The sequence below is a fragment of the Thalassophryne amazonica genome, chromosome 6 (assembly GCF_902500255.1).
Source record: "Thalassophryne amazonica chromosome 6, fThaAma1.1, whole genome shotgun sequence".
NCBI lineage: Eukaryota > Metazoa > Chordata > Actinopteri > Batrachoidiformes > Batrachoididae > Thalassophryne > Thalassophryne amazonica.
In genome coordinates, this window is record NC_047108.1 from 44,110,724 (window position 1) to 44,254,902 (window position 144,179).

Below are 144,179 nucleotides of genomic sequence, written 5' to 3' on the forward strand. Positions count from 1 at the left end.
AGCTGCAGAAGTTCTGGATGATCCAGGCATTGCTGTGTGCTCTTCCTGTATTTCAATGCTTTCAGACATCACTTCCTTTCCTGCCCTACCCTCACAAATGTATTCATGTTAGTAACTGCACAACATCAAAAACGATCATTTCTGGTTATACAAAAAAAAGAAAAAACATGGATACCTTTCCACACATGAGGAAGCGTGTACTTCAATGAAGTCAGCAGGAAACACATTTGTGCAGACCGGACATTCCTGCATATCTGCTGTTGAGAAATTACAAGTAAGAATTATTTTCAAAATAAATTCGGTTTAATACTGAAGCAGCAGGACCTTCGTGGCCGGAACGACAGTGGGGATCGAACCCACGCGGCTCGCACAAAAGACCGTTTCTCTACCAGGTCAGCCAAAGGGGAACTCCCCATTAGCCAAGCTAGCGGGAACGTCTTTTCAATTGGGACCCGGGACTTTCATCCCGCTACAATACTGCCGCTACAATACTGTAGAATATATTCTCAAAAGTTGAATAATATATTAAACTCGGACAATGCCTATGGGGATCCACAGACTCTAGATTGGGTAGTGTTTATAAAATAGGTAGCTGACATTTTTCAAGGGTGATAATAAATTCTGCAAAGTTTCTATAATGAGTTGGAATGGTGTTTGAGTCCAGCATGTAATTATCAACATCTATTGTTCACTGTTACGTAATACCTGTAATTTCTCCCAAAATATTAGTCTTATGAATGTTCCGTTATGGTCGCATTCATCCTTGACCCAAAATACATAAACATACAAAACTGCAAATGTCAGCTCTCCACAGTTTCTCTGTGATCAAAGCACTCATGCATATGCATACACATACACAGAGGCCACTTGGCTTTTAACGCGCACACACACACACACAATTCCTACCTTTTCTACCTTCAGTCTCACTGGTGTTCACATTGTCCAGAGTACTGTCACTGCTAACATCTATGACATTACATGACTTGATGTGTTGTGTCAGGAGAGGCAGGGGAATCGCTACTTCTGACATGTTGCTTTTGGCATGTTACTGAATGCTTCATCAGTTAGTGGTAGAGGATTTGTACTGAGTTCTTCTTGAATAGGGGCTATGAATAGATTTTTCCCCTAGCGAGTTACAGACTTCAACATTATTCCTGTATAGCCACTCTCATCTGGAGCCACAAGAGACAGCTGCCGGCTCCCCCAGCCACCTGCACAAAAGAGCAGAGCAAAATTAGACAGTTAAAGCTCAAGAAGTCACTTTAAGCAAAAACAGGTGGTCTTTTTTTTTTTTTTTAACTTGAAATTTACTGATCTGATTATTAGTTCGCAACGGCTAATTTTCGGTTAGGTGTGACCTAGTAAAAATAAAACAAATTTAAACATTGATAGACATAATAAATGTACAGAGATGACTCAGAGCAATTCTTTGAAAGTTGTAGTTAGCTACCATAAATTAATGTTGTGAACTGAATAATGTGATGTTTGCTGCTGCATATGTGTATTTCATTTGTGACAGAGCAACACTAATACACTTGTGTTGACTTACCTGAAGATTTGTATAGCAGCCATCCACCAGTAACTGTCCCCAATTTTGGGAATAAAACTTTGAGGGCATCACATCACTGAACAGAAAATGGATACATGTGTAATATTCTCCAAAAAGAGTGACAGAATTACTCGTTCAAATCAGGCAACAGCCTGAATAAAACAAACATACAGCACCAATAACTACTACAATATACAATAATTAAGTGAATTTTATTACCTCTTCATGTGTTGTGCTCTCATCTAGACGAGCAGTCCTACGGCCCAGTCCTGCCTGCAGATGGACCATTTGCTCCTGCTCTTTTGGGGTTTTGTCACATTGTTTTGGCAACAAATAGAAAGAGATCAAATGGTTTGGGCCTCTTAGCAGGAACAGGGTTTGCTGAAGGAAAGCGCCTCTTTCCTCTGCCACTGGCAAAAATACCTGGAAAGGACCTACATAAAATAAAGACAAAAAATAAAATGTGATCTACAAGGTCATCTGTTTTACTCAAGGCCAAAATATGGCCACTGGGTACATTGCAAAGGCATCCATCTGTCTGTGTTCAGCATAAGTCCAGTCCTGTCACTCCAAGAGTCTCCAAATTCACGTGGAACATTCTTGAGACAAAGACCCTGGACAAATTCAAAGATGGCTAAGCTTGACCTATTTTAAGATGTCAAAATGTCACATTCTTTCCCTTAGTTTTATGCTCATATGGCTGAGGGTATTTTAGCATTGCCTTACAGTTTGTAATACATATGAAGAGGACCCATTCTGATTTTTTTCACTTCATTAACAAATTTAACATTACTCTTGAAACAGGCCTTTGAATATGCACACATTTACTGAACAGACACAAAACATTAGATGATTTCTTAATGTAGACTTAAACGGGCAATATTCTTAGGAAACTTACTAATTGCTAAAGTAAAGACTATTTTTCTGATACAAATCAACAGCACCAAAATCTGTATATGTAATAAGGCTTCCTTCAAAATAATGAACTTCGTTTCACCTGGTCATTTACATCTGGAGTGATGGTCTGCTTTCTGTCTGCCTCTGCAAGATGATTTTCAAGAATATATCATCTACAAGGTACAGGTAAAATACGCAATATGTAGACTAATCAAAGTTTAATACTAAACCTCATGTCTTGATTTGCGCCTCATCTGTCAGATGAGTTGAGTAGCTGTACCTGTGGCGAGCAGACCTCACAATGTCATCAACACGACTGCCCTGGCATCACAGAAAAAATAGGTATTACAAGCCAACAGCAAGAAGATTATGTTTTAAACAGCTACATGTTACTGGGTCTTATTTAGGGAGACCATATTTTGATTTCTAAAAAAAAAACAAAAAAAAAAAAGGACATTCAAAAAAATGCCTCCTTTGTTTTTTTGTTTTTTTTTTGCTGGTAGCAGTTGATTAACAGGTGCCACGACTAAAGGGCCTTTCAGACTGAACGCGTCAAGCAATCATTTTGCCACACCAGCTTGTGTTGGATGCAAACTCTGAAAACTCACACCTCCAGCTACACTTCCAAATAAAACAAAAGTTCTTTAAAGAGAAACTATTTTATTATTTGAAAAAGCTGTTTGCTTATATATTTTAACATTAACTGAAAGAATCATTAAGCATGTCCATGAAATCAGCATTCAGTCAAAAAGACACTTGCACAGGTAGAAAGAAGCCCCACCCCTATTGTGCATTACAGTGTCTTTTTTTCCTGGTTGAAATGTAGATATGAATGAATCTAAGAAAGACCCTTCGGCTGCTCCCTTGTTTGCACTCGGGGTCACTACAGCAAATCCAAATCCAAACAACTTCACATTGCATGGAGAAATGTGGCAGGGGTGGGGTTCGAACTGGGAACCTTCCACACTGAGGCAAAGCACACTAACCACTTATCCACCAAGCCTGCTATATGAATGGATGAATGTACTAGACTTAAAATGTACACGTTCATTTTCATGCTATTTTGTCTAAAAATAAATGTCCAAGGTTCCTTATAATGTTAATCAAGAAGTCATCTTATCTGAAGCAAGTTATAATTTACAGATGAACAAAGGTTTCTCAAAAAAAATTTTCTAACTCAAAACTATTTTAATTACAAGTTTTATAATGTATGAAATGATTGTACATTAAGTTAAAAACAATCAGAAAATCCTAAGTTAAAACTGTCAGGATTTTCTTCAGAAAACTGTATATAAATTAGCAGTTCTGGGACACATTTCTACACTGAAGTCTGTGTTTTGGCTTGATGCCTCATTTCTATTGGACAGCGCAAAGTGCAAAGTGGTGAAATTTGGATTGGGTTGAATTTTGACTGTTGCTACTTGATGACAAGAATCGCGACACTTCTCATTGAAAAGAGTGTTTTTGAGAGCAATCCGCATCTTATTTAACACCCTGCACGCATGCAGTGTAAAAGGCCTTTAACACTGTCACGGTTTAATGTGCTGCTTTGGGTTTGTGTATGCTCACCAAGGGTGGGTATTAATAAGATCTTATTGATATCGATTCCGCTTATCGATCCAATTCTTTATCAATTCCCTTATCAATACCTCTTGTGAATTTTCTGTGTACTAAAAGTAGGCTTTACAGGTTTTCTATGTCAACATTTTATAGAGTCTTAAAGTAAATAAATATATACACTCAACAAAAATATAAACGCAACACTTTTGGTTTTGCTCCCATTTTGTATGAGATGAACTCAAAGATCTAAAACTTTTTCCACATATACAATATTACCATTTCTCTCAAGTATTGTTCACAAACCAGTCTAAATCTGTGATAGTGAGCACTTCTCCTTTGTTGAGATAATCCATCCCACCTCACAGGTGTGCCATATCAAGATGCTGATTAGACACCATGATTAGTGCACAGGTGTGCCTTAGACTGCCCACAATAAAAGGCCACTCTGAAAGGTGCAGTTTTATCACACAGCACAATGCCACAGATGTCGCAAGATTTGAGGGAGCGTGCAATTGGCATGCTGACAGCAGGAATGTCAACCAGAGCTGTTGCTCGTGTATTGAATGTTCATTTCTCTACCATAAGCCGTCTCCAAAGGCGTTTCAGAGAATTTGGCAGTACATCCAACCAGCCTCACAACCGCAGACCACGTGTAACCACACCAGCCCAGGACCTCCACATCCAGCATGTTCACCTCCAAGATCATCTGAGACCATCCACTCGGACAGCTGCTGGAACAATCGGTTTGCATAACCAAAGAATTTCTGCACAAACTGTCAGAAACTGTCTCAGGGAAGCTCATCTGCATGCTCGTCGTCCTCATCTCAGCAAAGGAGAAGTGCTCAATATCACAGATTTAGACTGGTTTGTGCACAGTATTTGAGGGAAATGGTGATATTGTGTATGTGGAAAAAGTTTTAGATCGTTGAGTTAATCTCATACAAAATGGGAGCAAAACCAAAAGTGTTGCGTTAATATTTTTGTTGAGTATATGAAATTGGTCCCTGGATCCAAGATCTCTGGACTGTGAGTTTCTCTGTGAATTTTCAGACCTTTTGTCTGACTTAGTGCTTAGCTCAGATAATTATAGTGGGCAATTTTAACATCCACACAGATGCTGAGAATGACAGCCTCAACACTGCATTTAATCTATTAATAGACTCAATTGGCTTTGCTCAAAATGTAAATGAGTCCACCCACCACTTTAATCATATCTTAGATCTTGTTCTGACTTATGGTATGGAAATTGAAGACTTAACAGTATTCCCTGAAAACTCCCTTCTGTCTGATCATTTCTTAATAACATTTACTCTGATGGACTACCCAGCAGTGGGGAATAAGTTTTATTACACTAGAAGTCTTTCAGAAAGCGCTGTAACTAGGTTTAAGGATATGATTCCTTCTTTATGTTCTCTAATGCCATATACCAACACAGTGCAGAGTAGCTACCTAAACTCTGTAAGTGAGATAGAGTATCTCGTCAATAGTTTTACATCCTCATTGAAGACATCTTTGGATGCTGTAGCTCCTCTGAAAAAGAGAGCTTTAAATCAGAAGTGCCTGACTCCGTGGTATAACTCACAAACTCGCAGCTTAAAGCAGATAACCCGTAAGTTGGAGAGGAAATGGCGTCTCACTAATTTAGAAGATCTTCACTTAGCCTGGAAAAAGAGTCTGTTGCTCTATAAAAAAGCCCTCCGTAAAGCTAGGACATCTTACTACTCATCACTAATTGAAGAAAATAAGAACAACCCCAGGTTTCTTTTCAGCACTGTAGCCAGGCTGACAAAGAGTCAGAGCTCTATTGAGCCGAGTATTCCTTTAACTTTAACTAGTAATGACTTCATGACTTTCTTTGCTAATAAAATTTTAACTATTAGAGAAAAAATTACTCATAACCATCCCAAAGACGTATCGTTATCTTTGGCTGCTTTCAGTGATGCCGGTATTTGGTTAGACTCTTTCTCTCAGATTGTTCTGTCTGAGTTATTTTCATTAGTTACTTCATCCAAACCATCAACATGTCTATTAGACCCCATTCCTACCAGGCTGCTCAAGGAAGCCCTACCATTATTTAATGCTTCGATCTTAAATATGATCAATCTATCTTTATTAGTTGGCTATGTACCACAGGCTTTTAAGGTGGCAGTAATTAAACCATTACTTAAAAAGCCATCACTTGACCCAGCTATCTTAGCTAATTATAGGCCAATCTCCAACCTTCCTTTTCTCTCAAAAATTCTTGAAAGGGTAGTTGTAGAACAGCTAACTGATCATCTGCAGAGGAATGGTCTATTTGAAGAGTTTCAGTCAGGTTTTAGAATTCATCATAGTACAGAAACAGCATTAGTGAAGGTTACAAATGATCTTCTTATGGCCTCAGACAGTGGACTCATCTCTGTGCTTGTTCTGTTAGACCTCAGTGCTGCTTTTGATACTGTTATTACAGAGATTAGAGCATGCCAATTAAAGGCACTCCGCTGCGGTGGTTTGAATCATATTTATCTAATAGATTACAATTTGTTCATGTAAATGGGGAATTTTCTTCACAGACTAAGGTTAATTATGGAGTTCCACAAGGTTCTGTGCTAGGACCAATTTTATTCACTTTATACATGCTTCCCTTAGGCAGTATTATTAGACTGCATTGCTTAAATTTTCATTGTTACGCAGATGATACCCAGCTTTATCTATCCATGAAGCCAGAGGACACACACCAATTAGCTAAACTGCAGGATTGTCTTACAGACATAAAGACATGGATGACCTCTAATTTCCTGCTTTTAAACTCAGATAAAACTGAAGTTATTGTACTTGGCCCCACAAATCTTAGAAACATGGTGTCTAACCAGATCCTTACTCTGGATGGCATTACCCTGACCTCTAGTAATACTGTGAGAAATCTTGGAGTCATTTTTGATCAGGATATGTCATTCAAAGCGCATATTAAACAAATTTGTAGGACTGCTTTTTTGCATTTACGCAATATCTCTAAAATTAGAAAGGTCTTGTCTCAGAGTGATGCTGAAAAACTAATTCATGCATTTATTTCCTCTAGGCTGGACTATTGTAATTCATTATTATCAGGTTGTCCTAAAAGTTCCCTGAAAAGCCTTCAGTTAATTCAAAATGCTGCAGCTAGAGTACTAGCGGGGACTAGAAGGAGAGAGCATATCTCACCCATATTGGCCTCTCTTCATTGGCTTCCTGTTAATTCTAGAATAGAATTTAAAATTCTTCTTCTTACTTATAAGGTTTTGAATAATCAGGTCCCATCTTATCTTAGGGACCTCATAGTACCATATCACCCCAATAGAGCGCTTCGCTCTCAGACTGCAGGCTTACTTGTAGTTCCTAGGGTTTGTAAGAGTAGAATGGGAGGCAGAGCCTTCAGCTTTCAGGCTCCTCTCCTGTGGAACCAGCTCCCAATGTTGTGTGGGCCGCTGAAGAGGAGGTACTGCTGGCCCACCACCACCAGAGGGCGCCCTGCCTGGAGTGCGGGCTCCAGGCACCGGAGGGCGCTGCCGCCTCACAGAAGCAGCCAGGGTGACAGCTGTCACCCATCACCTGAGACAGCTGATTCCAATCAACAGGGAAGTATATCAGCAGGACGGCATCTCCACCTCATTGCCGAGATATCGCCCTATCAAAGAGGTAACAATCTCCGCCCAAACGTGCTATTAATTACAGTTGTAATTCTTGTTGATTGTTTGTAGGATAGCTGACTACTGGACAACTCTTGGATAAGTACTCACCTTCCTACATTCCTTTATTGTTGTTGACGAGAGGTGGAGGTGGAATCTCCACCCTCCGTGTTGCTGGGTGCAGCCGCACCCACACCTGACTGTTTCTGTTCCTTGCCAGCAGTACCGGATCCGACGAGCGGAGGCAGTGGCCACCTGGGAGTTCGGGACTTGGCGGCTCCAGTATTCCCGGGGTTCGGTGGCAGAGGAGATCGGGTTGGTTCCGGTTCGACTTGGACAGACGTCTCCTATCGTCGAGCCTGCCCACATGACACCGTTGTAATTGGACTCAATTTCAATATTGTAATCGGCTGTGTTTGTTGTGCCTGTTTCACAACAGTAAAAACAGTGTAATTTGACTCCTCCATTGTCCGTTCATTTGCGCCCCCTGTTGTGGGTCTGTGTTCCAACACTTTCACAACACCCAATTCAGATCAGGGAGACAGACACCCTCTCTACTTTTAAGATTAGGCTTAAAACTTTCCTTTTTGCTATAGTTTATAGTTAGGGCTGGATCAAGTGACCCTGAACCATCCCTTAGTTATGCTGCTATAGACTTAGACTGCTGGGGGGTTCCCATGATGCACTGAGTGTTTCTTTCTCTTTTTGCTCTGTATGCACCACTCTGCATTTAATCATTAGTGATTGATCTCTGCTCCTCTCCACAGCATGTCTTTTTCCTGGTTCTCTCCCTCAGCCCCAACCAGTCCCAGCAGAAGACTGCCCCTCCCTGAGCCTGGTTCTGCTGGAGGTTTCTTCCTGTTAAAAGGGAGTTTTTCCTTCCCACTGTCGCCAAATGCTTGCTCACAGGGGGTCGTTTTGACCGTTGGGGTTTTTACGTAATTATTGTATGGCCTTGCCTTACAATATAAAGCGCCTTGGGGCAACTGTTTGTTGTTGTTTAAGCCTAATCTTAAAAGTAGAGAGGGTGTCTGTCTCCCTGATCTGAATTGGGAGCTGGTTCCACAGGAGAGGAGCCTGAAAGCTGAAGGCTCTGCCTCCCATTCTACTCTTACAAACCCTAGGAACTACAAGTAAGCCTGCAGTCTGAGAGCGAAGCGCTCTATTGGGGTGATATGGTACTACGAGGTCCCTAAGATAAGATGGGACCTGATTATTCAAAACCTTATAAGTAAGAAGAAGAATTTTAAATTCTATTCTAGAATTAACAGGAAGCCAATGAAGAGAGGCCAATATGGGTGAGATATGCTCTCTCCTTCTAGTCCCCGTCAGTACTCTAGCTGCAGCATTTTGAATTAACTGAAGGCTTTTCAGAGAACTTTTAGGACAACCTGATAATAATGAATTACAATAGTCCAGCCTAGAGGAAATAAATGCATGAATTAGTTTTTCAGCATCACTCTGAGACAAGACCTTTCTAATTTTAGAGATATTGCGCAAATGCAAAAAAGCAGTCCTACATATTTGTTTAATATGCGCATTGAATGACATATCCTGATCAAAAATGACTCCAAGATTTCTCACAGTATTACTAGAGGTCAGGGTAATGCCATCCAGAGTAAGGATCTGGTTAGACACCATGTTTCTAAGATTTGTGGGGCCAAGTACAATAACTTCAGTTTTTGTAGGTGGTACAGAGACCGCCCCTTTAAGAGTTAAACACACACACACCTAACCAGGGCACTGCATCATACACACGGGGCCAGGGAGGAAGAAGCATACTCACCTACACTTGACAATTGACAAAGACGGGACATACAGACCAAACTCAAACATACCCTTAACTTAGGAGGGCAAACATGATATGAGCAAACCCCGCAACTAGACGACAGCATGACAAAATGTCTATGGATTATTTGTGCCAAATTTGATGTTTGTATCACCATTTGTAGGATTCCACTCTAAATATTCTCTTATCTGCTGCACTATATATGAGATGTGAGATGCTGCTTCTCAGTGTTTCTCAATTGCCCTCAAAAGTATTGGAACACTTCGTATTTCACACATTTTAATTTGTTTATTCCATTTCAAATACATTTTTTTTTTCTAAAATTATCTTCCTTAACTCAAACTGAACGCAAATCTCTACAACTTGATATAAATTAATTAAAAATATAAAATCCAGCTTCCTGATGAAGTTGTGTTGAGGAGGATTTTCTTAAAAAGAAGACGTGGAAGTTCAGCTACAATTTGACAGAAAGTACATTTGAGATGAAAGCCTAGATTTGATGTTTTGGTGAAAGAAACTTTTGTATTTCTTCATAAATGATGTAAATGAAGTGCAAGACATATTCAGTGACTTGGAAATGTTCATGTTTCCATCCACTGACTTGTCTAAAGAACTGGCAATAAAACTGATTATTATTTACAGGTTTTATCAAGTTTTAGAGATTTGCTTTCAGTTTGAGTTTGAGGAAGATCATTTTAGAAATTTTTATTCTTTATTTTTTTGTATTTCTTGTTTTTAAAATGACATAAACAAATTAAAATGTGTGAAATTCCAAGTGTTCCAATACTTTTGGAGGGCACAGTATCCTATCCTTATGATGAGTGCAAAATGAGTGTGGAATTATTACTGTTTTGTTTAAGAATGTTTATTTCATTTTCACTTTTGTTGCATTTGTGTCATACCGTATATCATATTGATATGAAAATTCAGTAAGGTATCTTCTATTATATATTCCATATCTAAGGTGGAACTCTACTAGTGTTTACTAAGGTACAGCTAGATATCTTAATTAAAAAACAAAAAAAAGTAGAGCCACTTAGGTGCCTAGTCTTGAGAACCAGGGATGGTAGGTTGAAAAGCTTTTTCATCCCATGGGAACTCTCACTACCCACCTAAGCGGCTCAAGAATATGGACAGCATGTATATAAGTGACATTTAAATGACAATTTATACGACAATATTGAGATATGATAATTTGGCCATATTGTACAGCCCTACTGTCAACTACCTGAAAACTTTGAATATTAATTTACATCTACATTAAAAAATGATTAAAGTGGCAGGGGGTTAAAAGGGCTGTAATTAGGGGGGTCACCTGAAAAGCAAAAAAAAAAAGAAAGAAAAATGCTTAAAAAAGTGGAGAGTATGGGGGGCAGAGCCCCTCCAGAAGCTGAAAGGCAAAATAAGGAAAATGCTTAAAAAGGCGGGTGGTCTGGGGGGGCATAGCCCCCCTGAAGCTGAAAGGTTTTTGCCATGCTAATGTTCCCTGTAAGCATTTACTCAAAATAAAGTCTGAAGAACCTAAATGAGATGGTGAGATGCTGACGAGTTTTGCTCGTTCATGTCCACAACATTCATTCATTCATTCATCTTCTACTGCTTAGTCCAACTGAGGGTCACGGGGGGCTGGAGCCTATCCCAGCAGTCATAGAGCGTGAGGCAGGGTACACCCAGGACAGGACGCTAGTCTGTCACAGGGCCACAAATAGACAAACAAACCCAGATACACCCACACGCACACCTACAGACAATTTTAAAGATTCCAATCCACCTAACCTGCATGTCTTTGGATGTGGGAGGAAACCGGAGCACCCGGAGGAAACCCACGCAAACATGGGGAGAACATGCAAACTCCACACAGAAAGGCCATGGGAATTGAACCCACGACCTTCTCGCTGTGTGGTAACAGTGCTAATCACTAAGCCACCGTGCTGCCCTGTCCACAACATATGCATATTAAAATATCAAATGACAAGGATCTGTTTTAGCCGTTATATAAAACAATGTTTTTACATTCTTTCACTGGAACAAATATTTAATTTGAATGGTATGTTCCAGCTTTCACCTCGTGAAATTTTCGTACCATTGTAATCATAAACATTCATTATTTGTATAATCATTAATGACTTAAAAAACCAAGAATTGGGTGCATAATTAGAATTTATTTGGGATCGTCTCACTAACACTAACTTTTTTTTAACAATTTAACTTTTAATTTTGATAACCTCAAGTAAATTCAAGTGCAGTCAAGTCTGGGAGCATGTGCTGCACTTCGCTGCATTCACAATACCACAGAACCGCATTGGATCCTGCATGGTAACCACCCAGGCAGACAACCGGTTCATTCTCACATCTCCAAAATGACTATCTATCTGCTGCAGCCAAGTGAAACGTGGGTGTTCCCTCTGCCTTCTCCAGCTACAGGGTCCTCCACACTCAGGCACCTGTGTGTTGGATCGTGTACAGAGCTGACGCTCCCTCACAATGCAAGTGATACAAGTCTCTCAAGTCTCTCTAGTGACCTCAGATAACCTCAGAGCAGAGAAAACCTGGTTTGATCTTTAGTTCCTGTCGCCCCACCAAAGGGGAGCTCAGACCCCAAGTTGGGAACCAGGGTATAAGTAAAATCAGTGTTGAAAGCTGACACGATGAAGCATATATCTCTGTTGTTGCCATGCATTATTTGGATTTTGTGATGTGGTTGACAGTGATCTTTTAAATATTTGGTCAAATAGTAATATATGAACATTATTTTGTCATCTTGCTGCTAATTTATAATGTAATCACACAAAACCCTTCTGTTAAATCAACCCTGCATGATATGCACCTTCTGAAAATAAAACATTGAAAGAAGAACTGTGTCTTTCCTTTTGATGTGTTTTGGTGATGTGGCAAAAATAGCCATGTGCTGACATCAAGGCTGGAAAAGTGAACTATATAAAAAAAAATTGTGATATAAAAGTAGAAAACAACGAAGGGCATTGTAGAAGACGTTTGAAGATTATTTAGGTTTTTTCATTTTCCATTTTTAGAATGATCTGTTTTACTTTTAAAAAATGTTATATTTACTCTTCCATTTAAAAAAGATCAAAAGTTGTGATACATTGTAAAGTTCTCTGAAGTTGCACAACTCACATAGCCACAAGCAAATGCAAAGGAGGTTTTATATATATATATATATATATATATATATATATATATATATATATATATATATATATATATATATATATATATATATATATATATATATATATATATATATATATACACGCCCCTCGTATATTGGTTTTGGTGTCAAATTATTCCCAGCATTTCCTGTCTGCTTTGTGATGTCACCATGGGCTGAAAGACAGATATTCATGAGATTATTTACATTTATCTCTTCAATGGAACAATTTTACCAAACTTCCTGAAATATAGCGAGGGGTCATTTGATCAGTGCTGAAATACAAAATATAACGCAATGCAAAAATACCCTCTGCTGCATGAGCATTGTGTTCTTTATAATTTGCGGTTGTTTAATTGATTATTAAGATCCTATTGCCTTACGTGCAGTTTGTAGGTGTTCAAATCAAATCTAAATTTGTTCATGTTGTACAAATCAAGGAATATGTGTAGATCACCTTCTGCAGGCATTAATGAGACAAATTTAACTAACATGCACGGTACATCTGCAAAATGTCTTTTTAATTAACAGTGGTGTTATCAGGTTACAAAAACAGAGTTTTCAGTTTTAGAAGTGTTTATTTCTCGCTAGCTTTTATAAAATATGTGACAAAGAAGTTATATTTGCACACAAACAAAACAGAGTTTTGCAGCTAGCTACCAGCTTGTCACGTCAATCATAACAATTGAGGTGCTTGAAACTTTTTTTTATTGTATATTTATTGCAAACAAATGAACACCAAAATAAAGAGCACTTGGTGTAACACCAAGAAAAGCAAGCATTGTTGCCTGGACAGACTAAAGTTCATAGGTTATTTGTTGGATTTGAAATGACACAAAAAATTGGAGTCAGCATTAAGATAACCGCAGAAAAGGCAACAGTGTTTACTTGGAACACATTTGATAACATGATTTTTATAGAGTCAAATGCAACCACATTCAAAGCGGTTACACCTCAATGACATGCTCATTTGGCATTCCCCCTCCTCCAGTCCCTTTATTGAGAGAGTACAACCCCTGGCAAAAAGTATGGAATCACCAGCCTCGGAGGATATTCATTCAGTTGTTTAATTTTGTAGAAAAAAAGCAGATCACAGACATGACACAAAACTAAAGTCATTTCAAATGGCAACTTTCTGGCTTTAAGAAACACTATAAGAAATCAAGAAAAAAAGATTGTGGCAGTCAGTAATGGTTACTTTTTTAGACCAAGCAGAGGAAAAAATATGGAATCACTCAATTCTGAGGAAAAAATTATGGAATCACCCTGTAAATTTTCATCCCCAAAACTAACACCTGCATCATATCAGATCTGCTCGTTAGTCTGCATCTAAAAAGGAGTGATCACACCTTGGAGAGCTGTTGCACCAAGTGGACTGACATGAATCATGGCTCCAACACGAGAGATGTCAATTGAAACAAAGGAGAGGATTATCAAACTCTTAAAAGAGAGTAAATCATCACGCAATGTTGCAAAAGATGTTGGTTGTTCACAGTCAGCTGTGTCTAAACTCTGGACCAAATACAAACAACATGGGAAGGTTGTTAAAGGCAAACATACTGGTAGACCAAGGAAGACATCAAAGCGTCAAGACAGAAAACTTCAATCAATCAATCAATTTTTTTTTTATATAGCGCCAAATCACAACAAACAGTTGCCCCAAGGCGCTTTATATTGTAAGGCAAGGCCATACAATAATGATGTAAAACCCCAACGGTCAAAACGACCCCCTGTGAGCAAGCACTTGGCTACAGTGGGAAGGAAAAACTCCCTTTTAACAGGAAGAAACCTCCAGCAGAACCAGGCTCAGGGAGGGGCAGTCTTCTGCTGGGACTGGTTGGGGCTGAGGGAGAGAACCAGGAAAAAGACATGCTGTGGAGGGGAGCAGAGATCGATCACTAATGATTAAATGCAGAGTGGTGCATACAGAGCAAAAAGAGAAAGAAACAGTGCATCATGGGAACCCCCCAGCAGTCTACGTCTATAGCAGCATAACTAAGGGATGGTTCAGGGTCACCTGATCCAGCCCTAACTATAAGCTTTAGCGAAAAGGAAAGTTTTAAGCCTAATCTTAAAAGTAGAGAGGGTGTCTGTCTCCCTGATCTGAATTGGGAGCTGGTTCCACAGGAGAGGAGCCTGAAAGCTGAAGGCTCTGTCTCCCATTCTACTCTTACAAACCCTAGGAACTACAAGTAAGCCTGCAGTCTGAGAGCGAAGCGCTCTATTGGGGTGATATGGTACTACGAGGTCCCTAAGATAAGATGGGACCTGATTATTCAAAACCTTATAAGTAAGAAGAAGAATTTTAAATTCTATTCTAGAATTAACAGGAAGCCAATGAAGAGAGGCCAATATGGGTGAGATATGCGCTCTCCTTCTAGTCCCCGTCAGCACTCTAGCTGCAGCATTTTGAATTAACTGAAGGCTTTTTAGGGAACTTTTAGGACAACCTGATAATAATGAATTACAATAGTCCAGCCTAGAGGAAATAAATGCATGAATTAGTTTTTCAGCATCACTCTGAGACAAGACCTTTCTGATTTTAGAGATATTGCGTAAATGCAAAAAAGCAGTCCTACATATTTGTTTAATATGCGCTTTGAATGACATATCCTGATCAAAAATGACTCCAAGATTTCTCACAGTATTACTAGAGGTCAGGGTAATGCCATCCAGAGTAAGGATCTGGTTAGACACCATGTTTCTAAGATTTGTGGGGCCAAGTACAATAACTTCAGTTTTATCTGAGTTTAAAAGCAGGAAATTAGAGGTCATCCATGTCTTTATGTCTGTAAGACAATCCTGCAGTTTAGCTAATTGGTGTGTGTCCTCTGGCTTCATGGATAGATAAAGCTGGGTATCATCTGCGTAACAATGAAAATTTAAGCAATACCGTCTAATAATACTGCCTAAGGGAAGCATATATAAAGTGAATAAAATTGGTCCTAGCACAGAACCTTGTGGAACTCCATAATTAACTTTAGTCTGTGAAGAAGATTCCCCATTTACATGAACAAATTGTAATCTATTAGACAAATATGATTCAAACCACCGCAGCGCAGTGCCTTTAATACCTATGGCATGCTCTAATCTCTGTAATAAAATTTTATGGTCAACAGTATCAAAAGCAGCACTGAGGTCTAACAGAACAAGCACAGAGATGAGTCCACTGTCCGAGGCCATAAGAAGATCATTTGTAACCTTCACTAATGCTGTTTCTGTACTATGATGAATTCTAAAACCTGACTGAAACTCTTCAAATAGACCATTCCTCTGCAGATGATCAGTTAGCTGTTTTACAACTACCCTTTCAAGAATTTTTGAGAGAAAAGGAAGGTTGGAGATTGGCCTATAATTAGCTAAGATAGCTGGGTCAAGTGATGGCTTTTTAAGTAATGGTTTAATTACTGCCACCTTAAAAGCCTGTGGTACATAGCCAACTAACAAAGATAGATTGATCATATTTAAGATCGAAGCATTAAATAATGGTAGGGCTTCCTTGAGCAGCCTGGTAGGAATGGGGTCTAATAAACATGTTGATGGTTTGGATGAAGTAACTAATGAAAATAACTCAGACAGAACAATCGGAGAGAAAGAGTCTAACCAAATACCGGCATCACTGAAAGCAGCCAAAGATAACGATACGTCTTTGGGATGGTTATGAGTAATTTTTTCTCTAATAGTTAAAATTTTGTTAGCAAAGAAAGTCATGAAGTCATTACTAGTTAAAGTTAATGGAATACTCAGCTCAATAGAGCTCTGACTCTTTGTCAGCCTGGCTACAGTGCTGAAAAGAAACCTGGGGTTGTTCTTATTTTCTGCAATTAGTGATGAGTAGAAAGATGTCCTAGCTTTACGGAGGGCTTTTTTATAGAGCAACAGACTCTTTTTCCAGGCTAAGTGAAGATCTTCTAAATTAGTGAGACGCCATTTCCTCTCCAACTTACGGGTTATCTGCTTTAAGCTACGAGTTTGAGAGTTATACCATGGAGTCAGACACTTCTGATTTAAAGCTCTCTTTTTCAGAGGAGCTACAGCATCCAAAGTTGTCTTCAATGAGGATGTAAAACTATTGACGAGATACTCTATCTCCCTTACAGAGTTTAGGTAGCTACTCTGCACTGTGTTGTTATATGGCATTAGAGAACATAAAGAAGGAATCATATCCTAAAACCTAGTTACAGCGCTTTCTGAAAGACTTCTAGTGTAATGAAACTTATTCCCTACTGCTGGGTAGTCCATCAGAGTAAATGTAAATGTTATTAAAAAATGATCAGACAGAAGGGAGTTTTCAGGGAATACTGTTAAGTCTTCTATTTCCATACCATAAGTCAGAACAAGATCTAAGATTTGATTAAAGTGGTGGGTGGACTCATTTACTTTTTGAGCAAAGCCAATAGAGTCTAATAATAGATTAAATGCAGTGTTGAGGCTGTCATTCTCAGCATCTGTGTGGATGTTAAAATCGCCCACTATAATTATCTTATCTGAGCTAAGCACTAAGTCAGACAAAAGGTCTGAAAATTCACAGAGAAACTCACAGTAACGACCAGGTGGACGATAGATAATAACAAATAAAACTGGTTTTTGGGACTTCCAATTTGGATGGACAAGACTAAGAGACAAGCTTTCAAATGAATTAAAGCTCTGTCTGGGTTTTTGATTAATTAATAAGCTGGAATGGAAGATTGCTGCTAATCCACCGCCCCGGCCCGTGCTACGAGCGTTCTGACAGTTAGTGTGACTCGGGGGTGTTGACTCATTTAAACTAACATATTCATCCTGCTGTAACCAGGTTTCTGTTAGGCAGAATAAATCAATATGTTGATCAATTATTATATCATTTACCAACAGGGACTTAGAAGAGAGAGACCTAATGTTTAATAGACCACATTTAACTGTTTTAGTCTGTGGTGCAGTTGAAGGTGCTATATTATTTTTTCTTTTTGAATTTTTATGCTTAAATAGATTTTTGCTGGTTATTGGTAGTCTGGGAGCAGGCACCGTCTCTACGGGGATGGGGTAATGAGGGGATGGCAGGGGGAGAGAAGCTGCAGAGAGGTGTGTAAGACTACAACTCTGCTTCCTGGTCCCAACCCTGGATAGTCACGGTTTGGAGGATTTAAGAAAATTAGCCAGATTTCTAGAAATGAGAGCTGCTCCATCCAAAGTGGGATGGATGCCGTCTCTCCTAACAAGACCAGGTTTTCCCCAGAAGCTTTGCCAATTATCTATGAAGCCCACCTCATTTTTTGGACACCACTCAGATAGCCAGCAATTCAAGGAGAACATGCGGCTAAACATGTCACTCCCGGTCTGATTGGGGAGGGGCCCAGAGAAAACTACAGAGTCCGACATTGTTTTTGCAAAGTTACACACCGATTTAATGTTAATTTTAGTGACCTCCGATTGGCGTAACCGGGTGTCATTACTGCCGACGTGAATTACAATCTTACCAAATTTACGCTTAGCCTTAGCCAGCAGTTTCAAATTTCCTTCAATGTCGCCTGCTCTGGCCCCCGGAAGACAATTGACTATGGTTGCTGGTGTCGCTAACTTCACATTTCTCAAAACAGAGTCGCCAATAACCAGAGTTTGATCCTTGGCGGGTGTGTCGTCGAGTGGGGAAAAACGGTTAGAAATGTGAACGGGTTGGCGGTGTACACGGGGCTTCTGTTTAGGGCTACGCTTCCTCCTCACAGTCACCCAGTCAGCCTGCTTTCCCGGCTGCTCGGGATCTGCCAGGGGGGAACTAACGGCGGCTAAGCTACCTTGGTCTGCACCGACTACAGGGGCCTGGCTAGCTGTAGAATTTTCCACGGTGCGGAGCCGAGTCTCCAATTCGCCCAGCCTGGCCTCCAAAGCTACGAATAAGCTACACTTATTACAAGTACCATTACTGCTAAAGGAGGCCGAGGAATAACTAAACATTTCACACCCAGAGCAGAAAAGTGCGGGAGAGCCAGGAGAAGCCGCCATGCTAAATCGGCTAAGAGCTAGTAGCTACGCTAAGCTAGCGGATTCCTAAAAACACGCAAAGTGAATAATGTGTAAATAATTTAGAGGTGATTCAGTAGAAGGAGTGCTTTAGTTAAGGCACGTAAAGATTACACTGGGAAACAAATCGTAATCTAGATAACTAGATCAATCTAACTGCGCAGATTAAACAGCTAACAGATACAGAAAAACACCGCTGTGCTCCGGAACAGGAAGTGATACAATACCGCAGTGAGAGCCAACCACCAGTAGAGGCAAGCAAGAGAGTTTCTTGCTTAAAGCAAGAAACTTAAAGCAATATGTCTCAAAAATCGAAAAATGTACAACAAAACAAATGAGGAACGAATGGGAGGAAACTGGAGTCAACGTCTGTGACTGAACTGTAAGAAACCGCCTAAAGGAAATGGGATTTACATACAGAAAAGCTAAACGAAAGGCATCATTAACACCTAAACAGAAAAAAACAAGGTTACAATGGGCTAAGGAAAAGCAATTGTGGACTGTGGATGACTGGATGAAAGTCATATTCAGTGATGAATCTCGAATCTGCATTGGGCAAGGTGATGATGCTGGAACTTTTGTTTGGTGCCTTTCCAATGAGATTTATAAAGATGACTGCCTGAAGAGAACATGTAAATTTCCACAGTCATTGATGATATGGGGCTGCATGTCAGGTAAAGGCACTGGGGAGATGGCTGTCATTACATCATCAATAAATGCACAAGTTTATGTTGATATTTTGGACAATTGAAAGGATGTTTGGGGATGATGAAATCATTTTTCAAGATGATAATGCATCTTGCCATAAAGCAAAAACTGCAAAAACATTCCTTGCAAAAAGACACATAGGGTCAATGTCATGGCATAGGGTCAATGTCAATGAGCAGATCTGATTTGATGCAGGTGTTAATTTGGGGGATGAAAATTTACAGGGTGATTCCATAATTTTTTCCTCAGAATTGAGTGATTCCATATTTTTTTCCTCTGCTTGGTCTAAAAAAGTAACCGTTACTGACTGCCACAATCTTTTTTTCTTGATTTCTTATAGTGTTTCTTAAAGCCAGAAAGTTGCAATTTGAAATGACTTTAGTTGTGTGTCATGTCTGTGATCTGCTTTTTTTCTACAAAATTAAACAACTGAATGAACATCCTCTGAGGCCGGTGATTCCATAATTTTTGTCAGGGGTTGTAGTCAACTGAGAACATGGTGCCATTTTGGGGCCAACTGTGCTGAAATAATCAATGAACCTTTTATGTTTTAAACATTTTTTTTTATATATAATTTAACCACATACAGCAACACATCCAGGAGCAGGTGCTATCAAAATAAATATAAAAATACCTAAGCTATCAAATTTACATGAATTTACAATTTATGAAGATTTATTGAATTAATTTGAAGCCTGATTTACGATTCTGTAACTCTAACTCTGTGTCATGACGCTGATGTACATGACAGTTTTAAAGTTCTCCGTCACTGGATTATGGTTTATTCTGGACTAATGTGACCCTCAACAAGCTATTTCTACAATCATCACCTGAAATTCAAAGGTAAGGTGTACAATTTCCAATTTTTACCAATTCTGTGTTGTAAATGTGCTGACTTTTCGGTTCCATTTGTAATCAGCGTGCGCACTGCAAAAACTATTAAAATATGATGGGAGACGAAGGAATGAAAGCAGAAAAGTGTCAAATCACAGCCTTTTGTGTCTGATTTACAGTTGTATGCAAACGTTTGGGCACCCCTGATAATTTTCATGATTTTCCTTTATAAATCATTGGTTGTCTGAATTTCAGTTAAATACACTCAACAAAAATATAAACGCAACACTTTTGGTTTTGCTCCCATTTTGTATGAGATGAACTCAAAGATCTAAAACTTTTTCCACATACACAATATCACCATTTGCCTCAAATATTGTTCACAAACCAGTCTAAATCTGTGATAGTGAGCACTTCTCCTTTGCTGAGATAATCCATCCCACCTCACAGGTGTGCCATATCAAGATGCTGATTAGACACCATGATTAGTGCACAGGTGTGCCTTAGACTGCCCACAATAAAAGGCCACTCTGAAAGGTGCAGTTTTGTTTTATTGGGGGGGGGGGGGGGGGATACCAGTCAGTATCTGGTGTGACCACCATTTGCCTCATGCAGTGCAACACATCTCCTTCGCATAGAGTTGATCAGATTGTCAATTGTGGTCTGTGGAATTTTGGTCCACTCCTCTTCAATGGCTGTGCGAAGTTGCTGGATATTGGCAGGAACTGGTACATGCTGTCGTATACACCGGTCCAGAACATCCCAAACATGCTCAATAGGTGACATGTCCGGTGAGTATGCCGGCCATGCAAGAACTGGGACATTTTCAGCTTCCAAGAATTGTGTACAGATCCTTGCATCATGGGGCCGTGCATTATTCTGCTGCAACATGAGGTGATGTTCTTGGATGTATGGCACAACAATGGGCCTCAGGATCTTGTCACAGTATTTCTGTGCATTCATAATGCCATCAATAAAATGCACCTGTGTTCTTCGTCCATAACAGACGCCTGCCCATACCATAACCCCACCGCCAACATGGGCCATTTGATCCACAACATTGACATCAGAAAACCACTCACCCACACGACGCCACACACGCTGTCTGCCATCTGCCCTGGACAGTGTGAACCGGGATTCATCCGTGAAGAGAACACCTCTCCAACGTGCCAAACGCCAGTGAATGTGAGCATTTGCCCACTCAAGTCGGTTACCACGACGAACTGGAGTCAGGTCGAGACCCCGATGAGGACGACGAGCATGCAGATGAGCTTCCCTGAGATGGTTTCTGACACTTTGTGCAGAAATTCTTTGGTTATGCAAACCGACTGTTTCAGCAGCTGTCCGAGTGGCTGGTCTCAGACGATCTTGGAGGTGAACATTCTGGATGTGGAGGTCCTGGGCTGGTGTGGTTACACGTGGTCTGCGGTTGTGAGGCTGGTTGGATGTACTGCCAAATTCTCTGAAATGCCTTTGGAGAGGGCTTATGGTAGAGAAATGAACATTCATTGCACAAGCAACAGCTCTGGTTGACATTCCTGCTGTCAGCATGCCAATTGCACGCTCCCTCAAATCTTGCAACATCTGTGGCATTGTGCTGTGTGATAAAACTGCACCTTTCAGAGTGGCCTTTTATTGTGGGCAGTCTAAGGCACACCTGTGCACTAATCATGGTGTCTAATCACCATCTTGATATGGCACACCTGTGAGGTGGGATGGATTATCTCAGCAAAGGAGATGTGCTCACTATCACAGATTTAGACTGGTTTGTGAACTATATTTGAGGGAAATGGTGATATTGTGTATGTGGAAAAAGTTTTAGATCTTTGAGTTCATCTCATACAAAATGGGAGCAAAACCAAAAGTGTTGTGTTTATATTTTTGTTGAGTGTAGTTAGCAACATCCATTGTTCAGTGTTGTTAGTTAATATCCGTAGTTTCTCCACAAATATTAGTCCTGTCAATGTTCTGTTTTCGCACCATTCATCCTTGACCCAGAATACATAAACATACCAAACAGCAAATGTCAGCTGTCCACAGTTTCTCTGTGATCTAAGTTGCTTGCATGCACAGCTGCTGTAAGCAGATGCTTTTAATTTGACATAATAAAGGACAATGGAGGAAGACATTAAAACCACTACACATTTCATTTATGGTACCAATATGAGCCTTAACTCACTCATGGTCAGAGCAACATAACATTTAACTAATCTGACTAAACCAACTGAACTACAAAAAACAATAAATCAATAACACTAACAACACTGTTAAACTAACATGAACTACAATAACAACATTTAAACCCTCAAAACCCAGAACTCCCATAGTGCATTGCAACATATGTCCATTGCTTACAGGTTAGATAAAATTGCTAATTTCTCCAAAAATATTTGTTATATCACCTTTCTGTTTTTGCAGCAAATATACCATATGGAAAATTTCAGCGATCCCTGGATTTTGTGTGATGGAAGCCATACACACACACACACGCTACTTGGCTATTATCATATAGAATATATTTGATGAGAATTGACAGGTTGCTGTGTGCAATTGTGTTGTTCATAAAAACGTTGCTATGGTTACATCTGGGGTGTAATGTGTGTGCTGGTCACGGAATTTGACCTTACACAGCCAATATTTAATGTTATTTACTTTAATAAATAATAAAATAATAAGTAAGTGTATGAACATTACTACTTTTTACTTTATATAACAACAATGTGGCTTATTGTACTAAAATAATATACATTTTTTTATGATTGATCATTGTGTAATATTGTGTTGTATTATTCATTTTTTTCTGAGTTTATGTTTCATTTGTTTGTTCATGTGTGGAAAAAAACATTTCAATTATGAGAAAATGGAGCTTAATTAAGTGTAAATTAAATGTGAAGAGACATGCATGATGAATTTTAGGTTAAATGTTATTATTGGTTAACAGATTTTTTTACAGAAGTAACGCTAATTAAAAACTGGAAAATTTAAGGGCAGTCATTAGAAATATAGTAAACTAATGAAGCAAACAGTAGTTAAAAAAACAAGAAACAAAGACAAAATAATTAAAACTTATTTTCTATTTTTCTGATGTGTTGTGCAGCATTTTGTCCCACAAAAGAATGATTTAATATGACTTGCATGAAATCAGTTCTGCGGCATTTTTTCTGTATATTCAGCCCTAAAAACACTGCGGATCCGGCCAGAAGGGGGCGCTCTAGCACGTCATTTATAAACGGCGTTTGCTTTGGAAAAGTGTAGCAGGTGAGAGATGATCAGAATAATATTTTAATCTTTAATTCTTCAGTTCACTGGTGTTTAACATTTTTTTTCAGCAGTTAAAAACCAGACATGAATGTACAACAAGAGCACGACTAAAGCGGACACACAGACACACAGTGTGTGAACATAGAAACAGAATCTGATGAATTTTGCTGCAGGATTATTTATTGTGCTGCACTGATCTTGCAATCAGATAAATACAGAAAGGCTTGAACGTTCAGCTGCAGTTTGCCAGAAGGCACATGGGAGATTTAAGCTTAGATTTGATTTGTTCTGTTGGATGAAAATCCTTGATGCTGACATTGGTGTGTGTGTGTGTGTGTGTGTGTGTGTGTGTTTACAGTACTGTTAAAGAAAGTTTTAGAATTTCCAGATGTTTGGTAACAATTTAGAATTTAGTTTTATTGTCATACAGGATGAACAGGAAAAAAAAGTCACCAAATGTGAAACTATTATATTATTAGATTATATCAGTTTGCAAAACATATATTAAAAACGAAGAAAATACTTGACAACTCAATCAAAAACAACAAGTTACAGGAGAATTATAAAGTTTTTAAAAAGATTTCATTTGTAAACGTAACAAACAGGAAGAGGCATTTATTTAAAAAAATAGGTATGATTTTTTTTTCTTCCAAAATTACTTATATCTGTTAGCTTCCTGTGGCAAGACATTTAGCTGCCAAGAACCCAGCAGCAGCACAAACCCCACCAAAAATAACAATCCAGGAGTTTTGCTTCTCAGAGTCTTTCTGCTTTTTCAAGCTGGCCTCCTGGACTTCCAGCTGCTTCCGAAATCTTTCTTCCTGCTCCTTCTGCATTTTGGCCGAATGGGCCTTCTGGGCTTCCAGCTCCTTCTGCACTTTGGCAGAATGGGCCTTCTGGGCTTCCAGCTCCTTCTGTACTTTGGCAGAATGGGCCTTCTGGGCTTCCAGCTCCTTCTGGAATCTTTCTTCCAGTTCCTTCTGCACTTTGGCTGAATCAGCCTTCTGGGCTTCCAGCTTCTTGAGGTATGTTGCCTCTGTGGCCTGCAGGTGCTTCTCAAATTTGTCTGTCAAGTCTTCCATCTCTTTCATGAAATAATCCTTCAACTCTTCTATGAGACAGGCTTGCTCCTGTTTCAGTTGGAACAGCTTATTCAGCTGAACATCAGGGGTGGTTTTTGTTGTTGTCAGATCTAAGAGGACAAATAGAAGATCCAAAAAATACATTTATGAGTAGTCTGTCAGAAAAGATCAGATCTGATTGTTCTTAAGAGTTCTCACAGCAGCAGTTAACATCAGCAGAGATCAGACACAAAACAGATCAAGAATGAAACGTGAATCTGATATAAAAAGGAAAAAAACTGTTTCACACAACACAAAAATATCACAACTGTATCACGTTCATGCAGAAAACAAAAGAAGAAGAAAAAGGAGTTGACTTACTGCTCTGGACAGGGATGGTGACATTGTCAGCTTGTGCTCCCTTTTTCCCCTCCACAATGTCAAACTGCAGCGTTCCTCCTTCTCCCACACTGCTGAGGTATTTACGAGGATTATTGCTTTTGATGGCAGAATGATGAAGAAAAATGTCCTCTTCAGTGTCCTGCCTCCGAATAAAACCATATCCATCCTTGAAATTATACCACTGGATTGTACCTAAGACCTTTGCTTCTATGATCCTATAAGCCTGTTTTGGGCTGGATGGAGTCTTCATCCTATCACCAGCCTGCTGGGTCTTGTCCGTCCTGCTCATTGTCGATCACAGTTGGTAAGAGTTTCAACCTTTAGTCTGTCTTCTTCTGTTGTTTGTTGTTGTTTCTTCTGTTGGAGAGCTGCAGACTGTACTTACATGAACATCCTTGCTTTGTGACCACAATATCCTTTGTGATGCCATTTGAGTGCTGCAGATTAACACTGAGTTCACTTTATGACCAGCCTGCTTTATGACGTCATCACTTAACTTTACTACCAGCCTGCTTTATGATGTCATGAGTTCACTTTACTACCAGCCTGCTTTATGATGTCATCGGAATGTTACAGATGAAGACCGTAAACGTGCCTGGAGGGGGTGATCTCCCCCCTCCCCCCGTGTGAGGGAGTTTGTTTATATGTGACACAGATACAAATGCAGTGTTGTTTGCTATATTTTCTTACATGCTGTGTTCTTTCCACACACAATTACTTTGATTAATACAAGGTAAATAAAAAAATGAGATTGGCATGATATCTACTTTTATTTTATGACAAACAATGTCTGTTCAAAACGTTGTACTTTGAAAAACTCTGGGGACGGATGGTCCCTGAAGTAGCTTTTCGTTGGTCTGACGTCATTGTGTTGCCATGCGAACCAGGAAGTGTTGTGCTAAAGAATTTCCTCTGGATTTATTTGACATTACAGGTGGCTAGTGTGCCTGTGGCGACATGATGAGTCGAAAAAAATTTGCCATGTGACTCTTGGTGCCGTCTTGGGTTTAAAATAGCGTTCGCTGTTAATCTGTCTGCATGTAAGTCCCTTCGGCTGCTCCCTTTTGCACTCGGGGTCACCACAACAAATCCAAGGTGGATCTGCCTGTTGAATTGGCACAAGTTTCTCGCCGGATGCCCTTCCTGAAGCAACTCCACAGTACATGGAGAAACAAGGCAGGGGTGGGATTCAAACCAGGAACCAGGAATTAAAATTTACATAGACAATGAAGAAATATCAAGGGTCTCTTCTATATATTTCTTGGATGTGTGGATGGATGACAAATTGCGTTGGAAAGAACATATCGAATATGTTTGTAAAAAATAACTAAGTCAATAGGAATCATAAGCAAAATAAGATATGTACATTACAAATGTCTTTTAACATTATATTACAGTTTACGTTATCCTTATTTGGTTTATTGTAATGTTGTATGGGGAAGCGCCTTTGCAACTTATATAAACAAAATTTTTCTTTTGCAGAAAATTTTTTTTCGTATGTCTTCTTTTTTTGAAATCTTGTGCTCCAAGTGCACCTTTGCTTTTCAAATTGCATCTCTTAAATATCTATCATATAAATATTTTCCTGACCTTCATGTGCTTCATGATATTAGTTGGCCTTTTTTTAATTAAATATTATTTTGTGCAGACTTCATATTTGCATTTATTTTTGCATAGAACAACTTATCAGCGTCACATCAGATATCACATCAGATATCTTCTAAATCCATCCTTAAACAGATACAAAAGTCAATTAAAATTAAAGCTCCTATATGAGTATTTATAATGTCAATATATTACTTGGTTTTGATTGATTTACACGTTTTACACTTTATGAATTGATATAATCCTTTTGTTTATTGTTGTGACATTTTTGTTTTTGTTGGGAGAGGGTCTTTGATAAGCCTCTTTGGCTTCGACCTCTCCCCTGCACAGTATCCTCATATTGTATTTTTTTCTTTTTTATTCTTACTTTATGTTTATATATACTGTACCTTCAACCAGAATCCAGACTCTCATTGGAAGCTATAGGAAGCATTTAGAGGCTGTTATTTCTGCAAAAGGAGGATCTACTAAATGTTGTGGGTTTTTTTTCTGTTGGGGTGCCTGAATTTATGCACCTGCCTAATTGTTTAAAGAATTATTGCATACTTTATGTAAATCATATAAACTTCATTTTACTTCTCAAATATCACTGTGTTTGTCTGCTATATATATTTAACTGAAATTGCTGATTCAAACAACCAATGATTTATAAAGGAACATTATGGAAATCATCAGGGGTGCACAAACTTTTACATACAATTGTAACAGGTCCACATCAGGCTGCAGGCCCGAGTCTGAGCACGGTGTGAAAAAAAAAAAGGTCAGACTTTTAATCACGGGGGACATTTTATCCGATGTGCGCGAAAAATCCGTTATGTCCGCTGTTCATTACATGGAAAACAATACAAAAAACAGTGTGACTTTTTTGTACAGTGATTGCAGTTTTTTCTGGCTCGTCATGTTGTTACTCTCTGAATTAGGGGACCCCCCCCCCCCCCCCCCCCACACACACACACACACACGAACACGGGCAACATTATATGCCAAAAAAAAAAAAAAAGGTGGAAAAACTTTATTGAAAGAACTATTCAACAAAATAAACACTCATGCAAACAAACAGAACAAAAAACCTAAACAAAATCTCATATTGCTAGTGTAACCATCGGGAGCCCCAGACGGCTGTTGTCCGATCTGTGCTCTGACAGGTTGGTGGTAACCCATTTATGCACTCTAGTTCTGAAGGAGATATAGGCTTCTGTGCCTGTGCTGAGACAAACTGTATACAGTGCAACTTTCGTGGATTGCATCACCAGTCACATGTTCACGGTGGAGTGTAATAGAGAAGGATGTTCAGACAAACAGCTCACATATGGGCTGGAGTCTCACATTGTGACCTTTGACTATATTATTGCAATATAAACATTTGGTAGGATAAAAAAAATCAAGAACTATAAAGTACAAGTAAAAACCTACCATAATATTCAGCATAGTGCTTACCAAAACCTCTGAAAAATAACATTTATTTAGGACTTTTTGTGTTGTCCTGTCTTTTCTTCAGGCCGCACTGTGATCTTGAACTTTCTGTCACGACGGAAGCCTGCAATTAAGAGAAAATGAGCACGTTCTAAATAATTCAACAGAGAAAAGAGGAAACAGTTGAGATCTCTCTCTCTCTCTCTCTCTCTCTCTCTCTCTCTCTCTCTCTCTCTCTCTCTCTCTCTCTGTATATATATATATATATATATATTTTTTTTTTTTATATTTATTTATAACAATTTCCAACTTCATTGGAATTGGGGTTGTACATGTAAATAAAAACAAAATATAATGATTTGTAAATCCTCTTCAACCTATATTCATTTGAATACACCACAAAGACAAAATGTTTAATGTTCAAACTGATAAACTTTATTGTTTTTGTGCAAATATTTGATCATTTTGAGATGGAAGCCTGCAATACGTTTCAAAAAAGCTGGGACAGTGGTATGTTTACCACTGTGTTACATCACCTTTCCTTCTAACAACACTCAATAAGCATTTGGGAACGGAGGACACTAATTGTTGAAGCTTTGTACGTGGAATTCTTTCCCATTCTTGCTTGAAGTATGACTTAAGTTGTCCAACAGTCCAGGGTCTCTGTTGTCGTATTTTGCGCTTCATAATGCGCCACACATTTTCAATGGGCGACAGGTCTGGGCTGCAGGCAGGCCAGTCTAGTACCTGCACACTTTTACTACGAGGCCACGCTGTTGTAACACATGCAGAATGTGGCTTGGCATTATCTTACTGAAATAAGCAGGGATGTCCCTAAAAAGACATTGCTTGGATGGCAGCATGTGTTGCTCCAAAACCTGGATGTACCTTTCAGCATGGCACTAGCACACCCCCATACCATCACAGATGCTGGCATTTGAACTTTGCGCTGGTAACAATCTGGATGGTCTTTTTCCTCTTTTGTCCGGAGGACACAACGTCCATGATTTCCAAAAACAACTTGAAATGTGGACTCATCAGATCACAGACACTTTTCCACTTTGTGTCTGTCCATTTCAAATGAGCTTGGGCCCAGAGAAGGCGGCAGCATTTCTGGATGTTGTTGATGTATGGCTTTTGCTTTGTATGGTAGAGTTTTAACTTGCACTTGTAGATGTAGTGACGAACTGTGTTAACTGACAATGGTTTTCTGAAGTGTTCCTGAGCCCATGGGGTAAGATCCTTTACACAATGATGTCAGTTAGCACCTATTGTGCTCTAGTTAGCACAATAGGTTGTTCACAAAATAGTGATCCTCGCCCCATCTTTGCTTGTGAATGGCTGAGCCTTTTGGGGATGCTCCTTTCATACTCAATCATGATACTCACCTGTTTCCAATTAGGTGTTCTTTGAGCATTCATCAACTTTCTCAGTCTTTTGTTGCCCCTTCCAATTTTTTGGAAATGTGTTGCAGGCATCCATTTCAAAATGAGCAAATATTTGCACAAAAACAAAAAAGTCTATCAGCTTGGACATTAAATATCTTGTCTTTGTGGTGTATTTAATTGAATATAGGTTGAAGAGGATTTGAAAATTGCATTTTTTTTTGTATTTTACACAATGTCCCAACTTCATTGGCATTGTGGTTGTGTGTGTATAATATATATTTCATGGCATCCTTGTTATTAATTTGGAACATAATGTGTGTATAAACCATTGATTTCCACTCTCATGACATATATAAATTTTATTCATCATTGATATACGTCTTATATTAGTAGTAGTATATGATTTGTTATCGTAGCTTAATTTATGGCTGCATCAGCAAACAAATCCAAAGTGTTTTCAGTAATATTTATTTTATTTTTAGGATGAAAAATATTTTCATCAATTCATTCACATACATTCGACTATCAATCAGTCATTCTATTTTCTGAAATTGTAGCAAGCTTTCTTCTAAACTGTATTCATGAACCTGACCATTAGTCAGTTTATCTATCTATCTGTCTGTCTGTCTGTCTTTAAATTGCCATTCTTCTGATAGGAAAAATAAAAAAAGACAAATGCCTTTTTTTATCAGTAGATAAAGAGGGGGGATACTTTGGAGAGATACTATGGAGAGGCCGTCCTCTCAGCTCAGTTACTGCTCTGAGTATTCGATCCAACTGTGGGCATTCACAGGTGTTTTCTTAAGATAATGTTGAAGAAGGAAAGATGGGAAATATAAACGTTGATGTCCTACTGTCTGTTTCGGAGTCTCTGTCGGTATCGATCTCCACAGACACCCTCTTCCTCTTGCAGCTCTGTTTGCTCTCTTGCCCTGAGTCGCTGTCATCCCCATCCTGATCCTCTGAGGTGCTTCCTGGCTCAGCTGGAGGTGAAGATGACTGTTGGAAAGAAGAAGCATATGTGTAGGACTGTGGTCTGACATTTCACACATCTGTTTTTACTGTTTATTTATTCATGTTGTATTGTATGTATGAGTGCATGGTTTGGGGATGCCCCTCTCTTCTGAACTGCAAACCTAATTTACCTACGGTTACAAATAAACCTGAACCTGATCTGTCACATTTAAACCACATGCTGATGTTACTGACACTATACGTGCACCCATTAGAAAGTCATTTGCACTTAATGTAAAAGAAAGAAAAAAACTGGTCCTCAATTTAATGTCTCCACTGAACAGGTTTCCATTTCATTTGCTAGTTGGATTATCAACAATTTATTTCTAACTTTTTTTTACAACATGGATTTTTATGAAACTCAGTTAAACCATCAGGTAGATTCTGGGACAGATACACATACATATTTGGGGGTGCAGGTGAAACAGGTACAAGTGTCTGGTACCATGGAGACAAACTTTTGCATAAACTCAAGAACCGTAAAACTCTCAAAATCAAATTTTTTATACATTAATACTGTGAGGTCAAAGCTCTGCATGCCAAAAAAAAAAACAACAAAAAAAAACAAACAAAACAAAACAAAACAGCGACAACAAATCCAAATCAAAACAAACAAACAAAAAAAAAATCATGCATTTCTGACATTTATAAATGCATTTTTTAAAACTACAGTCCTACTAGTACACTCATGCTCTTAAACCTCTTAAGCCTAAACATTAAATCAACTTTAATAATATGTTGAATTAATGGTTAAGTGATTTCCAAAACTTGGCCTGGCTGATGAGATGACACATAATGTGTTGGTGAACACTGTCAGTTTAAGGTGTTACAGTAAAAACAGCCAACAACATCTACTTTCCATTTGCATATATAACATAAATACAGATATTTGTTATTCCCGTAAATCACACAACTCCAGTTTCACCATAAAGAGAACAATGTAACGGAGTGGCGGCTAAGTGGTGAATACACTTGCTTTCAAAACAGAAGGTTCCTGATTCAAGACTGTCCATTCTCCATGTAATGTGAAGTTGTGACAGGACGGACATCCAACGTATAACACGTGTTAAGTACATATGAGATCCACTGTGGCGGCCCTCAGCAAAAAGAGCCAAGTCAGACCTGATGAGTGCTTCAGTTTATGACTGGGCCCACTTCATGTAGGTAATGACTGAACACATTTCTTCTTCTTCTTAAAGCAACTTTCACACATTGTTAACATCTTATACATACATCACTAGAAAAAAAAACAAACAGTCAGTGCTACTAAGGACAACATGTAGGTATCCATTTAATTTGTTTAAAAATTGTGGAATAGTACAGAATGCAACTTTATCATTATTTATTCCTAATTCTCTCCCTGCGGCAATAAAACAGTCTGATTCTGTAGAGACTTTCAAGTCCAAACTTAAGACGCACTTATTTTCCCTTTCGTATGGCTAGCATACTGGCATAGTATAGTTCTACGCTTTTCACTCTTTTGATTCATTTTATTAGGAAATGGAGTGTGCCGCAGCTTCAGCTTTACCTAAATACTGTCTTTTAATGAAGCTTAAGGCTCGTGGCCAGCGATCACCTTAGTGTTTCCTGTTTTTCCTGTTGTTTAATGCTGGCAAATTATACTGTATTTTTTTGTCTTTCTGATGCCTAATTCTGTTTTTTCTCTCTGTTTAAGGTGCAGCTCCATCCAGAGATGGGTGTGGTAATTGTGCTGGAGACCCTCCTGTGCTGTGCACCAACAGCATTTCCTGTATATTCCTTTTGTGAATTGTTCTGTAATTTATGTCTGTAGAATGGCCCAGGCAGAGGGTCACCCCTTTGAGTCTGGTCTGCTTGAGGTTTCTTCCTCAGAGGGAGTTTTTCCTTACCACTGTTGCTCTGGGAGTTAGTAAGGTTAGACCTTACTTGTGTGAAGTGCCTTGAGGCAACACTGATGTGATTTGGCGTTATATAAATGAAAATAACTTGAAATAATGTTATGGCCCAGTCCCACGGCACTTAACGAAGGGCAACAAAACAAGAAATCTGGACTTTTGTTGACTTTCATTGGCATTTTTAACCTTCGTACAGCTTCGTTCCTGCAGCTGGCACTTCGTCAGGATTTTTAAACTGTTGAAAAATTTGAACGAAGGGCAACGAAAACCTCAATTCGTCTGTGTTTCCTTTTGCTGTCGTTCTTGACGTTTTTTAATCGTTTGTTTTTTGTCTCGTTATTGTTTAATTTGACTTTGTTGGAGCAGCTGAATGTTTTCACACAGTACAGAAGCCGGTTTGTGAGCGCTGCTTCTGCTGCTGCATTCATGTACCGCCGGAAATTACAAGGAAAACTCAGCCTGCTTGCTTGGACTTTTTTTTTATCTGGGTGGGGAGTCAATGGGCTCAGTGCACCTTATATACGGAAGAATGAATCTTTTTTGTGGATACAATTAATTATTTTGCCACAAGCAACTGCTGAATTTGAAACAACAAAAACGTTGTGTATTTTCCGACAGTACCTGAACACAGCAGTAGCGAGAGCAGCAGCTCCTGCGTGTGCTTATTATTTTGTATTAAATATAACAATATGAGTGTAGGAATGACAATCCAGCCCTCATGTACATGTGGCAACAGGTAGATAATTAAAAAAATTTATATAAAGAGCTGTTTTGGAAGGCAGAATTCACGTTGTGGATTAGCTGCAGCTGGTGGAATAACCGCACATGTGAGTGAGTCAATGCGTGTGTTTACACCACTGATCAATTTACTGCTCTGATATATTCAGTCATCTTTACACTTATATTTATTTCCTGTTTTGACAGTTTTCTGTTAGAAATATATATATATATATATATATATATATATATATATATATATATATATACTCAACAAAAATATAAATGCAACACTTTTGGTTTTGCTCCCATTTTGTATGAGATGAACTCAAAGATCTAAAACTTTTTCCACATACACAATATCACCATTTCCCTCAAATATTGTTCACAAACCAGTCTAAATCTGTGATAGTCAGCACTTCTCCTTTGCTGAGATAATCCATCCCACCTCACAGGTGTGCCATATCAAGATGCTGATTAGACACCATGATTAGTGCACAGGTGTGCCTTAGACTGCCCACAATAAAAGGCCACTCTGAAAGGTGCAGTTTTGTTTTATTGGGGGGGATACCAGTCAGTATCTGGTGTGACCACCATTTGCCTCATGCAGTGCAACACATCTCCTTCACATAGAGTTGATCAGGTTGTCAACTGTGGCCTGTGGAATGTTGGTCCACTCCTCTTCAATGGCTGTGCGAAGCTGCTGGATATTGGCAGGAACTGGTACACGCTGTTGTATACACCGGTCCAGAGCATCCCAAACATGCTCAATGGGTGACATGTCCGGTGAGTATGCCGGCCATGCAAGAACTGGGACATTTTCAGCTTCCAAGAATTGTGTACAGATCCTTGCAACATGGGGCCGTGCATTATCCTGCTGCAACATGAGGTGATGTTCTTGGATGTATGGCACAACAATGGGCCTCAGGATCTTGTCACAGTATCTCTGTGCATTCAAAATGCCATCAATAAAATGCACCTGTGTTCTTCATCAATAACAGACGCCTGCCCATACCATAACCCCACCGCCACCATGGGCCACTCGATCCACAACATTGACATCAGAAAACCGCTCACCCACACGACGCCACACACGCTGTCTGCCATCTGCCCTGAACAGTGTGAACCGGGATTCATCCGTGAAGAGAACACCTCTCCAACGTGCCAAATGCCAGCGAATGTGAGCATTTGCCCACCCAAGTCGGTTATGATGACAAATTGGAGTCAGGTCGAGACCCCGATGAGGACGACGAGCATGCAGATGAGCTTCCCTGAGATGGTTTCTGACAGTTTGTGCAGAAATTCTTTGGTTATGCAAACCGATTGTTCCAGCAGCTGTCCGAGTGGCTGGTCTCAGATGATCTTGGAGGTGAACATGCTGGATATGGAGGTCCTGGGCTGGTGTGGTTACACGTGGTCTGCGGTTGTGAGGCTGGTTGGATGTACTGCCAAATTCTCTGAAACACCTTTGGAGACGGCTTATGGTAGAGAAATGAACATTCAATACACGAGCAACAGCTCTGGTTGACATTCCTGCTGTCAGCATGCCAATTGCACGCTCCCTCAAATCTTGCGACATCTGTGGCATTGTGCTGTGTGATAAAACTGCACCTTTCAGAGTGGCCTTTTATTGTGGGCAGTCTAAGGCACACCTGTGCACTAATCATGGTGTCTAATCAGCATCTTGATATGGCACACCTGTGAGGTGGGATGGATTATCTCAGCAAAGGAGAAGTGCTCAATATCACAGATTTAGACTGGTTTGTGAAAAATATTTGAGGGAAATGGTGATATTGTGTATGTGGAAAAAGTTTTAGATCTTTGAGTTCATCTCATACAAAATGGGAGCAAAACCAAAAGTGTTACGTTTATATTTTTGTTGAGTGTATATATGGCTTAGTAACGTAATACATTGATACAGCAGTGACCACGGCACACCAGAGGTTTTTTTTTTTTAATTGGAGCGAGCGCACAGCAGACAGTGAGGGTTCTGATGATGGAGATGATCCCTCTTTTGTTCTGGATGAGGAACCAGAACAGTTGGTCACACAGATCTCCACAGCTTCTGTTTGCAGTTTCTCCAGGACTCAGGCGCTATGAGCTCTGTCCCAGCGCAGTCTTGGAACTCAGAGATGCAGACACACACTGCTCCAGCTGTGGCTCCAGAGGCATTTCACTTAAAGCGTCGAGATCATTAGCTTCCGTTTTGTTAATTTCCTCTTTCATCCCTTTTGCGCTCTTGCTTCGCAGGTTATTCGGTGATAAAAGCTCTTTCGTCCACCTTTTCTCAACAAATTGTGACTTTTTTTTACTTTTTCCCTTCGTTCAGGAATCGTTGTGTGCTGTGTGACTGGGCCATTACTTAGAATAACATCTATAGTCAGATTATTGGTGTTCACGTAAATGAAACTAAGGCTTTCTCTCCATGTGACCGTGCCATCAGCAAGCTGATCAACTTGTACTGCAGCGTTCATTGCACAAAACACCAAACCATTTGTAAGCATAGCAACATACAAAAATGTTCCACCAGATTACCTGTTTTGAATTGAACAAGTTACCTTGTCATTTGATGATAAGGATTCCTGCTTTTGCAGTGCAGAGTTCAGACTCTCCAGGACTACTACTGTTACAGAAACATGACAGGAGTCAATGTTAGCCATCTGACTTCAAATACACATTGTGAAATCATAAACAAACATGGACATAAATCTTTACCTGGTCGTAAAGATATAGTTAGGACAGGCACCTTCTTCTCATTGTTTTGGTCCATCTTGCCATTCACTTCCTCTTTCTGCTCCTTGTCACTGGTTAACTGCAGTGACAGGAGCACATTAGTTGCTCAGTCTTATGTGTTTGCCTTTTAATTTTATGATACAAGAAATGTACAGCAGCTTTAAGTTACCTTGTGATTGTGCTCACTAGAACCCTCTTCTTCTGATGGGGTGTTTTGGGGTGTAGAGGAAGACGAGGCAATGATAATAGGTGACGATGTCACTGGTACAAATGCTGAAGGGTTTGTCTTTATATCCCTCTCAGGGACTTCTTCCACTTTTTGTCCTGTCTGTAAGGCTAGAGTCACATCATTCCTTTGCGGATGGATGGTTTTGGTCCTCCCTCGATCTGAAAGGTCCAGAGGCCCCTCACACCCTTCTTTGAGCCCTTCCCAAGAGGCCCTCTCAGGCTTAGAGGATGACATTTCCTTTTTCTCCTGGATTTTGTTTTGACACTCTCCATCCTCAAGCAGACTCTTCAACCTGAACACCAGTGCTGGCTCTTTGACAGGGGGCTGAGAGTTCACCTGTTTGGGCCAGGAAGTTCCCAAAACATGCCTTCTGTTGTTGGAAGGGTTGGCATGTTGGCTAGGTGGAATCAAGTTGGGGAAACGGGGGACATTTGTTTTGGGTGAAGACGGCATCACCATACTGCCCGTGGTACTGCCAGTCGGGACAACAGTCAAAGTAACCCAATCAGAGGGTTCAGATAAATGCCAGGGGACAGCAACAGGGCCACTCTTGATAGGATGAGGACGGCAGGGGACAGGGGCATGAAGCACATGTCTGCTGTGGTTCAATTCTCCAGTGGTAGATGAGGAAGAACTGTTCTTTAAAAGTAATGACTGAGAAGGGTGGGGGGGTCGCTGGTCTGATGCCTCTACATTTTGAGTTCTAAAACATAAAAAAGACAAGTGTGAGTCAGAATGATAGAACATATGAAGGAAAGTCATCCCTCACACTGTTTAACCTTCTCTCTCCACCACGAGTTACAATGTGTTCTGTCCTCCAAGGTCCGGACATGGGAGTTGTCACAGCAAGAGGCTTGTATGAGTCCTGTGAGTAAGAGCAGGACAGCGAGCACATTACATTATGTATCACGATCACTTAAATATACAGTTATGACCAAATATATTTGATTTATAAAAAGGTTTTAAAATTATTTATATCTACGACAGCATATAAGAGAGGAAAGCAAATAAACAAGGGTTCATAGTACAGCCGGTTAGCTACTGAACCCACCCTCTGAGCTATTACAAGGACAGGCCAGATTGATGAACAAGTTCTGGTGCGTTGTGCTACCATATCCATCACCTTACATAGTCTCTCTTTGCCCTGACTGGTAACCGCCTAGACACACCAGTGATCCATCTCTACAATGCCCTCCAAAAGTATTGGGCCCCATGGAATTTCACACATTTTGATTTGTTTATGCCATTTCTGATACAAAAAGTAGATCAGGCTTCTCGATATAACATTTTCTAGAATTATCTTTGTTTAACTCAAACTCAAAGTAAATCTCTACAACTTGATATAAATTAATGAAACATAAAATCATGGGTTACATAAGTCACTAGGCCCTTTGATATAATGAATGAATGAATGAATGAAAACTGTTTATTTCGAACATTTGATACAACAACAATTACAAGATAGATCAGTAAAGACAACAACAAAAAAGTTCCTACTGTGTACCCAACATGTCCGAAAAGGGGTAGGGTGAAGCATCAGCTTATTTATCCCTACCCCTTCTTCCCCACAACCAGTACCCTTTGCCACATATACACATAGATTCCTACACACCTAAACCGATATATATAGATATATATATATATATATATATATATATATATATATATATATATATATATATATATATATATATATATATATATATATACATACACACATCAACATACATACACATATACACACATATATACACAAACATAAATATACACCTACACATACCTACTTACATACAAAATACTATATATTTACAAGCCGAAGCAAAAAACAAAAACACCCTAACCCTCATTACCCTTCCTCCTCCCTATACCTAGAAAAAAAACATATTTTGTACCGCTGTTTGAACTGGTTCATGCTTGGACATTGCTTGAGCCCCACTCCCAAGCTGTTCCACATCCTCACCCCACAGACAGAAATACAGAAACCTTTTAATGTTGTTCGTGCCCACTGATGCTTTAAATTAAATTTCCCCCTCAGACTGCAATCCCCTCATCTGTTAAAAAACATATTTTTAATATTTGCTGGAAGTAAATTGTTTATTGCTTTATACACAATTTGTACTGTTTGAAAATGAACCAAGTCTGTGAATTTTAAGAATTTGGATTGTAAAAATAGTGGATTTGTATGATCTCTATAGCCAGTATTATGAATAATTCTTATAGCTCTTTTCTGCATTACTGATAGTGATTGTGTTGTACCTTTATAAGTATTACCCCATACCTCTGCACAGTACTGTAAATATGGTAAAACCAGTGAGCAGTAAAGAATGCGGAGTGAGTTGTGGTCCAGAATATGTTTCGCTTTGTTTAGAACTGAAATGCTTCTTGACAGTTTACTTTGTATATGTTTTATATGAGTCTTCCAGTTTATCTTATCATCTATTATCACCCCCAGAAACTTATTTTCATGTACCCTTTCAATATCTACCCCCTCGACTTGTAACTGAACCTGTATGTCTGTATTACAATAGCCAAATAACATGTATTTTGTTTTACTTAAGTTTAATGATAATTTGTTTCTGTCAAACCATATTTTCAATTTTCCCATTTCTATACTGATCCTCCTCAGTAACTCCTGCAAATCCCCCCCTGAACAAAAAATGCTTGTGTCATCTGCAAATAATACTAATTTTAATATTTTGGAACAATATAATAATAATATAATAATATTTTTGACAATATCATTTATATAAATTAGAAACAGTTTTGGACCCAATACTGACCCCTGTGGGACGCCACAAGCATTGTCCAAGCATGATGATGTATATTCCCCCAACTTCACAAACTGTTTTCTGTTACTCAAGTAGCTTCTCACCCAGTGCAACACCAACCCCCTAATCCCATACTGTTCAACTTTATTGATTAATATGTCATGATTGATTGTATCAAAAGCCTTTTTAAGGTCTATAAATATTCCAACTGAATGTAATTTGTGGTCTATGGCATTTGTAATCTCCTCAACTGATTCTATTAATGCAAGTGATGTTGAACTATGTGCTCTGAATCCATATTGACTATCAGTAAGTAATTTATGTTTATTTATGAATTTGTCTAATCTATTACTGAATAACTTTTCTAATAATTTGGAAAATTGTGGAAGCAAAGAAACAGGTCTATAATTTGTGAAGTGGTGTCTATCCCCAGTCTTATACAGCGGCACAACCTTAGTTATTTTCATTTGATTGGGAAATTTACCGGTTTGAAATGATAAGTTACAGATGTATGTTAATGGTTCTACAATCCATTCAATGACCTGTTTTACCACCACCATATCAATTTCATTTAAATCGGTAGATGTTTTATATTTACAATTATTCACAATGTCTATAATTTCTTTTCCATCCACTGCTGTGAGGAACATTGAACAGGGATTTCTTTCTATGAGATTATTATCCCAATCCTCAGGTTGGGAATCGGGAATTTTTTCTGCCAAGCTTGGTCCAATATTTACAAAAAAATTATTAAAACCGTTGACTACCTCATCCTTATTTTCCTTCTTGACATTATTATCAATGAAATACTGAGGGTAACTCTGTTTTTTATTACCATTTTTGATAATGCTATTTAATATATCCCATATTCCTTTAATATTGTTTTTGTTATTATATAATAACTTACTATAATATTCCTTCCTACATACCCGTATAATATTAGTTAATCTATTTTTGTATTTCTTATATCTATTTTCTGCCTCTTTAGTCTTTAGTTTTATGAATTCTCTATACAGCGTATTTTTCTTATTACATGCATTTCGTAACCCTTTCGTCATCCATGGTCGAGCTTGGATTTTGTGTTTTCTGTAGTCTTGTTTAATTGGACAATTTTTATCATATAATGATGTAAATATTTGTAAAAAAGTTTCATATGCACTATCAACATCACTTTCACTGTATACCTTTTCCCAGTTTTGCTCCTGTAAATCCTTCTTTAGTGTGTTCATGTTTTCCTCTGTCCGCACTCGCCTGTATTTTATTTTCTCCTCTGGCTGATTCCGCCAATGGTTTCTATTATAAACGATGAAAACTGGTAGATGATCACTAATGTCATTGATTAATAATCCACTCACAGTGTTATTCTCAATATCATTGCTGAATATATTATCAATTAAGGTGGCACTATGGGATGTAATTCTGCTTGGCCTGGTGATTTTTGGATAGAAACTCATACTGTACATTATACTGATAAATTCATCTGTTATTTTATGCTTATTTGGATTGAGCAGATCAATATTTAAGTCACCACAAATGAACACAGTTTTTTGATTAGTTTTTGAGAACATTTTTTCCATACAGTCAGTGAATGTTTCAATACAAGATCCTGGTGCTCTATATATACAGCTGACTAATACATTTTTGCTTTTTTCTTCACATATTTCAATAGTTATACATTCTAATAAGTTATCAATCACAGTTGTCATATTGTCTACTATTTTATAATCCATGTTCTTATCCACATACACAGCCACTCCTCCTCCACTCTTATTCTTTCTGTTTACACAATTAAATTCATATCCATCCAGTTCAAAATCCATTCCTTTATCTTCATTGATCCATGTTTCTGATATAGCAATTATGTTAAATATTTTTTTAAACTGACTTAAATATTCTTTAATGTTGTTAAAGTTTGCATATAGACTTCTGCTGTTGAAATGGATTATTGATAATTTGTTATTTGTTTTAATGATCCGATTAAACTGTTCATCTGTATAATAGCAACAACTGTCATTGATATTTGAGAAGAAATTATTGTCCGGGTCTATATCGTGCTCCAAGTCCAGTACATTGTGGTCTGTGTATTTAAATGTTCTCAGTTCTACTTTTCCATGATCAGCAATCCTTTGAGTTATATCCTTCTTGTCTCCAGATGTAGATGATATAGTAGATGAATAGGTTCCTCTGGTCTGTGTCATGGTGTTGTGATGTGTCTGTGTCCTCATACCTTATTGGTCGTATTTGTCCAGTTCCTCGATGTTCCTGATTACCATAACCTTCGCTTGTTCTGTTGTTCCATTCAATTTGATAAATGTTTTGCAGTTGGATGTCCATGTCTGTTGAATTTTTCCCTGCTTTTTTAAGAAACGAGCTTTCCTGGCGATGTCTGCGTTTCTTTTGGTCAGATGTTCATTGATGAATACGTTTGTTCCTTTGAGTTTCCGTCCCTGTTTTAACAATGCCATTTTATGTTTTCTGTTGACAAACCTCATTATAACTGCTCGCTTGTCTCCATCCTCTCTCCTGGGCAGGGGGTGGCACGCTTCAATGTTATTACAGTCCATTTGAATACCTTTAGATTGCAGGAAGTCAGCCACCTGTTGTTCCACTGAGCTGGCCTCCTGCTCACTGGCCTCCTCTCCGCTGTCTTCTGACACCGCCCGTGCGTAGGATCGAGGTTTAATATGAATTCCTGTAATAATAACGTCGTTCATCCTTGTGTACTGTTCCAACTCTGCAACACGGTTCTCCAGGTACACCAGACGCCGGTCTTTCTCTGCATTCTGGATCCGGAGAGCCTTCACTTCTTCCACCAGCTCCATAATGGATTTCTGCTGCATTTTAACCACAGAGATTTCCTCAGACAAAAAGTCCAGGGACTTCTTGATATCGTCTCCCTCCTCCGCCGTCAGTGCCTTCTTCGGACCCATGGTCAGATAACTCTGCGCTGGCGCCTCGGGCCTCGGTAAAGCCGCGCCGGTGGAACTGCGCTGACGCCTCGGGCTTCAAGTGGAGCCGCGCCGGTGGATGTGCGTTGACGCCTCGGGCCTCGGTAAAGCCGCGCCGGTGGATGTGCGCTGACACCTCGGGAGACAGTCCAGGGTCCGGTACACAGAAAGGCAGGCCGTGTAGTAAAGGTACAGATGAGGGCAAGGCAAAATACGTGGTCAGGAACAGGCGTCAAAACTCCCTATATACTATATAATACCTGTAAATAATCAGTTTTATTGCCAGTTTTATTCAGAGAAGTCAGGGGATGGATACATGATCATTTCCAAGTCACTGAATGTGTCTTGGACTTTATTTAGATCGATTATGAAGAAATACAAACAGTATGGTACTCTATGGTAAATCTGTATGGAGCAGACAAATCTCAAAAACTGAGCGACTGTGCAAGAAGGAGAAGAGTGAGGAAAGCCACCAAGACACCCAGACAACCCAGATGAAGTTATAGGTTTCTGTGGCTGTTAATTGGAGAAATTGTGCAGAGAGGATTGTCTTAAAAAGAAGGCTTGAAAGTTTGGCTACAATTTGCCGGAAGGTACATCTGAGATGCAAACCTAGATTGATTTCTTTGATGAAAGAAAATTCTTCTCTGCTGTACTTCATTATGAAGCTGTATAAATGGGAATACAAAATGCAAAACATGCACCATGCACAATTTATCCAATCACAGCTAGAGAAGCCTATAACTTCTTCTGGGTTGTCTGGGTGTCTTTCCTCTCTGTTCTCTTACTTGCACAGTCACTCAGGTTTTGAGAACTGTCTACTCCGTGCATTTTTACCATAGAGTATCATACTGTTTGTATTTCTTCATAAGTGATGTAAATAAAGTTCAAGACATATTCAGTGACTTGGAAATGTTCATGTATCCATTCCCTAATTTGTCTGAAGAAAACGTGCAATACAGGTAATAAAGCAAAGTGACCCATTATGTATGCAACCCATCATGGCTTTTATATTTTTAATTAATTTATATCAAGTTGTAGAGATTTGCTCTGAGTTTGTGTTTAAGGAAGATAATTTTAGAAATTTCTATATTGACAAGTCTGATTTACTTTTTGTATTTGAAATGGCACAAACAAATTAAAATATATAAAATAAATTCAATGTCAGTGAACCTTCCCTTAGTGACAAAGGTACCAAGATCACACAGACTTCACAACCTTAGACTCAGTCAATTCAAGTACTCAACAGAGCCAAGGCCACAAATGCCAGAACACAATGGCAAGAAGTCAGAGAATATACACAGTATAGTTCTTGAATATAGGCAGACTATGATGTCAAACAACTTGGTGGGTATCCTGCAAAGTCTCAGAATGTCTCACAGAGCAGCCTCATCAAGTGAATCAAATGCTTTGTGAAAAATCAACATAGGCCACAAAGAACCACTGCTGGTATTCCTGCTTGTTACCGATTAATACTGGCAGAAATAAAATGTTATCCATGCTTGACTTCTTGGGTGTGCTGAGTAGCTAGAAACTGGCACTGATTTCTGCTGAGAATGACCCTTGCAAGCACTTTGCATGGCACAGAGACCAGCGTGGGTTAGTACACTGAGTTGTTGTTTGCCTTTCGGCTGCCCGTTTAACCATGGTACATCCAGTACAGACCATTCAATGGAATTGGGAAAGTGTGTCCAAACGCTTGCCTAGCTGTAGGCAAGGTTGGGTAGGATTACTTTGAAAGAATACATGTGGATTACATGTATGTATGTACATACATTTAGATTATTTGTAATCTGATTACTTTTGGATTACATTTCAAAGTAATCCTACCCAACCTTGCCGGTGCCTGTGTTTATCCCCAGAGTCTGTAGCATGAAGGTGATAAGAGCAACCCAGTCTCACGGTAAGTCGTGCTTCAGCAGCATGAAATATACATTAATCTATTGGTTCGTGATATTGTGACGAAAAGCGCCTCATTTTTGTCACGGCATCACAAATTCATTCTCGTTCATTCCGTGATGGCTGCATGAAATTAAAAGTGAAGCGGGGGGTTGGGGGTGGTTATGGTTAGGGTGGGGGGAAGGAGTAAGATTAGGTTATGGTTAAGGTTAGGGTTGGGGGTAGGAGTAGGGTTAGGAATAGTGAGTTAAAAAAAGCTCCGTCATGAAAATTTGACTCATTTCGTCACGGGAGCACAAAAAAAAAATGTGAGACTGGGTTAGATAAGAGATTACTACACCCCCTTGACAGGATGTGGACTTATGGGACTTCATAAAAGTACATTTCTTTATTTCATTTCATTATTTCATTGGTTGTCATTGTTCATTGGTAGAAACTTACAAAGTGACCTCGGCTCCATCCTCTCACTTGTCTGTGTTCAGACAGTCCATCTGTTCAGACAGACACAAGAAAACATAAAATTGCATTAGAAAAACAACATGATAATGAACAGTAGAAAACCAAAAAGCTCCCACCTCACCTTCAGCTCTTTGATTTGACTCATTTTTTATTAACATATCGCCATCTGCTGGCTGATTGGTGGCTCTGCTGGTTGCTGTGGTGACAAGGGCTACAGGTGAAGGTGAAAGGTCAGGAGAGCCGTTAGGTTTGACCTCTGTGGTGGTGGCACTGTTTGAAGGATGCTCACTGCGGCCTCGACTACAAACAAACATGCATTTGAATGAAATTCAACTGAAATGTGTATTACAGGTAAATCATTCTGAAATTCATCTGATCTGTTGGTCCTTGGGCCAACACCAAACAATCTTGGCCCAGAATTACCCTTGAAGTTCACGGTTTAGCAAAAATATAAGTCACTGGGGTCAAAAGTCGAAATTTGTAATTATTCCACTCCATTTTGCACCAAATTGGGCTCACATATAGAGCTGTGCTCCAGAATTGTTCAGGGGTGCCAAATGTGATAAAAGTCAATCATGCGGTCAAGTTCAAGATCATTGTAGATACAGACCAAAATTTACATTTTCACATCGATTTGCACCAAGTTCATAAAATTATCACACATAAAAACGTGTGCATATTTTAGTAAGTTGATAATTTATTGCAAGATGTTGGTACAAAAGTCAGACATACGTTGACAGTGATTTTAAAATAAAAAGTTTGATCATAAAACTGACAATGCTATGTGTAATTTATTCTGACTTTAGTTTAATAAGTTAATAATCCTCCAAAAATTAAGTTAATAATTTTCAAAGATATGGTGTGTGCTGTCAAAAATTTTAAAATTCCAAGTGTTTTCCAAGTGTTTCCACTTGCCGGAGCTGTAAGTACAAATTAGATTTTGATTTATCTTTAATGAAGGTATTAGCAGAGCAGGTAGCTCAGTGGAATAGAAGTTGGATGACCAAAATGTGTCCATGGCCTAGGTAACAGGTGCCTGAGGCACAGTTTTGTTTAATTTGTCTAGGGCTGGGAACTATTAAACAAAAATGACATACAATATACCACTACAGGTGTGCTCAAAGTTTACATACAATGGTGGAATTAAAACAAAACAAAACAAAAAATGGCCATTTTTCAGAGAATATGAATAATAACACAAAGCTTTTTTCACTCATGGTTAATGGTTACGTGAAGCCATTTATTGTCAAACAACTGTGTTTACTCTTTTTGAAACATAATGACAACAGAAAGAAGTTGACACAAACAGGTTTGAATGTCTACTAAAGGTAACCATTCTCACCTGTGATCTGTTTGCTTATAATCAGTGTGTGTATAAAAAGTCAGTGAGTTTCTGGCTCTCCTGACAGGCCCTTACATCTTTCATCCATTGCTGCAGTGATGTTTCTGGTTTTTGAGTCATGGGGGAAGCAATAGAACTGTCAATGGATCCGCTGGAAAAGGTAACTTAACTGTATAAAACAGGAAAGGGATATAAAAGGATATCCAAGGATCTAAGAATGCCAACCAGCAATGTTCAAACTCTAAGGGCCCTGTCCCACTGGGGAGAGGATTAATTGCGCATGAACTGAGTACACAAATTACGGGCATTCGTTGGTGTCCGCAACAAAAATGGCTAAAAATGACAAATGTCACAGTATGAATTATGGATATATTAATAATGTATAGCGAATATATGATGAACAATCATGGTTGTATAACACGTAGTGAGGAAACGGATCCGCCGCATTGCTATTATCACGGCAGTATTACGGGTGTATTATGAATGCATCGCGCACATGTTTGCATGTGCACGGCATCTGCATTGTGGTCATAAAAGAAGCGCACTCGCTCCTTTCGGCATCACTATTCACACCAACAATACAGCCTCTGGAGCATTTGCTGGACTTGGACAAGTTGATTGGAGTAAACAAGTAGTGAACAGGGCGAGTGGTGACGTCAGCGCGCGAACGGCCCAGCTGCAGCTTCCTGTGACTCAGGAGGTGATTAGAGCCGTTTTCAACATCCAATTTGCACAATAAAATGATTAATCTGCCATGAAATAATTATTTTATATATGCAGCATCCAGCACAGAGAGCATGGCAGCCAGTAGAATGAAGAACGGCGTCCAGCTGTGAACACAGCGCATCTGATGTGCATCAGCCACAAATCAGATGCAAAGCAGATGTAATAAAAATGCTTTATTCATAGCCAGTCTGTATGCAGTCGCTACACCTTATTTTAGTCCGTGATGTGGACATGATGGGCATGCAAAATATCTGTTTTACACACTGTCTCAGTCCGCTGCCAAGCCGCAAATCCCTGTCAGTTGCAGATATCAGCAGATGACGGTGAATATATAGCGCATAGATTGATTATGTATGGAGTATGTAAGGCGGATGTCATTATTACACAAATGCCACAAAGTATCCTGCTTACAGTACACCAAACAGCACAGGGAACAAAGTCATTTGGCGTGATGAGACCAAAACCGAACTATTTTAACCGTAACCATAAATGTTACATTTGGAGAGGAGTCAACAACACCTGTGATGAAAGGCACACCATACCTACTGTGAAACACAGAGGTGGATTACTGATGTTTTGGGGATGTGTGAGCTACAAAGGCACAGGAAACTTGGTCAAAATTGATGGCAGGATGAATGCAACATGTTATTACAAAATACTGGAGGAAAATTTGACTCATCAGCCTGGAAGCTGCCCATGGAATGTACTTGGACATTCTAACATGACAACGATCCAAAACACTGGACAAGTCAACCTGTCATTGGCTACAGCAGAATAAAGTGAAGGTTCTGGAGTGTCCATCTCAGTCTCCTGACCTCAATATCATTGAGCCACCCTGGGGAGATCTCAAACATGCAGTTCATGCAAGACAGATCACAAATTTACAGGAACTGGAGGCTTTTTGTCAAAAACAATGGGCAGCTTTACCATCAGAGAAAATAAAGAGCCTCATCCACAACTACCACAAAAGATTCCAAGCTGTCATTGATGTTACAGTGGCAATACACGGTAGCAAGAACTTTAAACTTTTGATCAGTGTCATTTGGTTCATTTCAGTTGTCATTATGATTTAAAAAGAGTAAACACAGTTGTTTGACAATAATAGGCTTCACTCAGCCACTAACCATGAGTGTAAAAAAGATTTTTGTGTTATCATTCATATTCTTTAAAAAATGACCAACAAATCAAAAATTACGCCAGGGTACGTCAACAGCTCTGAATGAGAAAAAAATATTCATTGTCTCAGAGATAGGCTAAATTGATAAATTTAAATAAATGTTGTTGTCCATTGGGCTGCTCCCGTTTTGTGTTTGGGGTTGCCACAGTGGATATAACCAGATCCACATTGATATTTGGCACAAGTTTTATGCTGGATGCCCTTCCTGACTCAGCTCCAGTGTTACCTGGAGAAACACACAGCCGCTGGTGTTCCAAAGAGGTCTCCCATCCAAGTACTAACCAGGTCCTGCACTGCTTAGCTTCTGAGATCTGATGGGATCAGGCTTACACAGAGCAGATCGGCTGCTGATAAATTTAAATAAATAAATAGTAAAATAGTAATATTGATACATAAATAGTGATCTCCAATTGAAAGACCACACTCTACAATTAAAAAAGGGAATATAATTTTTATACTGCTCGGCATAACACTTGTTTGTATTGTGTGAAACAGCAAGAATAGCAAAGGCAAGTCAACTAACGCAAGTCTATTTTATTTCACAAAAATTTTATTTTTTATTTTTTGCATTATGAATAAATAAATAATGTGCCAAGTTTTCAAACATTGAATTACACCAGTACCTCACATATGGCGTTCTGGTCAGTGACCCATAAAGGAGTTCACTCACGTTTTGCACTTGATACAATAATATAAATTAGCTCATTAGCTTTTTTATGAGGTTTTTTACGTGTTACCGAGCTCATTAACTGTTTAGCACCTTTTGCTCACAGCAGGAAGGACATGGGATTGATTCCCATCTGTGGCCTTTCAGTGTGGAGTTTGCATGTTCTCCCTGTGTTTGTGTGGGTTTCCTCCAGGTGCTCCAGCTTCCACCCACATCCAAAGACATGTAGGTTAGGTGAATTGTAAACTTTAAATTGTGTGTAGGTGTGGGTGTGAATGTGTTTGTCAGTCTATATGTGGTCCTGCGACAGACTGGTGTCCTGTAGAAGGTGTACCCCGCCTCACGCCCAGTGACTGCTGGGATAGGCTCCAGCTCCTCATGACCCAGTGCATCTCAATAAATAAATAAATAAATAAGAATAAAAAAAAAAAATCTCAAAACACAACTTTTTTCACATTGTCATTATGGGGTATTACTGTAACATGCTCTGAATGGGTATCCAGTAGTTTTTGTTTATTTTTTTAAGTCAGTATAGTAACCAATTTGATGCCAGAAATCAGCAATGAGAGAACAGCCAATTAAATGCAATGGTACAAATGACCACCAAGGGATGCAGAGTGCACAAGTGTGCAGTCTTGTCATTCATGTCACTGTGTAAAAATGAAGTTCTGATAAATGAGTCCTCTTGAAAATGGATATGTCATTTCCCACTGATATGACCTACCAATGCAGCCATCACATGACCCTGAACACTGTCAGGTTTTAGCCCTGGACCTGCCCCGAATCTGGTTTTGTCCCCCAGTCTCTGTCTGTTTCCCTCTCTTTGTCCTTCTGTCTGACCCTGAATGTTTATTTTGTTTCTTCCACTTTGGTCTTGGTTTTATGATTTGTTACACTTCAGCCACGTTAAGTTCTGTTCTAGTTTAGGCTCTGCTTTTTATTTAGTCATACTGTGTCATCACATTAAGTTTTGAGGATTATCTGTTACTCTTCAGCCACTTATTGAGTTCTGTTCTAGTTTAGTCTTCATCCTTTACTTTCTGGTTATTCAGTCACTGTCTTGAGCACATTTGTAAATCAGGGTTTTCTGTACACTCCTGCCACATGTTGAGTTCTCATCTAGGTTAGGTCCAGCCTTTAATTTTCTGTTCTGTTTCTGCCTTTGTTTATTCTGTTACCACATTTGTATTCTGTATTATTTCCTAATTGTTTAACATTTGTTCTGTCACTGTCATATTCCTCTTTTTCCTGCTTTTGTCTGATACGCCCACCTGTCACTCCACTCGTCTCACTCAGCCACGCCTTCTTTACTCCACTCGTCTCACTCAGCCACGCCTTCTTTCCTGCACCTGCATCTCATCACGCCCTGATTATCCTCTGATTTAAGCCCCTTGTCTTCAACAGCTCACTGCTAGTTCGTTGTGCATTCTGCCTCGTTCCAAGCCACCTGTATCCTGTCATAGTCTGTGTTTTTGCCGTTCTCGACCTCTGCTTGTCCTTGACCACGTTTCTGCCTGAGCCTGTTAACCTGCTTCATTGTGCCTGAACCCTGCTTGTTTTTTGACTACGTTTTTGCCTCATCTGATACACCTGTTTGTTCGTGCTGGAACTCCGCTTGTCACTGACCACGCTGCCGCCGCCGCCTCAACACTGTCTGTACTGCCGCCTGCCTGCTTGTGACCCTGTGTATCAACCTGAGCGTGTTTTTTGGATAAAGCCTTTTCTTAACCCACATCTGAGTCATGCATTTGTGTCCATCCGCCCGCTGTGCCTCGCCACCTCAGTCCCTGACAAACACTGTTTTATGAAAGTTTAAATAGCATTATGAATCATTCAATCAAATGTTATACTCACTCGAATGCTGCTCTCACAGTCCTGAGCTCATCTCTCAGTTTCTTGTTCTCCCTTTTCAAGTTGTTCGATTCTCCCACTGTAACCAGAGGGCTGTGTCAGAACTGAACAACCATGTAGTTGTACAAAATGTTTTTGTTTTTTTTTAGAGGAAAGGATTGTTAAAGAATGGCCAGAAAGGCAAACATCAGATTTAATAAAGATTGTTACCCAGCATCGTGATGTGCTGGAAATTTTGTATCTGTGATGCTTCAAACTCCTGCTGTCTTCTCTTGGCTACCTCCTGAGTAACTGTACATCGGTCGCACAGACCCGCCCTTAGCCTGCAAATAAACACCATCACAGACCATCCTCATGTTGTATCAGTGAAGTAGTTTTGACATAATTCTTAAAAGTCTACAACCTGAAATCGTGAACCAGAATATGGATCCAGATTACCTACAAAAATTTAATGGAGTCTTCCAAGGCCTAACACAAATGTGTGGTGAAAATTTGGTGAAAATCCATAAAGCAGTTTGATGTAATTCTCAAAATCCAACAAAGTGAAGTGTACAAATTGAAATCCGGATGCAGAATCTGGATCTGGATTACCTCCAAAATTCAGTGGAGTCTTCCATGCCCGAATATCTATCTGTGATGCACATTTGGTGAGAATCCGTGTAGTTTTGACATAATCCTTCAAAATGTATGAAATTTTGATCCAGAATCCAGATCCGGATTGGGATCACCTCCAAAATTCAGTGGAGTCTTCCATGCCCTAAAATCTACTACCATATCTTGCGGCATGTCGTGATTCAGCAGCACAAAATATACATTAATCTATTGGTTCATGATATTGTCACGAAAAGCGCCACATTTTTGTAATGGGAGCACAAATTCATTCTAATACATTCTGTGATGGCTGCACGAAAGTACAAGTAAAGCAGGGGAGTCGGGGTGGTTATGGTTAGGGTAGGGAGTAGGGTTAGGTTGTGGTTAAGGTTAGGGGTAGGAGTCAGCGGACACACCCCCGACAGTAGCTCTAGTCTGCACAGTACCAAACTTGACAAATAAAAAAATTAAGACAAAAAAGAACAGCATGAAATACCACATGCCACCAGGCATCTGGATGGAAGGCAAGGCGAGTGGGTGGGTGTGACATTAGCCTCGCCGAGTGGCTGATTACAAAGATCACACGGATAATGTTAGGTGGCTGCATGTTCAGTGCTGTGTGTGCTGAGAAGTGGCTGGGGGTGATCCAAAGGTGATCTTGTTTGTTTTTAAATTTTCACCATGTCATGAGAGCCTGCCCACACCTCTGCATCGCAGTGGAATGTTGACAGGTGATGTTCTTCATGGCACAATATGTGTTCTCCAGCTGTGAGTTGTGATGACAGCGGTCAGCTGTTCCATCATGGACATGACAGCCATCCAGATATACACGCTGTGCTGGACAGCGATCACACTCTGACCACCATTCAAGCCTTCGCCACGTCAGCCGTACCTCAACAATGTTGGGTCATGGTGTGTGTGTGTGTGTGTGTGGGGGGGGGGGGGGGGATACGACACACCTGCATGCCATTTGTGTTGCTGGGGTCGGACACAACACACTGACCACTCTTTGAGCTTTCGAACACCTGGACTGCAGCTCAAAAGTGGTCGCCTGGCAGCATGAATGGCCCAGAATTTTCTAAGTTCCCCACGAGTGGTGTTTTATGGGTGGCACATGGACTCCAGCCAAAAGTGGGTTGAATGGGTACCTGCATGCATTCGCCGTTATTCGTCCACTGGTGTGAAGGCTGCCTCAATCGTGCCATTCGGCAAGGGTTTGACGTAGCCAATAATTTCATGCAGCCCCTCGGCTGCGGCACGTGATCTGAAAGTGATCACATGATCAGATGGCAGTGTGACCTCACTTTGCCCACCATTCGAATGGGTTTCCACCGCGAGCGACACACAAATGTAGAGTGCAGTACATGTGGTGTGGCCGAATGGTTGTGGCGGCTCCGATTTTTCACGAGTGGCATTCGAATCCTCTTTCATGCACCATCTGGCCTCAATTGTGTTATGTGTGAAAGGACCGTTAATGCTGATTGAGACTGTGATGCACAATGTCCCTGCACCTTTTGCATATTTCATTGTTTTCATTGTTTTACATACAGTTTGATCCTGTGTATCCATCAGACTGTCTAACGGTGGAGTTTTGAGTCACTTTGTGTATATACAGTCAAGACTACAGTCAAGTTTGAAAGTAGTTGGACAATAACTTTTATAATTTTGGCTCTGTACAAGACGCAATGGAGTTTAAATAAAATAATAAAGATGTGCTGATTGTGCAGACATTTAGCTTCAATTCAAGGGGTTTAACAAAAATATTGCATTAACTGCCACTTTTATATATAGTTCTTTCATTTTCAGAGGCCATAAGCAACTGACCCAAGTCACATAAGACTAAGAATTATAATACAAATCATCACTTTTACAGGCAGGTTTCTTGACCTCATTTCACCAATCATTACATAATACAGAAGCATGGTACTGTTTGGTCAGTCTGTGTGGAACAGGCAGTTCTCATAAACTGAAGAAGGATGTTCATACAAAAAAAAAAACAGATCAAATCTCCACTCGAGTCTCCCACCGTGTGCATTCTAGAAAACTGCAACTGAAATTTCACATATTTTAAGAAAAGCCTTCTCTTGTCAATAGGATACACCTGGCCTGTTCTGAAGCATACACATTAACTTGTTGATCCTTGAACCATTCCTGGGATATGCCATCTGTCATATTGCACTCAGGAAAATGATCAGTATAGCTACAGTTGAACATTTACCTGTTTTCAAGTGTCTTGATGTTCTCGGTGAGCAGTCTCTGCTGTTCTTTCATCTGCTGGTTTTTAGAGAACAGCTCCTCCATTCGCTTTGTATCACTGCACACACACACACACACACACACACACACACACACACACACACACACACACACACACACACACACACACACACACACACACACACACACACACACACACACACAATTCTTCCATGAGCTGTTGCTGTTTATACTAAATAATAAACATAATGCAGCAACAAGATAACATGTGACTCAAGATATGAAAATTGATGAACCTGAACATATTTTCATTAAGCAGTGTGACTGCAGGTGGCAGAAACAGTGGTTTACACATCGCATTCCATGAGCAACATTTGATAAAACATATAACAGTCCATTTGGTATATTGTTGCTGCTTAGGGCCCTTTCACACATCGTACGAATAAGTACAAATCAGAGCGAATCACGGCGGAACAGCTCGTATGAGCGAACCACGAAAACATTGAGCCTACAGGCAGGTGTGAACGAACTGCACGTCGCAGCGGGAACACAGTGCGAGCAGCTGGAGCATGTGTACACATCTGCTGTGAAAAAAAGAGAAAAACACCTGCCACCCATGGGATTTGAACCTGCAATGTACTAAAGCTCTAGTTGCCAGCCAGAAATGTTACCACTGTGCTACCACCACTGTCCTATAAAAGCTGTGGAAAATGTCTGATATCAACAAGAACATAAAGGTTTTTTTTTTTTAAAGAGAAATAAGTGGTGTGATAACTGACCAAACGGTGTTTGTTACTGCATATTTCTGCTGATACATGATTGAAAGTGGCGTATTTGTCACATTGTTGGCTTGTCATATAGTCCTGCGGCGTGCCGCTCACAGGACACGCGTGTCCTGTTAGACAGACGTGACATTCAGATCACCTGCTGCATGTCCACATGAACTGACGGTCTGTTTCAGCTGGGACAGCCTGTCAATGTGTGCTCTGTGCACGCTCTCCAGCCAGTTGCAAAAGCAATAAATGTTTTATGTACACTCAACAAAAATATAAACGCAACACTTTTGGTTTTGCTCCCATTTTGTATGAGATGAACTCAAAGATCTAAAACTTTTTCCACATACACAATATCACCATTTCCCTCAAATATTGTTCACAAACCAGTCTAAATCTGTGATAGTGTGCACTTCTCCTTTGCTGAGATAATCCATCCCACCTCGCAGGTGTGCCATACCAAGATGCTGATAAGACACCATGATTAGTGCACAGGTGTGCCTTAGACTGTCCACAATAAAAGGCCACTCTGAAAGGTGCAGTTTTATCACACAGCACAATGCCACAGATGTCGCAAGATTTGAGGGAGCGTGCAATTGGCATGCTGACAGCAGGAATGTCAACCAGAGCTGTTGCTCGTGTATTGAATGTTCATTTCTCTACCATAAGCCGTCTCCAAAGGCGTTTCAGAGAATTTGGCAGTACATCCAACCAGCCTCACAACCACAGACCACGTGTAACCACACCAGCCCAGGACCTCCACATCCAGCATGTTCACCTCCAAGATTGTCTGAGACCAGCCAGTCGGACAGCTGCTGAAACAATCGGTTTGCATAACCAAAGAATTTCTGCACAAACTGTCAGAAACCGTCTCAGGGAAGCTCATCTGCATGCTCGTCGTCCTCATCGGGGTCTCGACCTGACTCCCGTTCGTCGTCATAACCGACTTGAGTGGGCAGATGCTCACATTTGCTGGTGTTTGGCACATTGGAGAGGTGTTCTCTTCACGGATGAATCCCGGTTCACACTGTTCAGGGCAGATGGCAGACAGCGTGTGTGGCGTTGTGTGGGTGAGCGGTTTTCTGATGTCAATGTTGTGGATCGAGTGGCCCATGGTGGCGGTGGGGTTATGGTATGGGCAGGCGTCTGTTATGGACGAAGAACACAGGTGCATTTTATTGATGGCATTTTGAATGCACAGAGATACTGTGACGAGATCCTGAGGCCCAGTGTTGTGCCATACATCCAAGAACATCACCTCATGTTGCAGCAGGATAATGCACGGCCCCATGTTGCAAGGATCTGTACACAATTCTTGGAAGCTGAAAATGTCCCAATTCTTGCATGGCCGGCATACTCACTGGACATGTCACCCTTTGAGCATGTTTGGGATGCTCTGGACCGGCGTATACGACAGCGTGTACCAGTTCCTGCCAATATCCAGCAACTTCGCACAGCCATTGAAGAGGAGTGGACCAACATTCCACAGACCACAATTGACAACCTGATCAACTCTATGCGAAGGAGATGTGTTGCACTGCATGAGGCAAATGGTGGTCACACCAGATACTGACTGGTATCCCCCCCCAATAAAACAAAACTGCACCTTTCAGAGTGGCCTTTTATTGTGGGCAGTCTAAGGCACACCTGTGCACTAATCATGGTGTCTAATCAGCATCTTGATATGGCACACCTGTGAGGTGGGATGGATTATCTCAGCAAAGGAGAAGTGCTCACTATCACAGATTTAGACTGGTTTGTGAACAATATCTGAGGGAAATGGTGATATTGTGTATGTGGAAAAAGTTTTAGATCTTTGAGTTCATCTCATACAAAATGGGAGCAAAACCAAAAGTGTTGCGTTTATATTTTTGTTGAGTATATTTCCATGTGAGGACAGCAAACACACATGCATGCGTGTTTGTGAAAACACGGTATGTGTTCTGCAGCTGTGGCGTCCAGGACCAGCGATAGCCAGCCCCACCCCCTGTCCATTCAGCGCACAGACCAAGGTCTATCTCTGTGATCAGATGAGAGGTGCCTTGTCTGCGGGGGCGCGCGCAAGCCACGCGCATGCATGTGTTGCGAGGGCAGTGGGAGAGCGCGCGAAACACACGCACACGTGTTGTGGGGCGAGCTGACACTCTGGTACGCCACATGTGTACTTGGCAACTCCACAGTCGTGGGGGGACTCAGACAAATTTCATCACCAGCTTGAAAGTGATTGTCTGCTGACTGTTTTCGTGCTAATAGCGCGAATGGCCACACATTTTATAAGTGCAAAGTGAGCGTTGTTAGATGTTCGTGTGTGTCACATGGAATCTGGCCAACAATGGGCTCTCACAGCACACACTCTGTCTTTCAGCCACTGGTGTGCGCAAATAGTTGTAGCAACAGGTTTATGAGGGTTTGGAGACAGCTTCAGTTTTACACTTATTACATACAATTCTTGCTTCATGCGCAATTCAAGTGCAATTTGACCACATTTGTACTATGTGTGAAGGGGCCCTTAATTACAGTTTTTCTCAGTCACTTTGGTGCATTTCCACAGGGCTAATTGTGGATCATGTTGTCAATCACAGCCTCACAATGGCTGAGGCTGGACGAAGGGTGCAGCCAAATGCTGGGAGAACCACTGGAAGTTCAATTATTCAGAGGCACATTCGGAGAACACGTGTGCATGATGGACAGTAATTTAACTCTAATGAATCTGCACTGCACTACTTTCATAGTGTCAAACATGAAGCTTGCAGTGGGACAAGAACTTGTCACTTTTTACATTTTATATTTAGACTTACAGAGCTTTACTGCAGCACAGATTTGGTGTATTGCGGTATTACAGTAAAGATTTGCCATCTTTACTGTAATTTTACACACCACCATTTTTACTCTTTCAACCACACAGGTTGAAAGACAACCTTGCAGAGGTGGAAGAATGTGCAGTGATGACTGCAAACAATGCCATAAGGCTGAGAGATACAAAGTGCTGTAATAGAGGATGACAACATCTTTGGGTAGATTGAATCCATTTCAATTGCTACAATGGACTGAGTGCTCAAGAGAAATGAAACAGCGACAGAGTGAAGGAGATCCATCACCAAGCTGTACAACCCCAATTCCAATGAAGTTTGGACATTGGGTAAAATGTAAATAAAAACAGAATACAATGATTTGCAAATCCTCTTCAACCTATATTCAATTGAATACACCACAAAGACAAGATATTTAATAAAAAAGAAGAAATAACCGGTGCAGCACAGAAATAAGTGCAAAAAGTCTTTAATAAGGTGTTGAAAGGAAAAAAAATGTTCAAAGGGACTGACGTTTCGATGTGAGAGTCACATCTTCCTCAGAGTCCTGCACAAACAGATGGTACAGCTTAAATACTAATAAGAAGCAGGCGCTTTCAAAAGGGCATGACCATCCGTCAGGCACAACACTCACTCAATTAGTAATCAATTCATGATTAGAAACACACTGTCCCAAAACACACATGACTAAAACCAGACTAAAAACAATTATTAAAGAAAACAAGTAAATTTTAGATCTTCATTCAAACCAAAAGGTTCCAAAGTGCCTAAAGTATAAATCCAAAATGCTTCTCTACATAAGAGTGTTTTGATGATGTCACCACCTCTGGGTGGAACTATAATTCTCTCAATCCCCCCAAATTTTAAAGATGCTGGAGAGCCATGACCGGCCTGTTTGTAGTGCCTTGCCATGGCATAAGTTAAATTCTGAGTACGGATTGCCGTTTTATGTTCAGCTAGCCGTAATTTAAGTTGACGTTTCGTTTGGCCAACATATACCAAGCCACAGGGGCATTTTAAAATATATACTACATGAGTGGTATTACAATCGATAAATGAAGAAATAGGATATTGCTTACCAGTGTGAGGATGAGAGAAACATGAAGCATTAGTAGAATTTGAACAATGTGCACAATTACCACACCTAAAGAAACCTTTTGGTGAGCTGGAGGGCCAGGCAGTTGAGGCGGGACTGATCATATCTGAATGAACAAGTCTATCACGAATATTTCGGGCACACCTAAATATAAATTTGGGCGGTTCAGCACAGATGTCTTTAAGTGTGGGATCACTCTTCAGAATGTGCCAATATTTATAAATTGTGTTTTTTATTCTTCCCGCAAATGGAGTATCGCAGGTAGAAAAAAACAATTTAGATGTTGAAGAGGATTTAGATTTTTTCTTAAGTAAAGAGGCACGATCAGTATTTAGAGCTCTGTTCCATGCTTTGTCAATGTTAATTCTACTATAGCCACGTTGTTCAAACAGAGTTGCTAGATGGGCTGCTTTTAACATAAAGTCCATGGTAGAACTGCAATTTCTTCTAACTCGCAAGAACTGACACACTGGTATTTTCCGAACTAAATGGGGTGGATGATTACTATCAGCTCTCAATAAAGTATTTCTACTAAGAGGTTTCCGATAAATAGTTGATTGCAAAGAATTATTGACATCCTTATAAATAGTGAGGTCTAAAAAATCTATAGAATGAGAATTATAGTTCATAGTAAAAGATAAATAGTCTGTAGTGGAATTAATATAATTCAGAAATTGATGTAACTCATCATATGCGCCCCTCCAAATTAGGAGGACGTCATCTGTTATATCTACGCCATAATGGTATTTTTGAATGAAAAGGGTTATTTTCAGTACTAAAGATATATTTCTCTTCCCAAAAACCCATCACTAAACATGCGTAGGATGGAGCAAAAGCACTCCCCATAGCAGTGCCCTGTAGTTGTAGATAATATTTGTCTGAATATTTAAAGAAATTATTCGATAAAACAATCTCAACCAGTTTAATCAAAAAGTCTGAAGGTGGCAGAGCACATCAGTGGGACGTTCGGCAAGATAAAAAGAAATGGCTTCTAAACCTGCATGGTGAGGTATGCACATATATAGACTCTGTACATCCAAAGACACAAGGATATCATTACTTGTACAATTCCGATTATTGATAAGATTTAGAACATCAGTGGTGTCCTCACGATACGAGGGTAATTTGCGGACAAACTTTGCCAAAAAGAAATCAACAAATTGTGAAAGGGGCTCAATAAGACTCCCTATTCCAGAAACGATGGGCTGTAATGGAGGATCATCCAATTGTTTGTGAATTTTGGGTACACCATAAAATACTGGACAACGAGGGTTTTCACTTAAAAGAAAAGCCATCTCTTTTTCTGTTATCCAGCCCTTCTTATGAGATGAATCAGTAAATTCATGAATTATACTATTAATATTAGAAGTGGGATTGGACTACCTAGTTCCCGCTCAACTACCTAGTTGAGCGGGAACTTGCTAAATTAGGGGCTTTATGTCCATCTAAAAATAAGAATATGACAAAGAGTGAATTGGATGTATTACAATCTTTGGAATCCAGACGGGATATCATCATCCGCCCCGCCAATAAGGGGGGTGCTGTTGTAGTTATGGGGTTGGAGAATTATGAAAATGGCATACTGAAATTGTTGAATAATGCCAAACACTATCAACTCTTATCTTCCAATCCCACTTCTAATATTAAAGTAGACCTGCATTGAAATAAATGTGGTCAGATTTCAGAAAGAAATAGCTGATTTGTATTTACAAGACCCTTGTGAATGCAGTAAAGTAAATCTGTAAGCCCAAATTTGTAATTCAGCGGAGAAATCTTCGTTTAAAAATGACAAATTTGCAGCTAAAATTTAGCCCTCTGTGAAAACAGTTTGTACAGCCGTATCATGAACCGCCCAAATTTATATTTAGGTGTGCCTGAAATATTCGTGAAAGACTTGTTCATTCAGATATGATCAGTCCCGCCTCAACTGCCTGGCCCTCCAGCTCACCAAAAGGTTTCTTTAGGTGTGGTAATTGTGCACATTGTTCAAATTCTACTAATGCTTCATGTTTCTCTCATCCTCACACTGGTAAGCAATATCCTATTTCTTCATTTATCAATTGTAATACCACTCATGTAGTATATATTTTAAAATGCCCCTGTGGCTTGGCATATGTTGGCCAAACGAAACGTCAACTTAAATTACGGCTAGCTGAACATAAAACGGCAATCTGTACTCAGAATTTAACTTATGCCATGGCAAGGCACTACAAACAGGCCGGTCATGGCTCTCCAGCATCTTTAAAATTTGGGGGGATTGAGAGAATTATAGTTCCACCCAGAGGTGGTGACATCATCAAAACACTCTTATGTAGAGAAGCATTTTGGATTTATACTTTAGGCACTTTGGAACCTTTTTTTTTTTAATGAAGATCTAAAATTTACTTGTTTTCTTTAATAATTGTTTTTAGTCTGGTTTTAGTCATGTGTGTTTTGGGACAGTGTGTTTCTGATCATGAATTGATTACTAATTGAGTGAGTGTTGTGCCTGACGGATGGTCATGCCCTTTTGAAAGCGCCTGCTTCTTATTAGTATTTAAGCTGTACCATCTGTTTGTGCAGGACTGTGGCTCCATGCAAGGGGGTGAACACCGAATCTAATAAGGGCAACGGGTATCGGTTGCGAACCGTGATCTCGTTCAGCCCCCTGTAATCAATGCATGGATGAAGTCCGCCATCTTTCTTGCCCACAAAAAAGAAACCTGCTCCCATCGGGGAGGTGGAGTTCCGGATCAGCCCGGCAGCTAACGAGTCCCGGATGTAGGTCTCCATTGATTAGCGCTCAGGTCGTGAGAGGTTGTACAGCCTGCTGGACGGGAACGCCACGCCTGGAATCAAATCAATGGCGCAATCGTACGGACGGTGCCAGATCCTTGCTGAAAACGTCAACAAGATCGTGGTACTCAACCGGCACCGTTGACAGATTGGGAGGGATTTTGACCTCCTCCTCATGGTTGTACAGCCTGCTGGACGGGAACTCCACGCCTGGAATCAAATCAATGGCGCAATCGTACGGACGGTGCCAGATCCTTGCTGAAAACGTCAACAAGATCGTGGTACTCAACCGGCACCGTTGACAGATTGGGAGGGATTTTGACCTCCTCCTTAGCCTGTGAACCGGGAGGAACCGAGGATCCTAAACACACCCGATGGCAGGTCTCGCTCCACTGCACCACTACCCCGGACGGCCAATCAATCCGGGGATTGTGTTTTAGCATCCACAGGAACCCCAAAATCACGCGGGAGGTAGAAGGAGTCACAAAAAACTCAGTCTCCTCCCGATGATTGCCAGACACCACCAGAGTTACTGGTAGTGTCTTGTGTGTGATCAAAGGGAGAAGGGTGCCATCTAGTGCCCGCACCTGCAATGGCGAAGGGAGCGCCACCAGAGGGAGCCCTACCTCCCTGGCCTATCTGCTGTCTAGCAGATTCCCTTCTGACCCCGTGTCCACCAGTGCTGGGGCCTGAAGGGTTAAATCCCCGCTAAGGATTGTAACTGGGAGTCATGTGGAAATATGTGTGTGTCCCACGTGAATGTCTTGGCCCACCCTAAGCCCAGTTTCTAGGGGTGGGCGTTGGTGTTTAACCGTTCGGGGCAGTCTCTCAATTGATGCTCAATTGAGCCGCAGACAAAGCACGCCCCGCGGGCCAGCCTCCTTTGTCTATTAGGTGGTCTAAATGTGGCCCTGCTCGTGTCCATAGCTTCGTCAGCAGGGCGAGCTGTAGCCACACGGAGTGTAGAGGCCGTGGAGCGTGGGGAGGGCGGAACCCTTTCGGAACCGGAAGGGAGAGGGACGGCGCGTGCCCGGCCACGCCCTTCGTCCTGTTCCCGACGGCGTTCCTCCAGCCGATTGTCTAGCCGTATAACGAGATCGATAAGCCCATCTAAATCCCGTGGTTCATCCTTAGCCAGCAGGTGCTCCTTCAGGACCGACGACAGTCCATCTATGAAGGCGGCGCGGAGCGCAGCGTTATTCCAGCCGGATCTCGCAGCCGCAATGCGGAAGTCGACTGCATAAGCGGCTGCGCTCCGACGCCCCTGTCTCATTGACAGCAGCACTGTCGAAGCAGTCTCTCCTCTATTAGGGTGATCAAACACTGTTTTGAACTCCCTCACAAACCCAGCGTACGTGAGAAGGAGCCGTGAATTTTGCTCCTAAAGCGCCGTAGCCCAAGCGCGTGCCTCTCCTCGAAGCAGGTTAATCACATAAGCTACTTTACTAGCATCAGACGCGTACATCACGGGACGTTGTGCAAAGACGAGCGAACACTGCATAAGAAAGTCCGCGCACGTCTCCACACAACCCCCTTACGGCTCTGGGGGCTTATGTATGCTTCAGGGGATGGTGGGAGGGGTCGTTGAACCAGTGGAATGTCGATATCCTGCACAGGGTCGGCAGGAGGAGAAGCTGCAGCAGCGCCCTGAGCGCGCGCTTCCACCTGTGCGGTGAGAGCCTCCATCCTGCTGTTAAGGATGACGTTTTGCTCGGTCATCTGATCCAACCGAGCAGTAAAGGCGGTGAGGATTTGCTGCAACTCACCAATCACACCTCCTGCAGACGCCTGTGCACCCTGCTCTTCCATTGGCTGTTCAACAGCCGGGTGACGCCCCTCGGGATCCATGATGCTGGCTGAGATATCCTGTTGTGAAAGTGTGGTGACACGGACCCACAACAGGGGGCGTAAATGAACGGACACTGGAGGAAGTCAAATATGAACACTTTACTGTTGTGAATAGCACAACTCAACACAGCAGATTACAGAATATGTACAAAAATCAATTAACAAAGGTGTCGTGTGTGCAGGCTCGAGGATAGAAGACGTCTGTCCTGAGAAGAACCGGAACCACACGATTTCCTCCGCCACCGAGCCTGGAAAATACTGGAGCCGCCAAGTTCCGAGTCCCCAGGTGGCCACCATCTCCGCGTGTCGGATCTGGTACTGCTGGCGAGGAGCAGAAACAATCAGATGTGGGTGTATGAACACCCAGTAACACTTATGGTGAATATTCCACCTCCACCTCTCATTCAGAAAGCTGGCACGTGCAGTTGTAAGTGTACTTATCAAACGTCGGGGTGAGAAGGCGTCAGTCCCAACTCAGCCTCAGCTACAAGCACTCACAGAAACCCAACTGCAAAAGTAGCACAAGCAAAAATATTGTCTGTAACGGACAATCACAACGGCTGAGAATTTACCTCCTTAGGTAGATGATATCTCGGCAACGAGGTGGACATGACGTCCGGTCTTTATGGAGTGAGATGATGAAGTGTAGATGGGTGACAGCTGTCAAGAGATAATGAGTGACAGCTGTGTCCGTGGCGGCAGCGCCCTCTCGTGCCTGAAGCCCGCACTTCAGGCAGGGCGCCCTCTGGTGGTGGGCCAGCAGTACCTCCTCTTCTGGCGGCCCACACAACAAGATTTCACTTTTAACAAGAGATTTTGTCATGGAAAGCCGCGCGGAGGCTTCGCGCGTCACGACCGATTTGCTGATGAAGCGAAACAAAGGAACACCTCCGTTTCGGAGTGTTAGAGGACAAGTTTGGACATGTCCAGCTCTCCACAAGTTCTCTTATACTCACTCGACTGGTAAGCACTGAAAGCCAGATAACTTTTTCGAATGGTTTCCAGGTGCCAGTCTCTAACAGCTTCTGAAAAAAGTCTGATGGAAAAAAAGTCCTTTTCATTCCGCCATTTCCAGACAATGAAAATCCGATGAGGGGGCGGGACCACTCCTTCCACAAGGCGTGCTCACAGGCGAATGACGTCACCGACAGGCGTGGAAAAACTCACACATGCGCACGAGGGTTCAAGCATGTCTGACGTAAATACATATGAATGAAATCCATATAGTTTTTAAAAAAAATAAAAAGGACCGTTACTTTATGGACACACCACGTAAGTATTTGATCACCTACCAACCAGCAAGAATTCTCACAGACATGTTAGTTTTTCATGAAGAAGCCCTCTTTACCTGTACTAATTGCACCTGTTTGAACTCATTACATGTATACAAGACACCTGTCCACACACTCCAATCACACTCCAACTTATCCACCATGGCCAAAACCAAAGAGTTGTCTAAGGATACCACGGACAAAATTGTAGACCTGCACAAGGCTGGGACGGGCTACAGGACAATAGGCAAGCAGCTTGGTGAGAAGGCATCAACTTGACACAATTATTAGAATGATTCTGAGAAAGCCCAGAACTACACGGGAGGACCTGGTCCATGACCTTACTGTACATGACTTTACTGTAGTTTTCAAATGGCTGTGTAAATAGTGTATTGTACTGTCTTGAACATTTTCAGGTAGTGTCACCAAGATCTGACTTTTTTGCATTTGAAACCACTTACAGAGGAAACTGTCATAATGAAAACAGGGCAAAGCCATTTGACTATCTTGTTCATAATCAATGGTGTCAGGACTTTTCAACTTGAAGACACTGACACTTTCATTGACATGAATACTTGCTTTTGAGGAATGAACTATCCATTTTGAGCAAGATACATTTCTTTGAAGGTTATCAACTAGGTTTTGCAGTTTGTACTAATTGTTTGGAGAAATGCTTTAACTGTCCAAATGTAAATAGTGCTGTGAGAAATGCACCAAAGTGACAGAGAAAAACGGTAATATATGTATCCTCTTATTAATGCATTAAATCCATCATAATTGCATGGAAAAATGTGTTATACTACGTCAAATCTGCTGGAAAAAATAATCCATAAATGTAGTGTTATTTCAGTATTTTTACATTGGGGGGCAGCATACATTATGATTACTGCACTTGACTTTTGCACTTGACAGTTGAGTGGATTGTAAATGGAAAGGTAACAGCATCAGAAGGAAAAATGAAGCTTCACTATGGTCTGCTTGAAACATGTTTTAGCGGCAGCAGGCTGAAGTATTTTGGGACAGCATGAGAAAATAGAATTTTTCTTCTATGCTGAAAAGTGTAAGTCAAAGGTTTTGGTGGTAAGATCTCTATTTGACATTTTGTAATTACGGTAGGTCATTTTCATGCATGCATGTTTCTTGTAAATTTGGACAGTATAAAAAGGTTATTAAAATGAATTAGTAAGATACAGTATTTTGTAATTTCTTCACTCAATTTATAAGGGCCCCTTCATGCATACAGTTGTATGCAAAAGTTTGGGCACCCCTGATAATTTTCATGATTTTCCTTTATAAATCATTGATTGTCTGGAACATAAATTTCAGTTAAATATATCATATAGCAAATAAACACACTGATATTTGAGAAGTGAAATTAAGTTTCTGGTATTTACAGAAAGTGTGCAATAATTATTTAAACAAAATTGGGCAGGTGCATAAATTTGGGCACCCTTGTCATTTTATTGATTTGAATACATTTAGCACTAATTATTAGAACATAAAATTGGTTTGGTAAGCTTACTGACCCTTGACCTCCTTACAGAGGTGAAACCAATCATGAGAATGGGTATTTAAGGAGGCCATTTGCAAATGTTTCCCTTCTTTGCATCTGTTCTAATGAGTGGGAACATGGGAGCCTCTAAACAACTCTTAAATGACCTGAAAACAAAGTTTGTTCAGCATCATGGTTTAGGGGAAGGATACAAAAAGCTAGATCAGAGATTTCAGCTTTCAGAGATTTGTCAGTTTCCACTATGAGGAACATAGTGAGGAAATGGAAGACCACAGGCACAGTACTAGTTAAGGCCTGAAGTGGCAGACCAAGAAAAATCTCAGATAAGCTGAAGCAAAAGATGGTGAGAACAGTCATAGTCAACCCACAGACCTGCTTCAAAGACCTACAATATGATCTTGCTGCAGGTAGTGTCTCTCTGCATCGTTCAACTGTACAGCACCCTTTGCACAAAGAGATGCTGTATGACGCTGTAATGCAGAGGAAAGCCTTTTCTACATACATGCCACAAACAGACTTGCTTGAGGTATGCTAAAGCACATTTGGACAAGCCAGTTTCATTTTGGAATAAGGTGTTGTGGCCTGATGAAAGTGAAATTGAGTTATTTGGACATAACAAGGGCCTGCATGCATGGCTGAAAAAGAACACACCATTCCAAGAAAAACAGTTGCTACCTACAGTAAAATTTGGAGGTGGTTCCATCATGCTGTGTGGCTGTGTGGCCAGTGCAGGTACTGGGAATCTTGTTAAAGTTGAGGGTCACATGGATTCCAGTCAATATCAGCAGATTCTTGAGAACAAGACAACGACCCTAAACATTGCTCAAAATTGACTAAGGCATTTATGCAGGGGAACAAGTACAACATTCTGGAATGGCCATCTCAGTCCCAGACCTGAATATTACTGAACATCTGTGGTGTGATTTTAAGCGGGATGTCCATGCTCGGAAACCAACAAACCTGAGATGTTTTGTAAAGAAGAATGGTCCAAAATACCTTCAACCAGAATCCAGACTCTCATTGGAAGCTATAGGAAGTGTTTAGAGGCTGTTATTTCTGCCAAAGGAGGATCAACTAAATATTGATGTATTTTTTCTGTTGGGGTGCCCAAATTTATGCACCTGCCTAATTTTGTTGAAAGAATTATTTGCACACTTTCTGTAAATCCTATAAACTTCATTTCAATTCGGAAATATCATTGTGTTTGTCTGCTGTATGATTTCCAATGATTTATAAAGGAATACCATGGAAATCATCAGGGGTGCCCAAACTTTTACATGCAACTGTCACATGAAAGATACAGAAACCAGAAGAAAATCCGGGAACCAAACACAAATTGGGTAACCATGAAACATTCCACCTGATGAGGTGAGTGACACATGGTCAGACAGGCATGCACAACACACCGTCAAGGGTTTCGTACATGCTCGTGCATGTGCACGAACATAGTGCGAGCAGCTGGAACATGTTGCACCACATTTTGCCGCTGTTGTGGAGAAAAAAAAACACAAACCATAAAAAAAAAAAAAAAAAAAAACAGATTTTATTGAATCCCTCTCATTGAGTGGACAAGTATGAACCATCTGTTCCTCTGTAGATGACCCATGGCCACAGACGTACAGTCATGACATGACATGAATGAAGCAGTGCGTTCTTATCATGTCTACATCTGCTGGCCCAGCATGTCCAGTCGGCCCCACACGTGTCTGGTCTGAAACGCGTGTCCTGTGGGCGGACATACACTGCATCATGTGGAAAAGAGCTCATGTTAAATAAAAAAATAGATGCCACTCACGAGATTCAAACCTGCAATTTACAAAAGCTCTGATTAACACATGGAACTTTAACCACTGTGCTACAATCACTGTCTTATAACAAGCATGTAAAATGCCTAAAATCAACAAGGAGATAAACATATTTTAAAAAAAGAGAAATTAGACAATGTAGCCGAAGAGGAGGTTTTTGTCATCTTTAATTATGGAAAAAAAGCGCTGCAATAACTGGCAAAATGCCATTTGCTACGGCGTATTTTTGGTGATATGTGACTCAAAATGGCATATTTGTCGCACTGTAGGCTTTACATAGTCCTGTGGTGCACCACTCACAGGACACATGTGTCTGTCAGACAGACATGACATTCAGATCACCTGCTGCGTGTTCACATGATCTGAAGGCCCTTATCACCTGGGACAGCCTGTCAATGTGTGCGCTGTGTGCTTGCTCGTTGCAGCCTGTCGCAACAGCGATATATGTTTTTATGTATTTCCAAGTGAGGACAGCAAGCAGACACAGTGGACAGCTGTAAGGCCATATCCATCAAAACACGGTATGTGTTCCCCAGTTGCAATGTCCAGAACCAGAAATCTCAACAGCTCTTGCTGTCAGTGGCCACGCCCCCTGTCCATTCAGCACACAGACCAACATGTCACTGTCTGTTTCTGTCTCATGTGATCATTGTTTTTAGTTATTTGTTATGTAATTGGGTATGTTGTTATTGTAGTACTTATTAATATACCTGTCCCCATATATCAGCATTCCATGCAAGGGTGCTCCCGCCTCCCTGCATGCCAAATGTGTTGCGGGGCGGGGGTGGGATGGAACGCGTGAAACACATGTACGGCACATGTGTTGAGGGGGGAGTTGACACTCTGGCATGCCACGTGTGTGTTGCTTTGCAATGCCACACTCTTAGACAAGTTTCACATCCAACTTGAAAGTGATTGTCTGCTCACTATTTTCGTGCTAACAGCACGAATGGCCACACATTTTCTAAGTGTCCGGCGAGTGGTGTTGGATGTTTGTGTGTGTCACCTGGAATTTGGCCCACACCTGCCGTGAGAGGGATGGAATGGCCTCTCACAGGGCACTCTCTGTCTTTCAGCCACTGGTGTGTGTGAATAGTTGGAGCAACAGGTGTACAAGGTATTAGAGGCAGCTCAGATTTTTCACGAATGGCATGCAATTCCTCCTTTGTGTACGAGTCAGCTTTAATCGTGTTATGTGTGAAGGGGCCCTAAAACATGTTTAGTCTGCATGTTTGCTACTACCTAAAAATGTTGATATGAATTAAAATTAATTGTTTTGTGTGTCTATAAATGTATACCATACGTACCATTGGCCAAAGATGAAGTAAAATTAGGCTACGTAAAATTATGATGTAAAGATGAACTGTTTCACATTTTTTATTTGAGGTTGAAATGAATTATTGTTATTTATTGTTTTTGTTATTGTAATTATTATTAAGTTTCATCCTTCAACAGATTTCAAGTCTCCAAACAGTACTATAAGTAATAAGATGAATTCAAGCACACTGGGGCAGTTTTTGCAATTATAGCTTGTTTTATGCTATATATATATGCACTCAACAAAAATATAAACGCAACACTTTTGGTTTTGCTCCCATTTTGTATGAGATGAACTCAAAGATCTAAAACTTTTTCCACATACACAATATCACCATTTCCCTCAAATATTGTTCACAAACCAGTCTAAATCTGTGATAGTGAGCACTTCTCCTTTGCTGAGATAATCCATCCCACCTCACAGGTGTGCCATATCAACATGCTGATTAGACACCATGATTAGTGCACAGGTGTGCCTTAGACTGCCCACAATAAAAGGCCACTCTGAAAGGTGCAGTTTTATCACACAGCATAATGCCACAGATGTCGCAAGATTTGAGGGAGCGTGCAATTGGCATGCTGACAGCAGGAATGTCAATCAGAGCTGTTGCTCGTGTATTGAATGTTCATTTCTCTACCATAAGTCGTCTCCAAAGGCATTTCAGAGAATTTGGCAGTACATCCAACCAGCCTCACAACCGCAGACCACATGTAACCACATCAGCCCAGGACCTCCACATCCAGCATGTTCACCTCCAAGATCGTCTGAGACCAGCCACTCGGACAGCTGCTGAAACAATCGGTTTGCATAACCAAAGAATTTCTGCACAAACTGTCAGAAACCCTCTCAGGGAAACTCATCTGCATGCTCGTCGTCCTCATCGGGGTCTCGACCTGACTCCAGTTCGTCGTGGTAACCGACTTGAGTGGGCAAATGCTCACATTCACTGGCGTTTGGCACATTGGAGAGGTGTTCTCTTCACGGATGAATCCCGGTTCACACTGTCCAGGGCAGATGGCAGACAGCGTGTGTGGCGTCGTGTGTGTGAGCGGTTTTCTGATGTCAGTGTTGTGGCTCGAGTGGCCCATGGTGGCGGTGGGGTTATGGTATGGGCAGGCGTCTGTTATGGACGAAGAACACAGGTGCATTTTATTGATGGCATTTTGAATGCACAGAGATACCGTGACGAGATCCTGAGGCCCATTGTTGTGCCATACTGTACATCCAAGAACATCACCTCATGTTGCAGCAGGATAATGCACGGCCCCATGTTGCAAGGATCTGTACACAATTCTTGGAAGCTGAAAATGTCCCAGTTCTTGCATGGCCGGCATACTCACCGGACATGTCACCCATTGAGCATGTTTGGGATGCTCTGGACCGGCGTATATGACAGCGTGTACCAGTTCCTGCCGATATTCAGCAACTTCGCACAGCCATTGAAGAGGAGTGGACCAACATTCCACAGGCCACAATTGATAACCTGATCAACTCTATGCGAAGGAGATGTGTTGCACTGCATGAGGCAAATGGTGGTCACACCAGATACTGACTGGTATCCCCCCCAATAAAACAAAACTGCACCTTTCAGAGTGTCCTTTTATTGTGGGCAGTCTAAGGCACACCTGTGCACTAATCATGGTGTCTAATCAGCATCTTGATATGGCACACCTGTGAGGTGGGATGGATTATCTCAGCAAAGGAGAAGTGCTCCTATCACAGATTTAGACTGGTTTGTGAACAATATTTGAGGGAAATGGTGATATTGTACAATATCACCATTTCCCTCAAATATTGTTCACAAACCAGTCTAAATCTGTGATAGGATAGGATATATATATATATATATATGTGTGTGTGTGTGTCTGTGTGTGTGTGTGTGTGTGTGTGTGTGTGTATGTGTTTTATATATAACAGATATTGTAATATATGACTAGACCATTGATTTCCACTCTCATGACATATATCATAAATATATATCTTTTATATATGTCTATTATATGTTAGCCTGTGATTTGTTATTGTAGCTTAATAGATGGCTGCATCAGCAAACAATTGTTCAGAGGCCAGAAGTAATTGGACAGTTGATTGAAGTTATTTTGTGGAAAATTAAGCAGATCTGAATTTAATGCCAAGTGTTGAATTTGAATTTGGTATCTGTTTTGAAAGAGGCCATAATTGAAAGAAACAAACCAGGCCGGTGCTAGCCATTTGGGTACCCTAAGCACAAATGCTTTGTGGTGCCCCCGCAACCTGCCCTCGAAATGAACAATAATTCAGAATTGTCAGTGCAGTTCTCTTTATTTCCAAAATAACTTCTCACTACTCAATATTAAATTAATATTGGGTTATTATTTTAATAATAATTTATTAATTTTTGAAAACAGCTACATATAAAAAATAAATAATTTTGCATTAACAATGGTACCAAACATGAAAAGAAATAAATATAAAATTTGAAATAAATAAATACCACCACCATTATTAAAAAAAAAAAAAAAAAAAAACGCTTCTCAGAAAAAATGTTAAACTTTTTTCATGTTTCAGCTTTTAACACAGGATTTCGTGTTCTTCTCCAATTTAGATCATTGTCAATTCAATTCTCTTTATATTTTTGGGCCATTTCATGGACAAAACATTTTTAAATTTTTAAAAATATCTCACATTTTACACACTAAATGAATTCTGAAAATAATCAGAGTAATAATGAAAAGAATCAGCAGCTGCAAAAATAAACGTGGCATACAGAACTAAAACTTTATTTAGCAGGATCTAAATCGTGATTTTGAAATAAAATGTTCAGTTACACAGCAGTTAAGGCTTATTCAACATCAGTGAGCATAAGTGAGAATTGGTGGAATTCAGAGCCCTGGCTGTAAACAAAGGAAAGGATCATTCAGCTTTCTGTACACTAATTCAAGAAAACATGATTCCAAAAATGATTCAGGTGAGGTCGCACTAGACACTAGAGACTATTAAAGTAATGCAGTGGCTTAAAAAAAAAAACATACAGTCTGGATCTGGAAGATTCAAGTTCTTACATGAAAAACAGCAGAAAAAACCCTCACTAATCTTCCAAGTCCTTTTGCTCTCCTGAAACGTTAAAGACAAGAACAGTGCGGTAAAAAACTGTAAATATTCCGATGTGGCAACTATGATCCCGGGTGCACAGTCTGGATCATTACCTGCATGATCAATCAGTCCGTGCGCTGTGCGAACCCATCAAACCCCTTTGGGACATGGGCTAACAACTGACCACTGTGATGCGCATGTGTCTGTTTGCTATTATCAAGTGGACAAAAATAAAAACATATACAGTAGTGTTCAGAATAATAGTAGTGCTATGTGACTAAAAAGATTAATCCAGGTTTTGAGTATATTTCTTATTGTTACATGGGAAACAAGGTACCAGTAGATTCAGTAGATTCTCACAAATCCAACAAGAACAAGCATTCATGATATGCACACTCTTAAGGCTATGAAATTGGGCTATTAGTTAAAAAAAAAAGTAGAAAAGTGGGTGTTCACAATAATAGTAACATCTGCTTTTGACGCTACAAACTCAAAACTATTATGTTCAAACTGCTTTTTTTAGCAATCCTGTGAATCACTGAACTAGTATTTAGTTGTATAACCACAGTTTTTCAAGATTTCTGTTGTGTGGGCCGCTGAAGAGGAGGTACTGCTGGCCCACCACCACCAGAGGGCGCCCTGCCTGGAGTGCGGGCTCCAGGCACCAGAGGGCGCTACCGCATCATGGGAGTAATCTGGGTGACAGCTGTCACCCATCACCAAACACAGCTGTTTCTACTCAGCACCGAGGTATATCAGGAGGACGGCGTCTCCACCTCAGTGCCGAGATATCGCCTAAGACCAAGGTAACATTCTCTGCAGCATATTCTGTGATTGATAAACTTGTTAAACCTTTCAGGACTGGTGACTACTGAGACCCTCCTTCTTTGGATGAGTACTCACCTTCCTGCTGAACTTTGCCAAGAGGTGGAGGCGGCTTTTCCCCTCTCTGTACTGGGTGCGTTCATCCACTCCTGTGTGTTCTTGCTCTCTCCTGCCAGCAGTACCGGATCCGACGAGCGGAGGCAGTGGCCACCTGGGAATTCGGGACTTGGCGGTTCCAGTATTTCCGGGGTTCGGTGGCAGTGGAGATCTGGGTGGTTCCGGTTCGACTGAGACGGACGTCTCCTATCTTCGAGCCTGCCCACACGACACCAGCGGATTCGACCCTAAACATTGTGTTTGTTATACTACTCGTGCTTGTTTCAGTAGTAAATCTTGTTTTTTACTTCCTCCATTGTCCATTCATTGCGCCCCCTGTTGTGGGTCTGTGTTCCTACACTTTCACAACAATTTCTTCACATCTGCGAGGCATTAATTTTGTTGGTTTGGAACCAAGATTTTGCTTGGTTACTAGTGTGCTTGGGGTCATTGTCTTGTTGAAACACCCATTTCAAGGGTATGTCCTCTTCAGCATAAGGCAACATGACCTCTTCAAGTATTTTGACATATCCAAACTGATCCATGATACCTGGTATGAGATATATAGGCCCAACACCATAGTAGGAGAAACGTGCCCATATCATGATGCTTGCACCACCATGCTTCACTGTCTTCACTGTGAACTGTGGCTTGAATTCAGAGTTTGGGGGTCATCTCACAAACTGTCTGCAGCCCTTGGACCCAAAAAGAACAATTTTACTCTCATCAGTCCACAAAATATTCCTCCATTTCTCTTTAGGCCAGTTGATGTGTTCTTTGGCAAATTGTAACCTCTTCTGCACATGTCTTTTATTTAACAGAGGGACTTTGCGGGGGATTCTTGCAAATAAATTAGCTTCACAGAGGCATCTTCTAACTGTCACAGCACTTACAGGTAACTCCAGACTGTCTTTGATCATCCTGGAGCTGATCAATGGGTGAGCCTTTGCCATTCTGGTTATTCTTCTATCCATTTTGATTGTTGTTTTCCATTTTCTTCCACGCGTCTCTGTTTTTTTTTGTGTCCATTTTAAGGCATTGGAGATCATTGTAGATCAACAGCCTATAATTTTTTGCACCTGTGTATAAGTTTTCTCCTCTCCAATCAACTTTTTAATCAAACTACGCTGTTCTTCTGAACAATGTCTTGAACGTCCCATTTTCCTCAGGCTTTCAAAGAGAAAAGCATGTTCAACAGGTGCTGGCTTCATCCTTAAACAGGGGACACCTGATTCACACCTGTTTGTTCCACAAAATTGACGAACTCACTGACTGAATGCCACACTACTATTATTGTGAACACCCCCTTTTCTACTTTTTTTACTAATAGCCCAAATTCATAGCCTTAAGAGTGTGCATATCATGAATGCTTGGTCTTGTTGGATTTGTGAGAATCTACTGAATCTACTGGTACCTTGTTTCCCATGTAACAATAAGAAATATACTCAAAACCTGGATTAATATTTTTAGTCACATAGCACTACTATTATTCTGAACACTACTGTATCATTGTGGCGAGGGGCTGCAGCAAGCGCGCACGCACGCACAGCACGCACAGCGCGCACATGGACAGGCTGCCCCCAGGTTGAAACGGACTCTCAGATTATAAAATGCAGCAGTGATCTGACTGTCACGTCACCCACGTGAGCTCTGTTCCACATGACACGTTGCCCTGCGGCGCGTCGTCCACAAAACATGCGTGTCAGCAGGACATGCGTGCATGGCCGGCTGGAGTCACGCCAGAAGATGTGGACATAAATGAGACGAGCGAACTGCTTCTCATTCATGTCATTTTATGACTGTACGTCAGTGACCATGAGTCATCTGCAGAGGAACAGACTGATCATACTTGTATTGCATTTCCACACTTCCAAAATATCACAAAAACCACCAAAAAAGAAATAAAAGTACTTAATTGACTCATATTTGAAGTAGGTCTGGGTCAGTCTGGTTCAGGGGTCTGCAACCTTTACTGTCAAAAGAGCCATTTTGTCCCATCTTCCATAAATAAAAATCGGTAAAATAAAGGTAACACAGCTTATAATGTTGTTTCTACATGCAGTTCAACTATATATATTTTATTTGTTCTTTTTATTTTGTTTTCTTTGTACAATCCCAAATCATAAAAGTTTGGAGGATATAAAAAAATGTGGCGGTGGGGGACCCATAATGATCGTGACATTTACTTTGACTTCTGTTTACTGCAGACTGTGTGAAACCAACATATTTCATGTTTTGTGTGATCACCTTTATTTTATGTAAGAATTAAGCATTTTTTCCAGCCAGTTTTTTTGAAATGTCAGGGGATGAAAACACGAACATTTCCAACTCACTGAATATTTCTTAGATTTCATTTACATCAATTATTCAGAAATACCAACCATGTGGTACTTTATGGTAAATCTGTGTCACATAGGCAGTTCTCAAAAACTAAATGTCCATGCTGGAAGAAGACAAGTGAGGGAAGCCACCAAGACACAACTCTGGAAGAACTTTTGGCTTCTGTGGGTGTGAGTGGAGAAACTGGGAATAGTGCAACATTTTTATTTTTATCTTCATTTCACATACAGTCCCTACTTTTTCTGATTTGTGGTTGTTTCTGTTGCATTTCTGAAATTACAGAACTGCTATAAAGAAAAGTGTGAACATTTTATTGTCTTTTAAAACTTTGTAGAACAAACGCAAACACCAAACTCTTAATACACAGACGTGCAGGAAAAACTGAACAATGCAGGCTGATTTTATTCCCATGTTTTTTGAAAATAAGAATAAAATAAGAGGTAACTTACTGTGAAATAAATAAAATGTATAGCTGTGGCCTAATAACTTTGAAAAATAGCATAAAAATCAGCAGCTTGCATTTTTATCCTGACTCGAGTTCATTTCCTGTTTTTTCTCCTCAGTCACATTTTGTGCTCAATATCTAAAATAAATATCTGTGGAAAATAACAGTCTATTAAAGTTCAGAGTTCTCATCTACTTTATGTGATTTCTGCTTCTGAACATCACTTCATCACTTCATCAGTTTTTTTAAACACACGTGTGTGTTTTTTATTCTATTCATTCCTATATTCTGATTTTTAAAGGAATTTTGACCATTTATTATATGTCATAAATTCAGTATAACTGTCACTGACACGTGCACACGGTGTGAACAGAACTTTTGTTTGTTTTCTTAACGTGTTGCTTCTCCCTCTGCTCTCTGCGCGCTCTCTCTTTGCACTGACTGAAGCAGCTTGTGCCCCCCCACAGCAAGCCGATTCTCTCTCTCTCTCTCTCTCACACTCACACACACACACACACACACACACACACACACACACACACACACACACACACACACACACACACACACACACACACACACACACACACACACACACACACACACACGACTCCAGTGAACAAACCCAGTCCTACAACCCCAATTCCAATGAAGTTGGGACGTTGTGTAAAATGTAAATAAAAACACAATACAATGATTTGCAAATCCTCTTCAACCTATATTCAACTGAATACACCACAAAGACAGTGTTTCTGGATGTTGTCGATGTATGGCTTTCGCTTTGCATGGTAGAGTTTTAACTTGCACTTGTAGATATAGTGATGAACTGTGTTACAGTGAGGAAAATAAGTATTTGAACACCCTGTAATTTTGCAAGTTCTCCCACTTAGAAATCATGGAGGGGTCTGAAATTTTCATCTTAGGTGCATGTAAACTGTGAGAGACATAATCGAAAAAAAAAAATAAAAAATCCGGAAATCACAATGTATGATTTTTTAAAATAATTTATTTGTATGTTACTGCTGCAAATAAGTATTTGAACACCTGTGAAAATCAATGTTAATATTTGGTACAGTAGCCTTTGTTTGCAATTACAGAGGTCAAATGTTTCCTGTACTTCTTGACGAAGTTTGCACACACTGCAGCAGGGATTTTGGTCCACTCCTCCATATAGATCTTCTCCAGATCTTTCAGGTTTGGAGTTTCAGCTCCATCTGTTCAGGTCTGGAGACTGGCCAGGCCCCTCCAGGACCCTGAAATTCTTCTTACGGAGCCCCTCCTTAGTTGCCCTGGCTGTGTGTTTGGGGTCATTTTCATGCTGGAAGACCCAGCCACGACCCATCTTCAATGCTCTTACTGAGGGAAGGAGGTTGTTTGCCAAAATCTTGCAATACATGGCCCCATCCATCCTCCCTTCAATACGGTGCAGTCATCCTGTCCCCTTTGCAGAAGAGCACCCCCAGAGTATGATGTTTCCACCCCCATGCTTCACGGTTGGGATAGTTTTTTGGGGGTTGTTCTCATCCTCTAAACATGGTAAGTGGAGTTGATTCCAAAAAGCTCTATTCTGGTCTCATCTGACCACATGACTTTCTCCCATGCCTCCTCTGGATCATCCAGATGGTCACTGGTGAACTTAAAATGGGCCTGGACATGTGCTGGCCTGAGCAGGGGGACCTCGCTGCTTTGCAGGATTTTAAACCATGACAGCATCATGACTGTGATCCCTGCTCTCTTCAGGTCATTAACAGGTCCTCCTGTGTAGTTCTGAGCTTTCTCAGAATCATCCTTACCCCACAAAGTGAGATCTTGCATGGAATCCCAGACCGAGGGAGACTGACAGTCATTAATCATAACAGTTGTTGTCTTCTACCAAGCTGCTTGCCTGCTGTCTTGTCGCCCATCCCAGCCTTGTGCAGGTCTATAGTTTTGTCCCTGGTGTCCTTAGACAGCTCTTTGGTCTTGGCTATGGTGGACAGGTTGGAGTGTGATTGATTGATTGAGTGTGTGAACAGGTGTCTTTTATACAGGTAACAAGTTCAAACAGGTAAAGAGTGCAGAATAAGAGGGCTTCTTAAAGAAAAATTAACAGGTCTGTGTGAGCCAGAATTCTTGCTGGTTGGTAGGGGTTCAAATACTTATTTGCAGCAGTAACATACAAACAAATTATTAAAAAATCATACATTGTGATTTCCAGATTTTTTTTTTAGATTATGTCTCTCACAGTGGACATTTACCTAAGATGAAAATTTCAGACCTCATGATTTCTAAGTGGGAGAACTTGCAAAACATTCAGGGTGTTCAAATACTTATTTTCCTCACTGTAACTAAACAATGGTTTTCTGAAGTGTTCCTGAGCCCACGCGGTAAGATCCTTTACACAATGATGTTGGTTTTTAATGCAGTGCCTGAGGGATCAAAAGTCATAGGGATTCAATATTGCTTTTTGACCTTGCCGCTTATGTGTGGAAAGTTCTCCAGATTGTCTGAATCTTCTGAATATATTATGGACTGTAGATGATGGAATCCCTAAATTCCTTGCAATTGAATGTTGAGAAACATTGTTCTTAAACTGTTGGACTATTTTTTCATGCATTTGTTCACAAAGTGGTGATCCTCGCTCCATCTTTGCTTGTGAACGGCTGAGCCTTTTGGGGATGCTCCTTTTATACCCAATAATGACACTCACAGTTAGTGTCCTCAGTTCTCAAATGCTTATTGAGTGTTGTTATAAGGAAAGGTGATGTAACACAGTGGTAAACATACCACTGTCCCGACTTTTTTGAAACATGTTACAGGCATCCATTTCAAAATGAGCAAATATTTGCACAAAACAATAAAATTGATTAGTTTGAACATTAAATATCTTGTCTTTGTTGTGTATTCAATTGAATATAAGTTGAAAAGGATTTGAAAATCATTGTATTCTGTTTTTATTTACATTTCACACGTCTCAACTTCATTGGAATTGGGGGTGTAATTTTAGACAGCTTTAAACAAGTTGCGCACTATTTTTTGAAAAAGTGTTTGTCCAAATGACGGCTGGACGGCAGGCTGCCTAAAACCCTGCCAGTAATAGGGAACATGAAAGAGTCTAACATGCGTGCAAGTTAAGAGGTGGCGTGAAGCCCCATGGTTCAATGAAAGTGAGAGGTGCACAGCAGTAATCCCACAGATGGTAGCTTTGCACCATCAGCCAAGCACATACAGCAAATCGTGAAGAAATTCACATTTTGCGAGATGTGCGTTCATGTTTCAGGAGATTTTTTTTTTCAGTATTCATGTTTTACAATTCACAGTTTGTGGATATTTTACAGTTTGCAGCAGATTCACCTTTTGTGGCTTAACACAGTTTACAACAAGATGGCAACTACTGGTAACACTCAAGAACACAAGAAGGCCAGATAAAACTTTGCCAGGAAACATCTACAGGTGTGGTTGGACGTTTGAGCATCATGGGCTTGAATGCTGTGGTAATGATGTCCTTGAACTGTTCTGTTATCAAAGTGGTATGATTGTACACCATACGTCAATAATGACTTTAAATAGCAAGATTTGGGTGCACAAGTCTGAATATATTTTAGGTCTTCCATAATCTGAACAGGGTCAAAAGTATACATACAGGCTCAAATATACACATGCATACACCCCCATTAATATTTGGTTAAATGTCTACTAGAAAGGTGCACCTAAAAAAACAAACAAAAAACAAAACAAAAAAAAAAACAAAAAAAAAAATGCCATCAACAAACTCCTGGCATAATTCTGGCTGGATATTTGACCACTCTTCTTGGCAGAATTAATTTAAAATGGTTGGTTTCCTGTCACACACCTGGCTTTTAAGCCAGGTGTGTGACAGGCTGGGGATAGGGATAGGGCGAGGCTGGTGCTTTGGGTAGGCCATTCCAGAAGCTTAATGTTAGCCTGTATTATCTGCTTTTTCCTGTTGGAAGACCTATTTGTGGCAAATTTCAACCATATAGCTGTTGATCTGATATAATATTAAATAATTTGGAGGTAGTCATCCTTCTTCATTGTTCTATCCTCTTTGTGCTATGTCATAGGTGTCAGCATGACTCCAGAAAGGGTAAAGAGGGTGCAGGTTTCTTTATAACCACCAACTCCACCAGGTGATTTCACTGATACAGCAAATGGGATGAGCAGACGTGATGAATTCATCAATGAAACCTTTAACCTTCAACCTATGCTATGCACCAGTACCACCGGCAAAAAAACAGGCCCAGAGCATAATGCTACCATCACCACTGCTGACAGTTGGTGCAGTGTTCTTAGGTTTGAAAGACTCACCTTTACTCCTCCAAACATACCTCTTGTTATGATAGCCAAATAGCTTAATCTTTGTCTCATATGACCATAAAACCTTATCTATGTGGGCAGCTGCAAATTTCAATCAAGCTTGAAAGTGTCAATTTTGGAGCAGGGGCTTTTCCTTGATTGGCATCCTCTCAAGCCATAGAGATGCAAAACTTGCTTCACTGTGGACAGTGTGCTGGTGTTCCAGCAGTTTCCATTCCATGGGAGGCCTGAACCTCAGTGGTTCCTGGGGTGTTCTTGAATTCTGACTGGAGTTCTTTTCTTCTCCTCTGGAGGTGAAAGCTTGGGTCTTCTAGTCCTTGGCAAAGTGGTGACACATCCGAACTAACTTGTACTTATGTACAACTGTTTGAAATGATGATTGTGGAATCTGCAGTTGTTTAGAAATGGCTCTAGGAGACCTTACCAACTTGCTTAAGTCTACAAGTCATCTTCTTAGTCCTCCATGAGTTCTTTTGACCTCCCCATTGTTCTGAATATTGGTCGCTCCAATGAATGCTGTCAAACACATACTTCTTATGCTAGCAAGGATAAATTATCAGCTGTAGTCAATCATGATCACTAACAAGGAGTTAACAGACCTTGACCTTGTGACATTAAAATACATTATAGAACTAGAGGTTGGCGGATTGATCCTAATATCGATATTAGGATCAATCCGCCCACCTCTAGTTGTAGCCTGAAGTCTTCTTGAATCTGATGCCACAAGCTTGGTGTACCTATCTTTGGGCAGTTTTGCCCATTCCTCTTTGCAGCACCTCTCAAGATCCATCAGGATGAATGGGGAGAGTCGAGGCACTGCCATTTTCAGATCTCTCCAGAGATGTTCAATGAGATTCAGGTCTGGACTCTGGATGGCCAATCAAAGACAGAGTTGTCCTGAAGCTAGGGGTGGGTGGATCGATCCTAATATCGATAATATTGATACCACCGCTGGTATTGATATTGAACAATCCTCATGTAAAAAGATCGATACTCAAGCTTATTTTCTCTCCTGCACACACTGACTGCTGCACACGCAGATTCATCAAAGTATACTCTCTGTAAGAGCAGCGCTGTGCTGTGTCACACAACACGGAGCAGCGCACCATTGTACTGTGGTTTGTCAGCCCTCTACCTCAGGAGATTTTGTTTTAAGTTGTGTTGAGTAATATTTTTTAAACAAAAATGTTGATTGTGATAATAAAGTATTTTGTTGTCACGTACAATGTTTGGCGAAATTCTATCCTAGGTCTTTTGGATCCTTTGGATCTATGAAGCTTAAGTATGAAAAAGTATCGGTATCGGTATCAATATCGGTGATACTGGGCCTGTATTTACTTGGTATTGGATCAATACCAAAATTCCCGGTATCGCCCACCTCTATATAGAACCTTCAGCACCACTTATAAGATTTAAGTGAATGTATGCATATATTTGACCCTGTAAATAGAATTTTGACCCTGTGTGGCTGAGAGAAGTTCCAAAATAAATTCAAACTTGCGCTCCCAATTGTTGTTTTTTGAAGTCATTAATGATGCATGCTGTACAATCATTCCACCCTGGCAAAAAAAAAAAAAACTTCAAGGACATCAACAACAGCCCAAAGTTTCCATGACAGTCATGCTCATGATGAGTGTATGTAAACGTCCATACACAGGTCTAAAACCCCTGCCAGGTCTGAAAAACATTCTTTGGTGAGATCAATCAATCAATCAATCAATTTTTTGTATAGCGCCAAATCACAACAAACAGTTGCCCCAAGGCGCTTTATATTGTAAGGCAAGGCCATACAATAATTATGTAAAACCCCAACGGTCAAAACGACCCCCTGTGAGCAAGCACTTGGCTACAGTGGGAAGGAAAAACTCCCTTTTAACAGGAAGAAACCTCCAGCAGAACCAGGCTCAGGGAGGGGCAGTCTTCTGCTGAGACTGGTTGGGGCTGAGGGAGAGAACCAGGAAAAAGACATGCTGTGGAGGGGAGCAGAGATCGATCACTAATGATTAAATGCAGAGTGGTGCATACAGAGCAAAAAGAGAAAGAAACAGTGCATCATTGGAACCCCCCAGCAGTCTACGTCTATAGCAGCATAACTAAGGGATGGTTCAGGGTCACCTGATCCAGCCCTAACTATAAGCTTTAGCAAAAAGGAAAGTTTTAAGCCTAATCTTAAAAGTAGAGAGGGTGTCTGTCTCCCTGATCTGAATTGGGAGCTGGTTCCACAGGAGAGGAGCCTGAAAGCTGAAGGCTCTGCCTCCCATTCTACTCCTACAAACCCTAGGAACTACAAGTAAGCCTGCAGTCTGAGAGCGAAGCGCTCTATTGGGGTGATATGGTACTACGAGGTCCCTAAGATAAGATGGGACCTGATTATTCAAAACCTTATAAGTAAGAAGAAGAATTTTAAATTCTATTCTAGAATTAACAGGAAGCCAATGAAGAGAGGCCAATATGGGTGAGATATGCTCTCTCCTTCTAGTACCCGTCAGTACTCTAGCTGCAGCATTTTGAATTAACTGAAGGCTTTTTAGGGAACTTTTAGGACAACCTGATAATAATGAATTACAATAGTCCAGCCTAGAGGAAATAAATGCATGAATTAGTTTTTCAGCATCACTCTGAGACAAGACCTTTCTGATTTTAGAGATATTGCGTAAATGCAAAAAAGCAGTCCTACATATTTGTTTAATATGCGCTTTGAATGACATATCCTGATCAAAAATGACTCCAAGATTTCTCACAGTATTACTAGAGGTCAGGGTAATGCCATCCAGAGTAAGGATCTGGTTAGACACCATGTTTCTAAGATTTGTGGGGCCAAGTACAATAACTTCAGTTTTATCTGAGTTTAAAAGCAGGAAATTAGAGGTCATCCATGTCTTTATGTCTGTAAGACAATCCTGCAGTTTAGCTAATTGGTGTGTGTCCTCTGGCTTCATGGATAGATAAAGCTGGGTATCATCTGCGTAACAATGAAAATTTAAGCAATACCGTCTAATAATACTGCCTAAGGGAAGCATGTATAAAGTGAATAAAATTGGTCCTAGCACAGAACCTTGTGGAACTCCATAATTAACTTTAGTCTGTGAAGAAGATTCCCCATTTACATGAACAAATTGTAATCTATTAGACAAATATGATTCAAACCACCGCAGCGCAGTGCCTTTAATACCTATGGCATGCTCTAATCTCTGTAATAAAATTTTATGGTCAACAGTATCAAAAGCAGCACTGAGGTCTAACAGAACAAGCACAGAGATGAGTCCACTGTCTGAGGCCATAAGAAGATCATTTGTAACCTTCACTAATGCTGTTTCTGTACTATGATGAATTCTAAAACCTGACTGAAACTCTTCAAATAGACCATTCCTCTGCAGATGATCAGTTAGCTGTTTTACAACTACCCTTTCAAGAATTTTTGAGAGAAAAGGAAGGTTGGAGATTGGCCTATAATTAGCTAAGATAGCTGGGTCAAGTGATGGCTTTTTAAGTAATGGTTTAATTACTGCCACCTTAAAAGCCTGTGGTACATAGCCAACTAACAAAGATAGATTGATCATATTTAAGATCGAAGCATTAAATAATGGTAGGGCTTCCTTGAGCAGCCTGGTAGGAATGGGGTCTAATAAACATGTTGATGGTTTGGATGAAGTAACTAATGAAAATAACTCAGACAGAACAATCGGAGAGAAAGAGTCTAACCAAATACCGGCATCACTGAAAGCAGCCAAAGATAACGATACGTCTTTGGGATGGTTATGAGTAATTTTTTCTCTAATAGTTAAAATTTTGTTAGCAAAGAAAGTCATGAAGTCATTACTAGTTAAAGTTAATGGAATACTCAGCTCAATAGAGCTCTGACTCTTTGTCAGCCTGGCTACAGTGCTGAAAAGAAACCTGGGGTTGTTCTTATTTTCTTCAATTAGTGATGAGTAGAAAGATGTCCTAGCTTTACGGAGGGCTTTTTTATAGAGCAACAGACTCTTTTTCCAGGCTAAGTGAAGATTTTCTAAATTAGTGAGACGCCATTTCCTCTCCAACTTACGGGTTATCTGCTTTAAGCTACGAGTTTGTGAGTTATACCACGGAGTCAGACACTTCTGATTTAAAGCTCTCTTTTTCAGAGGAGCTACAGCATCCAAAGTTGTCTTCAATGAGGATGTAAAACTATTGACGAGATACCCTTACAGAGTTTAGGTAGCTACTCTGCACTGTGTTGGTATATGGCATTAGAGAACATAAAGAAGGAATCATATCCTTAAACCTAGTTACAGCGCTTTCTGAAAGACTTCTAGTGTAATGAAACTTATTCCCCACTGCTGGGTAGTCCATCAGAGTAAATGTAAATGTTATTAAGAAATGATCAGACAGAAGGGAGTTTTCAGGGAATACTGTTAAGTCTTCTATTTCCATACCATAAGTCAGAACAAGATCTAAGATATGATTAAAGTGGTGGGTGGACTCATTTACTTTTTGAGCAAAGCCAATAGAGTCTAATAATAGATTAAATGCAGTGTTGAGGCTGTCATTCTCAGCATCTGTGTGGATGTTAAAATCGCCCACTATAATTATCTTATCTGAGCTAAGCACTAAGTCAGACAAAAGGTCTGAAAATTCACAGAGAAACTCACAGTAACGACCAGGTGGACGATAGATAATAACAAATAAAACTGGTTTTTGGGACTTCCAATTTGGATGGACAAGACTAAGAGACAAGCTTTCAAATGAATTAAAGTTCTGTCTGGGTTTTTGATTAATTAATAAGCTGGAATGGAAGATTGCTGCTAATCCTCCGCCCTGGTCCGTGCTACGAGCATTCTGACAGTTAGTGTGACTCGGGGGTGTTGACTCATTTAAACTAACATATTCATCCTGCTGTAACCAGGTTTCTGTAAGGCAGAATAAATCAATATGTTGATCAATTATTATATCATTTACTAACAGGGACTTAGAAGAGAGAGACCTAATGTTTAACAGACCACATTTAACTGTTTTAGTCTGTGGTGCAGTTGAAGGTGCTATATTATTTTTTCCTTTTGAATTTTTATGCTTAAATAGATTTTTGCTGGTTATTGGTAGTCTGGGAGCAGGCACCGTCTCTACGGGGATGGGGTAATGAGGGGATGGCAGGGGGAGAGAAGCTGCAGAGAGGTGTGTAAGACTACAACTCTGCTTCCTGGTCCCAACCCTGGATAGTCACGGTTTGGAGGATTTAAGAAAATTGGCCAGATTTCTAGAAATGAGAGCTGCTCCATCCAAAGTGGGATGGATGCCGTCTCTCCTAACAAGACCAGGTTTTCCCCAGAAGCTTTGCCAATTATCTATGAAGCCCACCTCATTTGTTGGACACCACTCAGACAGCCAGCAATTCAAGGAGAACATGCGGCTAAACATGTCACTCCCGGTCCGATTGGGGAGGGGCCCAGAGAAAACTACAGAGTCCGACATTGTTTTTGCAAAGTTACACACCGATTTAATGTTAATTTTAGTGACCTCCGATTGGCGTAACCGGGTGTCATTACTGCCGACGTGAATTACAATCTTACCAAATTTACACTTAGCCTTAGCCAGCAGTTTCAAATTTCCTTCAATGTCGCCTGCTCTGGCCCCCGGAAGACAATTGACTATGGTTGCTGGTGTCGCTAACTTCACATTTCTCAAAACAGAGTCGCCAATAACCAGAGTTTGATCCTCGGCGGGTGTGTCGTCGAGTGGGGAAAAACGGTTAGAGATGTGAACGGGTTGGCGGTGTACACGGGGCTTCTGTTTAGAACTACGCTTCCTCCTCACAGTCACCCAGTCGGCCTGCTTTCCCGGCTGTTCGGGATCTTCCAGGGGGGAACTAACGGCGGCTAAGCTACCTTGGTCCGCACCGACTACAGGGGCCTGGCTAGCTGTAGAATTTTCCACGGTGCGGAGCCGAGTCTCCAATTCGCCCAGCCTGGCCTCCAAAGCTACGAATAAGCTACACTTATTACAAGTACCATTACTGCTAAAGGAGGCCGAGGAATAACTAAACATTTCACACCCAGAGCAGAAAAGTGCGGGAGAGACAGGAGAAGCCGCCATGCTAAACCGGCTAAGAGCTAGTAGCTACGCTAAGCTAGCGGATTCCTAAAAACACGCAAAGTGAATAATGTGTAAATAATTTAGAGGTGATTCAGCAGAAGGAGTGCTTTAGTTAAGGCACGTAAAGATTACACTGGGAAACAAATCGTAATCTAGATAGCTAGACCAATCTAACTGCGCAGATTAAACAGCTAACAGATACAGAAAAACACCGCTGTGCTCCGGAATGTGCAATAGAGGCACCAGTAGAGATGAAACCAGGATGAACCAGAATGATGGGAAGAGAAGACTATGGAGAATTTGGTGATGTTCATGGCTTCCATATTTCAGGCAGCCATTAACTGCATGGGATTTTCATTCAAGTAAACAGTAATCGTGTTATTAGTTTGTCCAATTACTATAATTTGTTTATAGTTAATATGATATTTTCAACTGAGTTATTGTGGTGTATTGAGGCAGCATTCTAAAAGCAGTTTAACTGTACAAATACTTGTGAACCCAACTGTATTTATAAAACAAGGTAAGGAAATACATATGATCCATTTGCTGCATTTTCATATCATTTCATGATTTCATTCTAAAATGTGCATGATTCTTCCTGAAGGCACCAACAAGTAGAATTATGAGTTTTTTGGATGGCAAGATGCTGAAGATGTAAATCATTATGAATGATTAACAACACACAACACAAGCTGTTTAGAATAATTTGCACCAGTGCATTGAAAAGTTGATATAATACAGAAATAGGTGATCTGCATTATTTCAACATACTGTCGAATGGTTAGTGAAAGTTACAAGTGAAGTTAGAATTACACTCCACTCCACCCAGCTCTGAGGAGAAACCAAGATGTTGCAACGCAATAATTGTTTGACTGACTTGTTACAACATGTACTTCCTTTCTAACTCAATATCACATGAACTGACACAGGACCAGCTGCAGCTACGGTGGCTGAGGTTGAGCTTAATTTAACTTGAACACCTTGTCAACTTTGTCTAATCATGATAATGGTTAGACCGTTGATAAATGAAGAACCAACTCACCAGCCCTTCTTATTGGACAGCTCTTGGACCCTCACCTGCCACCCTGAAAGTAAAAATAAATAAATACATGTAAAGCACTTAATCATTTTGTATTGGAATGCGAGATAAAGCCATTTCTTGAGAGGCATGTCTCCATTTTCTTTTGTTTTTCATGTGTTATTGAGTTTTAATTGAATTGTTTTGTGAACTACCCAGTGACTACCGAACACATTTTTGACCAAAAAGTCGAAAAGAAGTCATTTATACAAGAAGCTACAAATCCCTAACTGGCTCAGGGTAAAATGCCGCATTGGGTGAGTCTACATCCTAAATCAGTTCTTCCCAATCCTGGTCCTTGGAACCCGAAGGACATGGGTGCAATTTGGTGAGGGATAGGAGGGACATGTCCCCCACACCTTTTCAACCAGGGGGGGACAGAATATGGTATGTCCCCCCACCTTCTGACATATACGAGGTCTGTCAATAAAGTAACGGTCCTTTTTATTTTTTTCAAAAACTATATGGATTTCTTTCATATGTTTTTACATCAGACATGCTTGAACCCTCGTGCGCATGCGTGAGTTTTTCCACGCCTGTCGGTGACGTCATTTGCCTGTGAGCACGCTTTGGGAAGGAGTGGTCCCGCCCCCTCGTCGGATTTTCATTGTCTGGAAATGGCGGAATGAAAAGGACATTTTTTCCATCAGAATTTTTTCAGAAGCTGTTAGAGACTGGCACCTGGAAGCCATTCGAAAAAGTTATCTGGCTTTCGGTGAAAATTTTATGGGCTTCACAGAGAATAAGGACTGTTACTACAGTGTTAAGGACCCCTTTAAGGACGCTCGGTGTGCCGCGCTCCGAGCTGCGACAATGCGGCACAAGCCGCCGGACCATTTCTAAACGGATGGCTCTGTGGATACGAGACCGTTGTGTGCTCTTTCTCTGGTTATCACAAGAGCTGGACATCAGCCATTTTCCGGCAGATTTCACTTTTAACAAGAGATTTTGTCATGGAAAGCCGTGCAGAGGCTTTGCGCAGAAAGACTGATTCGCTGATGAAGCGAGACAAAGGAACACCTCCGTTTCGGCGTGTCAGAGGACAAGTTTGGACATGTCCAGCTCTCCACAGTTTCACTGATACTTACTGGACTGGTATGCATTGAAAGCCGAGATAGACATTGCCATTTCTGTGGTAGTCACATGATGTCCCGGATCAACACAGCATTCAGTTTAGAAATGATCTGCTCGATCCAGCCTGTCGATGGCCGCTCGGCACGCCGCGCACCCTCCACCGCTGTGGGCCGTCTTTAAAAAGGCTTTAACAGTCCATAACCTGCGTGACGCCGACAGAATCTTCACCGATATCCAACTGAATCTGTCGAATGGTTTCCAACTGCCTGTCTCTAACAGTTTCTGAAAAAAATTTCACGGAGCAAAGCGGCAGTCTCTCAGCAAGTTCTCAGACAAAAGAAATCCGAAGGGAGGGGTGGACCAGTGCTCACTCAAAGCCTGCCTACAGGCGAATGACGCAACCGACAGGCGTGGAAAAACTCACGCATGCGCACGAAGGTTCAAGCTTGGCTGATGTAATCACACGTGATTCAAATCCATATAGTTTTTGAAAAAAAATAAAAAGGTCCATTACTTTTTGGACAGACCTTGTATGTGTGTACTTGAAACATGCTATGTCAGTCTTATGTGCAAACCATGTCAGAAAGGTATCTTTGTTTCTGCAAATTTATATTTTTAGCAGCATTGACTTGTTTACAACACCTGTTTCTTGTTTGTCACATTTGGAATTTTCTGGGACTGCATTTGCCCAGATTTTAAACTAAAAATAGATGCCTCTAGGGACTAGTATCTACACATAAGTATCAATGGACCATATGCTAATTTACTAAATTCTGAAAGTTAGAAAAGGAAATCAGAAAAGCTATCTGGGACCTCAGAAAGCCCATCTGCAATTATTGCTTGATCTCCAAAATCAGTCTATGCAAGCAAAATTATGTTCAGTATGAGTGTTGTCATTAGTGCCACTTCGAAAATTAAATTCATGATAAGTAATTTATCCTAAACTTATGATCTGTTGTTTTTTCAAACTTATGCAAAAACAAATCTTGAGGAAAAAAAATACAGTATGCGATAGTTAATAATTATTAAGAGCCTGTTCTTTCATATTAATGAATACATTTTACCACATTACAGTTTTTTTTTTAAATGAAAACTCAACCTATCATTCTTTTTGAGTTCTACACATGTGGTGATACCTTATTTACACCAGGATGTTAATAAAATCAATACTGGCTATTCTCAGAATAAAGTACTTATATCCACAGTTTCAAATTGCATAAGTCAAATGGTGTCCACTTTATGGTCTACTCAAAACATTAAAATTACTGTTCTGGATGCTCAGAATGCATCTGAGCTTATCTAGAAACCGTTGGCTTCTGGAGGCCTAAAGCAGCCCCCAGACCCCTGACCTATGGGCTTCGGCCCTGCGGGCCTCGCACTTTGTCCCCCCCAATTTCTAGTTCTAAATTGTGCCCTTGCCAAAGGAGTACATGTTTTGCATTTGTCCCTAATTTACTCAAATCCGATCAGTTCAGTCAGGTATGTTTAGCCAACCAATAGCTGGAAACAATGAAACAGACCTGATTTGGTTCATTATGTGCAGTTAGAGCAGGGAGAAATGAAAAATGCAGAGTATTTTGGGACCCAAGTACCTGGATTGGGAAACACTGTACTAAAAACTGCAATCTGGTACCTAGAATGCGCCTTGGAGTCATTTATAGGTTATGTAAAATTGAGTTCCTAGTTCATGTAACATGTCTCTGTGACCCAAAATAGGATTTTTCACTCACTGAGGCCATGATCTAATTAATGTGCAGGGCACAGTTGCTATGGACCTTTTCCCTCCGTGAGGAATGCATGCACCACATTTGGTTAGGTTGTATCCAAACGCCTTGGAGATATCATAACAAATATTTGGACAGACAGACGTACGTAAGGATGGTCCTGGATGGACTGGGACAATGTAGAAAAAATGTCTTTTCCAAGGACACAGACAGGCAACATGACCAGAACTTGATCCCAGGTCTACATATTGGTAGCCCAGCTTCTTATTCCATTGACCTACCTGGTCAAAATCACGTAAAACAGGACTTGGTTTAAAAGCGAACATGTGAAATTCAGTTGCAGTTGCGGCAGAAGGAAAAAAAAAAAAACCCTTGTTCATTAATTATTTGGGTAGTGATAATGCTTGCTCACTTGCCTAGTCCAACCACTGCAATGGCGTGCCACGCTACCTTGGCTAGTTACAAAGTATATGGAAAGAAAATTAGCCTTTTTGAGCTTTCTTGCACGCAAATAATGTATTGTGCCCATATATTTTTACAAGTTGATGTCAGGTTGCTATTTATTGATTTCAGTAAATAATTTAACTCTACATTTATGAGATATTTGTGAATGGTGATTAATTCCACATCGACAACACAAGATATCTGGGGTCTGCAACCCCAATCTTACCCACTCAAAAACCAACATGGATGTTGTTGGTTTTTATGTTACATGAACATACTATAAGTCTAACATGTAACTTCTACGAAATAGAGCAAAGTTTTATGGGTGAACACATTCAAATCATGTAGTTTTAACATAACATGCAACAACTTAAAATTTAACTTGCTCAGTGAACATAATAAAATTATGGAAAGTATTTCCACCCAAGTAAAATGCGTTAATGTAGGCAGAAACAGTTTTGCTGAGTAACTAAGTCAGACATTAACATACTCCATAAATATCAAAACAACATCTCAGAAAACACACAGATTGAAAGTTTACCAGCTAACGACCGGACCATCTGTTATCAAGTTCTTTATGGAGGTGAAGAAAGTGAACAGGTCTGACTACGAGCCCAAAACCGTCAGCAGCTTTCGTATATGAACGATACCGTAATATCACACGTTTATATATATATATAGAAAATAGCCATAAGTTATTGTGTGTTTTCACTTACCCTCCACCTCTCGTTCATGCGCCTCCCGCAATTTATGGAGCAGCTCGGTGAAACCCTCCATTCCTGCGTGATTACCTTTTCACCTTAAAGATTGTGACTGAGAGATAAAAAAAACAAAAAAACAATTTTATATATATATATATATATATATATATATATATATATATATATATATATATATATATATATATATATATATATATATATATATATATATATATATATATATATATATGTGTGTGTGTACATATAACACATTTCAATGGACTGAGTGACAATTTTATGGGTGATTTTAACATGAAATTTTGACTTAGTTGACTTGAACTTGTCCAGACTTGATGAGAAACCATAACACACCTTGAATCCAACAATTCTGCCAAACCTCAGCAGAGAAGACTGCAGTGGAAAAGAAACGCAGTGAATCAGTTGGAGTAAAGTACACAGGCATTATAGCCTGAGGATTGTGTTGTGTGTTGACAGTAGTGAGGACACAGTTTGCTGGCACTGCACCCTCCATGGCTGTCCTTGTTACTCAAACGTGAGCACTAATTTGGGAGTAATATCGAAGATTAAACCTTGGCAGACTGATCTGGCAAAGTGTGCAAATTAACCTCACATTTGGCTTGTCTTTGCACATTTGTGTGTGTGTGTGTGTGTGTGTGTGCGTGCATCACATGGTGGTGATTTAAATGACAAAACAACAGAAATAAGGAAATGCATTTAAGAGCAAACAGGTGACTTTGCCCTATCATTTCCCATTTTGCCCTGCAAAATGAAATGGTTTTCAAATCCTTCACATTGTGATGTTTTTTCCACTTTGATCAGTGTTGATCACGCTCTCTCAACATGTCAGGATACGTCAGGCGAGTGGCTGTTCAGATCAGCTCAGCAGTGCAAGAAAAAACCTGTCTGTCTTTATGTGGCTGTGCTGCTATCTCTTGATCATTATTCACTTACAGTGTCACTGTACGGAGGTTTTTTTAACTGAAATTTCCCCACACTCACCTTTAACTGTCACTGCTAAACCTTTTCTAAATGTAACACGTTTTGTTTGTACTTTCTTTTACAATTTTGGTAGAGTATTACCACATTATGTGGAAATGCATTTAGATCTACAGTAGTGTTCAGAATAATAGTAATGCTATGTGACTAAAAAGATCAAACCAGGTTTTGAGTATATTTCTTATTGTTACATGGAAAACAAGGTACCAGTAGATTCAGTAGATTCTCACAAATCCAACAAGATCAAGCATTCATGATATACACACTCTTAAGGCTATGTGGCATTCAGTCAGTGAGTTCCTCAATTTTGTGGAACAAACAGGTGTGAATCAGGTGTCCCCTATTTAAGGATGAAGCCAGCACCTGTTGAACATGCTTTTCTCTTTGAAAGCCTGAGGAAAATGGGACATTCAAGACATTGTTCAGAAGAACAGCGTAGTTTAATTAAAAAGTTGATTGGAGAGGGGAAAACCTATACGCAGGTGCAAAAAATTATAGGCTGTTCATCTATAATGATCTCCAATGCTTTAAAATGGACAAAAAAACAAAAACAGACAAACAACAAAAAAAAAAAAACAGAGACACATGGAACAAAACAGTAAACAACCATCAAAATGGATAGAAGAATAACCAGAATGGCAAAGGCTCACCCACTGATCAGCTCCAGGATGATCAAAGACAGTCTGGAGGTACCTGTAAGTGCTGTGACAGTTAGAAGATGCCTGTGTGAAGCTAATTCATTTGTAAGAATCCCCCGCAAAGTCCCTGTATTAAATAAAAGATGTGCAGAAGAGGTAACAATTTGCCAAAGAACACATCAACTGGCCTAAAGAGAAATGGAGGAATATTTTGTGGACTGATGAGAGTAAAATTGTTCTTTTTGGGTCCAAGGGCCGCAGACAGTTTGTGAGACGACCCCCAAACTCTGAATTCAAGCCACAGTTCACAGTGAAGACAGTGAAGCATGGTGGTGCAAGCATCATGATACGGGCATGTTTCTCCTACTATGGTGTTGGGCCTATATATCGCATACCAGGTATCATGGATCAGTTTGGATATGTCAAAATACTTGAAGAGGTCATGTTGCCTTATGCTGAAGAGGACATGCCCTTGAAATGGGTGTTTCAACAAGACAATGACCCCAAGCACACTAGTAAATGAGCAAAATCTTGGTTCCAAACCAACAAAATTAATGCCTCGCAGATGTGAAGAAATCATGAAAAACTGTGGTTATACAACTAAATACTAGTTTAGTGATTCACAGGATTGCTAAAAAAGCAGTTTGAACATAATAGTTTTGAGCTTGTAGCGTCAACAGCAGATACTACTATTATTGTGAACACCCCCTTTTCTACTTTTTTTTTTACTAATAGCCCAATTTCATAGCCTTAAGAGTGTGCATATCATGAATGCTTGATCTTGTTGGATTTGTGAGAATCTACTGAATCTACTGGTACCTTGTTTCCCATGTAACAATAAGAAATATACTCAAAACCTGGATTAATCTTTTTAGTCACATAGCACTACTATTATTCTGAACACTACTGTAGATCATGAACAAATTTGCATCATTGCAGAATGTTATCACACAGTTGAAAGAAAATAAAAAATATAAGCTTGTAAATTTTATGGTAATTATGCAAACAGGTGATTTTTAAAAAAAAGAATTATAGCACTTGTTCTGTGTGGTTCCGTTTTTTTAATGGACTAAACATAATTTGACAACTGTCTATTGAGCTATTTACAACTAGGTGTGTGCTATGCCCTCCTTATTTTATTAATAATTCAATACATAAAAAGTGTAAAGTTAATTTCCGGTGTTAAATATTTCTTGTTCAGTTCTACCAACTTTGAAATTTAAAAGGCATGACACTATGGTTGTTGTTCATCTTTCAACTTTTCAACTGCTGTAAGATGCATGCTAGTACATGTACAACCCCTGGCAAAAATTATGGAATCACCGGCCTCGGAGAGTGTTCATTCTGTTGTTTAATTTTGTAGAAAAAAAGCAGATCACAGACATGACACAAAACTAAAGTCATTTCAAATGGCAACTTTCTGGCTTTAAGAAACACTATAAGAAATCAAAAAAAAAAGATTGTGGCAGTCAGTAACGGTTACTTTTTAGACCAAGCAGAGGAAAAAAATATGGACTCACTCAATTCTGAGGAAAAAATTATGGAATCACCCTGTAAATTTCCATCCCCAAAACTAACACCTGCATCAAATCACATCTGCTCGTTGACATTGACCCTATGTCATGAAATTGACCCTATGTGTCTTTTTGCAAGGAATGTTTTCACAGTTTTTGCTCTATGGCAAGATGCATTATCTTCTTGAAAAATGATTTCATCATCCTCAAACATCAGAAAAGTGTCCAAAATATCAACGTAAACTTGTGCATTTATTGATGATGTAATGACAGCCATCTCCCCAGTGCCTTTACCTGACATGCAGCCCCATACCATCAATGACTCTGGAAATTTACATGTTCTCTTCAGGCAGTCATCTTTATAAATCTCATTGGAACGGCACCAAACAAAAGTTCCAGCATCATCACCTTGCCCAATGCAGATTCGAGATTCATCACTGAATATGACTTTCATCCAGTCATCCACAGTCCACGATTGCTTTTCTTTAGCCCATTGTAACCTTGTTTTTTTCTGTTTAGGTGTTAATGATGGCTTTCATTTAGCTTTTCTGTATGTAAATCCCATTTCCTTTAGGCAGTTTCTTACAGTTCGGTCACAGAAGTTGACTCCAGTTTCCTCCCATTCATTCCTCATTTGTTTTGTTGTGCATTTTCGATTTTTGAGACATATTGCTTTAAGTTTTCTGTCTTGACGCTTTGATGTCTTCCTTGGTCTACCAGTATGTTTGCCTTTAACAACCTTCCCATGTTGTTTGTATTTGGTCCAGAGTTTAGACACAGCTGACTGTGAACAACCAACATCTTTTGCAACATTGCGTGATGATTTACCCTCTTTTAAGAGTTTGATAATCCTCTCCTTTGTTTCAATTGACATCTCTCATGTTGGAGCCATGATTCATGTCAGTCCACTTGGTGCAACAGCTCTCCAAGGTGTGATCACTCCTTTTTAGATGCAGACTAACAAGCAGATGTGATTTGATGCAGGTGTTAGTTTTGGGGATGAAAATGTACAGGGTGATTCCATAATTTATTCCTCAGAATTGAGTGAGTCCATATTTTTTTCCTCTGCTTGGTCTAAAAAAGTAACCGTTACTGACTGCCACAATCTTTTTTTCTTGATTTCTTATAGTGTTTCTTAAAGCCAGAAAGTTGCCATTTGAAATGACTTTAGTTTTGTGTCATGTCTGTGATCTGCTTTTTTTCTACAAAATTAAACAACTGAATGAACATCCTCCGAGGCCGGTGATTCCATAATTTTTGCCAGGGGTTGTATAGCTCCTCAACCTAGTCATTTTCCACTTTCATTTCTGCATATGTGCCATTTGAAACATTAAAAAAGTCACCAAAAAACATTTTCTATGTAAATATATGGTGGCGTAATGGTGTCTTTCACAGAGAATGACACAACATTCCCTCTGTGTGTGTTCTAATCTAAGACTTATTATAGCTGCACTAGTACAAGCATGAATTTTGACTGCATGAGTCCCATGAGTACACATTTAGTACATGTTTTCCTGCCCTGTGAAACTGTTAACCATCCCACTGTTCATAATGAGACAGTGCATTTTCAACATATCATTCCTTCTTGATGTGTGGAAAGGCTGGGGGATAGGGGAGTGGCCAAAGGTAATCCATTGCTTTATTGAGAGTGACATCTAGTGGGTCTAAATAATTTTTTAGCACCTTTCAGCACTGTTGACAAATTAAAACACTGAGGTCCTTGTGCTTTCATTTATTTTCTGTACCGCCGGGGGAGCCTATCCCAGCAGTCATAGGGCATGGGGTAGGGTACACCCTGGACAGTTTTGAAATGTTTGCTTCAAAACTGTTAGAGAGGTACTGATGGCCCATTTGGCACAGCATGTGATACCTTACTTTTGATACAGAATCTGCAATTTTTTTCCAAAACATGGAATCAGTCCGATCACAACAAAGAAAAGTTTTGGTGTCACTCTACCCATAGTATAGCACCCTGAGACTGTATGATCAGCAAAAGCAGGGTGACCAGGGTGCTAATAAGTGTCAAAACCAATGTTCAGGATGAAACAAGAAACATCCAAGAGTATGTCAAGTAGCTGGCCCAGAGGGACAAACCATTAAGTGAGCACCTCAAGCAGAAGACAGTGAGAGGTGAGGAAGAACAAGACACATCATGGAAGACCAAACCCCTCCAAGGAATGAACCACTGGGGTGGCTGAAATTAAGAATTCCAACTAGCAAAGTCTGGGCTGAAGGACAGCACACAGGCTTTGATCATGGCAGTGCAAAAACAAGTTCTGAGAATTAGGTCAATAGAGGCAGGAGTCTACCAAAGCAGATAGGAGCTGATGTACAGGCTGTGCAAACTTGCCCCCGAGTCAGTCCAGCAGGGTGTAAGATGCAAGTATGCAAGTTGGACTAGCATACACTGAGATGCAGAGCCAAGGAGCTGGGACAGTGTACAGGAACATCTGTGCTAAATATGGACTAGAACACCAAAGTTCAAGTGGGGAACACAACCAAAAGGTGGTTGAGAACTGCAGAGCTACTGTACTGTGGGACCAACTCAAGATAGCAATGTTTGAAAAGGGCGCTTGTGGTAGATGTGGTATGTCCAAGTCATAACAGTATGAAAAGAAAGAAAGAGGAGATCAAAATGCACCAGGGACTGAAGGAAGAACTAGAAAAGATGTGGGAAGTGAAGGCCTCAGTGGTCCCCAGAGCTGTAACCCCCAAACTGGGAGAGTCACTATAATAGATTTAATTCCAGAACAGTGGAGTCTCCCAGTCCTCTGATAAGTGTTTGTTCCACATTTCCTCTGAATCTGCTTGTGGTAATTTACATCAAACTTGCTTTGTGCATGTAAGTTGATTCTAGAACTGCCCTTAAAGGGGTTGTTTACGCAAACTTCAAGGTTGTTAGGGTCAAGGGTCAAAATTTTGGCTAGTCTGTTGTCCTATTCTTCTCAGGTACTTTGACTGATTTCCACCAAATGAAATTTGTGGGATGAGCTTCAATCCTAGAATTGCCCTTAAAGGGTTTGTTGGGGCAAAGGTCAAGTTCATTCGGGTCAAATGCCAAACATGGAACACACACGCAGGCAGGTTTTTTTTGCCCAGGTGACATGAATTACTTCAGAACATACCTTACTGAATTTTCATGAAATATAGGTTAATTGCGCAAAACATGAAATATCTTGGGTTCATAGTCTTCAATGAAAAATAATTCAAAGTAAATGTAAGAATCAGAATATTGTTTGTTTCGTTTTTAATTTGCATATTCTGTAATGCCCAATAACAATATGTACACATTAAAATCACCAGTGTTAAATTAACACTGACAGTGAACATATGGTCCCATTTTGACCAGAGTAGGACCATATGTACACTGGCAGTGTTAATTTAACACTGGTGATTTTACTGTGTACAAATGTATATATAACATGTGGCAAATCATATGCAAGCATACAGTATATCTCGGCCAGGTCAGGTCAGGTCAGGTCTGCAAGTATGCACTGGGTTTCGCATCATCACATCAACCACACCTTGGAATTACCCTAAATCCTGGATGATAATTAGCCAGACAATCAGTCCATCCCCATGTCTTGAAAGTAACAAGCTTTCTGCTGCAGCCATGACCAGAAAAATATACCATATTGCCAAAATGTCATAACTGACATTCCTTTACAATGCAAGTTGTTTTTTTAAGTCTCCAAGTGTAATCGTTCACTTGACATGAAGTAATTCCAGTAGTATTTCAAAGTCTCCTAGCATCCAACAACCTCCAGTACGTGTTCTTATGCAGCATATTTTGTTATGCGTTAGTAGGGCTTGTGTGAAGTGAGCTGTTGGTGGTCTGTCCTGTGGTGGTTGAAGGTCGTGTCCCTGCCATCCTTGTGTTTTCCCCAAGACTGACACTACTATGCGCAGTGTTGTGCACTACAGCTGCAGGTGCATGATGACTCCCAGCAGAATCTGGAGTCTGGTGGCAGCCTTCCTCTTGCCATCTTGCTCTTGCTCTTGTGTCTGGGGGTCATTGGTCTCTTTGGAACACTCAGTTGTGTCCACGTTTCAATGGTCTAACTGTTGAAACAGTGGAGTGCAGGCTTTGCTGAAGAATTCTAATGTAGTCCTATTACTTCATTATTTATCCATTTCATGCAATGTACCAGTTCCACTGGCAAAAACCCAGATCCAGAGCATCATGCTACCACCACCGTACTTCACAGCTGGTACAGTGTTCTTGGGTTTGAATATCTCACCTTTACTCCCCCAAACATATGTCTGGTCATTGTGGTTAAACAACTCACACGTCGTCCCATCTGACCATCTTTCCTCCCTACGCTTTTCTAGTTGTCTATGTGGTCAGCTGCTAAATTTACTCGAGTTTGAATGTATCCATTTTTGAAGCAGGGGCTTCATTGTTGGATGGTAGCTTTTCAGTTCATGGTGGTGTAAAATGAAGACACTGGTGTTCCACCAGAACCATGGACTAGAAAGTCCATGGCATGACCACGTGCTGGTGGTTTCTGGTTTGTTTGATCATCTGAACCAATTTCCTGAAAAAGTGACTACACCACCAATAACTTGTACTTACCTACAGTTGGAAATTATGATGTTCATATTTGCACTTGTTTAGATATGGATCAGAGAGGGATATTTCTGATTGGTGTAAATCTAAGTTCCTCTTTCTCAGATCATCTCTGACTTCCTTAGAACTTCTCATTGCACTATGTTTGTCAATCCAGTGAGTGCTGTAAACCAAACCCTTTTTATGTTGGGACAGAGAACCTACTACAATCAATGGGAAGCAAAATGGCCTTGGCAAGTTTAAAGACATTTTTTTAAGTTTCAGCACCACTGATTTAAAACTCTAAGTTAGTGGATGTATATTTATTTGACCTTGTGTTAATTTCAGAAAACCCAAAATAGTTACAGCTTACTGTTCCAAGGGGTCTTGTTCACCAGTGGGCAAAAGATGGACCATGAGATCTACAGAAGGATTGGGGCTGTGTCTGAGGTCCAGAAGGCAACACTCTTGATTTATCAGTCGATTTATGCTCCTATCCTCACCTATGATCATGAGCTTTGGGTAATGACTGAAAGAACAAGGTCACTAATAAAAATGCCGGAAATGAGTTATATCCATCCGGTATCCGTGTTTACACTCAGGGACAGGATGAGAAGCTCAAATAGTTCCTCTTCACTGTAAGCAGCTAGCTGAGGTGGTTCTGGCATCTGGCGAGGATGACCCCTGGTCATCTCCCTAGGGAGGTCTACCAGGAACTTTCAATTGGGAGGAGGCCTTAGGAAGCCCAAGGGCATTCTGGAGGGATTATATTTCCCATGACATGGGAGGTGATGGTCTAGTGGTTACGCATTGGGCTTCAGACCAGAGGATCCTCGGTTCAAAACCCAGCCAGATCGGATAATCACGAAGGGTCCTTGGGGAAGGTCCCTAATCCCCAGTTGCTCCTGGTGTGTAGTGAGTGCCTTGCATGGCAGCACCCTGACATTGGTGTGTGAGTGTGGGAATGGGTGAATGTTAGGCATAACTGTAAAGCGCTTAGAGCTTCTGATGCAGATGGAAAAGCGCTATATAAATGCAGTCTATTTATGAGTTGGCTTGAGAACGCTTTGGGATCCACCGGGAAGAGCTAGAAGACTTGGCTGAAAATAGAAATGTGTGGAATGAACTGCTTGGTCTGCTGCCAACGTGACCCAAACCCAGACAAAGATGCATGTTATACAGAGACATTATTTCTTGTGAGATAACATTCATGTCCAAGATGAGTGTATTCAATCTTCTAACCACAACGGTGTGAAAGTGGTGATTGCTGTTTTCTCATTTATACATTTCCATTCATCACATTTTGGACAAGCAGCTTTTATCTTACACTGTGGGTGCCACATAGTATGTATGAAATAGTGTTTGTGTGTAGTAAAAGGCTTTGTAAAGTTACTAATATAGATACACGAGTAGATACATAGATAGATATAGATACATTATAAGATTTTTTTTAAAGAAAATTCATCAAGACTTTGCAGTGAGTGCACCAAGGTCTGATTTATGGTCAGGAGAGTTCGTGTGAGCCAGCCTACTATGACCTCACGTACCTTCTCTAAGGTCTTGTCAGTTAGTCCATTCCAGCATGTAGGTAACAACTCAGTAATAAAAAATGTTTTACTTACCTTATCCAGTCACTGCCTTTTTGATCTATCTCACCAGACACAGGATTTTTCTCCCCCTCAGACTTCACAGATGGACTGAATGATATTGACAGAGTGAATAGGAACACAGGAGCATGAGGTGAAGGAGAACGCCCTACACCCTCCCTTCTCTCATCTCTCCACCCCAAAAAACCGGTTGGAACAGTTGTCCCCTTGAGGAACACAAACACCGAGCCTGGGCAAGTTCTTCCTTGATATTCCTGTTCTGCAGAAATCCTAAATAACCGGTTTAACTGGCCCTAGAATGCCCTGTGGTAATAGAAGGACAGAAATGATCAGGAGAATGAAATGTCCAATGCAAAACAGTGCAACGGCAAATTTTACTTCTACTTATGAGAAACCCAAAACACAAACGATTTAGATTTCACGAAGTGCTGCAATATCACCTTTATGAGTAAACATATCCTGACATGATTTGTCACTCAGAGCACGCCTGTGTTTGAGCATGCTGAGGAATTTCTTCAAATTATCAGTCCTTTTCTTTTTCAGTTGGGAAGAAACCTTTCTCAAAGTAATCACGCGTTCAGATGAAACTAGAATGGTCTCTTTGCTTTACTTGTACAAGTAGCAGATGTTTTCAGAAAAGTTTGCAGTAAAACAGGAAAGATCTCGTAGTCTGAATACAATAAATGCATAGCATCAAGTTTATGTATAGGGGTGGGTTAAAAACTATATTTTTCAATTCATTGAGATTTTCAGTTCATTCATTTTAAATACATTCTTTAAATCCCAGTTTTCATCAAGTGAAATTCATGCACTCTACAGTATCATCTCCAGCCAACAGGTGGTGCTTACTTGACACACAGTGACCAACTAGGTCTTTCAGGTCAAGAAGGGCCTGGTTGCGCCATAGACTGTATATATACTGGACAACATCATCCATAGGTTCTCTTTAGTGACCCAGAACAGCGGATATGAAGCCCACATCTGAGCATTGCCATGTTGGCATCAGCTGCACAATGAGCTCATTAATGCAGAAGAGGTGGAGCATGAGTGGCTTAGTGTGTGACGAAAGAAGCCTGAAAAACATCCATCTCTTCGACTCCAAACAGCTATGACAACATACCAACTTCGGGTTGGATGCTTATTAAATCATATTTTCGGGGACTGCGTGGTGATTGTCCAACAGATTTGCTTTGCTGTTGATGTTAAAAGTTATGAGCCACTTATTTTCTCAATAATCGTGCACTAATAGAGGTTAACGGATCAGGCTGTTGCTAAAAGTGCTATCCCCCTTTGCGTACAACATTAAATACCACAAGAGTTTCACTCAGCGCGAATATTGCAGCTGAGACGTCTTAGATAGTCCACTAGGATGTTTCACCGCACAACAAGCCATATTATTCCAGGTGTTTGTAATAAAACACTCCAAACAAAACAGACACAGCCCTCCATAACAGCTAGCAGCTGTATGGAGTGTCCTCTGAGTTATGGTTGGACATTCCAAGAGGTGGAGACACTGGGCTCAGCTGCTGATACTGAAAGTGACCACGCCCCCAGTTATACAGAAATTATTGAGTTAATACTTCTTGAACTTAAGAAGTTAGGAAAAAATCTCCCACCCCTCACACAGTTGTCATAGAGGAGGAAATTATTTTTGTACCAGCCTGTAAACCTCTAATGTAGGACATTTTAATTTGAAAATGTGCTCCCTTTTGAAGCCAGCCTCAAGTGGCCCTTCAAGGAACTGCAACATTTTCTTCTACCAGTAAGGTTCCATGTCAGGTCATTGAAGCTTCCTGCTTGGGCTGCTCATACAGCCTGTCCATGCTCTGTCTCTGACATCACATGTACGCTCTGCCAAGTATGCAACTAAGTTTAACTCTAACACTTTCCAGGTTACAGTTCAGAAGGTTTTTCCAGTAGGTGCATGCTTGATTCTGCATGGCACTGTCAAAGTTATTACAGCTTCCTTCTAACAATGCCTGTAGACTTTTATTTTAGTTTAACGCTCTAAATTCTCTGTGCACACACATGTGGAACTTCAGTAAACATTCAAAACGTCCATTTAGCTTGTCATTGTTGCTGCTGTTTATTGACTTTCCAGATGTGCGTGCATAGAAGACTGAGCATGCTGAATTAAAATAAAAGTCGACAGGTAAGACGATAACTTAAAGCATGGCATTGCTGAAGAAAAGTGCAACTTTCACAAGACCATGCAGGAGTAATTCACGCTCTGCATGAACTGTGCACTCTCTGCCTTTCTGCAGCAAGACATGCTTGTTCAGTGCTGCTGAGCACCAACTACTACACTTTGCTGAGACGTAGTGCTGCTTGGGAGAGTCATATACAGTCAGGACCATACGTATTTGGACAATCAATTCCCTCATTTTGCCTCCATACAACACCACAATGCAATTGAAATTAAATAATCGGGATGTGGTTGAAGTGTAGACTTTCAGCTTTCATTCAAGAGGTTTATCAATTTTCCTCCCAAATGTCATAGGCCACAAGTAATCGGACATGATTAATATAAGGATTATTGTCAATACAAACCATTGTGTTTACAGTAAGTTTTCTTTGTATAAGTCTGAAGATGGCTACATGTACATTTCCAAGTTATTTAACCCCTTAAGCCCTAGAGCCTATTTCACCAAAATCACATACCCATACATTATGATTTATTTCTCAGCTTGTACAAGGTCAAAAATGCAAAAGTTTGGATCGGCTAAAAACAGGTCATAGGGGATGTTTTCCCAAAAAATGAAATTCTGATTTATGTCTTTATTTGCTTGGCATTTCAGCTGTGGTTAGGTGATATGTGATGGAAGTGGATACATTTGTAGAGGAGACTTCACTTGACATTTTGATCTATAATAAGAGTACTCGTATGTTGGTGTCACCATTGGTTAGTTATGAGTGTTCAAATGTTCCAAAACAGGGAAAGTCCCCAAATTTGGAGACTCTAGGGTTTAAGAGGTTAATATATCTTGGGCCTCTTTTATGTTGTTCATTAAGAAATACATCCATTGTGGTATTATATGGTAAATCTTTCGGGACTTTGTAGTTTTAAATATAATGCAATGCTAAAACATACTCTGCTGTATAAGCATTGTCTTCTTTATAATTTGCAGTTGTTTAATTGGTATCCCAATGCAAAGTAAAATAAATAAATAAATAAATGAATGAATGAATAATATACAAATAATGAATGTTTATGAGTTCAATGGTACGAATATTTCACAACGTAAAAGTTGGAACATACCATCCAATGAGGCAAAGCATCCACTAAATGTCTTGTAAATTACTTCAGAGCTGTTATTAGGTTCCAAAAACAGCATTTTCAGTTGTACAAGTGTTTATTTTCTTTCTGTCATTTACAGAATATATGAGAAACATGTTAAACACCTAAATGAAGCATTTTTGGGGAGACCTACCACTGACGTCATGGTGCCGCTCTACTCTGATTGGCTGCCAACTTCGCCACTGAAAAAAACCCAAAAAATAAAAAAAGGAACAGATTGAAACGGAATTCGACTTTTTAACCTCTTAAATACCTCTTAAAATAGGTCAAGGTTAGCCATCTCTGAACTTGTCCAAGGTCTGTGTCCCAAGAATGTTCCCTGTTAATTTGAAGACTCTGGCAGTAATTGAACTGGACTGATGCTGAGCACAGATAGATGGACAGATGAACAGCCAGACGGATGCAAAGTCTTTACAATACCCAATGGCCATATTCGATGGCCTCAGGTAAAAACTCAGTAACTGGGAAAGAAAGAGGGAAGCCACCAATTGGTGTCATGCAATGTTTGTCTGTTGCAATTAGAAGTAGGGTTTGGTGTTCACAGAAATATTTTGAAATACCCCGTTAAAAATATGGAGATGTTTATTATGAACAACAGTATACAAATCATTGACCAAATGCTATAGTCTAACCCCCCCGTACATATCCCCTGAAGTCAAAACCCCCCAAATATGCATTTTTCATTCCAAAATGCTGCCTGCAAATGACAAAGATCTTGTAAACCAGTAAAGAAAGCTATTTTAGTAGCATTTTCTTTTGTCACACACAAAAACAATATTACAGGAACACTGTAGATATTGTGAGGCTTGAATAATGTGAACATTTATGTCCTATGTCCGTAATGGTGTGTTTCTGAACATATCGGTCATAGTTCATGGGGAGCTTCTTGTGGTCCTTTATGAGGTGAAAAAGGTTAACTCAATTTCAGCACGGAAAGCGAGGTATCTCAAGTATAGCAAACCTCCAGGTAGAGACATCCTACCATTGCCAGGCAGTATTTTGGAGTGAAAAATGCCAGATTTGGGGGTTTTGACTTCAGGGGGTATCTATGGGGGTGGGGTTAGACTCGATCATTTAGTCAATGATAGGCATTTTGTTGTTCATAATAACTGTCCTCATATTTTTAAGGGGGTAATACACTGAAACATTTAATTGTGCTAAATAATACCCCATAATAGAAGATCTTTCTGTAAACGAAATTGTGAAATTTCAACCACAATTTGCAGGAAGACGTGAGACTCAAGCCCAGATTTGGCCTGTTGTATAAAAATCTTAATCTGTTTCACTCCATTGTGAAGCTGTGTCTGGTGGTGTAACAGACCAAAGCTGCATGAAGCACATTGTCCAGTCTCCAAATTACTCCAGACAAACTTACTGACAGTCCTACACTCTTTGTATTTTGTTATAGCTGATGTAAATGAAACTCAAAATATAGCCTGTGATTTGGAAATGTTCATGCAACCATTCTCTGACTTATCTAAGGGCCCCTTCACACATAGTACGAATAAGTACAAATCAGGGCGAATCATGGCAGAACAGCTCATATGAGCGTACCACAAAAACATCGAGCCGACGGGCAGGTGTGAATGATCCCACTGCGACAGTTTCATGCACGCGACGGTGTCGTGCATGAGTGTGCACAAAATCATCGCATCGGGAACACAATGTGAGCAGCTGGAGTATGTGTAACCACATCGCGCAGCTGCTGTGAAAAAAAAAAAAACATGCCACCCACAGGATTTGAACGTGCAATGTACAAAAGCTCTGGTTGCCAGCCAGAAATTTTACCACTGCACTAGCATCACTGGCCTGCAAAAGATGCAGAAAAATGCCTGAAATCAACAAGGAGAATGACGAATTTAAAAAAAAACACACACACACACACACACACACACACACACACACACACACACACACACACACACACACACACACACACACACACACACACACACACACACACACACACACCATAAAAACAACACCACATTTTAATGAATCCCTCTTATCAAGTAAACAATACAAGTATGAACCGTCTGTTCCTCTGTAGATGACTCATGGTCACAGACGTACAGTCATGAAATGACATGAATGAAGCAGTGCACTCTTATCATGTCCACATCTGCTGGTCTGGCATGTCCAGCTGGCCCTGCGCGTGTGTCCAGCCCGACATCCGTGTGTTGTGGCGGATGCGCCGTAGGACAAACACAGCGTCATGTGGAACAGAGCTCATGTGGGTAAAATGACATTCGGATCCCCCGCTGTGTGTTATGATCTGACGGTGCGTATCACTGGGGGTAGCTTGTCAATGTGCGTTCTGTGCGCTTGCTCGCTGCAGCCCGTCGCAACGGTGAAATGTGTCTTTGTATGTCCACATGAGGACAGCAAGCAGACACACGTGCATCACAGTGGACAGTTGTTAGTTCATGTCCGTCCAAACACGGTACGTGTTCCCCAACTGGGACATCCAGAAACAGAGATCTCAACAGCTGCAGCTGTCGGCGGCCAACACCACCTGTCAGTTCAGCGCACACACCAATGTCTCACTCTGTGTCTGTGTTATGTGAGCTGTCAGTGAGTCTCTGGTTAGCAGCTGACAGGCACCTCACTGTGCTGTGTGCGCTCAGACCTGCCTGTCCGGCCCCCATGCAATCATGTCTGTGCAGCATATGTACATATAAGCATTTTATGCATGTGGCAGGGCATGGCACATGTGCAATACAGATGCAGGCCACTGTTTTCATGCTGACAGCGTGAATGGACACACATTTTCTAAGTGAGTGGTGTTAGATGTTCATGTGTGTCACCTGGAATTTCGCTGACACCTGCCGCGAGAGGGATCGAATAGGCTCGTAGCAACAAGGTGTAAGAGGCGTTGGAAGCAGCTTCGATTTTTCACGATTGGCATGCAATTCCTCCTTTGTGCGCTAATTGACTTAAATCGTGTAACGTGTGAAGGAGTGCAACAGAAAACTTACTGTAAAAGTGATGATTTGCATGGCCTCAGGAAATAGACTGTGTATAAAAATGACTGTAATTCCTAAATGTGAAAGCACTTTACTATGATGCCTCTGTTGTGGAAGAAAATGTTCCCAACCTGTTTTACATGGTGACATAAACACTTTAAGTTTCCTGATGGTCTTTTGGTAATGTTTTCATGCTTGAAGTGCCCCACCGGTCCCACACAGTACAAAAGTCTGCAGGAGGGTGTAAAGGCAAAGCCTGCCCTTGCCGTCAGCACATTTGAGTCCCAGGAGCATAACTCGCCCCAGGGGGTGTGGTTAATACAGACACTGAGCTCTGACACCCATAATGTTAACAATTTCCGCCGAAAGCAAAATAACATTGCTAACAATAGGAAGGGTGTTATTTAAAAAAATGTGGAAATCTATAAATGTTTGCATGGAATATGGAAATATACATGGAATAAACCTTAGCAGGATAAATTTGGGGTAATTTGGTTACAAAAACCCATATGGACGGAGCGTTTGAAAATTTTATGTAACACATGTGTCGTATATGTGCTGTTGACGTAGAAAACCACTCTGTTGCTCATAATTAGTTCATTGTGGCCATGTCATTCTTTACATGTGATGATTATACTCAACTGATGTTCTGAAATAAAAACTACATAGATTTTGTTTGTTACAATTGATCGTAACATATGTATTGAAATTAGTTTTTTTTTGTCAATTACTCTTAAAAAACACCAGATAGGCTTATTGTTACTATAGAAGTTGAATATAAACTTGGGGTCAAGAAACATTTGGAGCCAAATTTCAAGTCTCTAGGTGCAGCGGTTCTCAAGATATGACGTTTTCTTCGATATTTTTGGCGATTTTTCAACTCGATATCTTCACTGGCTCCGTCCATATGGGTGTTTGGAACCAAATGACCCCAAATTTATCCTGCTATGGTTTATTCTCTGTATATTTCCATATTCCATGCAAACATTTATAGATTTCCAAATTTTTTGAAATAACACCCATCACTACTAACAACTACTGTCTGGAACAAAAGCCTTGGCTGAGCATGCAAGGTTGTTTCACACAGAAGAGGCACTGTTTAGCTGTCATTTTTATATGAGGGCACGAAAATGAAGCATTATGAAACAGACATTTGTCAGTTTTCCTAAGAACCTATAAGATTTCCTCTACACCTCACAAAAAAAAAAAAAAAAAAAAAAAAAGATGGGGAATTGAATTGAGGATGCTCATAAGCCAACTTTGACCATCACGTCCCTCAACATAACCTCCCCACGTCATGATTTCTGCAAATCAAGTCATTATTTATTATTTTCTTTGTTTATCGTAAGCCTTGTTCAGTATGGTTATTACCACAAAATGGGGTAAAGAGGGATGATGGGGCATTCAAGGAGTAAATGTGAGGAAAAAAGGTGGTGTCTCAAGATTTGATTAGGACACTAAACCAAAAGGGAAATACCTATCATAAGCGAAACAGAAACAAAGAACAGAAGTGTTACCCACACACTGAAATTTGTTTCTCTTAATTGTCCGTATTTATGGTATTTCTCACCTTTTCCAAGACTGACTTCTTAAATTTATGAAAATATGCAGTGCACATGCAGAACACAAAACATGGTGATTCTAACAGTTTGATAAAAGTCACATTTCTTGTTGTTCTATTAGTAGATACCTGACAGCTAACACATTTTACACCTTTGTTGTTTTAATTTGTGTTTCTGACACACGATCCAACCCAGGAACACTACAACAAGACAGTTTCCACAACATCATCACTGACACGAAACTTTTTGCTTTCCACTTCCTGATCTCAATAGTTCGTGTTACTTTCCAGCCACAGAGTAAGTTACAGAGTTTTATCCACTGAAAAAAAACCCAAACAAACGACAACGTTTATATCATTTAGTTTTCACTTTGTAATGTTTCATGTTTGACTGTGTCTGAAACTCCAAGTCGAGTCTGGGACGACGCACTGGTGCTGCGCTTTGCCGCATCCACAACACCACGGAGCTGCCTTGAGTCCTTGGATGACAACCACCTACCAATTGGCTTATTTCCACATCTCTAGAATAAACATCTGCCACAGCCAGGTGAAACCTTGACCTTCTCCAGCTACTGGAGTCCTCAACACTCAGGCACCTGCGTGCTGTATGATGCTTATCTAGCCGGCTGTAGCACTGTTTATCGTAGCTTACAATATAGGTTACAATATGGTTCTTTTCTATTTGATAACCCAAATTAATTCATACTTTTGTCCACATTAATTTGATATGTATTTGTTAATACCATTATTGTAGGTTTAACTACACTATTATACTTTATACACTAATTGCCGTTTTTGTTTATTTTGTTAGCTTGCTAGGTACGGTTGGCTTATTAACAACTAATATAGCTCTTCTAACTATAACTAGCTTATTTTCGTTATTTACAATTTTATTTTACTTGGTGTAGATTTTTAATGATTCATCAGTTTATGTGTTCTTTTAAAGATATCAACATATAGTACCTCAGTTCTTAGGTTTCCATTTGATAGCATATAGATTATGCTTTTTATTTTCCTATAGTATGCTAGCAGAGTTACTTTAGATAGATACCAGTACACATTACGTCATAGCTTCTGTTTCTATAATAAAATACCAGATTTATAGCTTAGCCTACTAACTATAATTTAATTTTACTACTAGTCTACATACTAAAATACCTATACTACAATCTTCTCCTGTATTAATATTTAGATTTTAGTACCTACTCCTGTATATTATATAGTACCATATTTATTGTATATGTTATTTATTACTCGTAATATTTAAATCTAAGTTATATATATGATGTTTTTATCTTTCTTATGTTTTATTATTTATTATTATATATACCTTTTTTCTTGAGCTGCTTGAGTGGGTAGGGAGAGTTCCCATGGGATAAAAAAGATTTTCAACCTACCATCCCTCGTTCTCAAGACCAGGCACCTAAGTGGATCTACTCTACTCTTTTCTACTTTTGTATTTAACTCTTCCTTTTTAGATATTTAAATATACCATAGAATACTAGCATAGTTCCACCTTAGAATTGGAATATAATATATAAGATATACCTTACTGAATTTTCATGCACAGTGAAATGTGACACATGGGCAGAATGTCAAAGCTCATGCTCCCTCAGAACACAACTGGTGTTCGTCATCTTACAACCCCTGGCAATAATTATGGAATCACCGGCCTCGGAGGATGTTAATTCAGTTGTTTAATTTTGTAAAAAAAAAAGCAGATCACAGACATGACACAAAACTAAAGTCATTTCAAATGGCAACTTTCTGGCTTTAAGAAACACTATAAGAAATCAGGAAAAAAAAATTGTGGCAGTCAGTAACGGTTACTTTTTTAGACCAACCAGAGGGAAAAAAATATGGAATCACTCAATTCTGAGGAATAAATTATGGAATGACCCTGTAAATTTTCATCCCCAAAAGTAACACCTGCATCAAATCAGATCTGCTCGTTAGTCTGCATCTAAAAAGGAGTGATCACACCTTGGAGAGCTGTTGCACCAAGTGGACTGACATGAATCATGGCTCCAACACGAGAGATGTCAATTGAAACAAAGGAGGGGATTATCAAACTCTTAAAAGAGGGTAAATCATCACGCAATGTTGCAAAAGATGTTGGTTGTTCACAGTCAGCTGTGTCTAAACTCTTGACCAAATACAAACAACATGGGAAGGTTGTTAAAGGCAAACATACTGGTAGACCAAGGAAGACATCAAAGCGTCAAGACAGAAAACTTAAAGCAATATGTCTCAAAAATCGAAAATGCACAACAAAACAAATGAGGAACGAATGGGAGGAAACTGGAGTCAACGTCTGTGACCGAACTGTAAGAAACCGCCTAAAGGAAATGGGATTTACATACAGAAAAGCTAAACGAAAGCCATCATTAACACCTAAACAGAAAAAAACAAGGTTACAATGGGCTAAGGAAAAGCAATCGTGGACTGTGGATGACTGGATGAAAGTCATATTCAGTGATGAATCTCGAATCTGCATTGGGCAAGGTGATGATGCTGGAACTTTTGTTTGGTGCCATTCCAATGAGATTTATAAAGATGACTGCCTGAAGAGAACATGTAAATTTCCACTGTCATTGATGATATGGGGCTGCATGTCAGGTAAAGGCACTGGGGAGATGGCTGTCATTACATCATCAATAAATGCACAAGTTTATGTTGATATTTTGGACACTTTTCTTATACCATCAATTGAAAGGATGTTTGGGGATGATGAAATCATTTCTCAAGATGATAATGCATCTTGCCATAGAGCAAAAACTGTGAAAACATTCCTTGCAAAAAGACACATAGGGTCAATGTCATGGCCTGCAAATAGTCTGGATCTTAATCCAATTGAAAATCTTTGTTGGAAGTTGAAGAAAATGGTGCATGACAAGGCTCCAACCTGCAAAGCTGATCTGGCAACAGCAATCAGAGAAAGTTGGAGCCAGATTGATGAAGAGTACCGTTTGTCACTCATTAAGTCCATGCCTCAGAGACTGCAAGCTGTTATAAAAGCCAGAGGTGGTGCAACAAAATACTAGTGATGTGTTGGAGCGTTCTTTTGTTTTTCATGATTCCATCATTTTTTCCTCAGAACTGAGTGATTCCATATTTTTTCCCTCTGCTTGGTCTAAAAAGTAACCATTACTGACTGCCACAATTTTTTTTCCTGATTTCTTATAGTGTTTCTTAAAGCCAGAAAGTTGCCATTTGAAATGACTATAGTTTTGTGTCATGTCTGTGATCTGCTTTTTTTTCTACAAAATTAAACAACTGAATGAACATCCTCCGAGGCTGGTGATTCCATAATTTTTGCCAGGGGTTGTACTTCCAGTAACCGCTCATGTGATACAAAGTCATTCCTGTGGTACCCAAGGATCCTCTGAAGTGACCTAGTACCAGACACATGAAATCATTGCCTTTGGTCAATGGTTTAGCATCCAAGTCTCACAACCACACAGCAAGACAGGAAGCACCAGGACCCTAAAGACTTGGACCTTTGTTCTCCTGCAGAGATATGGGCATCGCCAAACATCTCTGTCCCGTGACCTCACGACTGGATAAGATCTTCCCAGGCTCCTCTCCATCTCAAAGGCCAAGGACCCAAAGTCATGTATTTCACTGCTGAGAAAAGTGAATGTCTCCTAAACTTCAACACTTTTACCACATACAGTTACACATCTGATGGTTGAGACCAGGAAGCTGTTAAAAGTCTCGCTCTTAGTCTTTTACTTCTTGTAGAAGTGTTTTTCTTTTCTTTTCTTTTCTTATTGTTTATGCACCAATAACACCAGATCAAATTCCTTGCATGTACAAACTTACTTGGCAATAAATTTGATTCTGATTCTGATCTGGACAATGGCAAACCCAGACAGCTCTGAGTTTGTGCCTCCACTCTGTACAGCACTCAGTATCTATGTATAGGTTGGCTGTGATGTTCATAGGCAGCTATTTGTGCTGCTATTCCAGAATACTGCTGGAAAAGAAGTTTCTCCTCTCAGTGAGTCATTCACTTCTGGTTAAGCAGAGAAACAGAATACTGTATGCTTGAGACAAACCTTTATTCCTCTGTATTTAAGTGGTGAAGCAGGGTATTGTAATCAGTCCTGTATGTGGGTGTTTGTGTGTGTGTCAGTCTGTGAACAAAATAATTAAAAATAGCTGGTCAGATTTTTACTAAACTTGTAGAAAAATTACTTGAGCAAACATGATAATCGGGACTGCACCCTAGGGACTACTTTTTGTCAGACTAAGAAGTCTGCAGGTCACAGCGCTTTCTCTTATCATGCCCCTGTTCTGTGGAATGATCTCCCTGCATCAATAAAACAGTCAGATTCTGTGGAGACTTTCAAGTCCAAACTTAAGACGCACTTATTTTCCCTTTTATTATTACTAGCATACTGGTATAGTTTTGTTTTATGCTTTTTACTATTTTAATTCATTTTATTCAGAAACGGAGCGTGCAGCGGCCTCAACTTTACCTACAGTAGTGTTCAGAATAATAGTAGTGCTATGTGACTAAAAAGATTAATCCAGGTTTGGAGTATATTTCTTATTGTTACATGGGAAACAAGGTACCAGTAGATTCAGTAGATTCTCACAAATCCAACAAGACCAAGCATTCATGATATGCACACTCTTAAGGCTATGAAATTGGACTATTAGTAAAAAAAAGTAGAAAAGGGGGTGTTCAGAATAATAGTAGCATCTGCTGTTGACGCTACAAACTCAAAACTATTATGTTCAAACTGCTTTTTTAGCAATCCTGTGAATCACTAAACTAGTATTTAGTTGTATAACCGCAGTTTTTCATGATTTCTTCACATCTGCGAGGCATTAATTTTGTTGGTTTGGAACCAAGATTTTGCTCGTTTACTAGTGTGCTTGGGGTCATTGTCTTGTTGAAACACCCATTTCAAGGGCATGTGCTCTTCAGCATAAGGCAACATGACCTCTTCAAGTATTCTGACATATCCAAACTGATCCATGATACCTGTTATGTGATATATAGGCCCAACACCATAGTAGGAGAAACATGCCCATATCATGATGCTTGCACCACCATGCGTCACTGTCTTCACTGTGAACTGTGTCTTGAATTCAGAGTTTGGGGGTCGTCTCACAAACTGTCTGCCGCCCTTGGACTCAAAAAGAACAGCCTAGATGTAGATGAACAGCCTATAATGTTTTGCACCTGCGTATAAGTGTTCCCCTCTCCAATCAACTTTTTAATCAAATTACGCTGTTCTTCTGAACAATGTCTTGAACGTCCCATTTTCCTCAGGCTTTCAAAGAGAAAAGCATGTTCAACAGGTGCTGGCTTCATCCTTAAATAGGGGACACCTGATTCACACCTGTTTGTTCCACAAAATTGACGAACTCACTGACTGAATGCCACACTACTATTATTGTGAACACCCTCTTTTCTACTTTTTTTTACTAATAGCCTAATTTCATAGTCTTAAGAGTGTGCATATCATCAATGCTTGATCTTGTTGTATTTGTGAGAATCTACTGAATCTACTGGTACCTTGTTTCCCATGTAACAATAAGAAATATACTCAAAACCTGGATTAATCTTTTTAGTCACATAGCACTACTATTATTCTGAACACTACTGTAAATTCTGGGTCTTTTAGTGAAGCTTAGGGCTAGTGGCCGGTAATCACCTTAGTATTTAGTATCCTGTTTTTCTTGTTGTTTAATGCTGGCAAATTATACAGTATTTCTTGTCTTTCTGCTGCCTGATTTTGTTTTTTTTTCACTCTGTTTAAGGTGAAACTCCATCCAGAGATGGGAGTTGTATTTGTGCTGGCGACCCTCCTGTCCAGTGCACCAACAGCATTTCCTGTATATTCATTTTGTGAATTGTTCTGTAATTTATGTCTATAGCATGGCCCAAGCAGAGGGTCACCCCTTTGAGTCTGTTCTGCTTGAGGTTTCTTCCTCAGAGGGAGTTTTTCCTTACCACTGTTGCTCTGGGGGTTAGTAAGGTTACACCTTACTTGTGTGAAGCGCCTTGAGGCAACTCTGTTGTGATTTCGCGCTATATAAATGAAAATAAATTGAAATTGAAATTGTCATTGTGGATGAGGCTCTCTGATGATAAAGCTCATCCACACCAAAGAAAACCTACACCATTTTGGCCATTCATGCCCACCCCTGATATATATATATATATATATATATATATATATATATATATATATATATATATATATATATATATATATATATATATATATATATATATATATATGAAAAGAAATTGAAATTGAAAAATGATTAAGTTTTGGAGAGGATCAGACAAAGGGGAAGGTCAATAAGGCAAGAAACAATTTCTAATTTATCTCCACAACCAAAAGAGCTAGAGAGATGATTGTAAGTTTATTATAATCATCAAAATATTTGTGATTGATCGGTATCAGTAGTGTCATGATGAAGTCACAAGGAAGTTATAAAAGGAAGTCATGTGAAAAAAATACATATCCCAATATGCAGCCCTCTGATGCCTTTAATTAAATACTGAGGCATTGCTGAGTTACTGAAACATAAAAGTGGAGGAGTTCAAGTATCTCGGGATCTTGTTCACATGTGGGGGTATAGAGTATGAGATCACTGGACAGATTGGGGCTGCGTCTGACATCTTGAGGATGCTGTACTGGACCATAAGAAATAGCTGAGCTGCAAGGTGAGTGACCAGTCAGTTTACCCTCCTGTTCTCACCTATGATCATGAGCTTTTGGTAGCAACTGAAAGAATAAAATTGCAGTTACATGCAACTGAAATAAGGTTTCTCTGTTGAGTATCTGCGCTTACACTCAGGGAGGATGCTGCTCCATGGTCGTCTTCGTAGAGAGGCCTTCCAGTAGTGCAGCAGATAACTGAAACAATCCTTCTAATGGTGATACCACCACCAAATGCAGCACAAATACACCTTAGACATTACTCATTAAAAAAAACAAAGAAAACCAACTGGCCCGCTTGAATTTTCAATAGGCAGCCAGGTAGAAGCCAACTGAAGAATTACACAGGGGTCAAAATGTTAAAATGCTCCAATCAAATTGAAAGCTACACCATATTATTTCACTAAAGATTCCAAAAAGGTATAGTTTGGACTTTCTGTGACTGATGTTATGGAGTTATGGGGTAAAAAAAAAGCGCCTTGGGGCAACTGTTTGTTGTGATTTGGCGCTATATAAATAAAATTGATGATGATTGATGATGATGATGAGATAGTCCAAACTATACCTTTTTGCAATCTTTATAATCAGACAAGTAATGTGATGTAGTTTTCAACTTGATTGGAGCATTTTTTAAATTTTGCCCCTGTGTAAAGGCTCGTTAGCAGACATTTAATGAGCCTTTCATTGGATTCAGGTGTGTTGGAGCAGGGAGACAACTAAGAGTGTCAGGAATGTGGCTCTCGAGGACCGAACTTGGCCACCCCTGCCCTAATAGGTCAACAGAGCATGAACCAGCTGCTGTCTGTTAGCTTAAACATGTGTATATAAGGCAACCCAAATTAAAGGAGAAATGCTGCTTTTAGCAACCTGGACTTCATTTCTGGCATAAAATATGGTCGTTTACTCACCAGTATAAGTTTGGTGTGATTAGAAGTCCATAGTTCAAATGACGCGTTCAGTTCAAATCTGAGGCAAACATTTTTCTTCTTCTACTAAGGAGGGTTAGAACTTTTTTTTGGTACACAGCACCAACTACTGGACAGGAGGAATGTAGCAGTCAATGTGACTCATTTCAAAATGCAACTCTTTCAACCAGATGTGCTGTGCTGTGACATGTCAATCATCTGTGTCCAATCAGATTTCAGGGGGTCCAGTGAAATCCTGGCCTCTGCTCTAGCTCCACCCATGCCAGGAAGTGTTCAACATTTGACATTTCCTGTTTCACTGTGATTGAAAATTTGGCACTTCCTGTTTGAGTGTGAGTGTGTCATGAGAGAGCTTGGTGCCGCTGCACATTGGTTCGCTCATAATATTTATCTATAGTTCAAATTTGGTAAGAATCCATGAAGTAGTTTTCACATAATCCTTCAAAGCCTATTTAAAGTGAAATCTTGATCCAGAATCCAGAGCCAGATCACCTGGAACCATTGAGTTTTCCATGGCCTAATATCTGTGTGTGGTGAAAATTTTGTCAAAATCCGTAGTTTTGACATAATCTTTAAAAGCCTATAACGTGAAATCCTGAGCCAGAACCTGGATCCGGATCTGGATCACCTCCAAAATTCAGTGGATTTTTTTATGCGCTATATATCTATATGTGGTGCAGATCTGTTGAGAATCCATGAAGCAATTTTGACGTAATCTTTCAAAGCCTATATAAAGTATAATCTTGATCCAGAATCTGGAACTGGATCCGGATCACTTCCAAATGTTAATGGGGTCTTCCTTGGCCTAATATCTATGTGTGATGAAAGTTTTATCAAAATCCGTGCAGTAGTTTTGAAGTAATCCTGCTCACAGGCAGACAACTAAATAAATAAATAAACTGACAATTTTATTTTGTCCTTGGCGGACTTAACAAGGAAGTGTACATGAACTCACCTGTGCACTCATGGATGTGTTTGTCTTAAAACAAGGTTCAGTCAGGTGCAGTGTTGGCGCATGCTTGTCAAAGGCAGCAAGACGTGACTGCACCATAGAATGAGGGTGTCACTATTAGGAATTTCTTGAGACGATTAATTGTCAGACAAATAATTGCGATTGACCAATATATTGTCTATTTTTTTTTCCTTTTTTCCCTTCTTTATATTCTACTATCGTAGTACAAGGCAACACAACTCTGTAAGAACGTTTGGCTTCTGTGAGTGGAGAAACTGGGAATAGTGCAACATTTTTATTTTTATCTTCTTCTGATTTGTGGTGAAATTGAAATTTCACCACAAATCTGAAATTGTTTCTCCTCATCAGTCACGTTTTGTGCTTAAACACTACATTAAGCTCTAGATTGAACAAATAAATACCTCTGGAAAATAACAGCTGTTAAAGTTCAGAGTTCTCATCTGCTTTTTGTGATCTGTGCGTCTGAACATCACCACAGCTTCTCCACGTCAGGTTTTTTTTATTTTGCTCAGTTCATTCATATATTCTCATTTTTTAAATATGTTTTTAAAGATATTTGACCGTTTATTTCATCCCATGATCTCATAAATTCAGTATACAACGTGCACATGGTGTGAACAGGACGGTAACGGCAGAATCACACCGGGAGAGAAAGTTCAGAGAGAAGTAAAGGCAGCTCCACGGTTTTGTTTTTTTAACGTTTACTCGGGTGGATCCAGAGGAGTCAGTCTGCAGCTGGCAGAGGTGGATGCGCTGCTTTCCACCCCGCAGTAAAGAGCGCAGATCAGCAGCCTCCGTGACGTGTGCGCGTTGACAGTGTGAATGAAGCCTGACACGGTTTATAACGAGTCAGACAAACGTCTCTCCACCAACCGGGATGTGCAATTGTCATTAAACCACAAGAAAGATCTGATGTCCTCTACACTGTTAATTAATTTTAACCAATTTAATTTAAAGGTTTTGGTGTTATTAGTTAGTCAACTTATTTAATTTAAGTTTTTCAAGCTTCTTTAGTTTGCCTCCATTCCACTCAGTAATGTTCATGCAAAATATTACCTTAATTTTCTCTCTCTCTCTCTGAGCACATATTTGCTGCTGTTTAATTTCAGTAAATGCACTTCATTTCTTACAATGATGCCTCACATTCACACATACACAAAAAATGCTTTATATGGTTAATTTGTATATTGAAGCATAGTTTCAGGATCAAAAAAAAGGTTTTACATGATATGCTATTTGTAAGTTTGTAACTTACAAGATGTTGGTACAAAACTGCTCATAGTTTAAGAACAGTTGGTGACAGACAATGGTTTTAAAATGAACAGTTTCTCAAATTGGAATCATAACATGTCATTTATTCTGGCTTAAGTGAGAGAAAATAAGGTAACACTTTTCTTGAAGGTATCATCATAATAGTGACGTAACACTGTCATAGCTGTTACATGACACAGTCATGAAGGTCATAAACATAATGTCAAAGTCATAAATGTTTAACTGCTGTCATTAAGTGTCATTTGGTTATTATAATGACAAAATGAAAATTGGTATCCAACTGAAGACCAAAAAGGCCAAAGACAACTTCTGGTTATGTCGCTTTGATTAATATAAAGTTGTCATATTCAAGACAACCCAAAAAATATCAACTTGTCATTACAAAAATCGAATGACATTTACTGACAGCAGTCATAAACATTTATGACATTGGCATAATGTTTCTGACACATTCATGACGGTGTCATGTAACACTTATGACAGTGTTATGTCACTATTATGACGATACCGTCAAGGAAAGTGTTACCGAAAAGAAAAACAAGACAAAACAAACACGTAAAATTACGTAAGAGAATTTGAGTAGAATGAAGTTAAAATAGACTAGAATGACTTAGATGAAACAAGCACAAACCAAGATTTGTGACATCCAACAATCCATATCCGGTTCACCTTGAAAATTCAGTGGAGTCTTCCATGCTCTAATATCATGTAAATTATGTATGTAAATTTCATAAAAATCTGTGCAGTAGTTTTGATGTAACCCTTAAAAACTATGAAGTGAAATCCTAAGCCAGAATCCGGATCTGGATCTGGATCACCTCCAAAATTCAGTGGAGTCTTCCTTGGCCTAATATCTAGTGTATATGTGGTGCAACTTTGGTGAGAAGCTGTGAAGTAATTATTACATAATCCTTCAAAGCCTATATAAAGTGTAATCTTGATCCAGACTCCGGATCCAGATCTGAATCACTTCCAAAATTTAATGAGAGCCTTTCATGGCCAAAAAAGTATTTAGTCAGCCCCTGATTGTGCAAGTTCTCCAACTTAGAAAGAGGAGAGAGGTCTGTAATTTTCAACATAGGTGCACTTCAACTATGAGAGACAAAATGAGAAAAAAATAATAATCCAGGAAATCACATTGTACGATTTTTAAAGAATTTATTTGTAAATTATGGTGGAAAATAAGTATTTGGTCAACAACAAACAAGCAAGATTTCTGTCTCTTACAGACCTGTAACTTCTTCTTTAAGAAGCTCTTCTGTCCTCCACCTGTTACCTGTATTAATGGCACCTGTTTGAATTCATTATCTGTATAAAAGACACCTGACCACAGCCTCAAACAGTCAGACTCCAAACTCAACCATGGCCAAGACCAAAGAGCTGTCAAAGGACACCAGGAAGAAAATTGCACCAGGCTGGGAAGAGTGAATCTACAACAGTCAAGCAGATCTCATCCCGTGGGGTCAAAATGATCATGAAACTGGTGAACAAAAATCCCAGAACTACACAGAAGGACCTGATGAATGACCTGCAGAGAGCTGGGACCAAAGTAACAAAGGCTACATACTACGCAGAGAGGGACTCAAATCCTGCAGTGCCAGGCGTGTCCCCCTGCTTAAGACAGTACATGTCCGGGCCCGTCTGAAGTTTGCCAGAGAACATATGGATGATCCAGTAGGGCACTGGAAGAATATCATGTGGTCAGATGAAACCAAAATAGAACATTTTGGTAAAAACTCAACTCATTGTGTTTGGAGGAAGAAGAATGCTGAGTTTCATCCCAAGAACACCATACCTACATACTGTGAAGCATGGGGTTGGAAACATTATGCTTTGGGGCTGTTTTTCTGCAAAGGGGACAGGACGACTGATCTGTGTTAAGAGAAGAATGAACAGGGCCATATATCATGAGGTTTTAAGCCAAAACCTCCTTCCATCAGTGAGAGCATTGACAATGCAACATGGCTGGGTTTTCCAGCATGACAATAATCCCAAACACACCGCTTGGGCAACGAAGGAGTGGCTCCGTAAAAAGCATTTCAAGGTCCTGGAGTGGCCTAGCCAGTCTCCAGACCTCAACCCCATAGAAAATTTGTGGAGGGAGTTGAAAGTCCATGTTGCCCAGCGACAGCCCCAAAACATCACTGCTCTAGAGGAGATCTGCATGGAGGAATGGGCCAAAATACCAGCTACAGTGTGTGCAAACCTGGTGAAGACTTACAGGAAACGTTTGACCTCTGTCATTGCCAACAAAGATTATTGAAGAGTTATTTAGTTATATATAAGAGTTATAGTTATATATAAGAGTTATATAGAAGAGTTGATTTTTTGTTGTTGACCAAATACTTATTTTCCACCATAATTTACAAATAAATTCTTTAACAATCCTACAAAGTGATTTCCTGGAATATTTTTCTCATTTTGTGTCTCATAGTTGAAGTGTACCTATGATGAAAATTACAGACCTCTCTCATCTTTCTAAGTAGAAGAACTTGCACAGTCAGAGGCTGACTAAATACTTTTTTTTATCCCACTGTATGTGTGATCAGACTGGTGTCCTGTCCAGGGTGTACCCCGCCTCACGCTCTGTGACTGCTGGGATAGGCTCCAGCCCCCGCAACCCTTGATTGGACTAAGTGGTTGAAGATGAGCGTGTGTGTGTGTGAGTGTATGTGTGATGAGAACAGACAGACAAATAAACAGTGATGATTTTATTATGTCCTTGGTGGACGTAACAAGTGAGTGTACATGAGCTCACCTGTGCACTCATGGGTGTGTTCATCTTAAAACAAGGTGCAGTGAGGTGCAGTGTTGGCGGACTGCTCTTCAAAGACCCAGGAAGTGACTGCACTGTAGAATGCCAAAAATATGGGGCAAGGTTGAACACACGTTTTGGTATTTTATTTCAGTAAATGGACTTCATCTCTTACAATGATGCCTCATATTCACACACATACACAAAACAAATACTTCATGTGGTTAATTAAAAAAAAGTTTTTTGCAAGATGTTGGTACAAAACTGCTCATAGCTTAAAACAACAGTTGGTGACAGACAGTGGTTACAAAATGAACAGTTTGTAAAACTGGAATTGCAACATGCCATTTATTCTAAAGTGAGAGAAAATAAAAACAAAGCAAACAAACATTTAAAATTATGTAAGAAAATTTGCATGATCATTTCTGAGTAGAATGAAGTTAAATAAGGCTACAATAACTTAGATGAAACAAGAGCAAACCAAGATTTTTCACATCCGCCAATCCATATCCGGATCACCTCCAAAATTCAGTGGAGTCTTCCATGCCCTAATCTGTGTTGCAAATTTGATGAGAATCCGTGAAGTACTGTAGTTTTGATGTAATCCTTCAAAGCCTATTTTAAGTGAAATCCTGATCCAGAATCCAGATACAGATCACATCCAAAATTCAATGGAGTCTTCCATGGCGTAATTATTTAAACTATTATTTAAATTAATTAAACTGTATCTATGGTGGAAATTTCAAAATCCGCGCAGTAGTTTTGACGTAATCCTGCTAACAGACAGATAGACAGACAAATAAATAAATGCCAGTGATTTTATTATGTCCTTGGCAGACAAAATAAGTTGGTTACCTAATCACACCAAAACCTTTCAGTTATGTTGGTTCAACTGAAGCAACCTGAGCTTCTTCTGGCATTTTTACATAAAACAAACACAATAACAACGTCTATAAACCCAGAGAATATACTCACAAGAGTTTTAGGCACAATATACAAAGGGTTTAATGCTGTTGTCTGTGTGGAGCCTGATCAGAGCATCTCAAATGCATTTCTCCTGTCGTGAATGTACTGAGATTACCCATAATGCAGTTTGTGGAGACACAATGTCCACACTAAAACCTTCAAAATTAGTGCATTACTTTAAAAATAAAACATATATCTGATATTTTCACTTCATAAAACTTCAGAAGTGACGTTAATTTAAATAACTTGTCAGAAATTAGGTTGGCTAAAATTTTAACCATAAGTTAAAACTGTGTGCCTCTGGATGACTTGAGTGATATTGCCAGTGAATCAGTATGGGTCAAAGGAAATGAGCTTTTTTACTTTTCTTTGACCAGTTCTCCTTTGTCTGAAGAGGATAAAGCAGTTTTTTTCTGGAACTAGTTCTCCTCTGTTTGCAGAGGCTAGAACTGTACATCTACTATAAAGCATTTAATAGGTAAGTACTCAAATCTTTGATGTCAGACTTAATAAATGTTTGTAACTGTTAAGCTTTATTCACCACACCTGCAAAAATATGTTAGCGGCCTAAAAATTATTGGACCAAAATTTATCAGAAGATAATTAGTCTGCTGATGGTTTTCAAAATTACCTGAAAAGCTAATCTGATAATGAAAACATTAGCTTTGATAATTAGTGGTTAGTGGAACTGTGCCCACCACTGGATAAATGTCTCACATTATGTACTCAGTCAGTTCCAGCTGAGTTGGAATTACTTAGGGCCCTGTCACACTAGAGCACAAATGCTGTACGAATCACACAAATTCGAAAAACAAACAGAAGTCGAGCTGCATTCATACGAGGCATGCAGACATCCGTACAGCGTGTACATATACCTAGAACATGGTATGAATCCAGCACGAATGATTTGCGCAATTAAAAGTGCAGAAGCACCCGAATCCAGGTGGACGAAGCAGAGTGCAAGTCAAATGCAGCCATGGACCTTCCCCTACGAAAAAATAAAAACGGAACAAAATAAAAAAAAACAAGGAATTAAAACAACACAGTACAAAAACTTCAGCTTGGGACTCAGACGAGGGCGGTCGCATCTCCTCCACTCTCCCTTATCTCTGCTCTCTGCTTTAACCTTCAAGTCCCTACTTCTCCAGGCTGTGAATTCCTCAAATTATATTGGATACTGGATCTATTGGACTACTGTTGGATTAACCATGGAATTGATCAGCTGGTCTCTGACCGCTATTGACACCATCTTTTCTACAAGAAGGTCAGGACCGGGGGATCCTACCTGCCCAGATGGAACATATCCTGCGGGCTATGTTCTCGACTCCTGGGGGTCGTGGCGTGTGGCATGCTTTGTGCCTTTCTCTGTTGAGGAGGTAGAGGATTTATTCATATTTAGTCTTATGGTAGCAGGGCTGGTACTTTCTGGCTTATGTGCTGCCCTGATCTACCGGAATACTGGCAAGACGGCGACATCAAAAACCACGGCCCCTCACTTGTCCGTCATGATTAACAAGGTGGGCAAGGCTGTGCATTCTCAGACTGCGATGACTCTTGAACTCAGACGCAAACTGGATGACATCTTGGAGCAGATGCGTGCCTTGCAGATCAAATCAAATCAAATCAAATCAATTTTATTTATATAGCGCCAAATCACAACAAACAGCTGCCCCAAGGCGCTTTATATTGTAAGGCAAGGCCATACAATAATTACGGAAAAACCCCAACGGTCAAAACGACCCCCTGTGAGCAAGCACTTGGCGACAGTGGGAAGGAAAAACTCCCTTTTAACAGGAAGAAACCTCCAGCAGAACCAGGCTCAGGGAGGGGCAGTCTTCTGCTGGGACTGGTTGGGGCTGATGGAGAGAACCAGGAAAAAGACATGCTGTGGAAGAGAGCAGAGATCAATCACTAATGATTAAATGCAGAGTGGTGCATACAGAACAAAAAGAGAAAGAAACACTCAGTGCATCATGGGAACCCCCCAGCAGTCTAAGTCTATAGCAGCATAGGGAACTAAGGGATGGTTCAGGGTCACCTGATCCAGCCCTAACTATAAGCTTTAGCAAAAAGGAAAGTTTTAAGCCTAATCTTAAAAGTAGAGAGGGTGTCTGTCTCCCTGATCTGAATTGGGAGCTGGTTCCAGAGGAGAGGAGCCAGATGAAGATGAAGGTTTCGGAGGCCGGGGAATATTCTTAATTCATAATTGGGAATATTCTTAATTCATAATTGGGATTTGGTTGTTCAAGTGAAGCTGTAAAAAGTGTTTTTCACTGCTCAAACCACAACACGGCAGGCTTATCAGGCCTGAAGGACAAATTGCCACACTGTTTTCCTCCAGAGGAATGTCTTTAGGCTTGGGAACATTCAGCTCTGTTCTTATCCCCTCTCCCCACCCCCCTCCTACCCCCCATCACACACCCCCCTACTCCAGCTTCTGCTCATGTCATCCCTTCCCTTCTGCAGGGGCGGCACGGTTTTAGCTGCAGCTGATCCCCGTTCCCCCCCCAAAGCTTACAGTGGTGCAACTCAGGGTTGCTGCGTGACCTTCACCCACTTGCCTCAATTCGGATAACGGACTTCTTCAAATTTTGTGCACATAAACAATGTCAAATGTTCTATCTTTAATTCTGATGTTTGTCATTATTACGGTAAACAAGTAATAATTGTGGACTAATTGCTGTCTGAGGTAACTGGAGTGTAAACAATTTCTTCACTGTGAGATCAATAAAGTATATCTCTCAAAACCCCACAATGCTGGCACAGACGATCTGGGTGGAAAGCAAATTGGGGGTGGGGGGGGGTAGCAGGTTGAATTTTCATGTCATCATCGCTGTTAGACTCCGTCCACATGGCCACAGTATGCGTCAAGGCGTCACGGAGATGCACTGATGCACAACACCTGTGATTGCCGTATATCATCCAGGATGAGCATGTAATCACACATCCATTGATAGTCCACGTCATGTGTCACAGGATTCATCTGAATTATCATGTCATCATGGCTGTTAGACCAAGTCCACACAGCTGTAGTGCACGTCAACATGTCACATGACTGGCTGTGACACACAGAGGTTTTGGTGTGATTGCTCAATATTCATGTCTAGTGCACACAGTGATTGTGACTTTGTAGATTGCAATATTTCCTTTGTGCACTGTGCAGGATGCGGGGGTCTGGTGGTCCAGCTCATCAGGGGCACAATCAGGACATCCGAACGCGATCAGACTGCTCCAAATGCAGGTGGGTTGCCATTCAAGCTAGCAGTCACACAGCAGTAAGACCACCGTATGATTATTCTCCAGTTCAACTGCAGCACGACAGTCATGTTGGCCTGTCAATTTGGCATATTTCCCTAAGACTCCTGTCACACACTGGAAGAATCAGACAGAATCAACTGGAACTGGAAAAAAAAACCAAACTTTGAGGTGCAATCAGGAGGGACAGAAAGTTGGACAGCCATGTAGGACTACCAGACGACCACGTGGAATGTGGGCAGATCCAGTCCGGACTGAGTTGTACTCACCTCGCACAACCACAGGCCAAGCATTGTTGGAACACAGTGCGGAGACACAGACTGCACCAGAAACATAAAAAAAGTACCCAGAGTGGCGGACGGACACACCTGGGTGCTGTGACTCACTCACTCACTCATTCACCCACTCATTCACAAGTCACTTATCCACTCATAACCTCGCACAGTGACCTCAGCAGGACATAGCAGCAGTAGTATGGACATGCATCTGCCTCACATGCCGGTCTGCCAGCACTGTGTCCACAGACACAGTATGGCAAAAGTGATTTCATCAGCAAATGAAGCGCACGGGACAGCTGTGCTCCATGCTGACCGGTTGGATCACCCGTGCATGGCGCACTGCAGGATAGTGCAGTACATGGGATATTTTTTTGCCATGATGGACGGGGTATTTTTGAGCCGGTGTCCTCAGCAAACGGCGTGCACGGGACAGTTGTGTTTTGCGCTGTCTGGCTCGCAGTGAGAGAAGGTGCTTTCCATTTGGTTGCGCAATGTTCAGTCCCCTTCACATGATGGATGTGTGCCACATACATATTGCATATCGACATATCCTTTGCGCTCCCTGAACGGGATCCAGTAGAGGTGCATGTATGGCACAACTTGCACAAATGAAGTTCGAATGTCAATTCGTACGGCATGTTTTCATGCCGTGAGAATATTTTACAATGCAGTCAGAATGCAGTTAGAGACCATCTCGACTATTGTTCAATATATTTCCACCTCAAATGCACCTCAACAGAATCTCGTCTCTGCTGTTTGCAGACAATGTGGTTCTGTTGGCTTCGTCAAATCAGGACCTTCAGCGTGCACTGGGGAGGTTTGCAGCCGAGTGTGAGGCGTCCGGGATGAAGATTAGCACCTCCAAATCCGAGGCCATGGTTCTCGACCGGAAAAAGGTGCTTTGCCCTCTTCAGGTCGGTGGAGTGTCCTTGCCTCAAGTGGAGGAGTTTAAGTATCTCGGGGTCTTGTTCACGAGTGAGGGACGGATGGAGCGTGAGATTGATAGACGGATCAGTGCAGCGTTTGCAGTGATGCGGTCTCTGTATCGGACCGTCGTGGTGAAGAGAGAGCTGAGTAGGGGGGCAAAGCTCTCGATTTACCAATCGATCTACGTTCCGATCCTCACCTATGGTCATGAGATTTGGCTCATGACCGAAAGAACAAGATTGCGGGTACAAGCGTCCGAGATGAGTTTCCTCCGCAGGGTGGCTGGGCGCTCCCTTAGAGATAGGGTGAGGAGCTCGGTCACTCGAGAGGAGCTCGGAGTCGAGCCGCTGCTCCTCCACGTCGAAAGGAGTCAGCTGAGGTGGCTCGGGCATCTTTTCCGGATGCCCCCTGGACGCCTCGCTGGAGAGGTGTTCCGGGCACGTCCCACTGGGAGGAGGCCCCGGGGAAGACCCAGGACATGCTGGAGGGACTACATCTCTCGGCTGGCTTGGGAACGCCTTGGGGTTCCCCCGGAGGAGCTGGGGGAGGTGTGTGTGGATCGGGAGGTCTGGGCGGCTTTGCTTGAGCTGCTGCCCCCGCGACCCGACTTCGGATAAAGCGGAAGAAAATGGATGGATGGATGGATGCATGTTCCTTGTTGATGGACTATGCAAAAGGTGCTTATTCACTGACAAGTTTGATGCCACTAATCATGCACAAAACCAGCTTCTAAAGTGTAGTTTTTAAACCAGATTCACAAAATGTGAACAAGAGCCGTAATATCATTTATGGCGCTGAAGAGGTGTGCGAGACTGCACACAGTGTGACCACGTGAGAGGTGTGACACCATATTGCACTCACACAGCAGCGGCAGCAAACAGTTGTTGTACAAAGGCACACACGTCATGTGGACTATACGTCACATGGTGGACGTGACATTTGGATGGTCGGCCATTTACACGATCACACAAATATTTTCACATGGTGCAGCCTGGCTGATAGTGTTTGCAGTGCGCACTGAGGCGTTGCTGAATGTGTTCCAAAGGTGATATACGAGGTCTGTCAATAAAGTAACGGTCCTTTTTATTTTTTTCAAAAACTATATGGATTTCATTCATATGTTTTTACGTCAGACATGCTTGAACCCTTGTGCGCATGCGTGAGTTTTTCCACACCTGTCGGTGACGTCATTTGCCTGTGAGCACGCCTTGGGAAGGAGTGGTCCCGCCCCCTCGTCGGATTTTCATTGTCTGGTAAAAAGGACTTTTTCCATCAGAATTTTTTCAGAAGCTGTTAGAGACTGGCACCTGGAAACCATTCGAAAAATTTATCTGGCTTTCGGTGAAAATTTTACGGGCTTCACAGAGAATAAGGTCTGTTACTACAGCTTTAAGGACCCCTTTATGGATGCTCGGTGTGCCGCGCTCCGAGCTGCGACGATGCGGCACAAGCCACCGGACCATTTCTAAATGGATGGCTCTGTGGATCTGAGACCGTCGTGTGCTCGTTCTCTGGTTATCACAAGAGCTGGACATCAGCCATTTTCCGGCAGATTTCACTTTTAACAAGAGATTTTGTCATGGAAAGCCGCGCAGAGGCTTCACTCGTAAAGACCGATTCGCTTTGGAAGCGAGGCAAAGGAACACCTCCGTTTTGGTGTGTCAGAGTACCATTTTGGACATGTCTGTCTCATGTCTGGACATGTCTTTCAGTGCTTACCAGTCCAGGAAGTATCAGTGAAATTGTGGAGAGCTGGTGGAGACTGTGTTGCTGGTGGGGGGGAGCACACTGCACATTCACATACCATTTGTGTTGCTCAGGGGAAACGGCACATTCGCGGGGCACTTAGAATACTTAATACAGCAAAAACTGAAGTCCTTGTTTGTGCCCCTGAGGAGTTTGTTCCCTCAGTGATTAAGAACCTTGGCTCTCTATCCTCTTTTGTTCACTCAGCAATTAGAAATTTGGGTGTTACATTTGACCAGTCTCTCAAATTTGATGCATACGTTACCTGTCTTGTGCAGTCTAATTTCTTTCATTTCTGAAACATTGCCCACCTTAGAAAAATTGTGTCTCAAGCTGAGCTGGAACAGATCATTTGTGCCTTTATTTCTTCATGTCTTGATTACTGTAATTCTCTATTCCCTAGCCTCAGTAAGTCTTTGCTGGTCTGCCTACAAATGGTCCTGAATGTGGCTGCAAGGCTCCTTACAAGGTTTTCAGTGGTCTCACGTAACACCCATTCTGTCCTCTTTGCACTTTCTCCCAGTTTAGTTCAGATTGCAATTTAAAATATTGGTGATGACTTTTAGAGCTGTGCATGGTCAAATGCTACTTTACATCAGTGAACTCTTGCGCCCGCACGTGACAAGCAGTTCTCTGAGGTCCTCAGACCAGAACCTGTTGGTTGTACCAAGGTCAAGGCTGAAGACCAACAGAGACTGTGTATTTAAGGTTGTGACACCCAAACTATGTAATGCACTGCCACTATGCCTACGTTCTGTCGTCTCTGTTGGAACTTTTAAGGAAAAGTTCAAGATCTATTTGTACAGACTTGCTTTTAACTAGTTTTATGTTATTACTGTTTTATTTTCTGTATATTATTTCTGTGTTGTTAAATTTTTGTACAGCACTTTGATTTTATTTTGAGAGGTGCTATACAAATAAACTTTACTGAAATTCCAGTGGAGTTTGGAAGCAAAAGGCAGGTACGTGTGTGTGTGTGTGTGTGTGTGTGTGTGTGTGTGGTGTGTGTGTGTGTGTGTGTGTGTGTGTGTGTGTGTGTGTGTATGTGTGTGTGTGTGAGATGGGAAGAGGAGGACTCGAAAATATTATTTTCTACAAAAAGGGGGCCCTGCAGAAAAACACTAGGACCGAGTACTTTAGACTAGTGGTTCGAGACAATGGTCCTCAAGTACCACCTAACCTCTATATTTGCCATCTCTCCCTGCTTTGCCAAAACTTGATTTGCTAAATCAGGTGTCTCTTAGCACTTGATTGGCTGAGCACACCTGAATGAGCTAATCAGCTTGCGGCAGAGAAGATAGAGATTTAAAATGTGGAAGTTAGTTACTTGAGGACCAGTGTTGAGAACCACTACTTTAGATCATGTGCAACAAATCATCATTCTAGATCCCTTTGTATACAAACCTACCTTCATCTGTGTCACTTCTAATGATGCACCATCTTCAGAGGAGTCCTTTCTGGTGCACCAAATGATGTGTACATAGGGGACATCATGGACTACCTTGATGTAAAAGTCACTGATGACACTTACTGACGAAACTAAACGGAGAAAGACTTAAAAATTGCTCAGTGGTACTTGTTTAAGAGGGAGATGTTCTTCCAGAAAGATTGTTTCTTAGACATCTAAATTATAGGGTTTTCCCTTATGTTCTGCTGGCCCCTAGGTGTTGCAACTGAAACTGATTTGGACATGTAGCAGCTACGTGCAGGTTGACACGTGCTGTGCCAGGTGTGGAGGTGGCCATTTATACGGTCATTGTGGTGATAAAGTGGAGCAGAAATACTGTAGTTTTGATGGAGCATATAGCACTGCGTGACAAGGCTAAGTAATATGAAAACAGCGACTGAATAAGGTAGCTCAACCAGTGAACACTTTGCCAGTAGTTCCACCAGGGCACAATAGACTCACTCACTCATCTTCAAATGTTTATCTAGTTAAGGTTCACGGGGGTGCTGAAGCCTATCCCAGCAGTCATAGAGCATGAGACTGGGTACACCCTAGGCAGGATGCCAGTCTGTCGCAGGGCCACATATAGACAAACACATTCACACCCGCATGCCCACCTACGGACTATGTAAAGTTTTCCGTACGAGGTCTGTTAGAAAAGTATCGGACCTTTTTATTTTTTTCAAAAACCATATGGATTTGAATCACGTGTGAGTGCATCAGCCAAGCTTGAACCTTCGTGCGCAAGCGTGAGTTTTTTCACGCCTGTCGGTTGCGTCATTCACCTGTGAGCAGGCTGTGTGTGAGCAGTGGTCCACTCCTCTCGTCGGATTTCATTGCGAATAAATGTCTGAACGATTTGGAACTTTGCTGCATCACATTTTTCCAGAAACTATGAGAGACCTCCAGGTGGACACCATTCAGAAAATTCAGCTGGCTTTCAGGGACGATTTTATGGGGATTACACAGATTAAGGAGTGCTCCAGCCGGTTTAAAGACCGCCCACAGCTGCTGAGAGCGCACCGCACTCTGAGTGCCGATCGACAGGCTCAAACCCCACTAAATCAACCAGATCATTTCCAATGTGAAGGCTTTGTTGATCTTGGACGTCGTCTGACTTCCACAAAAAAAGGCAGAAGGCATGGACATCAGCACTTATTCGGCACATTCCACTGTTACAGGAGTTTTTTTCATGGAAAGAGGAGCGGAGGGATGCACCACCGTGCCGCTCATGGTGCGGCACAAAACCACCTCCATGTTGGTCTCACAGTACGGTTTTCAGATGGCTTTCAGACGGCTTTCGGTGGCTTTCAGTCGTGTGACTATCCGAGAAATTGTGCATGAGCTGGACATGCCACAACATGTCCTGTGAGGCTTCCTCCGCATGTCTGTCTCAATGTTCCAAAAAAGTGCTGATGTCCACGTCTTCCGAAATTCCTGTGCTAGTCAGACGATGTCCCGGATCTACACAGCATCCAGTTAGGAAATGAACGGCACATTCCACTGTTACAGGAGTTTTTGTCATGGAAAGAGGAGCGGAGGAATTCCGCGCGTGGCGGCACTCCTTCCCCATTCTGCGGGGGTGGTGCAGTTTTAGTTGCAGCCCCCGTTACTCCCCCCAAGTCGACGGCATCTTCACCCACTTGCCTCAATTCGGATAACGGACTTCTTCAAACTTAGTGTACATTAACAATGTCAAATTTGTATGTGCTGTCTTTAATTCTGATGTGTGCCATTATTACGGTAAACAAGTATTAACTGTGGACTAATTGCTGTCTGAGGTAACTGGAGTGTAAACATAATTTCTCCACTGTGAGATCAATAAAGTATATCTCATCTCATATTCTCATGGCATCAAAACAGCATTCGAAACAGTCTGATTGCATTAGAGGGAAATTTACCAGGCCAGACAAATCAGATCCTGCCGGCATGTCCCGAATGTGCAACGTCTGCCACTCCAGTGCACCTCGATTGGGGTGCTACGACATACCCAAAGTGAGCCAGTCTGACCCCAAACTGACTCAGAACATGATTACTGTGTATTGCAGACATGCCCACCCATTGCAAAACTGCACATGAAAAGCAGACGGCACTCACCTGTCCAGCCAGACAGCGGGGCGCACAGCTCCTGCGTGAAGCACATGTCATCCAATCAGTCTGCTGCACTGTAAGATGGCAAAACAGCTGATTGGTCCACAGCTCTGTGAGATGGCATAACAGCTGATTGGTCCGCAGCTCTGTGAGGTGGAATAACAGCTGTAATAACATTTGATTGGTGACAGTGAGAGAGAGAGAAAGAGAGAGAGAGGGAGAGAGAGAGAGAGAGAGAGGAGAGAGAGAGGAAGAGAGACAGTGACTGAGAGAGGGAGGGAGAACATGCGAGCATCCATACGCGCACTCTATTTGCCATATTCATAAAGAGTTGCCATCGCTCCTTTCTGGATTTCAAAGGAAATCCTATTTACGACTTGAAACATGTAATCCAGGACCTTCTGATTATGGGATCAGTGAACTGCATGACGGACTGGTGCCTATTACTGGTGGCTGGAGTGGTTATTACGCATAGGCACATGCATGCACTACAATGATGCCTTAAACAGAGGTACTTGGTTAACATGATTTCAGTTCATTGGTTGGATGTCATTCGAAATGCAGGAGACATGAACGGTAGGTCTTGTAAAAACAGCAGAGGACAGCGCATGGTCCCTCCTCCCTTCCTCTTGCTTGCTATCAGGTCTCAGTGATGGTTTAGGCAGGATGCAAATGCAAGACTCGGACAACAGGCTCTGTATGTAAAAGCAGTTTACTCAAACAGTAAACGGGGTCCGGTACACAGAAAGGCAGGCCAACAAGAGCAAGAAACCAGGAACATTAGGCAAATGCATGGTCGAGGATACAGGCAGGTGGATGTAACACACGAGAAGCAGGCAGAAAGAGAATACAAGATACAGAGCTGGAGAGAAAGCACTCGGCACATCAATCTGGTGAAGGACTAGGGACTAGCGAGCTATTTAAACACACAGGTGATGAGGTGTAAATTGTAAGCAGGTGTGCATGAAATGCACCAGAATGGGGGAGAGAGGAGGAGATGCCCACCACCAAGAGTCAGCAGAGACAGACAAGAGAGGCAGAGACAGACAGACCCAAACAGAAAGAACCCAACAAGAGAATATAGACACAGAAAAGCAACAAAACCATGAAAATAAAACAAGACAAAACTCACATCCTGACAGTACCCCCCTTCCCCCTGAAAGGCCAACCCCAGATGGCCCAGGAGCATCAGGAAGAGCCAAATGAAAATCATGAATGAGACCGGGGTTCAAACTAAAACGAGAGGGATCCTCAAATGAAAATCACGAATGAGACCGGGGTCCAAAATAAAACACCGACGCGAAGCATGATGCCACCGCACAGAAAACACAAGCCCCCCCCCCCCCCCACACACACACAAACACACAGCGGGCGGAAGGCGAGGGAACGGCAGGAGGGCACAAGAGCTAGTTCTAACAAGCTTGATGATGGACAGAAACAGGACTGATGACCTTGGATACAGGAAAAGGACCAACGAACCTCAGAGCCAGTTTGCGTGGAACACCGCAAAGTGGTGTGTCAGGTAGAAAGCCAAACATTTTGACCTGCTGAATAAGCAGGAGCGACCGAACGCTTACGGTTGGCCGTGGTCTTATACAGGATCAAAGAATGGAAGAGGGATCGCTGAGCCCTCTCCCAGGTTCGTTAGCACCTGATGACCAGACTGAGAGCTGAAGGAACTGGGGAACACAAAACCGTTGGGGAAAATAGAGAAGGCTGATGACTAGAGGTGCAGCAACAGAACTGAAGTTTCGGATAAATTTACGGTAGAAATTAACGAATCCTAGCAACCTGTGCACCTCTTTACGGCCCCCAGGCACCACCCAATCACGCACTACTGCCACCTTATCCGTCATTTGAATCTTCCCCTCTGCGATAAAGAACCCCAGGAATGATACTGTTGACCTATGAAATTCACATTTTTCACAGTACAAATTATTCTTGAGGAGGGTCTGTAACATGACTCAAACGTGCTAAACGTGGGACTCGAGGTCTGGCAAAAAAATCAAAATATCATCCAAATACACAAAAAGGAATTTGTTAAGGAAGTCCCATAAGACGTCATTCACAAATTCGTTTTGGTGGCCGTCCACCGCTCTGACCATCAGAGAGTGTGGGATACAAAACAATCTAAGGTGCAGGGACCTGGTGAGAGAAGATTTATTATTTATTTATTGAGGATTTATTTCATTCATTTAAAAGAAAAACAGAAAAGCAAAATTAACAAAACATTACAAACCATTGAACGAAAAGGAGCAGTTTGGAAGAACAAGTCTTATATATTCTGCCCCTTTTTTACAATACAATCTTGCAAAGCATCATCAATCGACATCATTGCATTTCTATGACTTTGTCACATGCCACCGACTTCTTTCCTAATTTTAACCATTATTTAAAAGACTACATCCCTAATAGATTACATTTTAAACTTCAAACATTCTAAACATTATTAACAGATTACATTTTTGGATTTGTCACAGCCCACTGACTTATTTCATAGTTTCATACTTATGAAATACATCAAGTTTAATACGTTTTTTAAATATTTAAGCGACCTTGATTCTTTGATTTCTTTGTTGAGGTTGTTCCATAATTTTACACCATTCACTGCAATACTCCGTTCCTTTATCTTGGTTCTGAATCTTGGTTTTTTAAAGACTTCTATGCTCTTCAAATTTTAACTACTTACTCTTTTTTCAAGCATATTTTGAATGTTTATTGGTAAGGTATTGTTATTCGCTTGGTACATTATTTGTAGTAATTTCAAATCAACTAAATCATGAAATTTAAGTACCCTATACTTAATGAACAATGGATTAGATGGATCTCTAAATCGACTGTTGCCATTCACTTTTAAAGCTCTTTTCTGCAAAATAAATAAAGGTTGTGTTTAAGTTGTACATGTTGATCCCCAGATTTCTACACAATAAGTCAAATATGGAACAATCAATGAACTGTACAATGTTAATAATCCATAACTATTTAATGAATATTTAACTTTGTGCAAAACAGCAAAGGCTTTCGCTATCTTTCCTTTTATGTAATTTATGTGTGACTTCCATGTAAAATCTTCATCAATCATAACTCCTAAAAATTTTGTTTGTTTTACCCTTTGAATGTCCATTCCATCTATTTTTAATGACACATCATTTTTTAACTCTGTCTTTAAACAATATGAAATTTGTTTTATTAAGATTAAGTGACAATCTGTTTATATCAAACCAATATTTCATTTTTTCCAACTCTGTATTTATCACTTGTGCTACTTCCTGTATATATGATCCAGAGTAAAATAATGTTGTATCATCAGCAAATAAAATGCTACAAAGTACATTAGACATGTTCACAAAATCACTGATATACAAAATAAACAGTTTGGGTCCAAGTACCGACCCTTGTGGTACTCCACACATAATATTACACAATTCTGATTTAGTATTATTTATCTGAACAAACTGTTTTCTATTGTCTAAGTAGCTTTTTATCCACTGATGTGCAATCCCTCTTATTCCATATTGTTGTAACTTGTGAAGCAATCTTGAATGATTGATAACATCAAAAGCTTTTTTCAACTCAATAAAAACACTTACCATATAATCCTTATTATCTATTGCTGTTGATATTTTCTCTGTTAATTCCATAATTGCCATAGCTGTCGAATGTTTTGTTCTAAATCCATACTGAGCATTATTTAAAATATGATGTTTCTCAATGAATTTATCCAACCTTGTCACAAAAACCTTTTCCATAATTTTAGAAAACTGTGGAAGCAATGACACTGGCCTGTAATTTGAAACGTTATGTTTGTCTCCATTTTTATATAATGGGACTACCTTGGCAATTTTCATTTCGTCTGGGAAAATTCCTGTTGACAGAGACAGATTACAAATGTAAGTGAATGATTCAATAACAGTTTCTATTATACTTTTTACAGTCATTGTTCTCGCTCCTTAAGAGCCATCGAGTATTTTTATGTTATTTCAATGTTATAACGTTTAGTACTTTTATTTTGAATGAGACGCTAAGCTTTGTTTTGAAATCTGGAAACCCGGATGTGGGGACATTAGCACTTCCTGTTTACCGGAGAACACCTCAGCTACTGTGGATCACGTGCAGCCCTGGTCCCATGCAGAGCACAGCCTGTAGGTTGATTAGCATGTTATATTACTTGTCTGTGCACCTAAGCTAAAGTGTATACTTGATTTATAATGGTTTGAGTTGGTGGAAATGTTTATTTTTTTGTCTAACAAAAACGTTAACATAATTAGCGTGTAAGCTAACTGCAGCATGTACCAGCATTATGTGGTTTATCAGCGCCCTCATGTGGTGTATTTTTCTGTTACAGTTTGACTCTGACCAGTGGTGTACTGATTAAAGTTTCAGCAACTACAATTCATGCCTCATCATTGGGAAGAGTTAGCTATCTGTCTAGCTACCAGGCGAGGGCAGAACAGTAAAAAGGCTACTCTGAAGGACATGCAGTACAGCGGCTGCTCTGAGGGGAATGCAGTATAAAGACTACACTGCAGCCTACAGTGAAGATGGCCACTCCAAAGGGGTATAACAAAGAGGATGCTCTACAAGCAACAGAGTGCACCTCCGAGCCTACAACGCCGAAGTGGCCAACCGAACAGGACAAGCTCGAGGTCCAGTCAGTCTGCTCGGGGTCAGTTAGATCATCCAGCTCGCAAATTGCAATGGCAGCAGTCGAAGCACGTGCAAAGGCTGAAGCTGCACGCGCCAGAGCAGACTGCACGCCAAGAGATCGACTTAAAAATTAAACAAGCAGAATTGACAGCGGAATCCCTTACCAAAAAATAGTACTGATAAGTATATAAAAAGTAAACTGGAAGTATACTTGAAACATACTTGTATGTACTACTTTTTGGTAAGGGATTAGAAGCTCTGAAGGAGGCAGCTCTTGCTGAAGCCAGTGTTTTCGAGTCAGCGGTCGCAGCGGAAGAAGCTTTCAGTGGTGAATCGCAGTTCCCAATCAGCCCTGAAAAACAAAGTATAGACACCAAACAAGTCAAACTGACTCCACACACACTCAGTCAACTTCCAGCCTCATCACAAGCAGACAACTACAGCTTACATGCTTACTTCAAACAATCACCGGATCAAGAGAACAAGGATCAACATGACTCCAAAACTCAAGTTCACCTGAAGTTTTCTCCTCGCGCAACAAGTCCAGCTCCAGGCCCAGCACAACCAGATGAACGTGAGCCACACACTTATCGCCAGGACTTAAAAAATGAGTTAAAGGAGACCTGCATTGAAAAAATGCAGTCAGATTTTTTGAACAAAAAATGACTTACATTTACACATGAGATCCTTCTGAATGTAGTAAAGTAAATCTGCAAGCCCAGATCTGTCATTCAACGGAGAAATCTTCATTTGAAAATGACAAATTTACAGCTAACATTTAGCCCTCCGCAAATTGTCCCTCTCATCATGGATGCTGCCGAGACGTCACGGACAAGACCCTCTCCCAGCATGCATTGCGCCAGTTGTAATTTGTGGATTTACGTCAGTTTGCATCTGCACCTTTTTCTTGTCTTATACGGAAGGATCTACTTTTTTAAAAACTTCATATTGTCTTGCGGCATGTTTGGTGAGTACACATTTCTTTTATTTGTGCTTGAAAATTATTTTGGGGGACTTTTTCATATGCCCGTTTGATTGAGTGGTGTCGTAATGAAAATCTACTGTCTTTCGCCTCCGGTACCATCGCGGGATATGGAGGCGAGACCCGCAAAGAATCCCAGTCATTAAAAATATATAAACCTCTCTCAGCGTCCATGGAGCTCTGAGGCTCTGATTGCAGAGACGTACGGTGCTGTGGATTTTGCCGCAAGAAGTCTGTCCTTGCAGCAACAGGTGTACCGGCCGCTTCGCATTAAAACAGCGAGTGTAGCGGAGGCAGAGAGCGGGAGAGGAAGAACGGCGCCCGCTGTCGATGTCGTTGCTGATCTGAGCACACAGATCTGTATCTCACATTCATTGCAGCTTACTTTTGGATGCTGAAACCAGGACGTGTATAAGTAACATTACTAACAGATAAAATCAATTTCAATGCGGGATCGGGCTGAAGGCGGGAGCGCATCGTCTTGTCCCTGACGTCATGGAAATGATACGGCTGTACAAACTGTTTTCACAGAGGGCTAAATTTTAGCTGCAAATTTGTCATTTTTAAACGAAGATTTCTCCACTGAATTACAAATTTGGGCTTACAGATTTACTTTACTGCATTCACAAGGGTCTTAGAAATACATATCAGCTATTTCTTTCTGAAATCCCTATCACGCCAACACAGGCATATGACTACAACTTTGTGCGTACGACACCAGCCCAGCCAATAAGCTCCCTTGCTCAATACAGTCTCCCACATCAGCCAAGTCAGTATAACACGTCAAATGGGGATAATGACTTATCTAATCTTGCTAGATATTTAGCTAAACGAGGTCTAGTCACAGATGGTCTAACAAGGTAAGGCTGAGGACTACTGGGCATGGAAAGCTTCCTTTAACAATACTATAGAGGGATTAGGTCTGAAGCCTAGTGAAGAATTAGATCTGCTCAGCAGGTGGCTAGGGGACGAGTCCTCTAAACATGCCAGCGTATCCGTTCGGTTCATCTTAATAATCCAGCAGAGGGTTTAGGCAGAGTTTGGGCTCGGTTAGAAGAGTGCTATGGGACACCGGAGGCGATAGAAAAGTCTCTCCTAGACAGACTAGATCATTTTCCTAGAGTTTCCAATAGGGAACCACAAAAACTTAGAGAGCTTGGGGACTTGCTGTCTGAGATTGATGCAGCAAATAAGGATGGTGTTTTACCTGGCCTTGTATATCTGAACACCTCACATGGTATTGCTTCCATTGTTGACAAGCTTCCAATCAATCTGCAAGACAAGTGGATGTCAGAAGGGACAAAATACAAACAAAGACATGATGTCGCTTTCCCTCCATTTTAATTTTTCTGCCGCTTTATCCAAGATGAAGCTAAGATGAGAAATGACCCCAGTTTTAAGTCCCAAGTATCAGCCATGTCCACTTCAACCCCACGCGATAACCAGTACAATAAGTTTGCAAAATCCAGAACTCCTGTCGCAGTCCACAAAACTGAGGTAAACAAACCACATAAGCGAGTCACCACTGGTCAATCAACCAATCAATCAATTTTATTTATATAGCGCCAAATCACAACAAACAGTTGCCCCAAGGCGCTTTATATTGTAAGGCAAGGCCATACAATAATTACGTAAAAACCCCAACGGTCAAAACGACCCCCTGTGAGCAAGCACTTGGCGACAGTGGGAAGGAAAAACTCCCTTTTAACAGGAAGAAACCTCCAGCAGAACCAGGCTCAGGGAGGGGCAGTCTTCTGCTGGGACTGGTTGAGGCTGAGGGAGAGAACCAGGAAAAAGACATGCTGTGGAGGGGAGCAGAGATCAATCACTAATGATTAAATGCAGAGTAGTGCATACAGAGCAAAAAGAGAAAGAAACACTCAGTGCATCATGGGAACCCCCCAGCAGTCTAAGTCTATAGCAGCATAACTAAGAGATGGTTCAGGGTCACCTGATCCAGCCCTAACTATAAGCTTTAGCAAAAAGGAAAGTTTTAAGCCTAATCTTAAAAGTAGAGAGGGTGTCTGTCTCCCTGATCCGAATTGGGAGCTGGTTCCACAGGAGAGGAGCCTGAAAGCTGAAGGCTCTGCCTCCCATTCTACTCTTACAAACCCTAGGAACTACAAGTAAGCCTGCAGTCTGAGAGCGAAGCGCTCTATTGGGGTGATATGGTACTATGAGGTCCCTAAGATAAGATGGGACCTGATTATTCAAAACCTTATAAATAAGAAGAAGAATTTTAAATTCTATTCTAGAATTAACAGGAAGCCAATGAAGAGAGGCCAATATGGGTGAGATATGCTCTCTCCTTCTAGTCCCCGTTAGTACTCTAGCTGCAGCATTTTGAATTAACTGAAGGCTTTTCAGGGAACTTTTAGGACAACCTGATAATAATGAATTACAATAGTCCAGCCTAGAGGAAATAAATGCATGAATTAGTTTTTCAGCATCACTCTGAGACAAGACCTTTCTAATTTTAGAGATATTGCGTAAATGCAAAAAAGCAGTCCTACATATTTGTTTAATATGCGCTTTGAATGACATATCCTGATCAAAAATGACTCCAAGATTTCTCACAGTATTACTAGAGGTCAGGGTAATGCCATCCAGAGTAAGGATCTGGTTAGACACCATGTTTCTAAGATTTGTGGGGCCAAGTACAATAACTTCAGTTTTATCTGAGTTTAAAAGCAGGAAATTAGAGGTCATCCATGTCTTTATGTCTGTAAGACAATCCTGCAGTTTAGCTAATTGGTGTGTGTCCTCTGGCTTCATGGATAGATAAAGCTGGGTATCATCTGCGTAACAATTTTAAGCAATGCCGTCTAATAATACTGCCTAAGGGAAGCATGTATAAAGTGAATAAAATTGGTCCTAGCACAGAACCTTGTGGAACTCCATAATTAACCTTAGTCTGTGAAGAAGATTCCCCATTTACATGAACAAATTGTAATCTATTAGATAAATATGATTCAAACCACCGCAGCACAGTGCCTTTAATACCTATGGCATGCTCTAATCTCTGTAATAAAATTTTATGGTCAACAGTATCAAAAGCAGCACTGAGGTCTAACAGAACAAGCACAGAGATGAGTCCACTGTCTGAGGCCATAAGAAGATCATTTGTAACCTTCACTAATGCTGTTTCTGTACTATGATGAATTCTAAAACCTGACTGAAACTCTTCAAATAGACCATTCCTCTGCAGATGATCAGTTAGCTGTTTTACAACTACCCTTTCAAGAATTTTTGAGAGAAAAGGAAGGTTGGAGATTGGGCTATAATTAGCTAAGGTAGCTGGGTCAAGTGATGGCTTTTTAAGTAATGGTTTAATTACTGCCACCTTAAAAGCCTGTGGTACATAGCCAACTAATAAAGATAGATTGATCATATTTAAGATCGAAGCATTAAATAATGGTAGGGCTTCCTTGAGCAGCCTGGTAGGAATGGAGTCTAATAGACATGTTGATGGTTTGGATGAAGTAACTAATGAAAATAACTCAGACAGAACAATCTGAGAGAAAGAGTCTAACCAAATACCGGCATCACTGAAAGCAGCCAAAGATAACGATACGTCTTTGGGATGGTTATGAGTAATTTTTTCTCTAATAGTTAAAATTTTATTAGCAAAGAAAGTCATGAAGTCATTACTAGTTAAAGTTAAAGGAATACTCGTCTCAATAGAGCTCTGACTCTTTGTCAGCCTGGCTACAGTGCTGAAAAGAAACCTGGGGTTCTTATTTTCTTCAATTAGTGATGAGTAGTAAGATGTCCTAGCTTTACGGAGGGCTTTTTTTTATAGCGCAACAGACTCTTTTACCAGGCTAAGTGAAGATCTTCTAAATTAGTGAGATGCCATTTCCTCTCCAACGTACGGGTTATCTGCTTTAAGCTGCGAGTTTGTGAGTTATACCACGGAGTCAGGCACTTCTGATTTAAAGCTCTCTTTTTCAGAGGAGCTGCAGCATCCAAAGTTGTCTTCAATGAGGATGTAAAACTATTGATGAGATACTCTATCTCACTTACAGAGTTTAGGTAGCTACTCTGCACTGTGTTGGTATATGGCATTAGAGAACATAAAGAAGGAATCATATCCTTAAACCTAGTTAAAGCGCTTTCTGAAAGACTTCTAGTGTAATGAAACTTATTCCCCACTGCTGGGTAGTCCATCAGAGTAAATGTAAATGTTATTAAGAAATGATCAGACAGCAGGGAGTTTTCAGGGAATACTGTTAAGTCTTCAATTTCCATACCATAAGTCAGAACAAGATCTAAGATATGATTAAAGTGGTGGGTGGTCTCATTTACATTTTGAGCAAAGCCAATTGAGTCTAATAATAGATTAAATGCAGTGTTGAGGCTGTCATTCTCAGCATCTGTGTGGATGTTAAAATCGCCCACTATAATTATCTTATCTGAACTAAGCACTGAGTCAGACAAAAGGTCTGAAAATTCACAGAGAAACTCACAGTAACGACCAGGAGGACGATAGATAACAACAAATAAAACTGGTTTTTGGGACTTCCAATTTGGATGGACAAGACTAAGAGTCAAGCTTTCAAATGAATTAAAGCTCTGTCTGGGTTTTTGATTAATTAATAAGCTGGAATGGAAGATTGCTGCTAATCCTCCGCCTCGGCCCGTGCTACGAGCGTTCTGGCAGTTAGTGTGACTCGGGGGTGTTGACTCATTTAAACTAACATATTCATCCTGCTGTAACCAGGTTTCTGTAAGGCAGAATAAATCAATATGTTGATCAATTATTATATCATTGACTAACAGGGACTTAGAAGAGAGAGACCTAATGTTTAATAGACCACATTTAACTGTTTTAGTCTGTGGTGCAGTTGAAGGTGCTATATTATTTTTTCTTTTTGAATTTTTATGCTTAAATAGATTTTTGCTGGTTATTGGTGGTCTGGGAGCAGGCACCGTCTCTACTGGGATGGGGTAATGAGGGAATGGCAGGGGGAGAGAAGCTGCAGAGAGGTGTGTAAGACTACAACTCTGCTTCCTGGTCCCAACCCTGGATAGTCACGGTTTGGAGGATTTAAGAAAATTGGCCAGATTTCTAGAAATGAGAGCTGCTCCATCCAAAGTGAGATGGATGCCGTCTCTCCTAACAAGACCAGGTTTTCCCCAGAAGCTTTGCCAATTATCTGTGAAGCCCACTTCATTTTTTGGACACCACTCAGACAGCCAGCAATTCAAGGAGAACATGTGGCTAAACATGTCACTCCCGGTCCGATTGGGGAGGGGCCCAGAGAGATGAATTCACAAGCAAAGAGTGCCCCATTCATAAGAAGCCGCACCCACTAAAAATGTGTAGGGCCTTTAGAGAGAGGACATTAGATGAACACAAAGCATATCTCAAAGAACACAATATTTGTTTCAGATGTTGTGATTCATCCACTCACCAAGCTAGAAACTGTAAGGCAGAAATCTCTTGCTCAGAGTGTAGCAGTGATAAACATGTTGCAGCGCTTCATGCAGTTCCAGCACCGTGGACAGCACTAAACACACAAACTGAAGGTGCTACTTTAGGCCAGGGCGGGGACCAAAGGGAAGAGCATGTCAGGGTGGTAAATGCAGCCACACATGATACTACCTCAGCATGCACTCAGATATGTGGAGACACCACTGGGGGGCGCTCCTCGTCAAAGATATGTCTCACCTACATCTACCCAAAGGGGCATCCAGACAAAAGGATCAAAGCCTATGCTATCATTGATGACCAAAGCAATAGGTCATTAGCTAGGTCAGCCTTCTTTTATGCCTTTGATATTCCTATGGGGTTTATATCGCCATACACACTTAAGACATGTACTGGGGTTTCCATTACTAGTGGGCGCATAGCTGATAACTTCGTCATACAGTCAATTGAAAGTCAGTTTAGCTCTCCTCTCCCCTCACTGCTCGAGTGCGACACATTGCCAGACAACAAATCAGAGATCCCTACTCCAGAAGTAGCACTAGCCCATCCACATCTCAGACATCTAGCAAGCAAAATCCAACCCCTTGACTCAAAGACTGATATTTTGCTACTGTTAGGGCGAGACATGATCCAAGTACACAAAGTGTATGAACGAGTTAATGGCCCAGTGAACGCTCCATTTGCACAGAGACTAGCGCTTGGGTGGGTTATTGTAGGGGAAGTATGCCTAGGGGGAGCCCATAAGCCAACTGTTGTAGGGTCATACAACACCCGTGTGCTAGAGAATGGACGTCCAAGCCGTCTACCACCCTGTGAAATAGTTTCCAAGTCAGGGAGCAATTCCAGCCCCTTAATGAGCCCTGGGACACTCGCAGCTTGTGTCAAATAGGAGAATCTATTTTCCAACAAACAGAAAAAGATGAAAGGCTAGCCCCCTCACTCGAAGATCAGACCTTTTTACGAATCATGGAACGAGGCTTTCGCCAAGACAATACTAACAGTTGGATAGCTCCGCTCCCTTTCCGCTCACCAAGACCTTGCCTCCCAAATAACAAGAGTCTAGCCACTAGCCACTTAGAGTCACTTCTCCGTACCCTAAAGAAACCTCCAGAAATGGAGAGACACTTTATGGACTTTATGCAGGGGTTGTTCGATAAAGACCACGCAGAGCCAGCTCCAGCTCTGGGGAAAGAAGAGGAATGCTGGTATCTGCCTTTCTTCAGCGTTTACCACCCGCAGAAACCGGGGAACATTAAGGTGGTATTTGACTCTAGTGCTAAGTTCCAGGGGGTGTCTTTAAACGATTTGCTGCTAACAGGCCCAAACATGAACAATAGCCTTGTTGGGGTACTTGTCCGTTTTAGACAGGAGGCAGTGGCAGTTACAGCGGACATACAACAAATGTTCCACTGTTTTCTTGTACAAGAAAGCCACAGGAACTTCCTACGGTTCCTATGGTACCGCAACATCAATCCACAGGAGGAAATTGTGGAATACAGAATGAAGGTGCATGTGTTTGGTAATAGCCCTTCGCCGGCTGTTGCCATATTTGGCCTCAGAAACACAGCAAGCCAGCCAGACACATGTTACAGTCCCAAAGCAAAGCAGTTTATTGAAAGACATTTCTATGTTGACGATGGACTAAAATCCATTCCTACAGAGTCCGAGGCAGTTAAGCTTCTTAAAGACATACAAGACCTGCTTGCTGCTTCCAACTTGTGGCTCCACAAAATAGCCTCTAACATCCCTGAGGTCATGAAAGCCTTTCCCAGTGATGACCTCGCAAGTGGGCTCAAAGACTTGGACTTTAGCACAGAGTTCCCGCCTATACAGAGAAGTTTAGGAGTATGTTGGGACATTGAGAAAGACACGTTCACGTTCAGAGTTTCAAAAGCTGAGAAACCTTACACAAAAAGGGGTGTCCTGTCCACTATCAACAGTCTGTTTGATCCGTTGGGGTTTGCAGTGCCAGTAAGCATCCAGGGTAGGGCGCTGTTACGAGAACTAACCAAAGAGACTTGTGGGTGGGATGAGCCACTTCCGGAGGCCATGTTCAAGGAATGGCTAGAGTGGAAAAATGCTCTCATACAACTCGAACAAACGCACATCCCAAGACCCAAGACCATACTGCTCCTTTTCCCTTGCTAAAGCAAAGCGCAAAGAAATCTGCATCTTCTGTGATGCTTCAACTCAAGCAATTGTGGCTGTGGCTTACTTAAAGGCAACCAACAGCGACAACGTGGTGGAGCTCGCATTCATATTTGGGAAAGCCAAACTCGCACCAAAACCTGAACTAACTATTCCTAGACTCGAGCTGTGCGCTGCGGTGCTAGCAGTGGAAGTCGCAGAACTAATCAGAGTTGAAATGGATATTCAAATCAGCTCTATGCGTTTCTTCTCAGACAGTAGAGTTGTCCTTGCCTATGTTTACAATGAATCTAGGAGGTTCCATGTTTTCGTCAACAATCGTGTTCAGCGCATCTTACGAGCAACACAACCAACTCAATGGAGCTACATGCTGACCGAGCGCAATCCGGCAGACCACGGTTCCAGATCCCTTCCAGCGACCAAACCGTCATCCAGCTCATGGTTAGTGGGGCCAGAGTTTCTCTTTGAGTCAACAGAGAGTAGTCCACACAGCACCAGTACATTTGAGCTGCAAGATCCTGATACAGACATAGAAGTCCGTCCTTTACTCACATCCATCTCACACACACCAACCTACAGTCGTTCTCTAGCTGGCGCTCACTTAATCAAT

At 40.7% G+C, this 144,179-nt stretch overlaps 1 protein-coding gene across 3 annotated transcripts; it reads right to left on the bottom strand.

Annotated features, from left to right (window-relative positions):
• Positions 1–27,482: 27,482 nt before the first annotated feature.
• Positions 27,483–99,321, bottom strand: rbbp8l (retinoblastoma binding protein 8-like). Of its 3 annotated transcripts, none has more exons than XM_034172114.1 (15): positions 99,224–99,321; positions 90,256–90,294; positions 89,899–89,995; positions 85,905–85,947; positions 52,491–52,586; positions 49,892–50,004; positions 49,685–49,760; positions 44,040–44,218; positions 43,901–43,950; positions 36,624–36,709; positions 35,785–36,547; positions 35,598–35,694; positions 35,441–35,502; positions 30,132–30,276; positions 27,483–28,013 (listed from the first exon to the last, which is right to left on the bottom strand). In XM_034172114.1, the coding sequence occupies exons 3-15, from the start codon at positions 89,957–89,959 to the stop codon at positions 27,940–27,942; spliced, it is 1,845 nt and encodes a 614-aa protein (XP_034028005.1). In that variant the 5' UTR covers positions 89,960–89,995; positions 90,256–90,294; positions 99,224–99,321; the 3' UTR covers positions 27,483–27,939. The 3 variants fall into 3 exon arrangements, with proteins under 3 accessions (XP_034028005.1, XP_034028002.1, XP_034028004.1); XM_034172111.1 differs by having other exon boundaries at positions 35,441–35,505; XM_034172113.1 differs by lacking the exon at positions 90,256–90,294 and having other exon boundaries at positions 35,441–35,505; positions 99,224–99,304.
• Between the last annotated feature and the right edge of the window lie 44,858 nt (positions 99,322–144,179).

What these genes read in the sequence shown, in the direction of transcription:
- rbbp8l (XM_034172111.1), bottom strand. Translation starts at nt 89,959, where the DNA reads ATGGAGGGTTTCACCGAGCTGCTCCATAAATTGCGGGAGGCGCATGAA. An exon ending in CTAGTGAGCACAATCACAAG is followed by an intron (nt 35,695 to 35,784) that starts GTAACTTAAAGC and finishes CTGTCACTGCAG; the next exon opens with TTAACCAGTGACAAGGAGCA. An exon ending in CCTTATCATCAAATGACAAG is followed by an intron (nt 30,277 to 35,440) that starts GTAACTTGTTCA and finishes TCTTTCCAACAG; the next exon opens with TCATCTTCACCTCCAGCTGA.